Source organism: Equus caballus, chromosome 28 (genome assembly GCF_041296265.1).
Source record: "Equus caballus isolate H_3958 breed thoroughbred chromosome 28, TB-T2T, whole genome shotgun sequence".
NCBI classification, from domain to species: domain Eukaryota; kingdom Metazoa; phylum Chordata; class Mammalia; order Perissodactyla; family Equidae; genus Equus; species Equus caballus.
In genome coordinates this window covers 40,347,977-40,465,752 of record NC_091711.1, presented here as the reverse complement: position 1 = coordinate 40,465,752, position 117,776 = coordinate 40,347,977, and the positions used below count along the sequence as shown (strand labels likewise).

The 117,776-nt window shown below is 57.1% G+C and overlaps 4 protein-coding genes and 3 long non-coding RNA genes across 10 annotated transcripts; 2 read left to right on the top strand and 5 right to left on the bottom strand.

Moving 5' to 3' along the window:
• Window positions 1-25,771: 25,771 nt before the first annotated feature.
• On the bottom strand, window positions 25,772-80,517 carry TRIOBP (TRIO and F-actin binding protein). 4 transcript variants are annotated; one of them, XM_070254443.1, is made up of 23 exons: window positions 80,475-80,517; window positions 78,717-78,877; window positions 74,148-74,287; window positions 72,575-72,767; window positions 71,316-71,484; window positions 62,528-65,750; window positions 58,859-58,973; window positions 57,027-58,148; window positions 54,438-54,515; window positions 52,138-52,275; window positions 43,261-43,317; window positions 40,694-40,762; window positions 40,485-40,574; window positions 39,988-40,097; window positions 38,024-38,552; window positions 37,256-37,366; window positions 32,065-32,212; window positions 30,249-30,351; window positions 29,501-29,660; window positions 29,202-29,315; window positions 28,234-28,320; window positions 27,221-27,384; window positions 25,772-26,428 (listed from the first exon to the last, which is right to left on the bottom strand). In XM_070254443.1, the coding sequence occupies exons 2-22, from the start codon at window positions 78,828-78,830 to the stop codon at window positions 27,223-27,225; spliced, it is 7,032 nt and encodes a 2,343-aa protein (XP_070110544.1). In that variant the 5' UTR covers window positions 78,831-78,877; window positions 80,475-80,517; the 3' UTR covers window positions 25,772-26,428; window positions 27,221-27,222. The 4 variants fall into 4 exon arrangements, with proteins under 4 accessions (XP_070110544.1, XP_070110541.1, XP_070110542.1 ...); XM_070254440.1 differs by lacking the exons at window positions 52,138-52,275; window positions 54,438-54,515; window positions 57,027-58,148; ... (5 more) ...; window positions 78,717-78,877; window positions 80,475-80,517 and adding an exon at window positions 48,099-48,287; XM_070254441.1 differs by lacking the exons at window positions 52,138-52,275; window positions 54,438-54,515; window positions 57,027-58,148; ... (5 more) ...; window positions 78,717-78,877; window positions 80,475-80,517 and adding an exon at window positions 43,916-44,159.
• LOC138921267 (uncharacterized) lies at window positions 53,319-56,802 on the top strand. The gene is made up of 3 exons (XR_011433703.1): window positions 53,319-53,473; window positions 53,989-54,179; window positions 55,567-56,802. It is a non-coding gene; the product is annotated as an uncharacterized lncRNA (long non-coding RNA).
• A 2,512-nt stretch (window positions 80,518-83,029) lies between the features above and the next one.
• LOC138921306 (uncharacterized) lies at window positions 83,030-85,656 on the bottom strand. The gene is made up of 4 exons (XR_011433792.1): window positions 85,357-85,656; window positions 85,010-85,095; window positions 83,961-84,056; window positions 83,030-83,645 (listed from the first exon to the last, which is right to left on the bottom strand). It is a non-coding gene; the product is annotated as an uncharacterized lncRNA (long non-coding RNA).
• A 4,078-nt stretch (window positions 85,657-89,734) lies between these two features.
• NOL12 (nucleolar protein 12) lies at window positions 89,735-95,642 on the bottom strand. Its single transcript, XM_001916810.5, has 6 exons — window positions 95,462-95,642; window positions 94,225-94,330; window positions 93,897-93,945; window positions 93,238-93,380; window positions 90,565-90,662; window positions 89,735-90,135 (listed from the first exon to the last, which is right to left on the bottom strand). Exons 1-6 carry the CDS (start codon window positions 95,545-95,547, stop codon window positions 89,970-89,972), a joined length of 648 nt encoding a protein of 215 aa, XP_001916845.1. The 5' UTR covers window positions 95,548-95,642; the 3' UTR covers window positions 89,735-89,969.
• A 4,581-nt stretch (window positions 95,643-100,223) lies between these two features.
• LGALS1 (galectin 1) lies at window positions 100,224-103,485 on the bottom strand. The gene is made up of 4 exons (XM_001501032.6): window positions 103,351-103,485; window positions 102,034-102,113; window positions 100,760-100,931; window positions 100,224-100,423 (listed from the first exon to the last, which is right to left on the bottom strand). Exons 1-4 carry the CDS (start codon window positions 103,357-103,359, stop codon window positions 100,277-100,279), a joined length of 408 nt encoding a protein of 135 aa, XP_001501082.3. The 5' UTR covers window positions 103,360-103,485; the 3' UTR covers window positions 100,224-100,276.
• Window positions 101,768-106,127, top strand: LOC102148051 (uncharacterized). The gene is made up of 4 exons (XR_011433700.1): window positions 101,768-102,301; window positions 103,299-104,464; window positions 104,917-105,651; window positions 105,751-106,127. It is a non-coding gene; the product is annotated as an uncharacterized lncRNA (long non-coding RNA).
• A 4,983-nt stretch (window positions 106,128-111,110) lies between these two features.
• Window positions 111,111-116,971, bottom strand: PDXP (pyridoxal phosphatase). Its single transcript, XM_003364263.5, has 2 exons — window positions 116,321-116,971; window positions 111,111-112,505 (listed from the first exon to the last, which is right to left on the bottom strand). The coding sequence occupies exons 1-2, from the start codon at window positions 116,892-116,894 to the stop codon at window positions 112,189-112,191; spliced, it is 891 nt and encodes a 296-aa protein (XP_003364311.2). The 5' UTR covers window positions 116,895-116,971; the 3' UTR covers window positions 111,111-112,188.
• Window positions 116,972-117,776: the final 805 nt, after the last annotated feature.

Sequence of the window (117,776 nt, the reverse complement as noted above, 5' to 3'; positions counted from 1 at the left end):
GAGTTCCTGGGACCCCTTGTCTGCCACAGACATCCTACTCACGTGCAGGGTCCCTCTTGGCAGGGGCCCCAGATTCTGGGATGCTGGTTCCCTGGGCCCCCTCCCACAACAAACCTGCTCTGTTCCCTAAGAAAGAGGCTCGTCACTCTTCAATTAAACAATACCCTGGGAGTGGGGCTTTACAGCTGGTCAAAATGATGAACGACATCTCTGGTAGGGTCCGGGAGCTGTTTGCAGACACTGGCTGTTGGGGAGGGGAGGGGGGGAAAGATTGGAGGGTTTAGATGGGGGGACAGGTCGCAGCTCGGGGGTGTCTGGGGGAGGGCTCCTATTGGACTTGGAAGTCTCTGAGGCCAGGGAAATTAATGGGTTTCCCCCCCTACACCAAGGGATGGATTAATCCAAATGATTGGGAGGGGGAAGGGGAGGCCTGAGACTCGGTATCTGCATCGGACGCCTTCTCCCTGGGCTTATCTTGGTGGCACAGGCGGGGAAGAGAAGCAACGAAGGGCTAGGTTAGTTCAAAAGGTCAAGGTTCTTATTTGGATGCTATCAACTACCCTGAAGTTTCCTGATTTGAAAACACAACATTCTGGTGGGCTTGTTTTGGTTATTTGCAAAGCCAATTCTTCTGGTTCCCATTAAGATCTGGATGGGGAAATAGGTGTTATTTGCACACCCCTAGGTCCAAGATATTATTCCACCTCTCCCCCAGACATGTCATCCCCCCAGGTCCGTGCGTGTCTTAGAATAAGGACTGGATGAATCCAATGGCACGATGATGAAATAATTTTATTTACACAGCGCATCACAGTTTACAAAGCGCTCTCCACCCGTTTCTTGATCCTTTGCGCCTCCAGCCTGGGGAGGCAGGTTACGTGATCACATCCCCCATCACCTCATTCGGAAGGATGGATATGGGGGCGCACTGTGAGGTTCAGCTCCCGGCGCCCCCGGGCCTTCACTTAATTTTGTAGCTCTCACATCCCGTAACCGCCCCCCCCCCCCCCCCCCCAATCCTAGCGACCCGTAAATTTTCTCCTGGAACTGAAGCCAGAAATGCAGGGAGGGGTCGCCTCAGGGTCGCGGGGGTTCCCGCCGGCCGACAATCCTGCTCCTGCGGGCGGCGAGCTTCACCGCCCCTCCCCCTGTTGGGGAGAATTGGAGGGGACCGGGAGGGGGTCCCGGGAGTCGGGCGCCCAGGCCGAGGCCGAGGGGGGCACGATGAGGGAGGGCTGCCTCCAGATTGGCTTGGCCTCCCCTCGCCTCGCCGACACTGCAGGGCCTGGGGTCTTCTGGACTCGGGCCGGACGCGCCCGGGCACCCCCGCAGGCAGCTCTCGGGTTCCCCCCCAGCCCGAGCTCAGAGCAGTTTCCCGCCGGCAGACGGCGGAACTCCCCCCGCCCCTTTAACGCGAGCCCTTTAAAGACCCGGGAGCCGCAGGGCTGCGGGCAACTCCTCCTGGGAAATGTAGTCCCCGGCGCCCAGCCCCGCGCTGCGCCCGCCAGGACCCTCGCGAGCCTCGAGCCGCTGGCCGCCCCGGGCGTGGGGAGGGGTCCGACCTCGGCTGTCCAGTCGCGCGAGGAGGCGCCGGGCCTCCCTGCTGTTTTCTCATCTGTCCAAAAGGGGCTCTTCCCACCTTTGGGGTCGCTGTGAGGGCGAAATGAAGTCCTGTATGGAAAAGTGTCAATGGCGTGAGAATACCAGCGCTCGTGTTTTCACGGATGCGCGCGCGTGCGTGTGCCAGCATTTATGAGCGCTTGACACACATCTCCATTTTTCAGACAGGAGCTCTAGAGAGGCTAAGAGCCTTGTCCAAGATGGGTCAACCTGAAGGAGGGTGACAGGCCGACAGACTCCCAAGCCAGTGACTTTCCCACTGCACCTCCTGTGGTCTCCAGAGACCTTGCAAGACACGCACTCATTCTGGACTTCGGAATGCTAAGATGTTCGCTTGATGTGTGTGTTGCACTGAGGTAGGCGCTGGGATCCAGCTGGAGCAAGACACAGGAGATCCCTGCCCTGTGGAGCTGACATTCTAGAGGAGAAGATAGATAAGCAACAGACTAAATAAAGTCAATTATATAGTATGTAGGGAAGCCATAATTGCAAAGACAAAACTGAGCAGGGGGAGGGGGAGGTAATAGGCAGTGCTGAGAGGAGCTGGTTTGCAGTTTTAAGTAGGGTGGTCAGAGAAGGCCTTTAAGAAGCTGACATGTGAGCAAAGATTTGCCATGGAGGCGAGGGAGGGGGCTATTATTCTTGGAGGAAGAATCCCCCAAGCAGCGGGAACAGCCAGTGCAAAGGCCCTGAGGCAGGAGTGTACAGGGCGGCTGAATCAAGGAAGACAGTAGGAGATGAGTTTTTAAAAGGTAAGCAAGGGGAGTAAAGGAGGCACAGGTCATGTAGGGTGTTGCGGGCCCTTTTGCTTTTACTCGGAGTGAGATGGGAGCCACTGGAGAATTTTGAGCAGAAGAGGGATGTGATGGGACCCACAGTCAACAGTTAGCCAGAGTTAACTCTAGCCACGCTGCGGAGAAGAGGTTGCAGAGGGCAAGGACAGAGCAGAGTCAGGAGGCGGTTGTGGTAATCCGGGTGAGAGATAATGGTAGTTTGGCCCAGGTGGCAGCAATGGAGGGGAAGGGGAGTGGTCAGGTCCCAGGAGGACTCCAAGGATTTTTGGCTTGAACAATGGAAGAGGGAGCTGTCATTAACTGAGGCAGGGAAGACGAGGGTGGAGCAGGTTGGAGAGTTCTGGCCCGGTTAGGTTTGAGATGTCTCCCAGATGTGTGAGCGGAGATGCTAAGAAGGCAGGTAAACAGAAGAATCTGAGCCTGCAGTTCAGGGAGAGAGTTTGGGGCCTTAGATGCACCTTTGGGTGCTATCAGCAGAGAGCTGGTATTTGAAGACCTGAACTGGGCGTGATCAGAGGGCGTGAGGGCAGACAAGAAGAGGACAAAGGACTGAGCCTGGGGACACCGACAGGAGAAGGAGGGAGTGAAGAGGAGGCACCAGCAAAGGAGACCAAGAAGCAGCAGCCAGAGAGGCGGGAGGAAAACCCGGGAGGGGGCGTCCGCGAGGCCAGTGAGGAAGGAGGCGCGTCAGGTGGGGAGGGAGAGGCCAGTCCCTCCAGTGCCACTGGCCAGGACAGCGAAGGCCATCGTCTGTCCTTGAGGAAGAGGAAGACATTTGACCAGAGGATCCCCAGAGCCCTTCCAACTCTCTGGGACTCACAAGCAGGGCTCGGGATGGGGCACAGTTTCAGCCCCCAGCTTTTTTTTTTTTTAATTTTTTTTCCTTTTTCTCCTCAAAGCTCCCTGGTACATAGTTGTATATTCTTTGTTGTGGGTCCTTCTGGTTGTGGCATGTGGGACGCTGCCTCAGCGTGGCTTGATGAGCAGTGCCATGTCCGTGCCCAGGATTCGAACCAACGAAACACTGGGCCGCCTGCAGCGGAGCGCGCGAACCCAACCACTTGGCCACAGGGCCAGCCCCAGCCCCTAGCTCTTAAACGTCTTTCCTTTAGGGGCAAGAGGAAGTAAGAAAGTTGGCCAGCGGCCGGGGGCTGAAGGAAGACTTCCCAGAAGAGGAGAGGGGAGTGGGCTTTGAAGGATGGATAGAATTCCCACAGGCAATGGGGTGATGGTGTTCCACTCCGAGGGAACAGCAGGAGTAAAGGCACTGAGGAGGGATGTGGGGGACCTCACAGGCAGAAGGGAGGGACTGCATGGTTTCCGCAGGAGATGTGGTGGGAGAGGGAGCCAGGCCTGCAGCCGGGCAGAGGGGCACGGAAGGTACATGTGCAACGGAAGCAGGGTGTGACACGATCAGATTGGCATTTTAGAAGGACCGCTGGCTGCAGTGTGATGGGTGGACTGGAGAGGACGAGACTGAAATAGGAGAGACCAATGTGGAGGCAGTGAAGCCAGCTGTGGGGATGGCGGGGGCTGGACTGCAGGGTCATCCAAGAGGTCAACTGACAAGCCTTGAAGAGAGGGATGAGGGAGAGAAAGCTGACAGTGTCAACATGGGTGTCAGGATGTAGACTGTGGCAGGTAGGGGAGAGGGTGACTCTGGCCATCTGGGGTTTGCAGAGCCTGGAGGGCTCCAGGTGGAGGTGTCTGGAGGCAGCTGAACAAGGAATCAGGGGCTTAGGGAGGAAGGTCGGGGCCAGAGACGGGGAATTGAAGGGTTTGCAGTGAAGAGTCAGCCGTTCTCCATGAGCTCTCCCAGGGAAGTGTGGAGAGAGACTGGGGGAGGGGCCGTGGACACAGCCCCGGGATCCCAGCGTTTTAGGATCAGATGGAGGAAGAGGAGCCGAAAACCATGGGGAGGTGGGCTCAGGGCCAGGGCCCCGTGAGGACCTCGCTCCTCTGGAAATCCTCCCCAACCTCAAGTCCCAGCCCTTGGCCTGCCTCCTCCAGGAAGCCTGCTGACTTGCCATCTCCCCCGGTTTAGTTCTTTACTGGGAGCTTCCTGCCTTTCAGTGTAGATCAGTGGTTCTCAAATGGAGGTGATTGTGTGCCCCCAAGAACATTTGGCAATGCCTGGAAACATTTTTGATTGCCACAGCTGGGGAGATGGTACCCGCATCTAATGGATAGAGGCCAAGGATGCTGCTTTTTTTTTTTAAACAGCTCTTTTTTTTAATAGTTGGCCCTGAGGTAACATCTGTTGCCAATCTTCTTTTTTTTTCTTCTTCTCCCCAAAGCCCCCCCGTACATAGTTGCACATTCTAGTTGTGAGTGCCTCTGGCTCTGCTATGTGGGAGGCCGCCTCAGCATGGTCTGATGAGTGGTGCTAGGTCCGCACCCAGGATCTGAACCAGCGAGACCCTGGGCCACCGAAGCGGAGGGCGCAAAGTTAACCACTCGGCCACAGGGCCGGCCTAGGGATGCTGTTTTAACATCCTACCACAGCACAGTGCCTCCCCCCAACAAAGAAGTATCTGGCCCCAAATGTCCACAGTGCCAAGGTGGAGAAACTGTGGTGTAAAGAAAATCTGTGAGGTCGGGGTTCCCTGAGGGTGGGGCATCCTGCCTCATTTGTCCCTGTGCCAAGCTCAATTTTCTCGTTAAAGATGCTCAGAGGACGTTACTTGACGCAATGTGAACTTCAATGAATTCTAGTCCCGGGATGGTCAGCACATGTTGGCGTGTGCCAAGCACAGGGCTAGTTCAAGACTCATTAAATCTGCCGAGCCATCCCGGGGGTGGACACTGTTATTATCCCCGATTTACAGATGGGGAAGCTGGGGCAGAGAGGCGAAGTAACCTGCCAAAGTCACACAGCCAGTATGCTTCAGGGGACAGAGGCCCTTTCATATCACCTGTGTGACACCAAAAGCAACAGTAACAAAACCAAAAATAAACAAGTGGGACTACATGAAACTAAAAAGCTTCTGCACAGCAAAGGAAACCATCAGCAAAATGAAAAGGCAACCTACCAAATGGGAGAAAATAATTGCAAATCGTGTATCTGATGAGAACTAACATCCAAAATACATAAAGAACTTGTTCAACTCAACAGCAAAAAAACCCCAAACAAGCTGATTTTAAGAAGGGCAGAAGATCTGAATAGACATTTTTCCAAAGAAGATATACAGATGGCCAACAGGTACGTGAAAAGGTGCTCAACATCACCAATCATCAGGGAAATGCAAATCAAAACTACACTGACGGGCCGGCCCGGTGGCACAGCCGTTAAGTGCGCACATTCTGCTTCGGCGGCCTGGGGTTCGCCAGTTCGGATACCGAGTGTGGAGATGGCACCACTCAGAAGGCCATGCTGTGGTAGGCATCCCACATATAAAGTAGAGGAAGATGGGCACGGATGTTAGCTCAGGGCCAGTCTTCCTCAGCAAAAAGAGGAGGTTTGGCAGCAGATGTTAGCTCAGGGCTAATCTTCCTAAAAAAAAAACAAACAAACCCCACAATGAGCTATCACCTCATACCTGTTAGAATGGCTTTTATCAATAAAACAAGAAATAACAAGTGTTGATGAGGATGTGGAGAGGGAACCCTTGTGCACTGTTGGTGGGAATGTAAACTGGTGCAGCCACTATGGAAAACAGTATGGAGCTTCCTCAAAAAGTTAAGAATAGAAATACCATATGACCCAGCTATTCCTCTGCTGGGTATATATCCAAAGAAAATGAAATATATATACAATGAAATATTATTCAGCCATGAAAAAGAATGAGATCTTGCCATTTGCAACAACATGGATGACCTCAAGGGCATTATACTAAGTGAAATAAGTCAGACAGAGAAAGACAAATACTACCATATGATCTCTCTTATATGTGGAATCTCAAAAAGAAAAAAGAGCAATAAGCTCATAGATACAGAGATTGGTGGTTGCCAGAGGTGAGGGGGTGAAGGGTGGGAGAAATGGGTGAAGGGGGTCAAAAGATAAAAATAAAAAATAAAATAAAATAAATGCCAATCACATAGGTGGTCATATATACACATATGAAAAAAAATCACTTGTGACCATCCTTCCTTGTCTTGGAAATTCATCAAGTAATAGATTATTACCACTGTCCTTAAATAAGGGACCCCTTACTTAGTTTACTGAATAAATGAATGAATTTGTATGTCCCTTCCTGGCAAACAGATTATACATATTACAACAAGGGGAGAAAAAAAAGTCTGCAGATTTTTCTTCCTGGTGAGAGATCCTTGGTCATTTAAGATGATGTTGCTACTTTTGAAGCTTTTGTTTTTACTTTTTTTTTTTTTTTGGTGAGGAAGATTGTCTCTGAGCTAACATCTGTGCCAATCTTCCTCTATTTTGTATGTATGTTTAAAGAAAACAACAGCTCAGTCCTCCTCCCCCAGCCCCAGCACCCACCATCCTACTTTCTGTCTCTGTGACTTTGGCTCCTCTAGGTGCCTCATCTAAGTGGAATGACACGGCATTTATCCTTTTGTGATTGGCTTATTTGACTTAGCATAATGTCCTCAAGGTTCATCCATGTAGTAGCCTGTGTCAGCACTTCCTTCCCTTTTAAGGCTGAGTGATATCCCATCCCACGGACAGACCGCATTGTGTTTATCCCTTCATCCATTGATGGGCGCTTGGGTTGCTTCCACCTTTTGACTCCTGGGAATAGTGCTGCTATGAATATGGGTGTATCCAGCTTCTTTTAGGAGTAGAGAACATTTTGCCCTGCAGGGCCCCAGATGAGGTCAGAGAGTAAAGCCTGCCGTCCTCAGGGCTCTCTCTTCTCCCCTGAGGAGAGGGAGGAAAAGAATAGGTTACCCAGCGTGTCGTCTCCCACTGCTGCTGCACCAATTACCCCAAATGTGGTGGCTTGAAACAACACCTGTTTATTCTCTTGCTGTTCTGGGAGTCAGAAGTCCAAAATGGGTCTCACTGGGCTGAAATCAAGGCGTCGGCCGGTATGCGTTCCTCCTGGAGGCTCTGGGGAGAATCCGTTTTCTTGCCTTTCCGCTTCAGTGGTGGCCTGCATTCCTTGGCTCGTGGGCCCTTTCCATCTTAAGAGGCAGCGCTGGTTGGTCGAGTCTTTTTCATGACGCCGTCTCTGATTCTGACTCTTCTGCCTCCCTCTTCCTTCATTTGAGGACCCTCGTGATTACCCTGGTCCCACCTGGATAATTCAGCATGCTCTCCCATCTCGAGGTCAGTTGAATTCCCCCTTGGCATGTGGCATAGCATCTTCACAGGGATTAGGGCGTGGACATCTTTGGGGAGCCGTTATTCTGCCTCCCCCACACAGCTGACTACGGGCGTAACCGGGCAGGGCCTGGGGGCTGCGAGCGACATCCCTCCGCACCACACAGCACCAGGTGAGGCCCAGCTCCCGTCTAGGCTGTTCCCTTGTTCTGAGAAGTCCCTCCTTGGACAGAGAGCTGGAGGCAGCTTGGCCACCATCCGGTCCCCTCGAAGCAGTGTGGCTGCTGGGAAAGGTGGGGACATTTGTAAAAACCCTTTGGCTGGACTCCGTTAGATTCCTAGGGCTCCTAAACGTCAGTTGCTTTTCAGTTTAAAGAATCTACGCAACATCTAGCCCTGGTGGGGTGATGGGCAGCTCGTATTTCTAGCAAGTCCCCAGACAAAGAGTAACCACAGAACCTGGTGGAGAAGAGGGGACCTAGCCCTCCGGGGTGTAGCAGCCATCCTCCTGAGTGAGGGGACCGTCTGCTGGCCCCTTCTCCGTCCTCCCCACCCTCCATCTCCAGGTCCTGCTCCCTTTCCCTCGGGGCCCCGTTCTCCCTTTTGCCTGGTCTACCTCACAGATTGTGAGCCTTGACTCAAACCGAACAAGCTAAAGCCTCTCAGAAGTCGAGGGCACCCCGGCGGGCTCCAGTTGAGTCTCTTCACTTGCTGGGTGCTGGGGATGAACAGGACAGACTCGGCGCTTGGCCTCATGGGGCCCAGAGTCCAGTGGGGGAGACGGAATTGATATCATTGCAAATTGTGGTGGTATCGAGTGCCGAGGAGGAAAAGAACTAGGGGCCATGACGGGGTGACGGGGGGCTTAGGTAGATCGGGAAGGTTGTGTGGCTAGGATGGGGCCAGCGAGGGGGGGTGTGACGTGAGATACCATCAGAGAGGCGAGCCAGCCAGAGCACGTGGGGCTGGAAGCCACAGCAGGGGATGTCGATTTTGTTCTGAGTGCAGTGAGAAGCCACTGCAGAATTTTAAGCTTAAAATTTCAGGTCTCTTAAAATAATGAAGCCAGATATTTTAAAATAAAAAAATTAAGTTATAGCACACATCATTCATGTGAGAGAGTATGCAACGCATGTACAATCTATAACTAATATGGAAACAAACACCTGTGTTTCCATCGCTCAGGTTAACGTAAGAAATATCACCAGTGCCACGGGAGCCCCCTTTGTGCCCCGATCACATCTCTGTGACCTCTGACCTGAAATTGTAAGCAATTGTCTGGCTTTTCTTTATGGTTTTCCCATATATGTACTTATCCCCATACACCATACAGCTTAGTTTTGCCTATTTTAGGACCATATACAAATGGAATCATACTGTGGGTGTTTTTTTCTGGGACTTGCTTCTTTCACTCCATGTATTTTTGAACGTCATCCACGTTGGTGCAAGTAGCTGTGGCTCATTGCTTTTCACTGCTATCATCAGAGCAAATAGTGCTTTTGGAGGACCTGAAGTTTATACAATTTTTGGAGTCCTTTTTAAAAAAATTACAAAATTAGAATACTAGGGAAGAAGTGATTTATATTTAGAATGAGAAAAGAACTCACAACAAATTATATATATATTTTTAAAGCTTATAAATATCACAAGCATCACAAAATCCAGAAATATAATATTTTTACTAGTTAACTCTTTTACCCACGTTGCTAGGACCCCTCTCAGGGCCTTGCAAGGGACTTGGGCAACGGAGGGGCCCTAAGCCTTCAGCAAGGTCAGCTTCACAGTGACTTGGTCCCAGAATGTGGCACGTTCCATATAGGAAGAGGCCACAGCTCATCTCCATTCTCTTGGCAGCAGCATGGTCCCAAAGACACCCGTGCCCTAATCCCTGGGCCCTGGTATATGTTCTGTTACATGGTAAGAAGGAATTAAGGTTGCAGATGGAATTAAGGGTGTTGATCTTGAGCTGGGGAGACGATCCTGGGTTATCCAGGTGGGCTTGATGTAACCACAAGGGTCCTTAAATGGGAGAAGAGGGAAGCAAGAAGTCAGATCCAGAGAGACGGCATTATGGAAAAGACTCAACTGGCCTATGCTGCCTTTTAAGATGGACAGGGCTCATGAGTCACGGAATGCAGGCTGCCTCTGAAAACTGGAGAAGACAAAAAACACCTTGATTTTAGCCCACTGGGACCCATTTTGGACTTCTGACCTCCAGAACTACAAGAGCATAAACCCGTGTTGTTTTAAGCCACCAAGCTTGGGGTAATTTGTTACAGCAGCCATTGGAAACTCATACACTCCTGTTGATGGGTCTTTGGGTTGTTTCCAGTTTCTTGCTTTCCAGGCAATGTTGCTGTGACTTTTCTACTGCAAGTGCGCTGGCGCAAACAGGAAGGAGTTGCGATATGCACAGCTTCGGCTTTACCAGGTCGTGCCGGCTGCTCTTCACAAGCTGCCGTCTTGGTGATGATTAGGGAAAGGCACAATGAAGGTGGTGAGACCACTGGGGGCCCTCCCCGCTCTGCAGGTACTGAACTAACAGGTGGCAGTGGAGGTGGAAAGAAGGGGCAGATGTGAGAAATATTCTGGAGGACCAGCCCACAGGATTTGCTAAAGGCTTCATTGTGGGGCCTGAGGGAGGAGTCCCTGGTTCCTGGAGCAGAAGCAAGGATGGGGGTGGGTCCAAAGCTGGTGATGGCCCGGTGACACCACGACCCTTCCTCGGTGGGCCTTCCCCTTTTCTGCCCTAACTGGCAGCTCTCCAGGCCCCTCCTCATCCAGCTTCACCCTGTGGAAGCTGACCTCTCACCTGCTTCCCCCAAATTAGGAAAACAATCGCAATCTCACGTGGATCGAGAGTCAAAGGATGGACAGAGAGACAAACTCACACTGCAGGACAGAGGCCTGAGCATGCAGGTGACAGCTTCACAGTTAAACTTTAACTGAGTTCACTGAACTAAGCTTTAGCCAATTTCCCAGGATTTGAAGCAACAGAACACATCACCAAGGCAAAGACCGAGGGTTTTGACCCCACAGAGATAGTCTAACCTCCCGCGTGGACAGCATCTTGGGAAGGCTCCGTGCCGCTCACACGGGAGAGGAGCCACACGTGTAGACAGGGACAATGTCTATGGTACGTTCACTGAGAAAAGCAAGCTAAGAACAATGTGTGTGTGGGACCCTCATTTTAATAGAATAGGGAAATTAGAGGGCTCCGTACAGGTGCGCAATAATAGTTCACGTTTACTGAGCAGTTACTGTAGGCCCGCACTGGGCCAGGTGCTCTCTTGATGGGTACTGACGCCCTGGATCTTTCGCTGTCATTGTCACTTCCTTGGACAGATGGGCAAGGAACTTGCCAAAAGGGATCGGACTGTATCTCTTTTTTTTTTTTTTTTTTTTTAAAGATTTTATTTTTTCCTTTTTCTCCCCAAAGCCCCCCGGTACATAGTTGTGTATTCTTCGTTGTGGGTTCTTCTAGTTGTGGCATGTGGGACGCTGCCTCAGCATGGTCTGATGAGCAGTGCCATGTCCGCGCCCAGGATTCGAACTAACGAAACACTGGGCCGCCTGCAGCGGAGCGCGCGAACTTAACCACTCGGCCACGGGGCCAGCCCCCGGACTGTATCTCTTAACCAGCTCTCAAAGCTGTCCCTCCCATACGCAGGGGACCAGGTGGGTAAATCTGTGGCTGGCCTCAGGAGCCCCAGGAGGAATGAGCTCCGGGCGCCAAGCCCTTCCTCATGCAGGTCAGTGGGATTGGCGGCCACCTGACCCACTGGGGCAGTCCTGACCAAGGTCGGCTGGCAAAGAGGATGCCTGTGCCTCAAAAGAGGGTACTCACTCAATGGAAAAAGGGAAGTGGACAGGTGACCCAAGCTCAGAGCCAGAGGCCAGGCATTGGGATGGGGGCAGACACCACGTGGGGCTTGCTGCTGGGCCCACCCCTCTGGCATCATTTCCGCTTCAGGGAGCAAGGACTGAGCTCGTGGTATGAACGAGAGGGCTATCCCCTCGGGGTCCACGGGCAGGCAGGGCAGGGCCTTGTGGTGGTGAGACTGGCCTCCTTTGGATGGAGTGGATCCCTTAGGACTCTCAGACTATTCTGGAAGACACCTCAAGAGGGAGACGCTGGGCTTCTTACCAATAAATGCGTGAGGGTGCACGAGAGATTGGTGAAAAATCAGCCACATGGCACTGTGACCTGGGTCATTCTCCAGGCTGGGCCAATGGGCCGTGGGTGTGTGCCTGCATGCCTGCCACCTTAGTGGCAACAGTTTTCTCTGAGAAGTGGAATTGGGTCATGGGGCGCTTTTAGTTTTTACTTTATACACATCTATATTGTTTTAGTTTGATAAACAATAAGCAGGTATTACTTTTGTAATAAAGAAAGAACCTTCATAATGTCAAAACCTACATACGATGAAAAGGCAAAAATATATATAGAAAAAACCCTTCAGAGTAAATATGACGAATGCTAAGCATCCTTATGGTGTAGAATAGTGCTACATGTTCTCAAGAGAAAAATGGTAACGCCCCAATGGGACAAAGTACGTGAACAGATCGTTTATAGACGAGTAAATACCAGGAGCTGATTTGATCTCATGAATCAGCAAAACGTGCAGCTTTAAGCAACAGTGATGTCACATTTGTCCCCTTTCACATTAACCAAGATTCTTAGAAATGATAACAGTGCTGGCGAGAGCGGAGGGGGAGGGGCGCTCCCTGACCCGGCTCACCAGGAACGCCGTGCGTTTGATCAGCGTGGTTAGATAACAATTTGCCACTAGGAATCCAGAGCCGTGAATTGTTCAGACTCAACCTGGACCCAGTCGTGAAAAAAGAACTGGACAAACCCACAATGAGGGACGTTCTGCAAGATGACAGGCCTGGGCCCTCCAAAATCGTTGAAGTCACTGAAGACTACGGAAGGCAGGAGACGTTCCAGACTGAAGGAGACGGAAGAGCCCTGTCTGCTAGGTGCGATACCTGCCCCTCGACTGGACCCTGGATTTAAAAAAGATTCTAAAAGACGTTATAGAAACAATTGAGGAAATTTGAATGTGAATTGTATATTACATGATATTGGGCCTGTGTTCCAGTCTTTTTTTTAAAAGATTTTTCTTTTTTTATTTTTCCTTTTCCTCTCCAATCTCCCCAGTACATAGTTGTATATTTTAGTTGTGGGTCCTTCTGATTGTGGCATGTGGGATGCCGCCTCAGTGTGACCTGATGAGCAGTGCCATGTCCACACCCAGGATCCGAACCAGTGAAACCCTGGGCCGCCAAAGCAGAGCTCGCGAACTTAACCACCCGGCCACAGGGTCTGCCCCTGTGTTCCAGCCTTGAATGTGCTCACTGGATTGTGGTTGTGGAGGCTGGGTGTCCTTTTGCTTGAGAGACATGTGCTGAAGGATTGAGAGTGTCGTGATGTCGGCAACTCAGATCAGTCTGCAAAATACATGTGTTTAGACATGATGCAGCTGTATGGATCGACGATCTGTGTATGTGTAGACACAGGTGTCAAGAGAGAGCGCAAGAGAGAAATAAAAAGCGCAAAATGGCAACAATCTTGAACCTGGGCAAGGGATGTATGGGAATTTATTGTACTATTCTTGCAACTCGTCTGTAGGTTTGAAAACCTATAGACTAAGTTGGAGGGAAAGTGTTCGAGGCCAAGCGAGTCCATTCTCAGCCCCGCACCTGTGTGAGAGAGGCTGGCCCTGGCCCTGCTCCCAAACACCACCCAACCTGCTCCTGCTCTCCCCGGTCCTTAGAGCCCCACCCACAGCACCTCAGGGCTGGAGACCCTTTGCAGGCCTATGCGTGGGTTCACAACACACGATACCTACTCCCTTCTGGCCCCACTCTGGATCCCTGAGCCAGTCCCTGCGACTCAACCCCTCATCCCACATGAGGCCCAGGATGAAGTCAAACCCCGACCCTGGTTCCAGAGCTTGGCACTCACACCTGGGCTGTGACGAGCAGAGCGGGTCCCGTCCTGGCTCTGCCCATGACCTTCCTTGCTGGGTCTCTCCCTTGGCCCTGCCCTGGGACGGTTCCCTCACGGGACTTGCCCATCCATCCTCCCCGGAACTCCGGGTTTGGGTGTTTTCCAGCCATGGGCAAGCGTGTGGATGGGCAGCCACAGCCAGGAAGGCCCCAGAGGAGGGGTCTGCCAGGAGAGGCCCCGAGCATGCCACCCCTACTCCGAGGCTGTGCTTCTGCCCCTCCGTGCGGGCCCTGCTGTGGGAGCCCAGGCACGTGGGGCTGTTTGTGTTTCTTATTTTTAAAAAGCTATAACACCCAACGTCAGCGCCAGCTGTTTTCCTAACCTCGGGACACGTGCTCTGCTATCGAAGCGGTCAGCTGAGCTTGACCATAGGGCCCCTCACGTGAGCGAGATCCCGCCTGGAGGAGGAGATAAGGAGGGGTCCCCGGGGGAGGGGGACGACTAGGGCATCCTGGGAGCAACACACAACACAAAATAAAACCAGAAGTTCCAGGAAAAGATGACAAAGCACACAGGTCTTGGCCCCTTCCGTCCCAGGGACCTAAACCAGCTCCCCCCCCCGGTGCTTTGATGTCCTCCAGGCAGCCCCACATCCTCACGGTCCAGAGGAAGGAGCAATGGCTTTCCTCGGCCCCAGCTTTTAATAATGAAGAGCAAAGGTTTCTAGGATCAAAAAATTCAGAAAAATCAAATTATGGAAGCTGAGAATCTTGTACTCACTCATGTTAGAATTCTCACTTATGTTAGGATTCTAAAATATAACATATTAGAAGCACAATCTCTTATAGCTGGAAAGTGGTCAGGCAGATGAGCAAACTGTGCTTTTCTACCCCATGCACCACAGTCTCAAATATTTGAGGGCACCATCAGCGGCCAAAGGGACCTGGAGCCGAGGCTGGATGCCCAGGATGGCGAGGAGGCCCACACACTGGTCCTGGCTGCCGATGGGCAAAGGCCATGCCCACCTGGGGCCCAGATGCAGCTGGCATCACTCCCTGCAGGTGTTCAAAACATTCAGTGCTGGCTGGGGTGGAGAGCAAAGTGCTGCTCCCTGGGATGAGTATCAGTAAACTCTGGGTCACTGTGGCTCCCTCAGAAAGGTTTAGGACCCTTTCCCCATGGGCACTGAAGGTGTTTAAATATACCCTAGGAGGCACACGGGATGGTGGGTAATCTGCTGTGTGACCTGAGGTAGTTGGCTAACCCTCTCTGAGCATATGTACTCTCTCAGGGTTTGGATGGACTTCACTGACCCACTAGAAAGCCCACAAAGTCTAGCATAGTGGTGAGGCCCAAGCACCACAGACCCATATTGTCTGGGTTCAAATCCCAGCCCTGCCACTTATAGGTATGAGGCTCTTGGCAAGACGACCCTCCTGTGCCTCAGTTTCCTCCCCTGCAAACTGGGGATAATAGTGGCACCCACCTGATAGAGTTTTCATGAGGACTAAATGTATATAAATATATATGTGTGTATGTAATGTGTACATAATAAATGATATATATATGTGTCACTTAGAGGAGAGCCTGACACATAGTCATTGCAGTTTAAGTGTTAGCTGTCATCATTGTCGGTATTTCAGACACCTGGAAATGAGGTGTTCACCCACAATGAGGCAGCGGAGACTCACAAACATGTCAAGTGTCTTTACTCTGGGCTAAGATTTATGTCAGTTCAAAGTGGGCACAGTGGGTTTTCTCCTGCTGATCCCAAGCTCTCACTGGCAGTTCTGTAGGGCTTGGCTGTGTCAGAACCTCTTATTTCTGAATGCAGTTCATTTGGGAGACCAAAACTTTTGAAACATGGAAGAGGCCCACTTCTAAGAATCCAGCCTAAGGAAATAACCAGAAACTCCCACAGATATTTGTTTATGAGGATGCACTGCGGCATTATTTTTAACCCTAGAAAAACTGGAGAAGACTTCCGTGTGAAGCAGTCAGGGAGGAGCCAGTGGAATAAATCTCGGTCTCCTGAAGCCGGGGAGAATAGCGATGGAGCGCCCCGATTTGCTGGCCTGGAGAGATGGTGGTACGTCAGGAGGTGAAAAAGCTGTATTTCAACGGGGTAGTTTTTAGCATTTTGAGATTTCCAAGTAGCCTATGTGTAGTGTGATCCCGTGAAAAGCATGTAAATTTTACATTAAAAGAAATATTTAAATATCCAGGGGCCAGCCCCGTGGCCCAGTGGTTAAGTTCGCACGCTCAGGGTTAAGTTTCGGCAGCCCAGGGTTTTGCCAGTTCGAATCCTGGGTGCGGACATGGCACTGCTCACCAGGCCACGCCGAGGCGGCGTCCCACATGCCACAACTAGAAGGACTCACAACTAAAAACACACAATTTTGTACTGGGGCGCTTTGGGAGAAAAAGGAAAAATAAAATCTTTAAATATCCGTAGTTATGTGTACACACAGGGTTACAGAACAGTCTGACAGGATATTCAATAAACTAATCAGATTTAGCTCCAGGTGGTGGGTTTATTGATGATTCTTTTTGCTTTTAGCTACCTGGTTTTTCTCACTTTCAAAAGTTAACATACCTCACTTGTATGGTAAATCATTTTTTAAACTTAGAGGGGATATAAAGAAAGTGACAAAGAAACTGGTTCCTGCTGTACTCAGAGAGCACCAGGGCCCTTGGTGGCCGAGCCCGAGCCCGGTCCCAGTGCCGAGAGACTTATGCCGGGTCCAGTGGCCCCTTCCCTCACCTCTCAGAGGGGGTTTTCTGAGGGCCCCTCTGTGCCTAGCACTGTGCCTAGTGCCTTGGGGTCATGACATCACTGCACCTCCATGACCTTCCTTTGAGGCAAGGATGAGCATTCCGTCATTTGCAGATGAGGAAGTGGAGGCTCAGAGAAGTTAAGGGATGTGCCCAAGGTCACACAGGTGAAAGGTGCTGGAGCTGGAACCAAAACCTGTTGGATTTGGGATGAAGACGATGCCCTAACCAAACAGGAGTCGGGAAGGCCTGTAGGGGGAGCCCTCACGCCCTAGTTCATCTCCAAGCACACCAACCCGGATGCCGGGCGGGCTCCATCCCAACGACGGGAAGTAGAACTCCTCCATGGCTCGAGGAGGACCGCTCCCGGCTCCCAGCAGCCCAGCCGGTGAGGAGCCAGCACCCCTGAACTGTCGCTCTCCCCCTGTGGACTTTCCTCCAGAGCAGCCCCTCCCTTCTTCTCTCAAAAGGCAGCTCCCTTGCCCTGTTTTCTGGATTTGCCTGAGGTTTGCCATAGCATGCCCATCCGAAATTGCAATTCTCTTGGCTGTTCCCTGATAAACTCGCTTTGAGGATAAAATAACAGGCGACTTTGCTATTTAAGCTGACGGACTCCCAAGCGCGTGCCTGTAACCGTTCCGTGGTCCTGTCTGGCTCTTGCTCGGAGCTCTGGCCAGCAGAAGTTATGGCCAGCCCCGCTCTGTATAGGCAGTGGGGGGGGCGGGGGGGGCGGGGGGGACCACGAGAGCCCGTCTTCCCTCCAGTACAGTCTCTGTGTCCCCAGCCTGACAAGGAATTCCTGAGATGCTCTCTGAATCTTAGCTGAGTTAGCACACACTGATAATGGTGGAGCTGACATCCCTGTCCCCCGTGGAGCACAGTGATACAGCCTCTGATGTTTGGCCACCCGAAGTGGAGACTGCCTTTCCCAGCCTCTTTGGCAGCTAGGAGTGGCCAGGTACCAAGTTCCAGCCAAAGGAATGTAAGTGGAGGTGTTGTGCTAGAGCTTCCTTAACAGAAAGCTGGCATGGGCCCTTTGCCCCTTCTTCATTTCACTTCTATCTGCTGGCTGAGATGCAGACGTGTTGACTGGAACTAGAGCAGCCACCTTGGGCCATGAGGTGTATTTGTGAATGGAGACAGTGCATGAAGGAGTCTAGGTCCTAGATAAAAGGATATAAGGAGTCTGGGGCCGGCCCCGTGGCCGAGTGGTTAAGTTCGCGCACTCCGCGACAGGCAAGCCAGTGTTTCGTTGGTTCGAATCCTGGGCGTGGACATGGCACTGCTCATCCAGCCACGCTGAGGCAGCGTCCCACATACCACAACGAGAGGGACCCACAACTAAGAATATACAGCTATGTACCAGGGGGCTTTGGGGAAAAAAAGGAAAAAATAAAATTGAAAAAAAAAAAAAAAGAGGATATAAGGAGTCTGAATCCCAGACACTGTGGCTCAGCCAGGGAGCCCTCCCTTCAGACTTTTCCAGGTAAGGTAAATAAACATCTTCCCTGTTTAAGCTATTGTTATTGCCGCTCACAGCCAAACATATCCTAATTCACTCACTGACGGCCACTCTTGGCCAGAATGTGGGCTGGGTGCTGGGAAGCAAGACGAATCAGACATGAGCCCTATCTTCATGAAATGCAGACCCCAGAGGGGAGATGAAGATGAAACAGACAATCCTGACATGACTCTGTTTTCAATTTCATGCAGTAAGCCGTCATTTGTTCACACAGTCAGTCAACTCTCACCACCAGCTGGGCCTCCTGCTCAACACGAGGCGCTGTGCTGGGTGCAGGGCCTCTGGCCTCTGACCCGGTGGCTCTAGAATGTGGTTCCTGGCCCCCATCAGTCTGCGTCTACTCTTCTCAGCAGGTCCGAGAAGGCCGCCTGGAGCCTGGGGACTGGCCTGGCTCCGGCTCGGGCAGCGTTTTGGACCGCCTGCCTCACTGCACTGCGTGGACATTCAGCTCGGGAGGACAGGGCAGGGCTGGAGTGGGCGTGTAGAGAGGCGCGTGTGTACAGACGTACTTGGCATATGTTTAGGTGTGCACGAGATGTGCGCCTGGGCCCATAGCGGCTTTTGTGTGTATATCTCACACGTACGCACGTGCACACTAGGCATGCACTGAATAAAGCATGAGCTTATACTGTGACATGTGAACACAATGGAGTGACATTAACGTATCATGAGGTACATTATGCTACATGTTAACACGCATGTTGGAAATCATGACCGTGAACATCTGTCGAACAGTGATCTCAGCACCCCACTGGGACTGCCTCGTGTAATCCTCACGTCTCTCAGAGGCCGGCACTGTTATTATCCCCAGGTTAGAGGTGAGGGCACAGAGGCACAGAGGGGTTAAGTGACTTGCCTGGGGTCACACAGGTAGTCAGTGGTCAGTCCCCAGCCCGCACCCCTGACCCCCAACCTGCCCCGCCCTCCATGCTCGGCCTGGCCTTCGAACACCTGGAGCCCGTACAGGCACGTGCCAGTGCTGTACACGTGAGCAGGGGCACATGTGTGGACGGGGCGGCGTGCGCAATGGTGTTCACGATGGCGCGTCTACAGCTCTGTTGTTGGGGTGTGGCCCCGGTGTGTCCAGCCAGCCCCCCAGCCCGGGGCGCCCTTCCTCCCCTTTGTCTCCTGTGCACTTATCTCGGCGCGGGCGCCACCGCGTCTGCAGCCTGCCCTGCTCCTCCGGCCCGTCAGTTGACCGCCTGCCCTCCCTCTGCTGTTGTCCTCGAGCGGGGTGAGGGCGTGTCCCTTCATGTCTGTGTCACCCGGGTGTCTGGAACAGGCCTGACCAGGACTTTAGCAGTAATAACAACAGCTGCCGCTCGGCGGGCATGGCCGCTGTGGCTGGCAGCTGCAGGAGCAGTGACCTTGTGACTTCACTTAATTCTACTTATCACTCCCCTCTCGGGTGAGGAGGAAACGAGGGTCAGAGGGTCACTGACTGGAGCGGGTATGAGGCAGAACCAGAAACTGGCCCCCGAGCTTGGCTCCAGCTCTCTTGTCGCCATACCATGCTCCCTGTGGGGCTATTTCATCCTTTTTAAACGCTTACTTATTTTGGAATAGATAACCCACACACAGGAGACAGTTACGTGGTATGGAAATGTATAATGTTGAAATGTGTCCCTCCACCCCTGTCCCCCAGCCTTCCCGCCTGTCCCTGAGGCAACCGCTGTTCCCGGGTCTCGCATGTGCAGGGCCCCCTGCACACTGAGTTTTCTCACTTGTGTCTGTGTGTGTGTGTGAATCCTTCCAGAGAGGTTTCAAGCATCTATAAGCACATGTGCTGATCTGTACCTGCCATAATTTCCTTCTTTTACGCAAATGGGGCCGCAGCCCACGCCCGGCTCTGCCCCTCGCTTTGTTTACCCCACCGCTCGGCATCTCTCCGCACCGGCAGGTGGAGAGCTTCCTCACTGCTTTGTACGAGTGCTCGGCACATGTGGAGGGGAATTTAGTTAAAGCTTCCTACTCCAACGCTGCGACGAATGTTCTCGTGCAGACACGGACTTTCACTGAACGACTGGGTCGATGGACGAACGAGTGAGGAGGTGAGAGCAGGCGTGAGGCTGGGGCCCGGGTTACGGGGGACCCTAGCTGTGGGGCCAGAGACACCGGCAAACCTGTCTCCCTAAGGACACAGGAGAACGCGAGACTCTGCTGGAAGCCAGAGTCACAGCTGGCCAGGCCCCACCTGGGGCCTCTCGGCAGTGGCCCCTCAGGGCAGCGATGTCACACTGCAGGTGAAGCGTCCACACCAGTCACCTTGCAGACTTGCTTGGCCGGTGCAGCCAGCTGCCCCTCTCCTGAGGCTGGGGCGTCCCTCTGGAGATGCCTCAGCTGAGCTCATAGGGCCAGTGGGTGGCCAGGCCAGGACGTGGGCTCAGGTGACCATCTTTGGGCTGTAGGCTCCTCCCTCCGTTCTGATAGTGGAGACGGAGACGCAGAGATGTTGAGCCATGGCGTTGAGGAGCTGCAAGGGAGCTTGCAGAGGGCGACTGCCTGGGTGTAGGGCGGCCAGAGCTGGGGAGGGTCTGGCCCAGGAGACAAGGCAGTGGGGATGGAGGCCCAGGCAGGACCAGTACTGTGGGGACTTTGGGAAGAAAGTGTGCTTGGCAGCCCCCCATGACGCGTGGGGCGAGTCTGGAGCTGCAGGACGGTGAAGGGGTGAGGGCACCCCTGGGACACCCTCCTGCCCTTTCTAGGGGCCTCCAGCCTTCCTGGCCCCCTTGAGAGGAAGCTCTCACTCTGCTTTACTAGGGAAACTGAGGCAGGAGTGTGGAGGTGCTTCATCCAAGTCAGCCTAATGGAGGTGCACCCAGACCTCTCCCCCTACCTGCACCCAAGTAGGGCCCCAAGACACCTGGTCTCCGGGCAGCCTCCCCTGAGGAGACCTTGGTCGGCTCAGGAGGCCCCCTGCACCGTGAGACCCACAGACCGGGGCTCCAGCTCTGTGACCAGGTGCCTCACTGTGCCGCCCTGAGTCCCGGCCCCTCCCTGGCAGAGCGGGGGTTGCTGTGCCCCTCCCTCACCGGGCCTTTCTGGGGATCAAAGTGCTTGCTGCGGGCATCGCACAGCAGGTGCTCAACCGAAGGCAGAAGGTGCTGCTGTGGGGACGCGGCCTCCGGGAGGAGCCAGACGTGCCGAGATGTGAGCCACTAAATTATCGACCTCGGTGAGTCAGGGCCCCTTTCTGAGCCTCAGTTTCCTCTGTAAAATGGGGCCAGCGATAGGTTCTTCAAAGTGTTGCTGTGAGCATTAACGGGGAGGCTATCTATAAAGTCTGCTCGCGGCAGACGCTCTGACAGAGTCAGCTCCTCCCTCCCTGGGCCTCGGAGCCTGCAGGGCCCTTGTAAAGTCCAGATGGGATGCAGGGTGACAGGGATGACTCACAGTTACGGCCCAGCCCTTTCATGTTCTGGAAACTGCCATTAGCTCCCAGCCCCTCAGGTTGGCTGCTGGGCTTCCCAGGTGGTTTATGGGGAGACCCGGCCCTTTGCCATTTGGCGTGCAGGTGGGGCTGAGGCTGTGGCTAGGCTCTATCTAGAGGGTGCATGGCTGGGTAGTCATTCACTTCTGGTCAGTCAGTCAGTCAGTCAATGGGTCAATCAACAAACACTCATCCTGCTGAGATTCCATGTGCTCCGTCCTGGGCCCTTGGGGAAACATAAGTGAATCAGAACTAGTCCCTGGCCTCAGGGGGCTAAGTCTGGGGGAGCCATGTGGAAAGAACATGTCAAGTGGAGGGACTGTAGAAGCCAGAGCAGTCATTTAGCCCCACCTGGGGGATCTGGGAGGGCTTCCTGGAGGTGGCAGATGATGCCCTATCTGAGTCCCGACTCTACCAGGGGAGGAGCAGGGAGCGGGCAGGTGTGTGTGGAGGAGAGCAGTGAGGACAGACAAGTGCATGGCTGGGCACCCTCTGGAGCTACAGGGGGCTTCATGTGGAAGCTGGAGCCCAGGGAGCTGGAAGGGGCAGGGTGAGGGGTTGGGGCAGGCCGAGGGGCTCATGTGCTGAGACTGGATCCTGAGAGCAGCAGGGGATCAGGGCGGGGCTTCGTGAAGGGAAACTACTGCCAGCTCTGTTTTAGAAAGCCCACACCCGCAGTGCACGGATCGGACGGGAGGAGAAAAACCGGAGGCTAGCGACCAGGGAAGAGGCTGACCCAGGTCACAGGCATGGGGACAGGGAAGAGGCTGAATGAGGCCGTGGTCATGGGGACGAGGCTAAGCATTTTCATCCAGGAGCAGAAAAGGGGTAGTTGGCCAGGGCTTGCAAGGAGGAGCTGGTGGGCAGTACCCAGGGGTCAGGCTGGGCTCCTCCAGACTGCCAGGTGCCCCCATTGCCCTGTGGTGAGATGGCACAAGGGGCGAGATGTTGAGAGCCCCTAATAGGATGCTCCCCGCGAGAGGATTTACTGTGGAGCCACTGAAGGGTCTGGCTTTGTACCTGGTGACACATCCTGCCTCGAGAGAGGACATCTCCGGGAGCGCTGAAAAGTGACAGGTGGGCGCCTGCCAAGACGGAAGGCAGAGGTCTGGGTTCTCAAGGCGTGGAACTGGGGTTTGGACCAAGTGTGACCAGAGCTCCTGGGCATGGTGGAGGATGGGGCATCTGCTGACCTCCGACTGATACTAATAAAATAACGGCTCCTGCTTTGGAAATACTTACTGTACTCCAGGCCCTGTGCCATGCGTTTTACTTCCATCATTTCGTTTAATCCTCATAACCGCCCCATAACAATAATAACCACCACAATAATAATAATAGCTAACACTTGTATTGTACTTACTAGGCCCCAGGGCTTCTTCTCAGCATTTTACATGTATTAGTTCATTTTTAATTTTCACAATTCTGCGAAGTAGACACGACTATCCCCATTTTACAGAGGAGGAAACTGAGGCACAGAAAAGCTATGTAACTTGTCTAAGTTTGCAGAGCTAGGAGCAAGGATGCGGATGGAGGGCCGTCTGACCCCCTACCTGAGCTCTGACTCCTTCCTCATCCTGCCTCTCACAGCGTCTTTGCTTGCTGAAGGCAGGGATGTCCAGGGTCAAAGCACAGGCAGTGGCATAAATGAGGGCAGCTGGAAGAAGAGGGAGGGATGGAGTGGGAGGGAGGGGTCTGCATCATTAGTGCTTTCTGAAGGGGAGCCACTGCGGGTGACATTGTGCCCCCCAGAGGAGCTGCAGTTCCCTGGGGCTCAGAGTGGGTGGGTCCCGGAGCCCCGGGATGGGTGGGGCTGGGGGGACTGAAGATCTAGGCTTTAGAAAAGGGAGGCAGAGTAAAGTGACTCGTTGGTGACACTCGTCACCAACTGACTCGGTGACAAGGAAGTGACAAACTTCTCTGTCCTCCCCCACAGTCCTCGTACCCCATGTGGCTCCGCACCCTTGGTGGCCTGATGAGATTCAGTGGACTCTTTGTGGGCCTCTTCTTCCGGCCCCTGTTGGCCACTCCCTTCTTCTTGCGTTGGCTCACTACAGCTGCTGTTAACCTACCCCTCGATCCCCCGCTCCGCCACCATATACCACCCCCAAAGCCAGCTTGGGGTCCGCGCTAACCCCCTGTGCAGACGACGCCCCCATCTTCATCCAGACCTCCGTCCTGAGCCAGGGCACTGCCCGCCTAAACCTCCCCGACATCTCCCCTGGGTTAAGAACGAGGTTAGAGCGTGGACCCACGACCCCGCCATCCTTGCAGAATTGGACTCCAGCTCTGACCTGCCCTTCTGGCCTTGTTTCGGATCCCTCTATGCGCTCCAAACTCTAGCCAAACCCAGCTGCTCCGTCCCTGCTACTTTCCCATCTCAGTGCCTTTGAACGTGATGTCCACTCAACCTGGGATACTCTCGCCACCCTCCTAGCTAGCCAGTGTCTGCTCACTCCAGCACCCTCTCCTTCAGGAAGCCTCCCCTGACCTCCCAGGCTGGGTGTGCTGCCTCCTCTGTGCTGACTGTAGCTCCTTGTGATTAACTGAAGAGGAGAGGCAGGTGGAGACACAGAGCACAGAGAAGAAAGATGGCTCCCAACGAGCCCTCACCCGGCGCTCCTGCCCCGGCGTTGTCCCCTCCGCTTATCTGGGCCAGCCCTATGATCTGTTCTTGAGGAACGTGATGGAAGTCGTGCCACAGCACTTCCAAGCCAAAGCCACAAGCAGCGTGTAAGAAACAAAGAGAAGTCAAACAACATGGAAGCGGTCAGACTACAGCCTACCCTGAGAGTGCCACGCTGTGGGGGGGGCACGGGCTGGCCACCGGAAGTGGCCACGTGGAGACAGGGAGAGATGTCCAGTGGCCCCCAGCTCTCACAGCCATCCCAGCTGAGGCACCAGATACATGAGGGAAGAAGCCATCTTGGATGCCCAACCCAGCTGAGCCTTCAGACGACTCCAGCCCAGCCACATGTGGCGGCAACTGCACAACAGACACCAAGAGAACTGCCCAGCTGAGCCCAGTCGAGCCACAAGACCACGAGCGGTAACAAAGAGCTGTGTTCTGGGCCATTAAGGCTGTGGCAGTTGGTTAGGCAGCAATAGAGAATTGAAACAGTCGGTAATTTAATGCCTACACAGCCCTCCGTGGGAGACATCATCGTCCCCATTCAACACATGGGGAAAAAAGCCCAGAGAGGGATGTGACCCGAGGAGGTTCACACGGCCAGCCAGAGGCAGCAGCGGGCTCGGAACTCAGGCGGGTCAGCCTGATCCCCCAGCCTCGGCTCTTTCCAGAGCACACGCCTGGCTGCCCGAGGAGACCAGACCTTGCAGCCAAACCACATGATTTTGGCCAAATTCTCTGTTTGAGAGGTTACTGGGGTTTTCCCCAGGTGGCTCACCTGGGCACCTGCTGGAACCCTGGCTCTTTTTTTTTTTTTAACTGAGACATGGTTCACACACAAATGCACAAATCGTTAAGTGCACAGTGTGGTAAATTTTTACATGGTATCCAGCCATGTGACCACCACGCAGATCAAGACATGGAACATTTCTGGCACTCCAGAAAGTTCCCTCGTGCCCACTGCTCGTCAATGTGCCCCGCCCCACCCAGAGCCGAGAGGTACCCACTGTTCTGATGCCTATCGCCACAGGAACAGCTCTGCCTGCTCTTGGACCTCATATAAATGGGATCGTGCAGTGTGTGCTCTTTTGTGGCCGGCTGCTTTGGCTCAACATTATGTCCAGAAGATTCATCACGTCACCCTCTCCGGTCTTCACCATCTTAGCCACAGCCCTGCGCGTCAGACAGCCCCGGCCGGGCCTGCAGCAGCTCAGAAATGGGGCCTGTTCCCAGCCCCACGTGTGGCCAGTATCAGCACAGCCAGCCAGCCGTGATGAGGCCTCCCAGCCCGGTGGGCCTGGAGTGGCCATGTCCACTGCCCCGACCCGACCCCCTGCCCAGGGCTGGACAGGACTTCTGGGTACAGCCTCAATATACGGCTGGGGCTGAAAGATACCCAAATTGACGGAGAAGCAGATTAAGGCTCAGAGAGGGGACGTGGCTTGCCCACGGTCAGCCAGGGGTGAAGTCTCAGCGCTGGTCCTCTTTCTAAGGCCTGGGCCCAGTGCCCGCCCAGGACTTGTCAGACTCTGAGGTGCACGTGGATCGCGGGGGCCGTGTTCAAGCGCAGCAGGCCGGCTGGGGCCCGGACCTGGTATTTCCAACAACTCCCCAGCTCGTGGCTGCCGCTGGTCTGCAAACTCCACATGGAGCTGCAAAGCCGTCGCCTGGCGGAGGAACTAGTCTCAACTCCACCCTCAGAAGCCCACAGGCCACCCCCGAGGAAGGGTGGAGCGCTGGCGGTGTGGCTGATGAAGCCGCTTAAGAAACCCCGACCTCCACGGCCCGCCCTGCCCCGGCCATCTAGGACACCAGAGCTGCCGGAACATTTTATTAAGTTAAGAAGGCTCATGGAGCAGAGGAGAGACACCTTCACGGGGTGGCTCCAGCGCTTCCACGCCCAGCACCTCCAGAGGAGGAGGTACGGCCTGGGGACAGCTGCTGGCTCCCTCTGTCCATCTGTCCCTCCGCCAGAGCCCCAGGGTGTGGGTCCCCCAGGGCAGGAAGTAGTTAGTGGGAGGTAGGGTGGCTGGCCCCCTGCCTCTCCCACAGAGTCCACCCTGCCATGGCCGCTGCTGGGCCCCCACCAGACCCCGGGCAGGGCCACAGGCCCAGAAGCCCAGGCAGGTGGCTGTAGACAGAGCCCAGGCCAGTGTGGAGGCACACGGCCACCAGGTACTGCTTTTTAAAAGGTATAAAGTGTTTTGGGGAAAAAATTCTATATAAAAATCTCTTCACATATAAAATCCTGAAGAAGGTGCAAGATAAGACCCAGTGCGAGGGGCGCGCTCAGATACGCAGAGTGTGTGTGTGTGTGTGCGCCTGTGTGTGTGTGTGTGTGTGTGTGTGTGTGTGTGTACGTGCGGCCCACAGAGGGTGGGGAGAAAGCTTGGCTTCTGACTTCCATCCAGTAGGGAAGGAGGGCGACTGGTCCCCTTGGGCGGGGGGTCTGCAGCGGGGCTGGACCACGAGGACCTGGAAGACAAGAGCAGGGGAGCTGAGGGCTGGGGAAGCCCCAGCCTTGGCCCTGGCCCCTGGCTTGGGCCAGGCAAGGGTGGCCAGTAGGTCCTTCCAATGCCTCTCAGCCCAAAGGCCAGATCTGCTCCTCTGGGCTTCTCCCCAAGCTTGGCCCACAGGGTGGCCTCTCCTACATGCCTTAGGAAGTCCACAAGGACTTGTCACGAAGAGGAAGCTCCAGGCAGATGCGGCGTTAGGGAAAGCACCATAAAAATGTTCCAGACCCTGCTAACTCAAGGGTGACCCTGAGACTAAGGCGGGCAGAGGGCCGGCCTCCATCAGGCTGCGGGGGTGCAGCTGGGCGGAAGGCATTCTGTGAGGATCAGGCACCCGGGTCTGACGGCTGGGGGTGGAGAGGACGCGGGAGCCTGGGCAGATCAGCCAGGGGCGCTGTCAGCCCTGGGCAGGGGCGGGGCCTCATCAGGCTGCGGGGGTGGCGCTGTGTTAAGAGCACCCGCTGTCACAAGGGGAGACACAGCAACAACCAGATCCTGAACCGCACTTCCCACCCATGAAGGAACGTGCTCAAGTTTACAAAATGTACCCTGACTGATCCCCACGACAACCCCATGTTGCTGGTGTCACTGAGCCCATTTCAGAGAAGGAAACAGAGGCCAGGAGAAGGAAGTGTCCTGGCCCGAGTGGCACAGTGAGTCAGGTGAGGATGAGCCTGGAGCTCACACCTCCAGGCCCGGTGCCCCGCCCGGCCTCACCCCTGCCCACCCCTGGTAGCCACCCCGTGGCACCTACCTCTACTCGGCCAGGCTGTTGCGCACAGCCTCCTTTTCCTGCAAGGCAGCCATGGCGAGGCGCAGGTGCTCCTTCAGCTGCTCGATCTCCCGCTCTGACCGTGTCTTGATGTGGTTCAGCTCCACGTACACGTCCTGGTACTTTCCCGAGGTGAAGCGCTTGTCCTGGGGGCCAGGGGGGCTGTGAGGGCAGAAGCCCTCCCTGCCTGGCCCTGTGCCGAGGCTGGACAGCAGCCCTGCCCACCTGGCACAGGCCCACCACGCTCCCTCCCAGCCAGCACAATGCAGCCAGGCCCCTCCACAGCCCCCTGGGCCTTGTCCCTCCAGGTGCCCCCCGGGGCGGCCCCCACCCCGGGCCTCCCCTCCCAGCACCCCCCAGTGACACAGGTGTGGGCATCATTTTCATCCCGCTCGAGATGAGAGCAGAGCCTCAGGGAGGTGACGCTGTTGCCCAAGGCCACACGGCCAGGAGGGGCTGGGATGAGACCCAGCTTAGCCTGGCCCAGGGCCAGGGCCTTTTCCATGAGTCTGGCTCACACGCTCATAGAGCCACCAGCACACAGAGGGTGTCAAAGGCACAGGGACATGGCACCAAGCTGTCACCGACGGGCCACAGACGCACAGAGCTGAGCCTGAAACGCCCGGCCCTCCCAATGGCGGGGCCCGCAGCCCATTCCTCACGGAGCAGACGCTCCGCACAGGCAGGCTGCCTGTCCCGTCCTGGGCTCTCTCCCAGCACCTCGCCCAGTGCCTGACACACAGGAGGCACTCCGGGAATATTTGCTGGTAAACGAAAGCAAGTGCGGCCTCGGGCAAGGCCCCTTCCTTTTCTTAGCCTCAGTTTCTCTGTCTGTAAGTGGGGATAATGACACCTCTGTGGGAGAGGCTGGGCAGAGCCAGATGAGAGGAGGAGGGGGGAGTGGCCAGCACAGAGCAGGTGCTCACAGGACGGGCATTCAGGTAGATCAGAGGTTCCCCCGCCCTGCGGACCCCCGCCCGGCCAGCGGGCCCTACCTTCTGCATCATCTGGAGCTCGTCCCGGAGGCATTGCACCTCCTTCTTCAGGTACTGAAGTTCGTTCTCCTTCACTCGCAGCAGCACCTGGGGTCATGGGTGCCAGGCTGACCAAAGGCCAGAGGCCAAGGCTACCCTGACCCACAGCACCCTGCTGCCTGGCTTCTCCTTGCTTCAGGCCCCAAGAGTGCAGCTCCCAACCTGCACCAAGACCCACTCCACCTCAGGGGCAGACTCCTCCAGGAAGCCCTCTCTGATTTCTCCTCGCTCCCTCATCTCTGTCCACACCATGTGAGTGGGTATCTTATGGTCACCTCAGCTGTGGCCCCAACACAGTACCAGGCCCTCAACTTGAGGGCAAAGAGGACGAAAAGAAGCCACAGTGTGATGCTACTGTGAACCAGAGAGGGCTGGGCCTCCCTGCGGGCCCTCCTTAACCCCTTGCGAAACCCTGAGGGCCAGGTGTTGCTATGCTGACCTGACCAAGGAGGAGACAGGCTCGGCCTGTTAGGAAGATTCAACCAACTAACCGTACACAGGGCTTACAGAACTGCCAGGCACAGAGGAAAGCTGCATATAAACTTTAGTTAAATAAAACAAAGACTCAGGTGATCCTGGGATCACACACACATTTTCTCACTCCAGGTTCTCCAGGTAAGGGAGGTGCTAGCATCATTTTATAGATGAGCTACTGGGGCTCAGAAAGGTGAGGTGACTTGTCATGGTCACACAGCAGGGAGGTGGCAGGACGCAGACGGGAAGGCTGGGCTCTGGCTGCAGGGCTTCCGCCCCACCCAGTAGTGCTGGGCACACACAGGTGTCCTTCCTAACTGCGGGTGCCTTTCCTCACTGGGGCCTAGCCCCTCGGAGCCACAGTGCTCCCGCTGCAGGGCACACCCAGCCTGTCGGGTTGCCAGCCCCAGGCCCCAAGCCGGCCGGGTGGCCTGGCAGGAGGGGCGGGCGCTCACCTCCAGCTCACAGGAGCTCCGCTCGCTGCCGCGCCCACAGCCACTGCCTGTGCCCTGCGAGGCGATGAAGCCGCGCAGCCGGTCGATCTCCTCTGACAGGCGGGTGTGCAGCTCCTGGGAGGGGTGGGGTGGTCAGTGCAGGGAGGCTGGACCGCCCATTCCCCTCCCCACCCCCACCGGGACCGGGATTGCCCATCCCCAACCCCCTACCCCGACTGCCCATGCGCCACCCCCACCAGGGGCCAGGACTGCCCACGCCCCAAGCCCCAACACACCGTCCACCCCCGGAGCGGGCCCACCTGGTTGTGGCGCAGCAGCTCCTGGCCCTCCTGCTGGCAGCGCCGCAGCGTGTGCTCACGCTCCTCCGCCTGCCGCGTCAGGGCCCCGATCTCCAGGCACTTCTGCGAGTACTGCTCCGACAGCACCTGCAGCTCCCGCTTCAGCGCCTCCACGTCTGACCTGCCGGGGCGGAGCAGGGCCAGGATGGCTGGGCTCTCCCGCCCTCCACCAAGCCCGGAGTCGGGTCATGGCAGCCTCTAAACAGCTCAGGACTCCTGGGTTCCCGCCCTCCTTCTGCCTTCAGCCCACTGTGGGGCTGTGAACTGCTGACAGCCTCTCTGGGCTGCACGAGCTCCTCTGTGAGAGGCTGGGTTGGAGGAGCCCATCTCCAAGGCCCCCACAGCCCCACTGTTCCAGATCTGTGCTCGGGGTGGGAAGGGACACCTACTGGCCAAGGGTGATACTGCAGCCCAGCTCTAGGGGACACTAAAGAGGAGAAGAGGAGTGTGGATGCTGAGTCTGGGTAGACAAGAAGGGGCCTAAAGAACTGTCTATGTGGACTGGCCTGGGGGTCTCGCTGAGGCCCTGCTGCTTCTGTACCCTGTGCCACGTGACTGCAGGAGGAGTCTCAGCTGGGGGCAAACTGACGTGTCCTCTGCCAAGAGGTTTCAGCACAGGTCCCGACTTATAACCACCAGGGTGGACAGCTGGGCCCCTGGCTCAGATGGAGGCCCAGCCTACAGACCCCAGGGCCAGGTGCCATCTTACTGGTGCTGCTTCCGGAGGCCGTCCGGGCCCTGCTGGAGACTCCGTGTCTTGCTCAGCTCCCGGCTCAGCTCCTCCTGGTAGGCCTTTTTCATGGCTTCGATGGCTGGAAGCAGGCAGAGAGGTTCAGGGGAGACGGAAGCGGGGTCAGGAGCACCAAGCTCCACCTCCCCTGAGACTCCACATGGACCATGGAGATAGGAGCAGGGAGTGGTATGCAAAGAGCACTGGACCAGGCTGTGTCTTAAACTGAGTGGCTTTGGGTAAGTTGCTTAACCTCTCTGAGCTTGTCTATCAAGGGAGGATAACAAGCCTGGTCTGATGGACCCCACTGGGGAGACACCTCAGTGTCTGACCACTGGTACCTCTTGTTAGTGATTTCTGGGTAAGACCCCACACGGCCCTCCGTGCAGAACCTGGAGGTTCTTTAACAAGGTACATCTGCCTTGCCCAGCCTAGTGACCAAGAGTGCAGACTCTGCAGTTGGTACAAATCTGTGTGACTTTGAACAGGGGGCTTAACCCCTCTGTGCCCCAGGTTCCTTATCTGGAAAACAGGGATAACAGCACCTCTGTCATGGGTTATTGGAAGATGTGTCCAGGGCATTTAGAACAATGCATGGCACAGAGGAAACGCCTGGACGTTAGCTCTCACTGGTTTATTTTTCAGACTGTGAGCTCCCAAGGACCGAGTCTTTTCACGCTCACATGAGGTTGTTGTGAGGATTAAACAATCCTCATCCACAGTCTTATCCATAATTCCCAAATCCAAAAGCTCCAAACACTGAAAGTTTTTCATAAGTCTTTTGGTGGCAATCCCCAACCTGAACGAACACAAAGCTATTTGTGGTCATTATTATCCCACTTAAGTGTGACTTTGAGAAATTTCACTGCAAAAACCTTGGTGCTAGATTTCAGGGTGAAGCCCAGACCCTGCTGGGATGGGGGGATATCTAATAAACGCACTGGGCTATCTTCCTAAAATGCAAAACACACAGGCCCCCAGGGTGCGGGATGAAGGGCCATGGGCTTGAGTGTGTGAAGCCCTTGGCAGGTGGCAAGTTCTAGATCATGTGACCTCTTTCATCATTTCCATTATTCTGCCAACCCCACGGCGCACCCCTAGGATGTGCCAGGCACACACAGCAGTGACAGAGCTTGAGCATTCCTGTTTCTGGCTTGGGAGAGCAGAGGGCAGGCTTCAGAGCATGGTTTTGCAATCGGAGTGCCCTGGGCTCCGACTCCAGCTTCTGCCACCTTCAAGCTATGCCCATGCGGGCATATGGGCATATGGGACAAGTCACGAACCTCTCTGAGCCCCCGTTTCCTCATTTGTGAAATGGGGTCACTCCCTTAGGCACTGCAAGGACTGGGTTATGTCACATGGGTGCTGAGGCTCAGTAAACACCCCCCCCAGCCCCGAGTCCAGCCTGTGTGCCCAGTGAGGCTGTGGCCCTCCTGTGAGGACAGGTCTGTGGCTGAGCAGTCCCTCCCCAGCACACTTATGGGCCTGGGCGTGGAGCTGGAGATGGTGTATGTTGGGGGCTTGAGGTGGACCTCCCAGTGGCCACAGGCCCCTGAGGGTGAGGAGTCACAACCCATTCTGGGAGGGGGGGGTTTTACTGCCTCAGTTTCCCCTTTTCAAGTAGGGTCAGAGGCCGAGTTTTGGGGGCTTCCAACCCCTCCTGACCCTTTAACCCAAGTTTGGCACTGAACCTGCACCTCTTATTTAAAGGCCTCCTGAGTCCAGTTAGGAGAAGCCTCAGCCTGGAGGCTTGTGAGGCCCAGCCCCCCGTGCTGCTCCTGCCTGGGGTCCTCACCTGAGGCTGTGGCTGCCGTCTCCTCGGCCAGGAGCCACTCCTTCTCCTGCTGCAGCCGCTGCAGCTCGCGCTCATGGTGCCGCTGCAGCTCCCCCATCACCTGCTGGTGCGAGGACTCCATCTCGGCCAGGCTGCGCTCACACGCCTCCTGCGGGTTGGAGGCCGGGAGGTCATGGGGCTGCCCTGACTGCCAGGAGAGCGGCTCTCTTCCAGCCTGGGGCAAAAGGCCTCAGGGGAAATCCTGCCCTGGTCCGGGCTTCAGCCCTCTCCCTGGACCCTGGCACCACCAGCCTGCACCTGCCCCCGAGCCGCAAACGTCACCCTGTCACTTACCAGCTTCAGCCCTTCCAAGGCTCCCAATCCTATAGGGTCAAGTCCCTGCTCCTGGGTCTGACCCTTGTGGCCTCATCCCCGGCCCTTCCCCCAAGAAACCCCATCGTTATGAAAACAGTTCATGGCAGGTTCACGCCTCTGAGCCTTAGCTCATGCTATTCCCACTGCTGGGAACATTCTTTGGCAACTTCCTCTTCCCAGGTCGTTCACTCGGCCTGCAGCCCAGCTCAAACGTCCTCCTAGCTCTGTCTCTGGGCAGCCTGTCCCCTGCCTCAAGAGGCTCTGCTTCGGTCAGGATGTAAGTTTCCTGAAGACGGGAAGGTCTGACCTAGCTTGGAGTCAAGCCAGCACCTGACTGTGGCAGGTGCTGAGTGAGTGAGATGACATCACAAAATGGGGCCGTGTTGAAAAGACTGGCAAGTACTTAAAAGACAGATAATACCCACTGCTGGGAGAGTCAACTGTGGCGGGGTGCATGGAGGGCAGTCTGGTGGCATCGTCACAGTTTTAATGACCCCATCCCTTGACCTGACAGGTCCACTCCTAGGAATGACCCCATAGAAAGTCACATGTGTGCAAAGACTCTTGGACAAAGGTATTCCCTATGGCAACATCGGTAACAGATGAAAACTGGAAACAATCTAATGCCTAAGAGGGGAGCCTTTAAATAAATGATGGGATCGCGCCTTACAAAGGACCAGGCAGCTGTTCAAAGACAGAGCCACCCGCGTGGGCGGCTGCGGAAAGCTGTCCCGAAAGTTAGGTGATGAAACCTGGCTTCTGAGAACACGCGCTCACGGAAACGAAGCACGCGGAGCCGTCCAGCCGAGAACATGAACGTGAACGCAGAGGAAGAGGAGGATGCGTGGGAGGAAGAGTAGTGGCCCCCCGAAGATGTCCACGTCCTACTCCCCAGAACCTGCATTACCTCACACGGCAGGGGGATTCGAGGCTGATAATCAGCTGACCTTAAAACAGGGAGACTATCCTGGGTTGTCCACGGGGCCCCATGTCATTGCAGGGTGCTTAGATGTGGAAAAGGAGGCAGGAGAGCAGAGCAAGAGGGAGAAGTGAGCATGGAAGATCAGCGTGACGGGAACAAGGAGGACTTCACTCTCCTTCGCAGGCTTTGAGGACGAAGGAAGGGGCCACGAGCCAGGGAATGCGGGTGGCCACCGGACGCTGGACAAGGCGAGGAGAGGGATCCTACCTAGAAAGGAACCTGCAGGTACCTGGATTTTAGCCCGGCGAGACCCACGTTAGACTGCTTGCGGCTCTACAGACTGTGAGGTGACAGATGTGTATTATTTGTGTTTGTGGTAATCCGTGACAGCAACAGGAAACTATACAAATGGGCTCGAACGGTCACTGAGGTGACCCCTGGGGCAGGAGCAGGCAGGGCAAGGAGAGTTCACATGTTTATTTCCAACCGTTTGATTTGTTAGAATTATTTTTGAAAATGTAAACATATTTCTTATGTAATCTAAGATCATTAAAAAGAGAAAGGGAAGAGTCAGGGAAGAAACTGAGGCACAGAGAGCCAGATAAGAGACTGCATTCTCCCCCATGCCACAGGGCACCTCCTGGCGAGTGCGGACTGGCCTCTACCTCCCGAGCAGCCACCCCAGAAGGGCAAGGGCCTGGCCTCCCGGGTCCAGTGTTATGAGTGGTGGTGAAGTCTATCTGTCCCGCTGGCCTCTGCACCTGTCCTCTGTGTGTCCCCAGTTAGGACAACAGAACCTGGCTTTGGAGCCCCACAGACCAGGTCCTAGTGCTGGCTGTGCCATGCGGTGAACTTGAACAAGCCCTTTCCCCTCTCTGAGCCTGTCTCCTCACCTGTAACACAGGCCCCAGAAAACCAACTCACGAGGGTCCCTAAGGAAAGCCAGCACCCAACTGTGGAGACCACCCACCTGTAGAGACTGGAGCAATACGGGGGGGTGGGGACTGGTGCTCTTAAAGGGCCAGATCAGGCAGGCAGACCCAGCAGCTAATAGGGTGTCTGGAGGCTGATGTCAGGAGGTGGGAACCAGCCCATGAGGAGGGGTCCTAGAAGGCCAGGTGCTTCTCTGACCTACCTTCCTGAGGGCCCAGGGTGTTGGCTGCCACCGCTGACATGCATCAGAGTACAGATCCATGGCCCACGGCCCCCACTGCAATAGGCTGGAAGGCTCCCTTTGCCAGAGGAGGCACTAAAGCCGCAGTGGGTGAAGCCCACACCCTGCAGCTGCTGTCCCGTGGTGGCAAACCCCGCCAGCTGGAGGAGGGGCACCCACTCAGCCTGAGCTCCCAGGCTGGGGAATCCGTCCCCACCTGTCACCTGTCCTGGGCCCACTGAATTGCCTCCAGTGCCCGAGGGGACACAGATGGCTCAGCTCCTCTTCTCTGGGGCCTCCGCACCGGGGCCTCCTCCACCCCCGTCTCAGGCTGTCTCCTCATCATTCCCTTCTCTCCTCCCATCCCCAGATTCCGCCTGCTCCCCCTGCCCATCCCAGCCTAACGATGAAATGCTGATGGCCCTTGGAGTGCCCAGTGGGGCGCCTGGGCCCAGGAAGCCTGGACTGCAGACACAGGCCTGCCTCCAGCTTGAAGAACTCGCCGCATCTCTGGGTCTCAGTTTCCCCAGCTGCGAGCTGAGAGGTCAGAGCAGTGCTTTTCAAGTTTCATTTTAGTGATGGAAACCCTTTTCCAAAGGAAATCTAACGCAGGTGCTAATAGTAAAACGGACAAAGATGGAGATGCTCCAATTGCTGGTGGGAGTGAAGGGATCCATCTAGAAAGGCAGCCCCTGGGGCCTCCACAGAGCATGCTGGAAGCCCTCCGGGTGGGGGTCTCTGAGGTGGTCCCAGATGCCTCAAGCTGTGGTGTTGGGCCCCACCCTTCCTGGAGATGCCCCACCCACCCCTTCCTCTGGCATCAAGGGAGGCTTTGACAATAGCCTCCCTCCCCCCTTCCCCTCCCCATGTCAGGGGACCCCAAGCTCGCCCTCCACATCAGGCCCCATCTTCCCTTGGCCCGGGTCTCCGTTCTGCTGAAGGTCCCATCAACTTCTCAGCCCCAGACAGCCCCCTGGCCACGCACAGCAGCCCAAGCCCCAGGGCGCCCGGGGCTCCCCCTGGCTTCCTCGGGCCCAGTCACCCAGTCCCAAGCTCTCCTCCGTCCATGTACCCTCCTGCATCCCTCTCTCCTTCAGCCATTGTCCTTGCTCCTGACGTGGGCCTTGCCCCCTCCCAATCCCCCCCCACCCAACACCACCTTCCCGAGGTCACTGTCAGACCCAAACCTCCTCAGGTCTGCGGAATGAGACCCCAGCCCCCTGGCTTGGCACTGGAGGTGTCCACCATAGGCACCCATTGGCCTTCCACCTCCTGCCACAGCCCATGCTCCCCGCCCACCAGGGCTCAGCTGCTCAGCGCTCGCCCCCAGGAAGCCTTCCTGAGAGCCCTGCACCGCGACCTCCCTCCTCAGAGCTTCTAGAAGGTCCTCCTAACCAGAGCCTGGGATCCCAGCATTCCTTTCCGCTTCAGGCAATGCTGTGCTGACTGGAGGCAGCTAATTTTCAAATCTTTAGGAATGTTGTGATGCAGTTGCTAAGCACAACCATTATGAAAAATTAAATTATAGAAACTTTAAATTACAATAAAAACAAAGCAATTACTCAAAATTCATCACTTCCTGATTATTTCACTGCATTTTATCATCGTCTGTGCTCTCGAGGTTATTTACGTCTGTGTCTGTAGGGTGGGGATGCTCTATAACAGCGTGCACGTATCTTCCCAACTCCGTGTTCAGGGCCATCTGCCACCGTGGGGCATTTACGCATGGAAGCTGGTAGACATTACAGATCGGGGCTGGGTTTATGGTCTTGTTGATTGCCCAGACTTAAGCGAGTGAGGAGACGATGCTAACAATGCAGATTAAACTAAAAGTGTGCCGTATCTATGACCATCACATTGTCAACGGAACAAGAACCTGACACAATATTGACATTGACCAAGTAAAGCTTTGACATACGTCTTCTCATCTTACTCATTAACATAAACAAAAATGTCAACCAACGTTCACGTTAGAACGACACTCGTTTGTCAGTTAGCTGTGGGTACAAGCACTCGGAACAAACAGTCAAAGTATTCTGAGAAAAATCAGTTTGCTAAATGGAATTCACAATAAAACGTATTATGTATTTTTTATTTGTAAGTTGTGTACTAAACATCCTTTGTAGCAGTAAAATTGATAATGAACATATCTAAGTGTGGATGTATATACACACACGTATTTTTCCGTCACAAGTGTTTCCAGACGTGACCAAACGTCCCCAGGGGAACAGAATGAGCCCTGGCTGAGCGCGGCTGTCCTAGCAGCCTGTGCATCCCCCGAGGGCCGTGGAGACTCCCACGGCCCACAGACCGCCTTGGGCAGGGCCTCGGCCTGGCAGGCACAGGCAGGATTTGCCTATTTAGGCGGCAACCCCCAGGGCCTGCCCCTTGGAGCTCCCCCTCTCCCCTGGCTCCCCACTTCCCCAGGGTGGTGCAGGAGAAGGGGTCCGAGTGCACAGGGTCGCCTGGGGGCTCACACAGGGCTCTCAGTCAGCGGACCCAGGCTCAAATCCCACCTCTGACATCTCCAGGCCGGGAGACCTCGGGCAAGTCACATAACCTCTCACAGCTCAGTGGCCTTGTCTGTAAAATGGCACAGTGATCATGTCCACCCACTGGCGAGATTCAGCGGATGACGCATGTCATAGGCCTCACACGGGTCCAGGTACACAGGAAGGGCTCCCAAAAAGTTAGCTGTTTTCTGGAAACTTAGCAACCAGAAACCTGCCCCCATCCCCCACGAAACAGCTCCCCAGCCTCACCTGTGAGATGTAGCCTGGGGGGACGTGGCCGTCCTCCTGGGATCTGGGTGCACCCTGAGGGGCCTCCCCTTGGAGACGCCACACCTCCAGCTGGGCACGTAGAGACTGGACCTGAGAGGGGAGGAGCTGAGGTCAGTGGGGGCCTGGAAGTGGGGAGCGGGCTGGTGGGAGGCAGTGAGGAGCCGTGGGTCAGAGAAGGGGAAGTGGCCCTGGTCTGGAGATGTGGGCAAAGGGGATGTTCCAGCTGCTTCCTGGATGGCCAGGTCAGTGACCCAGGAGAGCTCTGTCCCAGAGAAGACCAGAGAGGGTTTGGAGACGGACACCGTGGTCACAGATATTTACCACATTATGGAGGTGGCAGGGGAAACGTCTTTGAGCCTCAGTTTCCCATCAGTAAAAGCATGATGAGGTCTACTCTGCGGGGCCACGAGACTGCTGTGAGGATTACATGAGCCAATGTGGGCAAAGCGGGCCTAGGACAAGGCTTGGTATGCAGAAGGGGCTCAATAAATGGTCTCTCCCTTCTCTTCCCGCTTCCTTTCTCTGTGGTTGCTGAGGACAGAACTAAGAAGGAAAACAAAAAACAAAAAAACCCACGGTCCAGGAAGGAAAATTCCAGTTCACAAGGAGTCTGAGGTGCCAGCCAGTGCATCTGGGGTGAGCTCCCCATCACTGTAGGTATGCAAGATAAATGGCACAGTGTGACTGCAGGGACAGGAGGGGTGTTGGTGGGGTGAGGGGCTCCCAGAGGCCAGCCGTGATGCCTACCTCCTTCTCCAGTGCCTCGTGGCTGTCACTCGGGGGCCCCCGGCGCTCCCCACGGCTTTGGTTCAGCAGGGCAGTCAGAGGCACCCGCTTGTTCTCCCGCAGGGGCAGCTTCTCCAGCTCCTGCCACTTCTTCTCGATCTCCTCGCTGAGCCGGCTCTGCTGGTCCTCAGTCAAAGGGGCGCCCAGGCCGCGGCGCGGCGCCTCACCGGCCGGTGTCTCTGTTGCCCTGCTGTCTGTGGCCTCGAACCACTTGCGTCGCTCCTCGGAGCGCTGAGCAAGGTCCCGCTCCAGCTCCTCCTGCTTGGCTGGACGGTCAAGAGTGCGGGCCGGGGTACGGGCCCGCTGCGGGGAGCCCTGCGTCAGCGGGGAGAGCTCCACATAGTCCAGGGATGGCCGCTGCCCATCTGCCTTCCGCAGGCCGCCGCCCCGGCTGATGACCTCGGAGCCCACGCGCGGCTCCCCCGCCTTCAGGGAGCCCTTCTGGGTGCCATGGCCATGCAGCGTGTTCTCCTTATTGCTGTCCGAGAGCCTAGGGCGGCAGCAGAGCCATATCAGGTGGGACCTTCCCCACTCAGGCCCAAACAAGCACTTCTGGAGTACCACCCAAGGGCCACGGCCTGGGGATGGACCCCAGGGGAGGAAGCAGCCCCACCTGGAGGTCAGAACTAGATCTTCATCGTTAACAGCCCCGGGAACCATCCCAGCTCCACCACTTACCAGCAGAGGGGACCAGGCCATCTGGCTTCCCTCTCTGAGCCTCAGTCACCTCATCTGTCATATGGACAGTGCCTCTCACAGGAGGGATGAGGACCGGGGGAGCCAATGCATGCAAAGTAACCAGGAAGCCCTTTGCAAATGGCGACCAAAGCGTTATTACTAGAAGTACACGTGAGGCAGGGTCCTGGGCTCCCAGGGAACAGGGGGGATGCCCGTGGTCACTGCCGAGGCTGAGGTGAACAGTGACCTCTGGGTGCAGAAAGCAGAGATGGTGGAGACTGAATAAGGTGGCAGCTCTCCTCTTCTTCCACAGCAGTAGCTGGGCACATGGTCGCCCAGCCCAAAACTACACTTCCCAGCATCCCCGGCAGCTACATGTGGCCACGTGACCACATTCTGCCCAGTGGGTGTGAGAGGACTGGGCGTGCCCTGGCCTGGCAACCTACAGTCCTCTGGCCCAGGGGCAGAGCTGTGAGCTGAGGGCCGCAGAGCTGTCCAGGCAGGTCTGGACTATCTACCTCTGGACTGTTCTGGAGAGAGAAATAAACTCTCCCTCGTTGAAGCCACTGTGTTTGGCTATAAACTGAATAGTCCAGCTGTACAGTCCTTCAGAGTTGACAAAGGGCCTCCGTGCACGTCCTCACATGACACTCGGCGTGACAGATCCTCAGCATGACAGATGAGGAATCTGAGACTCGACAAGAAAGCGACTGGCCTTGTTGAACAGCCAGGTGTGGCCAGGCGGGGGGACTCGCACTTCCGTTCCTGCTGCCCAAGAGCCACCAATGCAAGCCCCCTGTGGGCGGCCGGGGTTTATACTTTGGGGGCCTCTACCACCAGGTAACTCAGCCCTCCTGCCCCTCTACCCACAGCGACCTCCAGAGGGAGTGAGCTCCCACCAAGACCACCCAGCCATCCCTTCTCCCTACCACAGCCTTAGCCCCCACTGCACAGAGACAGCCACCCACCCAGCAGGGCCCTCTGACTCGCCAGCATCTTCTCCAAAGGGCCGAGGCTCTCCCCACCCTCTGAGGATGCAGGGGATATAAAGCGATGGCAGTCAAACCTCAAATCCTCAATGCGCTTCTAGATGACTCAAGAAGGCTCACTGCCCTCTCCCCAGTTTGTTGACAGAAAAACTGAGGCCCAGAAGGTACAGCCACAGGGCCCTCAGGTGAGTGCCAGAATTCCACTCAGGGATGCAGGGTAAGTGCCTCCCCCAGGCCCCTGTCCAGCCCAGCACGTACTTGGTGACGTCTGGGGCTGAGGTTGGGCGCACGGTCTTCCTCAGAGCTTCGATCCAGTTCCTCCGGATGCCCGAGGTCATGGCCGACAAGGTATAGACAGCATCCTTAGTCTGCAAGTCCACCCCACAGGCAGGTTGCCACCTGGCCAGCCTCATCACTTCGTCCCCACTGTGGACCCCGGGGAGGGGGGCCCTTCCCTCCCAGGAGGGTGTCTAAGGTCTCAAACCTGGAGGCGAGCAGAGGGGCACAACCTCCCTCCTCCAGCCTCAGAGGAGCCCGGCTGCTCCAGTGTCCCCAACATTCAAACCACCCCCGCCAGTGACGCCAGGATCTCCCTGGATGTGCTAAGTGTCGGCAGCAGGGCTGCTGCCTGGCTCTGAGGACGGTCTCTAAATAAATGAGTGACAGGAGCCAGTCTCTGACGGTGAGCCACACTCCACACCAGCCCCTCCTCTGGGGGCCCTCCAGTCGCCCGCCCCCCACCGCAGCAGCCTCACGTGGATCTGGAAGCCGTAGTTTCGCTGCACCGCGAATTCAGTGACATCCGTGCAGGAGCGCAGGTCGATCTCGCCATCCAGCTCGTCCGCCTGCAGCAGGAAGGCCCGCAATGATCCATGCTCTCCGCTGATCCCGCTTGAGCCCCCCAAGCTTCTCCCGGGGGCCCCCCAGCAACTGACGGGGGAGGAGCCCTCTCACTTCGTCTCACCTCCTCGGCCGTGGAGTCCCTGTAGTACTTGAGGCTTGAATCGGTCAACACGAACCAGTGCTTCTTCCACTGGAGAGGAGACGGGGCGGTGAGCGGGGGGTCGTGTGTGGGGAGGGCGAAATGAATGGGTGTCCTGGGCGCTGCCAGGTCAGCCATCCTGCTCACTGTAGGGCCTGGCACCCTCATGGCCCTGCTGAGGGGTGGGGGGCAGACCACAGCACAGAGCCAGAAAATCCACATTGGCAGTCAGCCCCCTATTTCCTCTCTGAGCCTCGGGGGCGGGGTCTGTGAAACGGGTTGGGTCGGTTTCTCCCGGCCCTGCTCTGATTTGGTGACCCTTCCATTCCCCTCCTGATCCTTTCCACCAAGATTGCCAAGGCTCCTACCAGCAGATCCCCCCAGTGCAGACCAGGAAGGGGCTGTGACCTGTGAAAGGTCATTTGCCTAGCAAGTCAGGGACACAAGTCTTTCCATGTGCCCCTCTGGATCGCTTCGGAGGCGAAGGACAAGTCCCCCAGTGAGTAGGATGGAAGGTGGCGTGGGGGAGGAGTCTGAGTGCTGGTCGGATTCTGTTTCTTGATCTGGGTGCTGGTTACGCGCGTGCTCAGCTTGTGAGAATGCGTTACCCATACACGCAGGGTTGGGCACCCTTCTGTGGTCTCTCTCTGCTCCAGCGGGGTGAGGCTGGCAGGACACGCAGGAGAGGGACGGGGGCACCAGAATAGCGTGACATGAAACATGCCAAGCTCATCCCACCTCTGGGCTTCTGGCCATTCACTGGAATGCCAGTCGAGGTCCACCCACTGCCAGGGTCAGGACATGCCACCCAGTCCCCAGCCCTCCTGGGGCTCCCTCACATCACTGAGCCCTATCCACACTGTTTGTTATTTCAAGTACTTAGTTTTCTTTCCTCAAAAAGATGGGAAGTTTTCAAGGAAGGGTCAGGATGACGCTTTCTACTTCCTTCCACACTGCCCCTCCTAAGAAACAGGGTTTTAACATCCAACAGATCTAGGTTACAACTATTGTATCCCTTGCTAGCTGTGTGTCTTTAGTCAAGAGTCTCGACCTCTCTGAGCTTCAGTCTTCTGACTTGTAAAGTTGGGCCAATAAGGAGTCCCTAAGCCTTCTCATGAGGTCAGAAGTTCTGAACCCTCCCTTGTAAGTCTCTCACGGCACCTGGCATGGGCACAGGCACTGGGTTGTTGGGGACTGTTCTTCAAGGCTGGCCCTCTCAGAACCACCCTGCTCTCACTGAGGGGCCCAAGTGGCTTCTCAGGACCTCAACTGTCCCTCTATAAAGTGGGGCAGGGCTTCTATGCCAAATGACTTCTTTGGCCCTTCCAGGCCTAGTCTAGGACTGTCTGAGATGAGAGCTGGACCGAGCCCCGTGGGCATCAGGTGCCCCTAGTTCTGCGCCTGGAAGAGATTGAAGCCCTCATGGGCCTGTCCCCTGTCTGTGCACAGGGGCTGGGCTGGCTGAACTCCCAGAGCCCTTCCAGCTCCGACATTCCAAAACCCTGTAAGAGAATGAGTAACGGCCAGTTCTGGGTGGGGCCCATAATCTCTGCCCTTCGGAGACCCTGCAGGGGAGAGGGGGGTCACTGGCCGGGTGCCAGGCCTTGTGTGAGCCTGGAGCGCAGCCACCAGAGGACAGGCGAGCAGGCTTCGGGATGGAAAGCCGTGGGCTGGAGGGAATAAAGCATGTGGGTAGGAAACACAATGAGATTCCCTTTGGCTCTGAGCCCTCCCCGGCATGTGGCCTGCACGCAGACCAAGCTGCAGGCGCATGCAGGACAGGGGCCGGGAGACGTCCCCTCCCCAGTGGGGTGGGCAGGAAGCCAGCTCCAGCCTGGCAGCTGAAAGGGCAGAGGCAGTGAAAGGCCACCGTCCCTTCTGGTCCTAAGGATGGACACATTAGAGAAAGGGCAGTGTTATTAGCTGAGGCCCTAGCAGGCATGGGGGCTGTGTGGGACCCTTTACGTGCTTGACCTCTGTGACTCTGTTAACCACCCTGAAAACAATTGTCATTCTCCATTATGCCCATTTCACAGATGGGGTCACTGAGGCCAGAGGAAGCCATGACTCAACCAGTGGGGCCCCAGGTTGGTGAGACATCAAGCAATGTGCTTGAAGCCCCACCCCGGGGGCAGGGGGCTGTTGACGGCTGAGTCTTGGGAATTTGTACATGTCTCAGGCGGGATAACCTCTGTGAATCTTTCCACCCAGCCCCTCGGATGCCAGGAGGGCTCCTGGTGAGAGGAGGGCATGGGTGCAGGGCGTCAGTCACCCCGTCCCTGATGACTTTTATACACTGCAGACTACTCTAAGAGGCTGAGAGATGACCAGCAGCCTCTGTGCTCCCATCCCCACAGCCCAAGGCCCTTTTCTGTTGGACAAGAAACACTGTGCCCTTAGGATTCCCACTCTGGCCCCTCCCCTGCACCCCTTCTACCCAGAGGCCAGGGACAGGCCTGGGAAGCAGCTCAGCCTCCTGGGGTGCCCCAGGGACCCTACAGGGCACTGTGGCAGGTCACCCTCCTGCCCTCCCACTTCAGCCCTCCTACCTCTCCTGGCTCGTCCAGGATCGACATCCATCCTTTCTTGAAGTTGAGCAGATCAGGCTGTGGGGAGACAAGGAGGCAGATGAGTCAGCCAGCAGAGAACCAAAGGAAGCTGGGCAGGAGGGGGTGACTGAGTCTTGTAAGACTGAGGTCCTGGGAAGCCAGGAGAGAGGGCTGAGGGCCCACGTAACCCCCAAATCCAGGCTCCCCAGACACTGAGGCAGCCTTGGCCCCTTTCCCTAACATTCGGCAATCTCTGAGGGCCAAGAGCAGGGGGCCGCCGGGTGACCGGTGCACCCACCACAGCTATCTCAGCTCCCCTCCCACTGACCTCCTTCCTGACCCAGGAATAAGAGAGAGGGGGCCAGAGAACTCCACCTGCAAAGAGACCCTTAGAGAGCTCAGAACAGGCCGCACCAGCAGGCTGAGCAAACCATCCAGTTCCTCCCACTGATGAGGCTCACCAGGAAAACGCCTTAATGCTCCTGCCTACCCCCAACCCAGGGACCCTCCTGTGGTCCCACCAGCCCTGCTCTGCCCTCATCTCCTAGAGATCCTGAAAGATGGAGTCAGGCCAAGGCTGGGGTCAGAGATCCTCAGTTCCCCCCCATCTCTGGAAGGGCTGAGGAGACGGCACCTCAGTCCTGGCAAGCCCTACCTCCCGGGTGCTGCCCAGCGGGGCACGGCCCCGGGGTCTGAGGGCTCCCAGCTGCAGCATGTTCCACAGGGGCAGTGAGCTAGGTATGCCCACCTAGGCCTGCATGAAGAAGCTGCTCATCCAGGCATTTTCTCTGGCCTTGCCCATCTGGTGGGCGTCAGTCACCAGACCCCTCCTGCCGGCTGGGGAGACCGCTCTCTAGTCTAAGTTCTGTCCCTCTGCAGAGTCTCAGCTCCTGCCCACTGGCAGGGAGGAGAGCGGGGCAGGCCGGGCTGGCGGACGGGGAGGAGGTGGCCACCTGTTGCCATGGCTCTGAGCCCGCCTATCAGCACCTGCATCGCAGCCTCACCAGGCCAAGGTGTCTGGTTGCGTGGAGGGAGCAGGCAGCATGACTCGGGGCTGAGCAGCGATGATGACATGACGATAGCAGCTGGACACCTGGAATCCAGAGCCACCTGACCTGGCCACCTCCCCTGACCCGCCTTCCTCCCAGGGAGCCCTTCTGCTCTTCTTCAGGGGGAGGAAGTGGCCTGAGAGGGGCTTGGGCCAGCAGCCTGGACAACCAGAGCCATTCATAGCCATGGCCATGGAACCAGGGGCCCTGGATCTCAGCAGGCCAGCAGCCCCACCCCTGCAATGCACCCCCTCCCTGCATACCTGTCTGAGGGAGGGGACTCGGGCTCTGCTCAGAGCTGGGAAGCCCTGGGGCTGTAGGCCCTGTCTCCCTCCCATGGGTGCCCAGGTCATCCCAAGCTATATTGAAAAGTGGTAGCCATGCTCAGGGCCACCAGGTCACCTGGGTTCACCTCATTCAAACTGGGACCTCCCGTGGCCCCGGGCCTGGCGTGCTGTGGCCAGGCCCCAGGGAAAGCCTGATGAGTCACAATGCACCCTCTTCTATCTCCCTGGTCTAAATTCCTGTGCTTTGGGGGCAGTCTCCACCTCTACCCCCTGGCCCTCAGGAGCCAGGCTTTCTGGGGTCACACGTGGAGCTGGCATCGCTGTGCTGACCCAGGGGAAAGCCCCCAGGAAGGACAAGCAGATGACCTAGCCAATCAGACTGCGTCAGGGCTAGATCAGCCAGAGGCTTCCAGAGCAATGACAGGCTGGGACCCCAAGGGCTGCCTGGGAAGGGGGTCACATCCCCTCCCTGAGCCCAGCTGCCTAACGTGGCAAATGATGGAGAGGTTCTGCCCTCCCCCAAGCTTTGCGAGAGGAATGAATGTGCCACATATGGAGAAGTCTGGTGACCCTCTGGAAGCTGGTACAAACACAGGAACGAGATGGCACGGTGACCTTGGGGAGAAGAGGCTGCCAACGTGAGTTTTAAACCTGCTGGCAGGGGAGGTCCTGCAGTCACCTGAGAACCACCCCGGGGTCAAAAGGTCCGATCACCTCAATCTCTCACGCCGCACCCTCGCCCACAGCTCCTCAGGCCGGCCACCCCCTCCACCTGCAGGAACCCACTCTCTCCTTCCCCTCAGGCGGCCCGCCTTCTTCCCTTTGGCCAAGGCCACAGGTCGGCATGGCCTCCTGCCGGCCTGGACCATCCACACGGCCTCCTCTAAGCACACTCTGGCAGGGGGACCCACTCGGAAAAGCCTCGTGTCACAAGTCTGCTTAAAACCCCCAAGACTGGCTTCAAAACAAGGTCCCGCTCCCTTAGGATAGCACAAAAGTGTCAGTCCACCCGTTCAGCCTGGCCTCCCTCCTGCTTAGGGGGCCCCATGGCTATGTCACTACCCATCCTCTCTGATCCCAATACATCAGGACGCCGGGCCCTCCACATACGCCTGTATCCTGCTCCCGCTGACCAGAACCCCTACTCACGCTCAGACCCTGTTGGAGGGTCTTTACTGCCACCTCGGAGGCCCCCTTCCCAGTACACACCATAGGCCGTGCCAGCTGCCCTCCCCCAGCCTCTGTGGCATCCATGACAATCTTGAAGCCACTTACTTATCCCTCACAGGCTACATAGAGGCACTCACAGGCAGGGACATGTGCTGTTCACCCTCCAGGACCCAAGGCACAGAGAACGTTTGTAGAAATTTCTTTCTTTTCCTTTTTTTTTTTAAGCACCAGGCACTGTTCTAGGCCATGAGATCAACTGTGAATGAGAGCTGTGGCCCCTGCCCTGGTGGGACTCAGGAGAGACAGACAATAAGCAAGAAAACAGGTATATAATTTGCGGCCAGGCAGCAGCTGGGGAAGGAGGCTCGGGGGCGGGCTGCGCCAGCCCGGGTCAGAGGGAGGCAGCTCCCGGGGCCTGTGAGCACCGGCCCACTCACAGCACCTCTGCCACTTGCTCCATGCAGATCCCTGAGGGGCCAGGAGAGAGGAAAAGCTGTGTGTGAAGAAGGCAGAGGGACACTAGTCCCGAGCAGGCGCAGGTCTGCAGGCAGTCAGGATGAACCCAGCCTACACTGTCAGTGGTGATCACCAGCCTCTCCTCTGCCCCAAAACCGTTCATGGCTCCCCAGTGCCCCTGACGGAAGCCCGAGCTGCCTTTCCTGGCCTTTGAGGCCTCTTCCCGGCCCCTTGTCTCACCATTCCCCAAACATGACCGCCAGCCTTTGTCCACACTGTTCCCTCCGCCAGTCCATCTCCACCTGACAAAGTCCTGCACTCACAGGAGGCATCTCCCTCGGGAAGCCCCCTCCCACCAGCGGGGCTGTGCTGGCTGTGCTGTTCCTCCCCACGTGCCCCCACAGGCGCGGCCAGCAGCCTTACCCTGCTCAGCATGTGCCTCCCGGGGAGAGGCAACTGTGTACATTGCTTATCTGGCCCCAGAGAGAACTGGGCCAGACCTGGACACAAATTCTGGCTCAGCCGTGTCACCTGGGGCATGTTACTTCACCTCCCTATGCCTCAGGGTCCTCATCTGGCAGATGGGGAGTTACCACCAACCTTAAAGAGGCAGCTCCGGGAATGTGAAAGCACCCAGGCCAGGGCCTGGCAGGCACCCAGGGGGCAACGCCAGCCCCGCCCCCTGGCTTGGGGTGGGGGAGGCAGAACACTGACTCAGCTCCTCCCCCGACATCCCCCTCTGCTCCCCGCCGGGGAAGGGGAGGCTGCTGACGACAGGAAGGGCCCGCAGGGAGGTGGCAGGATGTGAGGAAGTCCAGGCAGAGGCCAGGTCATCACACTCACAGGGGCAGGGGCCATGGTGCCAATCCCCCGGCAGCCCCGCCCACTCCTGGTCAGGGTCTCCACTCACTCAACCTCCCGCAACCCCACCCTCCAGGCTGTCGGAGCCTCCCTAAGCACTAGTCAGAAACCAAAAGCAGCTCTGCCCCTCCCTTCCAGAACCTCACAATCAAGGAGCCAGACTGACCTAGAAAGAGGTTACCCCTTCCCTTACACTCGGGATAACCTCGGACAACTCACCAAGTCCCCTCCTCAAGCCTCAGTTTATCCGACTGTGAAATGGGGATAATGGTGAACACGGCTGTGCGGTGCAATACGATAACTGAGGCGATAACTTGTAGAGCTCGGGGAGGGCTCATCCCCAAGAGAAAGACAAGCCCCTGCCACCGTGTCCTGGACCCCCACTCGCGGGCTTGCCCCACCCAAGGCCCTAGCGCGGCTGCGACGGGGCAAGCCCGGGAGAACACGGTATCCTGCCGCTTGAGAAACCCCAGGATGGGCTCCCAGACAGGGCGGGACGGGGCGGCCCCTTCTCACCCACCCAACCTCCGGCCAGCGCCCACACGGGTGGGCAGCCTTCCCAGGCCGGGGCAGCGCCACCCATCCGAGCCGGGGAGCGCCTCTCTCCAGCCCGAGGCGAGACCCCAGCCCCGGGCCAGGCCCGTCTCCGCCCCTCCCACGGCCCGGAGCCCCGGGAGCCCCCGTGGGTCTGGCGGCTTGGAGGAATCGGATCAGGTCTTCACCAAGGGGGCTGGAGGGGAGGGCCACCCCCAAACCGTTCGTGACTGGTCCCGCAAAAGTGAGGACGGGGTGCCCGGGACGAGGCGTGCCCATCTCCTCGGGGTGACCTGGGCTTCTGGCCGGGGAAGGGGAGGCCGGCCGGCCGGCCCGTGGGCTGGGGCGCCCGTCTTCCGGCCAAGACCTCCTCTCGCCGCCAGGCAGTGAGGAAGGGGCGGCCGGGCTGGGGCTCGGGCTCGGGCTCGGGCCGCCGTTCTCACCCGGCCGGGGGCGCGCGGGGGCGCCCGGGGGCACTCACCGTCATGGCGGCGCCCCGGGGCGGCGGGAGCAGGAGGCAGGAGGGTGGAAGGCGCTCTCGGGCCGGGCTCCGCGGCGCGGGAAGCCCGCCGCCGCCGCCCCTCTCGGCCGCCTGCCGCCGCTGCTCCGGCCCTTCCCTTGCCCGGCGCTGCCCCGGCCCCTTCCATCCGCCCATAAAACTTTTTTTTTTTCAAACTTCCTGGGAGGACCCGGGCGGGCCAATGGGCGGCCGGGAAGCCGGGACAAACAGCGGCGGGGGCTGCGGGCGGGCCAATGGGAGCGCGGGACGGCCCGGGGGCGGGGCCTGCCGCGACGGGACGGGCGCGCGAGGACCGGCGGATGGGGGCGGAGGGAGGCAGGGAGGCGGGCCGGGCTCCGGCCGCGGGCGCGCTGGGAGGAAGGAAGAGCCCGGCGCGCAGGTGACTCGGTCGGGCCACGGCGGCGAGTGCGGGGTGGGGGCAGCCGGGTGTGGCCCTGCGTCGCCCCGGCTCCGGTTCCCCGCCCCAGCCGCGAGCCACCGGACGGAGCGATGGGTCCACTAGGCCTCGGTGCCTCGGTTCGATGGAGACGTGGGCAAAGCACCCAGTACTAACAACCCAGCGGCTCCCACTCCCAGAGCCCCGCTCGTTACCTGTGATCGACTTTCGTCCTCATCAAGACCTGACAGGGAGGTGTCCTGTCCCCTTCTTGCTAATGGGAAAACGGAGGCTCAAAGAGGTGAGCCGACTTGCCCAAGGTCGCACAGTAAGGAGAGACGGGATTCCTAGCACGAAATCTAAGCACAAAGTGAGTTCTGGAATGGTAAGGCCTTCCCCCGATGCCCTCTCCTCACAAGCAGGTCTTTCTCGGCTTAGGAGTCTCATTTTGGGTTCTTGGGTGCGGGCGCACACCCGTTTCTCACGTTCCCAGAGCACTTAGCAGTTTGTGAGAGGCTTTTTGCCTGCAGGAGCTCATCTGAGCCCTGCAGCAGAGGAAAGACCTTGGTGGAATTTCTTGCTAAATGCATGTGGTAGCTTGTGTGGCATTGTGACTCAAACCGTGTGTTAGCTTAAGCAATGTGCTTAACCTCTCTGTGCCTCAACTTCACCCTCTGTAAAATGGGATAATGCTGTTATCTCATGGGGTTGCTATAGGATTATGTGTTAAATTAAGTAAAGCACCTGGAACAAACCCTTTATCCCCAGGTGGCTAGGGGACCTTAGAATAATTGCCATTTCAATTATTCTGCCATCTCAGTTTGGGGTTCAAAAATTATTGCTGTCAAAATTCTAATTACTATCCACATGTCACAGATACAGAAATGGAGGCCCAGGGAGCTGAAGTTCTTTCCCGGCATTTCCCAGTGGGTGTCTCTCCTCCACCCTGAGGAATGAGGCCAAGGGTCAGCCCACCTTCCTCTCGACATGGCCTCTGGCATCCCCATGCTGTTTTCCCACCCCACCCCTGCACCTCACTCAGGCATCGGTCCCTGGGAGAGGGGGTGAACACACAGGAGACCTCACCTACCACCAGTGCCCTGGCCCAGAATCAGCCTCCTTGCTGGTTTGCTGGCCTCTAGGACGACCCTTCTAGTACCCTCAGCCCAGTGGTGAGACCGCGCCCCTACTCAGCGTTCTTCAACGCTTCCCCAGTGCTAATAGATCGGCTCTACGTTCTTGTTCCAGGGAGTCAGCGCCCGGCGTAATCTGGCCCCTGCCTTCTGTCCTCTGTCATTATATACACACATTTTACATGCTAGGGATACAGGGCGCTGGACAACTGGGAATTCCCAGAATAAGCCAGGTCTTTGTCCCTCGGAGGGGACGGCACATGTTGTTCTCTGCCTGTCTGGAACATTTCCCTTCCTGTCCTTCGTGCCCCAGCACATACACACTCTCTCTCCCCCTCACTCTCCCCCTGTCCCTCCCTCCAAATGTTTGCTTGCCTGGAAAATTCCTCCTCACCCTTCAAGTCTCGGTCCAAAGGAAGCCACAGTGCCCCGAGCGCAGACTTAGAATCTCCTTGGCCAGTGTTCCCCACCTCGACTCCCTGCCCAGTGCTCCCCGCGTCTGTGCATTCCCCCACTGAAGTGATGGCCCCGCTGTGTCCTAACCAGTTACATGGCATTGTCCTCACCAAACTGTGAGCTCCTTGTGGGGAGGGACGGGGCGTTCTAGCTCAGAGGCCGGCCCAGGGCCTCAGCCCACAGTAGGTCCTTAGGAACAGGGGTCAAATGAAGAATGAGCAAATGGAGGAATGACTCCCTGACCACAACTTGCCCTGGAAGGACAGGATGGCACAGCCTCACGGAGCCGGGAGTGAGTTATTAACCAGAGCCACCAAATTTGGGGGTTATCCAGTCTCAAACCATCACTCTATTAAGGATAACAGTGGGAGGCTCAGAAAGGGAGAAGTGGTCCAAAGCCACACAAGTGAGGGATGGAGACAACCCAAGCCCAGGCTTCCTGGCTCTTGACTTTGAACTAGCGTGACTGTCCAGCCTGAGAGAGGTTTGAAGCTGCTCTAGGTGACTGTCGGCACGGCTCCACTGGGAGTTCCACCCCTCAGCTCCTGATTTTACTCATCCCCAGATGAGAGCACAGCTGCAAACTCACCGAGCCTCAGTTGCCACATCTGTCTAATGGGAAAATCCGTGGAGACACTCCGGGCTGCAAGGAGGGCCCAGGGAAATCAGGATGCACAGAGGTGGGGGGCTCTGAGGTCAGCCACAGCAGGGTTCAAATCTTACCTCTGCCCCTCGTGTGACCTAGAACAAGTGATTTCTCCTCTCTGAGCTTCCTTTCCACACCTGTAAAATGGCCAGGATGGACCGTACCTGCTATGCCTAGTGGCGAGGGTTAAATGCATTCAGGCATGCCATGCAATGAACACAGAGCTGAGCACACAGTCGGTGCATAATACATGCTGGTGATCATCCCCAACATCATTATCCCAGAGTTCTTGTCCCCATGTCTCTCTTCCTCTCTCCACCAGGGACTCACCTGGCCCCTCCTGCCAGACCTGCTGCGTGTGGGTGACCTTTAATTACTCTGATAAGATAACTCACGCCCACAGCTTGTGGGTACCACCTGGTCACCCTCGAGTCTTAACCCCAGAGGGCAGCAGAGAGGAGATTCTAATGTGGAGGGGAAGGTTAGTTTTCAGAGGCCCCCACCATCATGGCTCTGTGCATCCTGATTTCCTGAGCCCTCCCTGGAGCCCTGAGGGTCTCCATAGATTCTCCCCGCCAGACAGATGTGGCAGCTGGAGCTCAGTGAGTTTGGCGGCCATCGTTCTCTTATGGAGGAATGAGGAAAATCAGCAAGAGGCTGGCTCCTCTAGACCCTGGCACTGCGGCCTCAGGCAAGTCAACTTATCCGAGCCTCAGTGCCTTCATCTGTAAAATGGGTAGACTGTCTCTAACATGGCCAGCCTAGTGCTGACCCAAAGCCAATGAGGGTACAAGAGTCGGCCTGTCACTGAGAGAAGAGACCCCACCAGCGTGTGGCCCCTGAAGATGGCCAGGCCCCTTCCCTCCCCCTGTGTAGGGGGCAGGAGGGAGCAAGTCACAGCTGCCTCCCCTCCCTGCCCTTGAGGAAACCCCGAACCAGAGGCCTGAGTGTTTACAGCCCTCTCTGGGCAGGGGATGCGTTACGTAATGCCAGATGTTTGTGAAACTGGCGCAGGCCCAGGTCTGAGACACACTTTGCAATCCCAGAGCCCCTTGCAGGCCTTCCCTTCCTCTCCTCCTTCCCCCCAACCTGCCTCCCCTCGGCCTAGTTGCTGACTGGGAGCTTTCGCCTGTGTAGATTATTCACTCACCCCTCACCCTGAGAGCTGAAGACAGCCCAACCCTGCCCTGGCGGTGGGAGATGCTGCTCAGAGCAGGGACCACAGGGCGCCTAGGACTCTGCCGCCATCTCTCCTTTCTGTGCATGCGTGCGTGCGTGCGGGGCCCCAAATCCCTCCCTCTCTCCCCCACTCTCTCTTCTTTGACTAACCTCCCCCTCCCCTACCCCCTCCCCTCCATCCCCGCTCCCACCCCACTGGAGCCAGCCTACCCTTTGCCACCTGAGGACCCCCAGAGACAGCAGGAACGGATTGAACAGCGTGGGACGGTCCCCGGGCATCCGCCATGAGGTCACCAGTCGGCCCTTGAGCAGGCTCCCAGGCTTGCCCTCCGCTGGCCTCTTGTCTGCCTGTCAAACAGGGTCCAATGTTGGCCCCCAGGTCCCTTTTGTGGGATGGGGGCATCCCTGACTACAGCCTCCCCTGCCCATTGTGCCATGCCCCCCTCAAAGGCCCAGGGCTCCCATCTTCCTCCTCTCTCCGAGCTGCTGAGAAAAGAGCCTGTTAACTCGTTCACACTCCATGGTGTTTGACAGGATTCCTGCAGCTGCAGCCTCGAGGACATGCGCTTCACCCCTAAAGTCAAACCCCAGGTGGCCAGCGGGAGGGCGGTGCAGGCCACCGATGTGGGCTCAGCCCGCGGATAGTTTTCAGGTTACTTTGCGTTGGGTTCCAGTGTTAAATAATCAGGAGGTTGAACATATACTTACATACTTCTAATTTCTCTCAAAATATCTAAGGATGGGGAGACTCTGGACCCCTCTTCCCCGTGGCGACAACCATCTGAAGCCAAGGGGTCATACGAGGGCCCCCCAATCGCAAGTCCCCCTTCTGCCTACTCTCCTCACCTTTGCGAAAGGAATGAGTCACAGACTTCCACAGCACCCCCAGCACAGCCCCCAAAAGGCACCCCCTTAGGAGTCATCCTTGTTGGGGAAACTGAGGCCCCAACGAAGCAGAGACATTTGCCCCAAGTCACACAGTAGGTCACTGGCAGAGGCGGGACAGAGTCCAGGTGCCCAGCTCTCCAGAATCCAGAGATTCTCTGGAGGCGGGATGTGAGGCATCGAAGCACAGGTCCAGGGGCTTTAGGGGAAGGCCTGTCCCCAACCCTGCCACCACGTCCCCCATCACAGCCCTGACCGCTAGACCGTGAGCTCCATGCTGGCGCCAGAGCTCACTTCTGGCCCCCAGTTAGGCATGCAGAAGGCGGTCACTAAGGCCATGTGAGAGAATGAATGAACGAGGCAGTTATCAACTGTGTCCGGTCCAGGCTGCCTGGGGGTGGATGGAGAGGTTCTCCATTTGTTGGGACAGCCCATTTTGTGGAGACTAGAGGGGGACCCCTGTACTGCTATTTCCTCTTTGTTCACAAAACTCTGGCTCCAGGAAGTGTGAAGAAATAACCCAGAAAGAGGAAGAGCGACGTTGCTGGAGCCGCCATGAGAGCTGGAAGTGCCTTTCGCGATCAGGCTCCTGTTCCCTCCCACTTCCCAGAGGGGAAGACTGGCCCCCCAAGTGCGTGGAACCCAGCTGCAGCTGCTCGAGGTCATGCAGGGAATCAGCCCAGCCAGGGAGCAGTGGGGGCGGGGGAGCAGGGAGAGGGTCCTCGGCCCTGGGTTCTAGTTTGAGGCCAGCCACCGACTGGCTGAGTGACCTGGACGTCTCCCCTGCCCCTTGTTTCCTCATCTGCGCAGGGAGGGGTCGGGCAGAATCCCACCAGCTCTGACTCGCAGCAGGGCCAGACTCGGGGGCTCCAGCTGCCCTTCAGAGGCTCCCCCCACCCAATCACACCTGGCTTCTCAGGGTTAGGTTAGGACAGGGAACAGCAGAACGGCAGGATGAGGAAAACACAGCCCCGACAGCCGGTCTCCTCCTCCCCGCCCCCCGCTACCCCAGGCCCTCAGCTCTGACCTCACCTCTCTGGAGGCTGAGGGTGATGAGAACAGTCTGTTTGGCAGGTCGTGGGGAAGGGAGGGGCAGAGCAGTGCACTCCAGCTGCAGCCAGGCCTCAGAGCAGCCTCAGTGGGCCCCACCCCCTGCATACATCTCTCCCACCCCAGGACCCTGGAGACCCTCCCGGCCCGGCTGACTGCGGCACCTCCTCATCCCTCTTCAACCAGCTCCTGGAAGCCCTACCCTTTCTCCCCGCCTGGCCAGTCCTCCAGAACCAGAAGGACCTTGCTTTCAGAGACCATAGGGGCCAAACCTCCCTTTGCCCAGGGAAGGACGGTGACCTTTTCAGGGCATCCTAGTAAGTTAGAAGCAGAACCCTGGGCTTTGGGCCCCAGAATCGTCCACCCACCCTGGTCCCTGAGCCAGAAGGTGGTTCTGCTGCCCAGCTCCTCCAGAGCCCCTCTTCTCAAGGCCCCACCAGGCACACAGATGACCCCATGGCAGAGCCAACTCTGGTCTGGATGATCCCAGAGCTCATCTGAGGACCTCCGCCTACCTCTAAACTGATTTCCCTCCCCTTCCCCTCCCTACGGCCCCACACCCACAACCCAACTACCGAGTCTGTCTGCTTCTCATCAGTCAGTGAGTCTTGGCCTCTGCTCGGTTCTGACTCTTCAGGCTCCTCTGGTTGGAACTAGAGATGAGAAAGAACACAGCTTAGCGCAGGCTATTGCCCAGGGTTCTTCCACCTATCCACTTTCTTATCCATCCACTCATCATCCATCCATCCAACATCCATCTAGCATCCAACATCAATAGATCCATGTATCCATTCAACCATTCAACATCCTCTTACATTATCTACCCACTCATCTATCCAACATCCGTTATCTCTTTTATATATCCACCCTCTTTTATTCATCATCTATCCATCCATCCTACATCCTATGTACCCTTCCTCAATCCATCCAACATCCTTTCATCCATCATCCATCTATCCATCCTTCCAACATTCATTCACTATCCATCCATATTCCACAACATTTACCCATCCATGTAACATCCATCCATCCATCCATATTCCACCCAACATTCATTCATCCATCCATTCATCATCCCATCCATCATCTAAGCAATATCCATCTATCCAACACCCACCCTCTGTCCATCATCCATTCGTCACCCATCTATCTGTCCATCCACTCATCTGTCATCCATCCAATATCTATCCATTTATCATTTGTCCAGGGTATATCATCTGTCCACCACTCATTCACACATTTGTCATCTGTCATGCATCCATCATCCATTGACCCACCCATCCGCCATCTGTTGCTTGCATGCACTCAAGCATCCATTTATTCAGTGATCAATGAACAGGCATGTGGTGAGTGAAGAGGGAAGGGAAGAGCATCCTAGGCAAGGGGAACAGCATGTGCAAAGGTAGAGAGATATGGTACAGAGCTCTGCAGCCAGCTCAGCATGTCTAGAGGGTAAATCTGGGGTGGAAGGAAGGCCAGGAGGCCTTGAATGCCATGCCAAGGATTTTCATAGAGGGTGAGCAGCTGGAGCCCCAGCAGGAACTAGTGACTGCCTCTATTGTGTCATCTTTGAAATGTCCTTAGCCACCTGATGCCCCAGCCCCACCCAATCACCATCTCCTAACATCCCAGGGACCCCTGAGCCTCACCATGGAGTAACTCTAGCTGAAGATCCCTCTGCCCTCCCCCCTCCCATTTGCCCAGGCCAGCCTGCAGCGCCCCGGCATCCATTGGGACACAGCCTCTGGCCCTCCCTGAGCAGCCTGTGGCCTGCCTGCCTCCCTAACAAGCCTGACAGCAATTTGGGGGCAGGACCAAGCTGGCTCATCACCACATCTCTTGTGTCTGTGCATTGAGCTAATGAGAGGAAATCAGCAAAAGCCACAGGTAACTAAATACGGGGAGGTGGCTCCCCAGTCCCGCCGTGGGCTCAGAGCCTTGACAACTTCGTGGTCAGAAGCTCGGGCTTTGGATCGACTTGGATCTCTTTTCTCATGACTTATGCTTGTGTGACCCATGGGAAATCCCTGACAAGTCTGAGCCTCAGTTTCCTCATCTATAAAAAGGGAACAGTGGCAGCTGCCTCATGTCTAGTGGAGGCATGTATGACAATGCATGTGAGGCACTAAGCCGGGCCCCACACACTGTCAGCCCTCCCCCATCAGCCATGGGGAGGCGGCACACGTGGCGATGAGCAGGGTCTGGAATAATGAGCAAGAGCCTCTGCGTCATCCCATGGGGCCTGTCAGGGAAGTTGGTCCCATCTTACAGGGAAGACCGGGGCTGAGAGAGGCTGGGTGTCTGAACCCATGGGCTGCGTTCCTGGGGAGCTGAGGCCGAGTTGGTAGGGCTCATGGCCTGCAGGACCCTCCCCACCCACTATCTGCAGAGAAAGGCTCAGATCAATGCTCCGGGCAGCCCTAGAGTACCGCTGACTCTGTGACCCTGCCCCCGGGGCCAGAGGCAGGGAAGGGACTGGGCCTGCTCTGCACAGGGGCCCTCGTGTAAGCAGCCCGTCTCGGCAGCCAACAGAACCCAGGGAGCGTTTAGGCCACCTCTTCTCTGTCCTGAGAGGAGCTGTAGGGGCCGGAGACGGGTAAGCGAGCTGCCCTGGACTTCGAGGAACACAGCAGGGGAGGGGACGTGACCACACTGGCTGCAGTCCCAGGCGGGGTCAGGTAGGAGCCACCAGAAGCAACATAAACCAGGCGTCGTGGGGCCGGGGGCAGGGGAGAAGGCCCTGGGCGGAGCGTCTTGCTGGGGGCCTCAGGGTGATCTGCGCTGAGCAGACCGGGGGTCCACCCCTGCCCCAGCCCTCGTTGTGTGATCTTGGGCAAGCGGCTTAACCTCTCTGTGTCTCAGTTTCCTTATGTGTAAAGAAACAGTGCCTTTCTCATCAGGTTGCGTTGCTATGGAGATTAAATGAGAATAGCCACCAAACATTCAGACCAGGGCTTAGCGCATAGTAAACGCTCAAAAAAGTGTTGGTCATTGTCACTGCTGTGCAGTGCGGTGGTTGGGAAAGGTTCGGGTCAGGAGGGAGGGTTGGGCCTGAGCCTTGGGGGTGTGCAGGAGCTGAAGGGCTGACGGGAGAGCTGTCTAAAGACACTGGTCTGGGGAGGGGCTGACTTTCAGGCTGCCCGTAGGAGGTGAAACGGACTTACCTCCCACTGTGTCGAGCTGGGGCCCTCTGCAGGGCTTCTGCTCCCCAGCTGGCCCGTCTCCTCCAGACCAGCCATAGCCAAGGCCTCTGGTCCACTGGTCACTTTGCTCTTTGGCCACTGGGTGGAGATGCAGGCAGGGCTGGGCGGCTGGGCCAAGCTCTGGGGCCACTGCCCAGGGCTGTGTCCATTGACTAGGGTGGCCTCAGCCCAGCCTTCAGGTTGGCCGTGTTGCTCTCGCTCCAGGACGCCCTCTGTGCCTGGGAAACCCACCTCTGACCCCAAAGCTGTGGCCAGGCCACCCCAGTGGCCAGCTGGGTCCTTTCGGGGCAGCTGGGCCTGCAGGAGCTCTAGGAGGCCTTCCCAGTCCAGCCTTGGAAGACGGGAAGTGAGCATCGGCTCCTCCACACGGGCCCAGGCCTCCTCTCTGGGTGCCCCAAGAAGGCCTACCAGGTTCCTCCAGTCCAGCTCAGGTCGCCACTCAGGGCCATGCAGGTGTGGGCATGTTCCCTCAACCCCCCCATCCCTGGCAATAGGCATCTCGGGCTTCCAGGATTTCGAGAACTCTGCTGGGCCTGCCCTGGAGTTCTCTGGGGGGCTCCCAGGCTGGTGGGGACTAGACAGCTCCTGCAGGCTGCCCCAGCCCCTCTGTGCTGGCCTGTCCGGGGGCTCCTCCCAGGCCTCTGATTGCCCCCTGTGGCAGGTGGGGCCACCCAGCTGCCCCCAGCTCTCCTCAGACTCCCTGGGAGGGCCCCTGTGTGTTCCCTCCGGGGCTCTGGCAGCTCCCCAGCTGGGCTCCCCAAGTCCTTGCCAGCCCCCTAGGCCCAGGTCCTCCTCCTGGCTGCTCCAGCCTCTCTCCAGCTGTCTGTGAGGGCCCCGGGATCCTGGCAGCTCCTCCTGACTCCGCCACCCCACCAGAGGCTGCCTTTGGCCCACCCGGCCACTCTCCGGAGGTCTCTCTGTCCGCTGCTGCCTCTCGGGGGTCCTGGCTGATGTCCTCGGGGGCGGCGAGGACCCCTGGAGCCGCCGGTCCCCCTCAGGCCGCCTCTCGGGGCTCCTGGGACGAGGGGGCTCTGCTCGGCTCCGCTGGGCTGGTTCTGCCTGCTTCACAAGGGGCTTGGTTACCTGAGGATGAGGTGAGGGGGTGGGTGAGTCTCCAAGACCCCAACTGGGTGGCCTCTGTCTAGGAGGGTGGGAAACTCGGGACTTAGCCAGGCCCCAGGGGGAGATAAGCTGTGTCCTCCCAGCAGCCTGGACGAAAGCGGGTGGAAAAGTACCCAGGTCTCTGGAGTCCTCCCTGGGAGGGGGTGGGGGGTCAGCTCTTCCCTCTCACCCACTTTCCTCAGTTCCAGAAAGAGATCTGCAAAGAGCTGCTCACTTTCCCCGCTTCCCCTCCCTACAAGATACTGATTCCAACCTGGGCTATCAGGTGCCGGAATTTCCACCACCAATACTCCATTCCACTGGGTCGGGCCTTGCCCTCTAAAACTTTCTTTAAGAAGACAAATCCCCACCCTGGAAGAGATGGCCCTTAGAGCTGGATTGAGCTATCTGAGGCTTTCCCTGAAACCTTCTCAGGATAGCAGGTACCTAATAAAGGAAGGGGACAGCATGGAAGGGCCATCTTCAAAGGACGAATTTGGGGTCCTTCTCAATTTGCCAAGAGCTGCTGGCTGTTTGGAAGAGGGGGGAGCCAGACACCCAGGATTGGGACTCTGACTCCTTCATAAAGGACCTCCCTTCCCAGGACCCCTGCCTGGTACCTGGGGAAGGGGAGACACAGGGGCCCACTCCTTGGGGGCTGCAGGGGCCCGGGGCAGGCTCATGGTGCTCACCTCCCTGCTGAGGGCAGGGCTGGACTGTCTTCGGAGAAGTTGGCTCTGACCTTGGCCGGGCCGCTGTGACCGCCCCTCCTGCCGGGCCTGGAAGGCCCCCGGTGCCTCGGACTTCCTATGAGCAAATGCAGCCGCCCCTCTGAGGGCCCTTGGGGACCGTCCCACGCCTGCCATCCCAGTCCTCTACTCACACCCCCAAAGGGAGGAGATGTGTGAGATCCAGGGACCCACCATAGGCTCATTGAAGAGCCCTAAGTAAGGGATGATCCTCTCAGGGCCTCAGTTTCCCCTTCTGAAAAATGGGGGAAACTGCTCTACCCTTCCTGCCTCATGGGGCTGTTGTGAAGATATGAGAAAGGGGGTGAGCAAGGTGGGGGGCTCTGTCTTGGCTGTGACCGCCTCCTGTCTCACTTGCTACTTCCTATCTCTGACCGCCACCCACTAGCAGCCCATCACTCACCCCCAGACAAAGGTCAGACTGGTCCTTGCGGGAAGTAAGATTTATTGAGCACCTACTGTGTGCCAGGCACTGTGCACACAGGATCATAATGGCAGACGTTCATTGAGCACTTCCTGTGTTCCAGGGGCCAAGCCCGTGACCATCTCATTTCATCTCACACAACCCACGGGGTGGGGATGGGAGATGCAGAAGGCTCCATGCCCCTATGTTCCATTCTTTCTGCCCTCTTCCTGTCCGATTGGTAAGTTTTGGATTTCACAGGCCCACCATTTACCCCTCCATACTGACTAACAGGATTCCAGCATTTAGCCTGAAAACTCTGGGCCATGCTAGCTGTTGGTAAAAGAGCTCTCAGCAAGATCAGAAGGAAGAAACATCCCCGCTTCCCCGACAATTCCAGAAAGGCCATCGTAATCTGTCCATGCAGATGTCATCCTCAGACACCCGGACTTCAGGCGCTGTTGCCACGTGCGCCAAAGATAACCTCTGAGCTGTAAAAAGTCCCTGGTTCCGGGTAGCTGTCTTGCCTAGTAATTGGTTGCCATGGTTATTAATATTCAACATGACATCTCTGTTGAAAGGTAGGCACACCAAACCAAATCTGGGCCCACGTCTCTCCCCTCCTGTGTGTAAGGGGGTCAAGACAAAAGACCTAACCACTCCACTGGAGATCCACGTCAACAGGGTCGGAGCCTGACTTCATCTAAACCGACAAACGGAGATGCGCCTCTCGTGGTTGAACTGAACCAGGAGAAGCCTGAAGAAGACACCTCAGTGCTGAGCCCTGACCGAGCCAGCAAAACGGGAAGAAAGAGGAATCTCTACGCAGGTCTCAGCAATCTGCCTGCAGCTTGGGAAACCCTACGGGCTTTGGAGAGTAGAAAAATTACGGGTTTGGGGTTTGTTGTTGTCGTCTCATGGCTTTTCCAATGTTGTTAGAATCGGATGCGTAAATGAGATCAGTTTTTAGCAGTTCTTAGCAGCTGACTCACGGGGAACCACAGTTGCAGCCGCCTGATCAGGTTCAACTTTTAATCTAATTTGAAGTGAGGGCGGTTCCTCGCTCCGTGAGATCTGAGGCCTTAGAGTGAGTTCTCCCCAGAACAGAGCATAGGAGCCTTTATAAAGCAAAAGCCCCGAATGTGACTGGGGTGGGGGTGGGGGTGTGTGTGTGTGTGTCAGGTAATGGAGGAAATACTCAGTACAGGGCAGCGAGGCAAATGTGTGCTCTCTCCAGGGCAGCGAGGCAAATGTGTGCTTTCTCTCGAGTGGATGCATTTTCCGTAGAAACTCCAGCTGGCTCAGTGATCCTTCTGGGAATTTCCCCCCTCCATGTGGAATTGAGAGAGAAGAGGGAAGGACTCAAGAAGATTCTGAAACTCCTCCAGAGACCCAACCCTTCTGCTGCTGAAGCAACTGTGTCCCCTGGGCCACCTGTCCCTAAAGGTTGGTGTGGCTGCAGCGAGGGTGACAAAGGAAATGCGTTTCCTTTGGAAGCTTGGATGAGCTCTTCCACCTCCAGAGAGTATTAAAGGACAAAAGCTGTCAAATCTAGCAAATTCCATGAAGGCTCTGTTTTGAATTCAAGAGACTACGAAATGCTTATATGACTCTAAGATAAGAGATCCCAAAGGCATCTGGGGGGGGAGGGGGCCAGGGAATGAAGATATTAAGCCAAAATTCCTAATGCTTTAATGTGATTTTTTTGAGAAAAAATTTCCAGGCTCAGTTAGAATGATGCTTGCACAAAGTAGATGCTCAATAAACACGTGTTGAATGAATAAGTGGGAGAAGATCAAAGGCAGCTCTCCAGCCACCCACTCATAAATTTCAGTCTGCCCCTTACAGATACTGAAATAGGTTTTAAAACTTCATCTTCAGAGGACGAATGGTTTTCTACTTGGAAAAAGTGCCAGACAAGAGGAAGAAATTTAATTACTCAGTAGAATTATAAAACCTTGGTTAAAAGGTAAATAATCTACTTCACCAAAATGTATACATTATATGCAATTATTTGTATATCAATTATACCTCAAAAAAAGCTTTAAAAAAGTAATCTAGTTCAAAGAGAGTAAAATAAAATGATTAGAAATAACTGTGTAAAAACAATTAAATGGTTAATGAAAGTATAAACATATTCTGGGCTTGTATTACAAACGCTTTCTCTCTCTAAAAGTTATCCGTGTAAGAAAAAAGAAGAGATAAGGTTTCTCCTGCAGATTCAAATCTAAGAGAAAACGTTGCCTAAGGGACAAGAAAGAGAGGAATTCTAGATGCAAAATATTAGTAAAATTAGGTTGTCGTGATGGTTGTACAACTTGGTCTCGGTAAAGACACTGTAATTCACTGAATTGTGCACTGAAAGCTTTGAGACTTCCACACCTACTTTTCTGCCGTTTTCTTGACTCTAACTAATGGAATTCCAGTCCTGATCCTCGAAAACTCCGAGGCTGGAACTGCTGGAGAAAGAAATCTCAGCCAGATGGGGAGGAAACGCTTCCCCTCCCCACAGCTGTGGAACAGCAGATACTCTGCTGAGTCCTAAACCGCCTTGTCTGAATAGTGCTGCTGACCGACGGACTAGCCAGATACCTGGACTTCGGCATTGTCACCAGGTCCCAGGAAAGTCACATTTCACCTCTAAAAAGTCTATAATTCTGTGAGTTCTCCTGTTTAAAATGTGTGGCTCTGGCCATATGTTTTAAGTTGACATCTCTGTTTCTGAAACGCATGGGCCGTGTGAGTTTTCTTTGTTAAGCCAGAAAAGAATTGTGGGCACTCTCTTCTCGCATCTCACGGGAGGAAGAAAAAACAAAATAAACCTGTGACTCTAGATCAAAGGAAACTAATGTACTAATGCTCTCCCCATTTTACAGATGAGGAAACTGAGGCTCGGGTGGGTTAAGTCACTTTGCCAGGTCGCACAGCTTGGGGAGTGGCTTTGACCCAGGATTTGAACCCAGTCTGCTTGACCCTGGCCTTCGCTACTAACCACCAGGCTATGCACAGCATCACTTAATTGTCAAAAAACCCTCCTAAGATGTGGATACAGAGAGATGAAGTGACTTGCCCAAGGTCACACAGCCAGTTAGTGGCAGGGCGGGCATCTAAATCCTTTCCATAGGGCAACCTAAGCCTGTGAATCATCCACCTGTCCCGGGGCCAAGACTCCTCCCCAACCCACCTGGCTGACCCCGCCCTGGGCTCACCTGCGCTCTTGCCCGAAGAGGCGCTCCACCTCCGCGCGGCCAGGGCTGCGGGTGCGGCCCCCACTGCTGCACTGGGGCCCTGGATCCCTCTGCGCCAGCCTCCTGGGCGGGGGCAGGTCAGCCAGCATGGTGTACTCCTCCCTCTCCAAGTTGTGCCTGGTCTCCCCAGGGGGCATGGAGCTCCGGGAGCCCCCCGAGCTGCCTGGTGGAGGTGAGGGTGCCAGAAGTGCTAGGTCACTGGGTGGGTGGCGAGGTGGGGACGAGGCTCGAGGTGCATCTCGATGCCCAATGCACACTTGTGGGGGCAGCACTGGGGAGCCACGCAGAGAGTCGGTGGAGGGGGCCAGGCTCTCCATACTAGTCCCGGGGGGGTCCTGGAAGAAGAGGGAGGGCTCGGGGGCCTGGCGTGGTGGGGACGAGAAGGAAGGTGCATCCCGGTGCCCAATGCACACAGGGGTGGGGATGTGGGGGGGTTCATGCAGAGAGTCTGTGGAGGGGACAAGGCTCTCGGTGCTAGCCCTGGGGAGATCCTGGAACAAGAGGGAGGGCTCTGGGGCCTGGCGTGGTGGGGAGGAGGCCCGGGGTGCATCGCGGTACCCAATACACACAGGTGGGGGGAACTGAGGAGGGGCATGCTGGGGGGACTGGATCTCAGCATCTGAAGTGTCTGGGAGGAAGGGGAAGGGATCGAACTGGGTGTGGCGGGGGGGTGAGGAAGCCCAGGGGGCGTCCCGGTGTCCAATGCATACGGCTGGGGGTATGTTGGGGGAGTCGTAGTGGGGCGACTCACTCTCAGATGCGTGGGGGTCTGGGAAGAAGGGGAAGGGGTCATGTTGCAAATAGCGAGGAGGTGAAGAGGCTCGAGGGGCATCCCGGTGCCCAATGCACACAGCACATGGAGGCTGGGAGGGCTCAGAAGAGGTCTGGGGTGCCCCATGGGTAGCTGGGTGCAGAAGCGTGGAAGTCCGGGGGGCACTGTGGTGGCCTGGGCCATGGGAGGAAGAAGTGGCCCGAGATGATGAGCTGTGCTGGGTGGGACCAGAGGAAGACTGGAGTGGGTCACGCTGGGCTGGTCTAGCGGGAGATGAGGCCTGAGGCCTGTCACCTTGGGTTGGCCGGAGGGCAATGGATGCCCAGGGAACCTCACTTTGCTTGGAGCGAGATGGGGAAGAGGTTCGGGGGCCATCACTCGGGGTGGGCCGGAGGGGAAAGGAGGCCCAGGGAATGTCTTTGTTAGTGCGATGGGGAGAAGAATTCCTAGGATTGTTCTGTTGAGTGGAACGACGGGGAGATGATGGTCCGGGATTGTCCTGTTGGGTGCAGCACTGAGGGGAGGAAGATCCAGGGTTGCCCTGCCAAAAGGAAAAGGATCGCGGGTTGTCCCGTTGGATAAAAGAGGTTCTGAGGTTATCCCATTGGGTACAAGAGGTTTTAGGGTTAGCCCGTTGGGTAGAAGAGGTTCTAGGGGAGTTCTGTTGAATACAAGAAGTTCTGGGGTTGTCCCGTTGGGTGGCTCGGTTGGGAGAGGAGCCTCTGGGGTTGTCCCGTTGGGCACAGGGTGTTCTGGAGCTTTCTCGTTGGGTGGCTCGGTTGGGAGAGGAGGCTCTTGGGTTGTCCCTTTGGGCACAAGTTATTCTGGAGCTTTCCCACTGAGTGGGTCGGTTGGGAGAGGAGGCTCTTGGGTTGTCCCGTTGGGCACAAGATGTTCTGGAGCTTTCTCGTTGGGTGGATCGGTTGGGAGAGGAGGCTCTTGGGTTGTCCCGTTGGGCACAGGGTGTTCTGGAGCTTTCCCACTGAGTGGGTCGGTTGGGAGAGGAGGCCCTTGGGTTGTCCCGTTGGGCACAGGGTGTTCTGAAGCTTTCCCACTGAGTGGGTCGGTTGGGAGAGGAGGCTCTTGGGTTGTCCCGTTGGGCACAGGGTGTTCTGGAGCTTTCCCTCTGAGTGGGTCGGTTGGGAGAGGAGGCTCTTGGGTTGTCCCGTTGGGCACAAGATGTTCTGGAGCTTTCTCGTTGAGTGGATCGGTTGGGAAAGGAGGCTCTTGGGTTGTCCCGTTGGGCACAAGATGTTCTGGAGCTTTCCCACTGAGTGGGTCGGTTGGGAGAGGAGGCTCTGGGGTTGTCCCGTTGGGCACAGGGTGTTCTGGAGCTTTCCCACTGAGTGGGTCGGTTGGGAGAGGAGGCTCTTGGGTTGTCCCGTTGGGCACAGGATGTTCTGGAGCTTTCTCGTTGGGTGGATCGGTTGGGAGAGGAGGCTCTTGGGTTGTCCCGTTGGGCACAGGGTGTTCTGGAGCTTTCCCTCTGAGTGGGTCGGTTGGGAGAGGAGGCTCTTGGGTTGTCCCGTTGGGCACAGGGTGTTCTGGAGCTTTCCCTCTGAGTGGGTCGGTTGGGAGAGGAGGCTCTTGGGTTGTCCCGTTGGGCACAGGGTGTTCTGGAGCTTTCTCGTTGGGTGGCTCGGTTGGGAGAGGAGGCTCTTGGGTTGTCCCGTTGGGCACAGGGTGTTCTGGAGCTTTCCCACTGAGTGGGTCGGTTGGGAGAGGAGGCTCTTGGGTTGTCCCGTTGGGCACAGGATGTTCTGGAGCTTTCCCTCTGAGTGGGTCGGTTGGGAGAGGAGGCTCTTGGGTTGTCCCGTTGGGCACAGGGTGTTCTGGAGCTTTCCCTCTGAGTGGGTCGGTTGGGAGAGGAGGCTCTGGGGTTGTCTGATTGGGCACAGGATGTTCTGGAGTTTTCTCGTTGGGGAGTACACGTAGGAAAAGAAGTTTGAGGGTTGTCCTGTTGGGTAGAAGAGGTTCTGGAGTTGTCTTCTTGGGTGGCTTTGGTGGGAGAGGAAACTTGAGGATTGTTGAGTTGGGTGGACGAGGTTCTAAGGTTGTCCCGTTGGGTGGTTCTTGAGGGAGAGGATCCTCTGGGGGTGTTCCGCTGTGTGGAAGAGGTCCTGGGGACGTCCTGTTGGGTGGATGAGGTTCTGGGGTTGTCCCGTTGGGTGGTTCTCGCGGGAGAGGAGGCTGGGGGGGTATCGAATTGTGTGGAAGCAGCCTGGGCAACGTCCTTTTGGGCAGAACGATGGAGAGAGGAAGCCTGCGAGGTGGCACTTCGAGGTCCACTCTGCGGTGTTCCAGAGGCAGCCGGGTTTAGCGCTGGCTGATGCCGCTCCACGGAGAAGTACCTGCTTTCTCCCCGGAGCTTCGCCCAGTGCTGCCCAGCGCTTCGGCTCCCACTGCCAGTGTCTGGAAAGGGCAGAGGGAGGTTGAAGGTAAAGGGAGAGGTCCAGGCAGCTCTCACACCCTATCTTTCTTTGTCCCCTGGGACAGAGGACTGGGGCAGACCCTACACCCTCTTCTGAGAGGACTCGCCGTCCATAGCGGGTGACTCCACCCCCTTGACCAAGGCACACTGGAGGATTCAGACGCCTCTCTCAAACTGAGGCTGGGAATTTGAAATTGAAACCCAGGCTGACTCAATCACTGGGAAGTGGACTCCAGAGCTGGAAGGTGACATCGTCTGGGGGTCCATGGACAAGTCAGAGAACTAGCAAGCTCGTAGAGAGCAGTTTTGACAATAGCCCGGGGACGCCAGAGAGGGAGAGGTGGATCTGGAGGCAGCCACCTAACCACTTTCCATTCTCAGTTCTACTTCCTGCAGCTGGATTCCCAGAAATTCTCCCGTCTCTTCTCAGGAGCCTCTTCCATGGGGGATAGCTCTGGAAAGCTCCCGTGCCTCGTACCCAGAGGCCCTGCCCCGGAGGGTGCGCTCAGGGCCGCCACGAGGGGGAGATGGGTGCAGAGATGGCATAGCCTCTGGTGAACGGGCAGCACTGGCCTCACCTGGGAGTTTGCTAGAAATGCAGAATCTCAGGTCCCACCCTGGGCATCACAACCCACATTTTAATAAGATTCCAGGTGATTTGCATGCACATACAGTTTAAGAAGCCCTGGTCTAAGGGATTAAACAGTGACCCCTTCACAACTCCCATCCCCATGAAGGGGCCGCCATGATGGTGGTGTCACCCTCCAACCCCCTCAGTCACTTGGTCACCGAGCATGTGGTGGCTATAAGTTATTTGCATGTCCCTGGGCTGCAGCTTCAGGAGAGAAGTAAAGGGTTTTGTGGCCTCATCTTGAAGGAGCTATGACTGTCTTCATTAAAGGCCATGTTTAAGATTCTCTCTCCTCCCCCTTTGAAACTTCTGCCTCCTCCCACCTTCTGAGCTGGCGTCACTGAAGTCTATATTCCCAGCACCTAGCAAGGAACGGGAACCTATCACGTGGCAGCGCTTAAAATTTGCGTTCTTGTTGCCTGATGGACGATGCCCCACGCGGTCCAAACCTGCCTGCTTCTCTCATCCGCCTCCTTCTCCTTCCCCACCCTCATTTCTCCCCTGGGTCGTTCAATAGCCCCCAACATATGCCCTCTGGGACCGAGGTCATCGTCCCATCCAGGGAGATCCTTTCCAAGACACCCCTAGTTAGATGGCCCGTGCTTACAAGGAGAGACCGAAAAGCGACCACAGATTGGAGGAGACCAAGGAGACACAGTGACAAACGCAACATGCGATCATGGATGGGGCCCTGGACCAGAAAAGGGACATTAGTGGAAAGACTGGGGAATCCCAAAGTCTGGTTTAGTTACTAGCATTGGACTAACGTTCAGGTCTTCATTTTGGTACAGTTATGTAAGACGTTAACGGAGGGGAACACAGGTGAGGGTGGAATGGAAACGCTCTGCACTTTCCTGGCAACTCTTTCAGAAATCAAAAATTATTTCAGAATAAAAGGTTGAAAAAACTTCAGGGGGTCCCGACTTAGAATAAAATCCACTTAGAATAAAATCCAGGGATTTCCCAAGGCTGGCAAGGCTCCCCCCGCCCCCACTGGCCTCCTTGCTCCATGTGGGTAGGGCCTCAGCTTTTTGCTTTCCGTCGTGTCTCCTGGGCTCCGGAACGGGCCTAGCAAACCCTAAGTGCTCAGTAACCCTGTGCTGCTGCCCTCCTGCTCTGAGTCCTGCCTTGTGCTGGAGTCTTCCCCACCCCGTGAGCACGGAGCTGGCTGAGACGGGGCTGCCACCGGTCCCAGGAGCCCGCAGCTGGGTCAGTGCCCCCAGCCCTGGTTTCTTCCCTTCCCACCCATCTCAAGCCTCCCTTTGAGCCTGGCCTACCCAGGGTCCGACTTCACTCCTACAGCCCCCTTAGTGGGGACACTGGGCTGGCTCTACCAATGTCCCAGGGCACTGTGTCCCATCCCTCAGCCAGCCCCGCTCTGCACAGCCTGCCCCATGGAGTGTGCTTGGCACCCCGGAAGGAGCCCCCAGAGCGATGCCAAGGAGTTCCTAGCCTCTTGGAGTTGAGGAATTCTGCCCGGACCCTGGTCCCCTGGCTGCAATTTGGGAACCTGCCATCAGGTGGACAGTGATGACCGCCACTGACTGAGCAGGTCACACAGTGAGGCTCCCCTAGCCCACTGCCCCGTGTTTAAGAGCAAGAAAGCAGGTATTTAGTACAAAATCCCGCCGCCTATCAGGCCATTGGTACCCTGGGGCGGCCCTGTGTTACTACTTCCCACACCCTCTCCCTGGGGCCTGATAGGGCAGGCGGTGGGGGTGGGTGGTGTCAAGATCTGATTAACAGTTTTAAAAGATGGCTCCTGCTGCTGGGGGGTTGGGGGCGACCAAAAGAGACCAGGTCAGAAATGGGAGATATTGAGGGGGTGCCCGCAATATCTCGGAGTAGCGGTACAGGTGGCAAGAAGGGGACAGATTTGGGGTGCGTTTTGGAGGCACCGCTGACCAGAACTGCTGAGGGTTGGATATAAAGGGTGAGGAAAGAGGGGTCACAATAACAGGGGATCTGGGGCCTGAGCTGCCGGACAGATGGTGACACAGAGCAGACTGCAGGAGAAACGGGTCCGGAAGGGGGTCAGGTTACAGGTGGCCCCCCACAACAGCCTCCTCTCCATCCTCTCCCACGCTCCACACACTTCCATCACCCCACTTGCCTTCTGCCCCTTGAACCCGCCACCTCTGTCTCCTTCTTAGGCCCTCTGCAGCGGCTGTTCCTCCTGCTTCTGAACCAGATCTCGGCTGCAATGTCACCTCTCCAGAGAGGCCCTCGCTGTCCACCCGGCCACTCGCCCTCACAGCCTCCTGTCCGGATTCTCCACGTCAGTCACCGCTCTCTGGTCTAGCTTTTCCTCTGTGTCCTGTGTGCCTTCCCTCCCCTGGGCTGCCAGCTCCGTGTCCGTCTTGTTCACTGCAGTTTCTCCAGCACTCGGAGAGCCTGGCACACAGTAGGCGCTCAATAAGCTCTATCAAATGAGTGGAATAGAGTGCTGGGGTGAGTTTAAGGTGCTATCTTACACCCCGGGGACAGGTCCATAGTCCAGAAGAACTAGAGTTCAGGGGAGAAATCAAGACCAGAGGGGTAGACTCAGGAGTCATCGATTTTTCCAGATAGTATTGAAAGTCGAGCAGCTGAGTGTGCAGGCAGAGGACAGAAGGGGGCCCAGGACTGGGCGCTGGGGCATCCGATATTTGAAGGGCGAGCAGAGGAGGAGGCATCAGGAAAGGGGAGCGAGAAGGAGCGGCCGGGGAGAGAGGCCCTGACCCTCGGCCGGGCACTCCCACTCTCTAACGCTCTTGCTCAGAGCTCTCACACCCACAGCCACAGCTGCCCCAACAACTGGATCTTTTCCTCTCCTGAATCCAAACCAGGATCACACACGGCATTTCGCTTCCCTGTCTCTGCAACCTCTTTTATTCGAGAACAATTCCCCAGCTCTTTGCCTTTCATGAAGAGTCCAGTCAGTTATCTTGCAGAATGCCCCTCAATTTGGGTTTGTCTGATGTTTTTTGGAGATTAGACGCAGGTGATGCTTTTTTTTTTTTTTTTTGGTGAGGAAGATTTGCCCCAAGTTAATATCTGTGCCAATCTTCCTCTATTTTGTATGTGGGATGCCTCCACAGCATGGCCAATGAGTGGAGTAGATCTATGCCTGGGATCCAACCCACGAACCCGGGCTGCTGAAGCAGAGCATGCCTAATTTTAACCACTTGGCTACAGGACCAGCCCCAGGTGACGTATTTTGAGCAGGAAGACTCAGAAAGGATACCAGGTCCTCCCCGGTGCATCACATGAGGGCACCTGAGGCCACTTTGCCCCACACTGGGAGGCTGAGCGGCCACTTGGTCAAGGCGGTGTCTGCTGGATCTTCCCATCCTAAGGGTGCCTTTCCCTCTGTAATCCATGTGCAACCTGAGGGCTGATACTTTGAGACCATATCAGTATCCTGTTCCCCAACAACCTTTCACCCAGGACTTTAGCATCAGCCAGTGATTCGAGCCTGAACTTTGATCATGACAGGGGCTGCAACAGTCCTTCTACTGGTTTCTCACCCCTCAGCCTCGCCCGGCTCCAATTCATCCTTCCCACATTTTCCCTGGTGAACTTCCTAAGGCACAGGTCCAATTACATCACTCCCCACCTGAAAAACCTTCCATGGCTCCCTACTACTTAGAGAAGAAAGTCCAAACTCCTTGGCTAGACCGTTGAGGCCCAGCATGGTCTGGCCCAACTGTCCACTCCCATCTATGCTCACACTGTACATGACCAGGACACCCCCTGCTCACACCTCCAAGCCTTTGCCCGGGCTGATTCTTCAGCCAGAGCGCCAGGTCCAGAAGGCAGCCCTCTGTGAGTCCTTCCCCGGCCGGAAGGAGGCTCTTTCTCCTCTGCCCCTGGCCCCACCCAGCCCTTCACTCACAGCACGGCACACTGATCTCTGTCCTGGGCTCTTGCTCCTCACCTCGCATCTGTCTGCTTCACTAGCTGCTGAGCTTTCTGGGCAGGGACCACGTCTCACTCCTCCTGAACCCCCAGGGTGTCTCACACCAGGTCTTACATGCAGTTAATGCTTGCATGTTTGATGACTGAATGCTACAGGAGCCAGGGGAAGCCAGGACTGCCCGTCAGGCTTAGGACATGGATGGCGTGGCCCCACATCTCCAAATCCTGATGATGCTAAAGACACAGACCAGGAGGCAACACAGTGCAGTAGTGAGGGAGGGCCCAAACTCTTGGGCCGAGGACACTGGGCTTGTATATTAGCAAGATGCTGACCAGTGTCATGGGCATCTGTGGGCTTGGACTGACCAGCAGCCTTTTCCTTTGCTGTGGGAACATCACTTTGATTTTCTCTGGGCAATCTGCTCTCCCTTACTCTTAGGCCATGAGGTTTGCACAAGGGGCTGACCCCATTCTTGATCACCAGGTTGGACATATGACCCATGCTGGACCCCAGGGAGAACCCTTCCTGGAACTTTAGCTACATCTCTTGGGAAGATTGTAGCCTCTTTCTTGGGAGTTGATAAGCAGGTGAGATACAGCCTGGCACTGCTGCTGTTCATCATGCCACTGTCGGGGGAGGGTTTGGCTGAGAATGAAGCCAACACAGAAGAAGGCAAAGCAGAGACAAGATCTCTGATGCTGCTTGAACACCTGGATCCAGCCATACCTGAAGTCACATCCCCCTAGACTTTTTACTCAGCCAGTTTCTGTCACTTGCAACCTCAAGATCCTAACCCCCCAATTGCGAGATGATGTATTTAAAGCAGGTTGCATGGCACATCATGGCTGTTCCATAATTCTATGGGAACTGTTACTATTATTAAGACTTGAGCTACCAAAGTAAGACATGCTCAGGGGCCCAGATGGCCAGTGAGATGGCTCTCTGGGCTTCAGGCCCCTCACCATCACCACACTGTGGTCACAGGGACCAACCTGGCCTGGCAGAAGGACTCACCCTCCTTTTTCTGGCCTGCAGTGTCTCCTCCCACAGGAGACCAGTTGAGAACTGATGGAGCCCTTCGGGAGCTGTCAGCTCTGGGCCCCTCCTGCGGCTTCCGCGGGATCATCACGGTGAGCTTGTCCCAGCTGGGGACTGCCTCCCACCTCTCCACGGTGTCCCAGTCCTGCCAGGGAAGGGAAGAGAAAGCGTGTTTGGAGGGTAAAAAGAAAGCCCCAGGCCTGCGCTCCCACCATGGGATGGGTAGAGAAGGGAAAGGAACTGACATTGAAAGAGCACCTGCTGTGCACCCAGCCCTGTGCTGGGCTCTCCGCAGGTGTTAACTCGCTAGTTGTCCACCGACCCTGTGAGGCAGGCGTGTCGGCGGGAGCTGAGAACGCGCCCAAAGTCACACGGCCGGAAAACGGTTTATATGGGAGGGGACCTGAACCCAGGGCAGGCGGACTTCATGTGGTAGGAGGGCCCTGGCATAGCAGCCCCTGCCCCAGAGACACCCCCAGTGTCCAGGAAGTGGGTTCAAACCTCGCCCCACCACTGCCCAGACGTGTGGCCTCAGATAAGTTGCTTCCCTTCTCTGAGCCTCAGTTGTTTTGCTCCAAAACAGAGCCATAAAAGTCTCTACCTCAGACCGGGGTGGGGCGCCTTCCTGAGCTCCTGGCCCCTGGCCCATCATTTCCCGTCACTTCCCCTGGGGGTCACAGGGACAGCCTGCCTCTTCTACCCCATGACAGCCCTTTGAGGACTGAATGCCCCAGGAAGTTCTCCTGAGTGTGTCCTCTTCTCCCGGCTAAATGGCTCCCAGCCCTTGCCAGGCCCCCCAGCCTGCTCGCTTTCCTCTGTCCCTCGGAGATCAGTGCCAGGGCTGGTCACTGGTCATGGGGCTCAGCATTAGGTGACCAGGGCCAGTCCCATTCTTGCTCCGGACACCATGCCCAACATCTGGGCCCTCTGTGACCTGAGAGTTTTGGGCAGCCTGGGCCCATTGGTGATTCACCCGGAGCTCCCTCCCAACTGAAACTCCTTCCTCCATCTTTTCACAGACAGGCCCCCACCGCCCTCCTGGGCTGGCCCTGCAGAGCCCCCTGCCCCTCCCAGGGGGGTGGTCCGGGGGGCCCGAGGTGCTGGCTAAGTCTCTAGCGGACCTGGGCCAGTTCCCTGGCATGAGAGGCTCAGCCTTGTCTGCAGTCTGGGTGGGGCCCCGGGGCTGGCACAGACGGGCAACCCGCTCTTGCCCCGGCCTCCCACGCCCAGCTCACCACGGAGGACACGTCGCTGGTACCATCAGGGGCGTCACGGTCAGGGCCGGAGCCGGTGCGAGAGTCAGGGCCCCTGTCGAAGCCGTGGCACAGGTGGGAGGCGGGGCCCTCCAGATAGGGCACTGCCTCGGCCTCCCGGCTCCCGCTCCTGGGGGCGGCTGTGGGGCCCTCTGTGGGGAGACCTGCAGGGCCCCTGGGAGAGGAGACAGACCCGTGAGTTCCCCAAAATAGTGGGAATTAAGTAACATCCCCACCTCCCCCCGGGCACACACACCTCACACAGGAGCCAGGAACCTGCACGTTGGAGTGACGGTGGAGCCAGCACCAAGGGCTCTCCGTGCCATGCTGGGCCCTTTACCGGGGCTGCCTCGTGTAGCTACAACAGCCTCCCTTTGAAGCGAGTGTAAGATTCCCACTTTACAGATAAACAAACTGAGGCTCAGAGAGGTCAAGAGCCGGACAAGGTTGCAGAGCCAGGAAAGGGCAGAGCTGTGTTGTGAACCAGGGCTGTGGCCCCACCCCCAACCCTTTGTCGCTGGAGCAGGAGTGCAGACTCCAAGTACAGTGCGACTAAGAAGACAGAATTGTGCTGGGCTAGTGGGGGGGGCTTTGAGAGGTAGCCAAACTCCAGGGGCAGTGACAGGGCCACCAGCCCGGATCCCAAGGGAGGGAGCTACAGAGAACCCTGCTTTAGAGAAGCCAGTCAGGGTGGCCACAGACCCAAGTAGGCTTAGAGCTGGCGGTATCCCTAAAGAGTGACCCACAGACTGGACTATAAGACGGAAATGGGTGACGACCCTGAAAAAGAGGTCTGCGGTCAAATAAGTTTGGGACACACTACATACCTCTCCTACCTCCCCCACCCAAGAGCGTAATGCATGGTAGCAACCTCGAGGCTCTGACAAGTCCTGCAAGATACAGTATTTAACTTTGTTTATTCCAGACTTTCTGAAACATATTTGATGGCAGACTGTTGTGTGTTTTTTTTTAATAATGCCTACTTATGTGGAGCACATGTTTCCAAGGCAGTGATGACTTGATTCAATCCCTCTTATTTTTTAAACAGGAGAACTGAGGCACAAAAACAGGGAATATCTCATAGCATCAGGGATGGAGCTGAAGCTGGACCCCAGGTTTCCAGACCCTCAGTCATTCCCTCCCAAGGCACCAGGGCCCCCCAGGGGGCTTCAGTTCAGCTCGGGCCTGGGGGTCGAGGGAATCCCAGAGCCCGGAGCAGTGCACGGTCAGAGGGGTGGGTGATGGCAGGTGCCCCTGGGGCCGAGACTGTTGAATCTTCTCGAGCAGTGCAAAGGGAAGAAGGAAACGTGAGTGGGCTGTGGGCCATGCCCCCTGCAGTGTGGGTGCTCGGCTGCCCCACACCCGGGAGCGAAGCTGAGCGAGGCCCAAGGACCGTGCCCTCCGCCTGCGTGTGCCCAGGTCATGGGGACTGACCATGTGACCCATGACAGCAGCCATCGCAGACAGATGCTGCCATCATGAAGGGGCGTGGGGTGCGGTGGGTGAGGCCATCCTACCCCAGGGAGCCCCTCCCAGGTCCTGGGGTTCTACCTACCTCTCAGGCCCTGGCCCAAGGCCCAGGCCCACCGCAGACTGGCAGCCGGAGGTCGAGGCGCCGAGCAGGTCCTCAGAGGCAGGCGACCGGTGAGGCAGGTCACAGTAGGGCACCTCGGCACTTAGAGGGCTCTGGGGCTCCTGGGACAGAGTTGGAGAGAGGAGGCAGCTCGTGGCCCACGTCGGGGCTGCCCTCCCCCTGCGCAGCCCCTCCCCCACCAGGCCGTGTGTGCCAGTCTCCCGCATCTCCTCCTGGGATCTCCTCCGGGGATCTCATGCGGCTCAAGGAGAGCTGTCCATCAGGCTGGAAGCGCCCCTGGGGCCCCAAGCCGGGCGCTGGCAGAGGTACAGAGTGTGCCTGCACACGTGTGGCCAGGTACGTGTGTGTATAAAGGCCTGTGTGTGTGCGTGGGTGCACACGCATGCACATGTGTGCAAGCTGGGTGGGTGCACTCACACACACGTTCGAGTAAGTCCCTGTCGGTTTATTCATGTGTGTGTCGGTGCATATGTGTGTGTGTGCCTGAGGCTGGGAAGTGCACAAAAGGACCCAGAAAGGTCTTCTGTAGCTAGAAGACCGGGGTGAGGGGGCAGGGAGCAGGGAGGGTAAGCCGGCCTGGAGAGTGAAGGAGGTCTGAGGGAGGAGGAGCAGATGGGAAAATAAGAGCCTGGAGGAAGGGAGAGCCTACTGAAGGGGGGGCCCCAGGGCTGGAGGGTCAGGGCCCCAGGGTGGGGCAGGGACCCTGAGCCGACTATGGCCTCTGTCCCTCCTGCCCTGAGCAAGGCCACACCTGTGAAGGCAGGTGCCTGGTGCCAGGCTCACCCAGGGGGAACAGCTGCTGGCCCCCAGGCAGGCCCCCCACCCCTCCCCGGCTCCCGGGTGGCAGGGCCCTCCCCGGCGGTGGGAGACGGCGGCCACAGCACCCGCACCCCGCCTCCTCTCAGGTTACCTGGGCGGCGGGCTCCAGCGGTGGCGCTGGCGGCTGTCAGCACCCTCGTCCCCGGGGGGCTCGTTCGCCCCCGCACAGCCGCCCTCCCAGGCCCCGACTCCGGGCCGAGGCGGCGGCCGAGGCAGCGGAAACCTTAGAGGGGCCGGCGTGGGAGCAGGGGCCCCTCATTACTGTTTCATGGGCCGGGCCGGCCAAGAACAATACAGGACACCCAGCCTCAGGAACCCGATCCCCAGGCTCACCTGAGAGCCGCCACGGGCGGGGCCTGGGCACGGCTCCCCGGGGACCCTGGAGCCCAGAGCCCAGCGCTGCGGCCACAGCCCCAGTGGGCACAGACCTTCCAGGCTCCAAGCAGGCCGTCGCTGGCAGGACCCGGGCAGAACCAAGGCTTGGGGCCGGGGTGTCTGCAGGGCCATCCAAGCGACAGGAGGCCCGTCTGGGTTCGTTCCGCCCCTGCCCAGGGGCCAGATTCTGATCAGAGTGTGGCAGCGGGAGGTGTCAGATCCACAGCCCGGCCTGGCGCCTCGGCCGCCCTGGGGACCTTGCCACGTGACTGAGGAGGGAGAAGCTCGCTGGGCATCACCAAGGGGTCCCAGCCCAGCTGGGCCCAGCAGGACCCGACCCTGTCACGGCCGCTCCTCCCTGCTCTCACCCCCAGGTCGGTCCCTACCCACCACTGCGTGACCAGGCCCAGGAGCCAGTCCTCAGCTCTGATTTCCTGTCTGGTGGGTCAGCACAGGCTCTGGCCTCAGACAGACATCAGGCCCCATCCTGGCACCTCCACTTCCCAGCTGGGTGACCTCAGCCCCGTGGCTTCCCTCTCTGGGCCTAGTTTTCTCATCTGCAAACTGGGGAGGCCCCACCTCCCAGGAGTGTTATAAGAATTAAATGAGTTAATATTCGTAAAGGGCCTGTTCTGTGCATCTTAAATATAATAATGTAAAAGCATTAAACAGAGTTTTATTAGTGTTAAATCAATAGAATGTTAACTACACTTAAGAATAAATACACTGGAAAGGGATGTGGGTGCCTGGCATACAGCAGGACCCTCCCCCCTGGCTCTCCTCCCTCCTTCTAGAACCTGACCATGACCTGGTCCAGGACCTATGATTTCCAGGGATAACCCCTCCCCCCGCCCCCACCTGTGGGAGTCTCAGCTGAGAGCAGAGCAGAGATGCATCCTGAGCCCAGGATCCCAGGGGAGCTGGAGCCAGCTTCCTGGGAAGGGTTGCCCTGGGACCTGGGGCCACTTCTGCATACTCTAGGGTAGGAGAAAACGTCAGAATGGCTCCAGCCCCAGGAGACACCTTTTTCAGGCCCGCAGGGATGGTTTGTGCCCAGGTGTCATTACGGATCCAGCTGGGAGCTGCACCAGCCATCAAGGCTCAGGAGGTTTTAACACACAGATTTTGTGACTGCACATGTTTGAAATGCTCATCCGTGAGCAAGACTTCGATCCGAGCCAGATCCTCGTGACCGGAGAGCCTCTGTGCCCCTCTGCAGTCACAAAACTGCCCCCATCTCCAGTGTGTCCCTCGGTGCCTGTCACTCACCACCCAAACAGCTCCAAACAGACCCGCCTCCCAAGCAGCCGGCCTCAGATGACTCAGAAGTCAGCCATGTGCCGAGCCTTGCATCTGGTAACTGAGTGGACCAGACCCTTTAAATCCTCCTGGTCAGTCAGTTCTGAAGCATATCCATTTGTCTCCATCGTCTCTGGCCAGAGGAATTGCACCTTTTCCTCACTGGTCTCACTCTCCCTCCCTGTGCTCCACCCTCCGCCCTGCAGTCAGAGTGACTTTGGAAAATGCAGATCTGATCACATCACTCTCCTGTTTAAAATCTGCACTGGCTCCCTGTGCCTCTCAGGAAAAAGTCCAAAGTCCTTAGCATGGCTACAAGGCCCAGCGAGACCCACACCCACACCCACACTATTCTCCATCCCGGTCCCAGAGTTCCTCTGCCCCTCCGTCCCGCTGGCCTCTCTCCATCCTCCAATGTGCCTCTTCCTTTCTGCATCAGGGCCTTTGCACATGCTGTTCTCTTCCTCTCCTCTTCCCCCAACTTCAGTGGTCAATGTCCCCACAGCCTTTACCAAGCAGCTGAAATGTCATTTCCTTGGAGAAACAATCCTGATGCCCTATCAGGTACCCTCATGTCACTTGCTGTTCCATTACAACATGGATCACAAGCATGATTAAACTATTCTTTGCATGATTACTTTCTTAGTCTCCATTTCTCTTGCCAAACTATAAGCCCTGTGAATGAGGGACTGTGTCTGTTTTATTTATCACTATTTCCCCGACATCTAGCATAATGCCTGGCACATTTTAAGCACCTATTCAATATGTATGAACACACGAGCTGGCCCAAGGTCTCAGCTGGGAGGTCGTGGGACCAAGACTGGAACTCAGAGCGTTTGAATCCCAGTTTCTCCTGCTGTTTCATGCTTGCCATCTCCCCCCACTGGGAGGAGGTCACAGCATGGGAGCCAGCCTCTTGGGGCTTTCAGCCAGCTGTTCCCCAAACTTGGGGTGCAGGAAGGGAGCTGTTACTGGAGGCATCAAGACAGGTAGAAAGGCATCACCCAGGTTTACTTTTCTGGTTGGGAAGGAGAGAGAGGAAACTAGCCTGTATTGAATTAGCCACATGTGACTTGGGCTGAGCAGTGCCAGACGCCCTGAGCGAGAAGCCTTGTTGCCCCACTTTACCCATTAGGAGAATGAAGCCAGAGAGGTCAAGTGAACCAAGGTCACACAGCAGGTCAGTACCAAATCTAGGACTGGAACTCCAGCTGGCCTGGCTCCAAAGCTGAACGGCAACTCCCTTACAACGGCCACCTCTTGGAGACTAATGCCCTGTTTGGAGCTGGCTGCCAGGCTCCAGAGGAGCCTCAGGACCCTCTGGGAATGACAGAGCCATAGGAGGCAAGGCTGGAAGGGCCATGGAGATCCCCGGGTCCCGCGCTTCTCACAGCCTGTGTACCAGGCGCTCTGGGTTTATGTGCTGGCGCTTGGCCTAAGACCAGCTCGATCACAAAGTGAAGATCACCTCCCCTCTCACGCCTTCAGTACCTTCAAGGATAAAGTCTCCAGTGGGTGCTGGGGTATCTTTAATGCCTCTCTAGCGCCTGCCAATCTGCCTTTCTAACAAAGAGACAGCCAGACTCAGGCTCAGAGACTTCAGCCGACAACACTCTCAAGTTAGAATTTAATGACATTTCTGGGTTTTTTTCTTTTTCTTTCTTTCTTTTTAACCTTCCATATAAAGGATATGATCCTAGCTTTCCATTTGTGGTGGTCATGCAAAGTTTTGGTTTAGTATAAATGAAAAAAGTGTGTTGCTTTAGAGAACAATAAGGTAGGTAAGAGATTACATGAGGCTATGGCGAGAAAAATCCTAAAAGCAGGAGGAGAATGACTGGTGTTGGGAAACGTTAACATGGTCCCACCAGGTCATTGCACAGATGGGAAAACGGAGGCTCTGCCCAGGGGGAAGCCCAGTGTCTGGGTTCAAGTGCAAGTTAGTGGCCCAGCCAGGCCCCAGCCCATGAAGGACTCCCCATCCCATCAAGGACTCCCCATCCCAAACCACCCGACCACTCAGGAAAGCCGGCCCACCTGGTGCCTTGGGCTGTGGGCCTCCTCAGGGTGGAAGCAGTTTAGACAGCAGCTCTGGGCAAGCGCGTTGGCCTCAAAGTGTTCACGGGGGGCATTCTCAGCCACCTCCTCCATATTGGCTGAGTCAGGCCAGGGCAGCTCCTGCAATCCAGTGATGGGGCCTAGGAAGAATGGGGGGGAGACAAGGAGCAGGTGACTGGCCTGCAGCCCACCTGGACCCCAGCCCCAGCTTGCCCCGGACAGACAAAGGCCAAGGAAATAAGGTTATCCATCCATTCATTCATCTGTTCATTTATTCGCTCAACAAACACTCATTAAGCACCAATAAGCACCAGGCTCTCTGCCAAGCATTTGACATGTGACTTCTAGTCGTCACTGCTGCGTTGCTCAAAGTGTGTTCTGAGGACTCTGATGAGACTCAGCGGCGCTGTTCAGAAAACGCGTATTCCCAGTTCCCTCCCCAGACCCACCCAGGCAGAATCTCTGGAGGGGAGGCCTGGGGGCCTGCATCTGAAACGAGTGCCCTAGGTGATTCTGAGTCCCCTAGGTGATTCCGACGCCCCCCAAAGCTTGAGCGCCCTCGCCTTACAGTTTTCCTGCATTGGAAGCAAAAATAACGCCAATTTCAGATGAGCCAACTGAGGCACACAGAGGTTCCCGAACTTGCTCTAGGTCCCAGTGGCTGAACCGGATTCGCACCCAGATCTGTGTGCCTCCCCGGCCTCTCGGAGGGGGAAGTGAGGGGCGCTGGACCACGCTGCCAACTCACACAGGTCCCGTGGGAAACACTGGGCGTGAAGCAGAAGGCCAGCTAGGTGTTTCAGGAGTTGAGGACAAAGTCATGGAGGAAAGTGAACAACCTAAGGTCACACGGCAAGTGCGTGGCGGACCTGAGCCCAAGAGAAACCCTGGGGTCTGACTTGAGCACAGGGCTCTCCTTTCTGGGCGCCACCCAGGGCTCCGACACTGTGCCCTGCGGAGAAAGTCTGGACAGAGGAGTGACATGAAGATGCCTTCTCGTCCGCGTCCATGCAGAGCCCCGGGAGGGGTGTGGGAGTGGGAAGAACCCATATCCACAAACTCACATTCATCTCCAGGTGCCCCCAGGTCACCTGCACACACTTGTCTTCACCTGGTGAGCTTCCTCCAAAGAGCCCCGGAGGACCAAGGCTTTGTTGCCAATCTAGGGCCAGAGCTGGGGAATCTCACATCCTCCCCTGGGGCAGCCAGGGCAAGGGCTCCTGGCTCCTCCACCCACTATCAGACCTGGGGAGGCGGCAGGGCAAGTGGAGTGTGTGGGAGTGCGCCCACCGGCCCCTCAGCGGCCCCGGGGTCTCCGATCCTCCCTGGGCTGTCATCTCCCCCAGTCGTTGCCTCCTTCTAGTGGAGGGGGCGCGCGTCCGTCCCGCTCAGCCAGGGTGCTTCTTTCCGGGTGCGGCCATATAAAGGAGCAACGCCTCGTACAGAGAATGCCGCTCATTTCCCTGGGGGAAGGTGTAGGGGGCTCTATTCCACGAGCCCCTCACTGCTCCCACTTCCTCCTCCCCACCCCAACCAACGGGCAAATCCTTCTCTAAAATGCACTTTAGGTGTGGCTACAACAATGAAAAACCTTCAGCGGACACGCATGCCCCGCCCGGAGAATGGACCCCTGGACCTCTCTCCTTCCATCCAGTCGGCCAGTCCCTCCTCGCGTCCCTCACCCCTCCACCTTTCCCCCTATCGTGCGCCCCCCCGACTCCGGTACGCAGTACGAACCTCGGCTCGGGTGTCCCCACACAGGCGGTGCTGGGTCGGGGTGCCGGGGTCACGGCCTCGTTATTTTAACAATGAATCAGAACGCTGCCCGGGGGAGGTCGCAGGCCACGCCCCTGCCGCGCTCGCATAGGCTCGCTTCAGGTGCCTCATTTACATGAAGGCTGCGGGATTGGACAGCCCGAGGCCAGGGGGCGGGGCGGAGGCGGGCGGCGCCCGGCGGCCTCTGAGCGCGGGTCCAGCCGCACGTTTAGCCTGAGCAGCCGGGTCAGGGTCCCCGGGGGGCCTGGGTCTGGCTCCTTCTGACATCTTTCCCGTCTGTTCGTTCCCGCCGCAGTCTCCTCAACTGTCTTTAGCCCAGACTCTGTGCCTCAGTTATCTTATCTGTAAAACGGGGAGAGTAATAGTACCTGTGAGGGCGAAATGAAATATCCAGGGGTTTTCAGCCTCCATTCGCACACTCCCACTGATGCGGAGCTCACTCACAAAATGCACAGTTCTCCCCTTTTTTTAATCTGCCCCTTTTTTTTTGACCTAACGTTTACTCTGCACTGTCTATGTGCCAGGTCCTATTCCGGAATCTTTACATTCATAAGGACATAGTAACCTGAAGGATTAAGTACCAAGATCCTCATTTCAGAGCAACTGAGGATCAGAAAAACTAACCAGCTCGCCAGTGTCACACAGCTAGCAAGTGGCAGAGCCAAGACTGAAACGCTGGTGTGTCTGACTCCACCAGCCACTACAGAGCATCTTCATTCACTAATTCACTCACACATTCGTATGTGCCTGGTATATGCCAGGCCTGCCCTGGGCACTGGGAGATGGTAACATGAATAAATGTGGCTCTTTCTGAGATGAGGAGCCCATTGACCAGGGAGAGACAGCCCCTGAACAGATCATTCCAGCCCAAGATGGAACAGGCAAAAACACAGCTTTGTAACAAAGATAATGAGCTTTCTGCTCAGTCCCAATTACTGCAAGCAAAACAGGGAGTAGAGAGTCTCACGTTCAGTATCTGGCTCTAGCACTTTCTGGCTGTGTGATCTTTAGAAAGTTTCTTGACCTCTCTGAGCCTGGGGTTGGGTGGGCACTTGGTTTGAGCTTGAAGCTCAGGGTAGGGCCCCAACCTCTAGCCCCCAGCAATCAGTAAAACCTGAAGCCAACCCAAGGTGGTACACCGGGCAATTGAATTCATTAAACACTTATGGAGCCCCACTTTGTCAGTTGTGTGTGCTGAGGATCCGTGGGTGAAGAAAAGATTGAATCTCCTGCTTTTGTGGCGCCTGCATTCTAGTGGAGACAAACAGACCCCAAGCAAGATAAATAGGCAATATATGGAGTATGTTGGCTGGTGATAGGTGCTAAGCAGAAGAATGAAGCAGGGAAGGGGGCTGGAAGTGGCCAGTGTGGGGAGGGCATTATATGTTAAACAAGGGGCTCAGGGAAGGCCTCGCCGCCGAGACCTGGAGAAGAGGCAGGGAGCCGGCAGGGAGCCAGCAGGCCCTGGGGAAGAGCGTGTCTGGCTGAGGGGACAGGAGCCGCAAGGCTGGAGTGAGAAGAGTGAGGGAGCGAGGGCAGAGTCCAGGGGCCCGATGAGTGGGTCATCCTGAGAGCTCTCCCTGGCTCTGGAGCTGGCTGGCTGGGCCCCTTGAGGGCAGGGGAGGATGGGGGTGAGGGGTGGGCAGCAGCCAGGGTGCTGGAGGAGAGAAGTCTCGAACGAGGCAGGAGGAGGGGGCTGGGGAGCCAAGGATGAGCCGGAAGGAGTGAAGGGGACTGTTGGAGGAAGTCCCCCTCTTGTTGGGGGACAGTGGCTGTGAGGGTGGTTGAGACGCAAAGAGGGGTCCTTAGTAATCTAGGTAACAACCACCCCTCCTTTTCTCTAGAGGGCGATGCTGCCCTCCTCGCACACACGAGTGTGTTTCTCCAACACCGTCCCTGTGCTGGGAGCGGTGGCCGTCATTACCCCCATTTTGTAGAAGTGAAACTCAAGACTCAAGCAAGTTGCCCAAAGCCACTGAGTTACTCGAAGACAGAGTCTGGCCTAAAAATCACCCTCCCAGAGTTCTGCGGATGGCTCAGACGGCTCAGGGCCACAGGCGTAATGGCAGCCAGGGCGGTGTCACCACTGTCATCATTTAGTCTCAGCCTCATGTCCCCCTTTCCACTCCCTGAAGAGTGTTGCGTCTGCTCATGCCGTTCCCTGTGGCTGGGACACCACTCTTCAGGGCTCGGGGAAGCAGAACGATTCCCGACGGTTCCGGTCCCACTCTGCCCGTCTGAGCCTCAGTGTCCTCTGGTCACCTGGGAGTGGTCATCCCGGCCGTCCCTGCCCTCAGGCCTGTGGGAGAATCGTGCACTCTGGGCAGGCAAGGCAGAGACGCAGGGGGCTGCAACCCAGCGAGCAGGGGCAGGAAGGCACAAGCCTCTACAGGGGTCATCGGAGCGGGCTGCAGCCCACGGCCACCCTGTGAAGTGGTGACCCAACATGGCCAGACTTGCTTTTACTGAAGAGGCTGAAAATATGAACTTTTATATGAAATCTCAACATTTTAGAATATGGCTAAGTCAGATTTTTATTTTATTTATTTTTTTATTTTTACTTATTTATTTTTTAAATTAATTTCATATTTAATTGACGAGCAAATGTCACCTGAAATGTTTCTGTTGGTTCCCAGCTTCCAAAGCACAATCCCATATATACTCATTTGCCCTTAACAGCAATGGGTGTATCAGGGAGAAATGCTTTCGTCCACAGTTCACAGGAAATCTGGCTTAAATAGACGGAGGTTGTTTTTCTCATTTAACACGAGGCTGGGAAGTGGTGTTCTGGAACTGGTGTGGTGGCCCAATGGTGTCTTCGAGGATCTAGGCTCCTTCCACCTTCCACTTCACCATTCTAGTAAGAATGTTGGCCTCTTGCCCTCAAGAAAGTCACCTCATGGTTGCAAGACAGCGTTCCAGGCATCTCATCTGTGTTCAAGGCTGGTGGGCTCTGGGGGCATCCTGGTGAGAGGAAGGACCTCTCCGGAGACTGAGACGCTGGTGGGGGCCATTGCTCTGGCCTGGTCCAGGTGTGCTGACACAGACCCCTGTGGGCGCCATTGAGGTCTTTCACGTCAGATTGTTTTTAAACACTGAGGGTCAAACCAGTGTTCACACTAGGCAGTGTCTCTGAAATGGTGAATCACAGATAGATTTTCACTCCCTTAGTGATGACTTAAATGACACCCACTCCAGGAAGCCCCCCCCCCCAACCCCCCAGCCAAGGTTCGTGTTACTCCTGGGTGCCGTTCACATTGCAGAACATGTGACTGCGCCCCCTGGAGGTGAGCTCAGGGATCTCGGCCTCCATTTCTTTGGGTTTGTTAGCCCATGGGGCAGTGTCAACGTATGTATCCAAGGTGTGGCTTGTGTCCCTGGGGAAGGACATCTGCCCTCTGGATCCCTCCCTGGGGATGTGCACGTGCCCAGCCAGAGCCCACTCACGACTTAAGTCCTGGCTTCAACTGCTAGGCAGGGAGTAGGCAGAACTCAGGGAAGACAGCGTCCTGGCCAACGGGGGCCCATCCCAGTGTGCGTCACCTGCAAAATGGGCTTAATGGAATGGCCGACCTTGTGGGGTTACTGTGAGGACTCGGTGAGCTAAACCATGCAACGAGCGGTTGGTATACACTGAGTGCTCAACAGATGTTATGATTATTCTCTCTCCTCCAGTCTTCTCTCTGCCCCCACAGCTACGGCCCATGAAATGAAGTCCCTGAGGGCAGGGACCACCCTGTCGTGCTCACCAATGCATCCCCGGTGCCTGGGGCTTGGCAGGTGCTCAGTCAATGCTTGGTGAGAGAGCGAACGGGTGCCCCCCAAGAGGAGGGTCTCCCCACCTCCCTGCCTCCCCCTGGATGACTGCAGCTGGGCCTTGGAGCCTCCAGCGCCCCCAGTGCACCCTCCACGCTGCCAGCAGGGAGATCTCTCTGGAACAATCGCTGATCCTGACTTTCCCCTGGCGAAACCCCCACCCCAGGGCTCCCCCTGCCCACTGGGCAAGTGTCCAGATCCTTGGCTCAGTGTTTGTGGCCCTTCGGGGTCTGGGCCCTCTGGCCTCTGCAACTTCCTCTTCTCCTCTGACCACTGCCCCCTTTTGCTCACCAAGGGCCCTCCCTCTGCCCGCACTCCCCTCCCTCTCTCCCTGGCCAAGCCTAGTCATCTCTCAAGCTTCGTATCAAGGGTCACCCCCTCTTGGAAGCCTTCTTGAATGCCCTCCTCTCTGCTCTGTGCCCCCTGGGCCTGTACAGAGGTCTGTCCTCTAACACTTGATGGAACCCCTGACCGTCAGGAGCACTTCCATGTGTCTGTCCTTCATGAATGTAACAACCACGTCTCATTAGCCATGACAGAGTAACTTCTGACCTGACTTCACCTCTCTGAGACTCAGTGTTCTCATCTGTCAAATGGAGCTGATACCCACTTCACAGCACTGTTGTGAGTTAACGGTGTAACTGTCTGGCACATCAGAGGTGCTCCATAAATTTGTTTACCATCCTCTTTTGTTATGTGTCAATCACGGTGACCAGCGTGGAAGGGGAGGGCGAAGTTCACTGGACAGGGAAGGTCTCAGCAGGGCCTGGGAGAGACAGATATGGCGATGGGAAGGAGAAAAACGTAAATTCAGAATCTTGCAGACAGGCAAACAAGGCACTAGGGCCAAGAAAATTCTAGAACAGATTGTTTCAAGGGTTATTTGGGAGCACCTTCAGGGGAGAGGTATGGGTCCCATGTAATTCAGCCTGAATTGGCTGAGAACCTCTAGTGAGACAGGTCCTGGGCCAGGAGCAGAAACAGAAAGTACTGGGGGCCAGCCCTGTGGTGTAGTGGTTAAGCTCACCACACTCCTTCGGCAGCCCGGTTTTGCAGGTTCAGATCCTAGGCGTGGACATACACCACTCATCAGCCATGCTGTGGCAGTGACCCACATGTAAAATGGAGGAAGAATGGCACAGATGTTAGATCAGGGCTAATCTTCAACAACAAAAAAAGAAAACAGAAATTACTGGCACACTTCTCACTCAGAAGGCTCAGGGTCTGGTTGGGCGGACAGACATAACCAGGTTACAATGTGTTCAGTGTTTAAAAGAAGCAAAGACACAGTGTCACGGGAGCCCAGATGGAGAAATGATTAAGTCCCAGGGTGGGAAGAGGGGGTCAGGGAAGGCTTCTGGGAGGAGGTGGCTCAAGGATGAGGAGAGTGGGAAAGGCTGCGAGAGCCGTCTGCGAACATCTGCAGGGCGTGTATGGCGTCTGGAGGCAGCAGATGTTACCTCAGAACAAGGAGGACCTTTCTAAGGACTGACTGGCTCACAGCGGCACAGGCGGGGAGCTCTCCAAGCCCCGGATGAATGGGGAGCCCCTCACGAGAGCCACCTGCACAGCCAAAGGGAGGTCAACGGCTCGAACTTGGGGCTTCAAGCCCTCTGAGGTCGAGGGGACCTGGAGAGGATGGAAGCTTCGAATTCCCTGACATCAGAACCCCGCCCCCTGCGGCTCATGACCCGGGCAGGCAGCTCCACCGGGCCTGCTCCCCTCATGGCCCTGGGGAGACCTCAGGCCACCCAAAAACAGATCCTACGGGGAGAGAGTTCTTTCCTCCACTGAGCCGAGGCCTGGCTCCTGGTAACCACGGCCAGCACCCCTTGTTGTACAGGAGCCCCCCCTGACCCACGGCGGGCACCTTCCAAGACCCCCAGTGGACGCCTGAAACCACAGATAGTACTGAACCCTACGGAGACCATGTTTCTTTCTATAGCTACCTACCTTGATAAAGTTTAATTTATAAATTAGGCTCAGTAAGAGATTAACAATAAAACAGAACAATTATAACAAGACGCTGTACTAAGTTATATGCATGTGGTCTCAGAACATCCCTGGGTACTGCCCTCACCCACGTGACGGGAGACGACATGCCTATGTGAGGAGATGACATGGGGTGAGGACGTAGCATTATTTTTGGACCGCACTTGACCTTGGGTAACTGAAACCGCGGAAAGGGGAACCGCGGATAATGGGGGACCACTGCACTAGCACAGGGCCTGACCCCCCGGGGAAGCTCAGCGCGGTAACTGAGGAACAGAGAAGCCCCTGCTGTGGCTTCAGCTCCACCCAGTGGGAACTCATGTGGTTCCTCCGGACAGCTTCACATATTCGGCTTCTGCGGGAGCATCTGTTGCGTGAACCCCAGTATCAATTCTCCCCTTAGTTAGTAGCACAATCCCCAATTCTGATCTGGGCACGTGGTTCTCCAGAACAGGCCACAGCCCCCAGCCTTCCCGGCAGCTGTGAGCTCCCTCTTCCTCCGACCCCGTGCCTCTGCCTTCTGCCCGACCAATGGCACGTGACAAGTGTCAAGTGTTCTTCAAAGGAGAGGCATGTTCTCCACCCCTTCCTCCTTCCCGCTGGCTGAAAGGCAGATATGATGGCTGAAGCTCAAGCAGCCATCTTGGACCATGAGGTAGAAGCCATGTATTGAAAACGGCACACGGCCAAAAGCTAAAAGCCTTCCATCCCAGCCTCCCAAGCCCAGCCTAGTTCTCTCCCATCTTTGTTAACCTGAGAACTCCTCTCTTATATAAGCCAGTTATTTTTAAATTTCGTTTTATACTATATGCAACTAAATCTAATCCTTTTTTTTTTTTTTTGAGGAAGATTAGCCCTGAGCTAACATCTGCTGCCAATCCTCCTCTTTTTGCTGAGGAAGACTGGCCCTGAGCTAACATCCATGCCCATCTTCCTCTACTTTTTATATGTGGGACACCTGCCACAGCATGGCTTGACAAGCGGCGCCATGTCCACACCCAGGATCTGAACCAGTGAACCCTGGGCCGCCAAGGCGAATGTGCACACTTAACTGCTGCGCCACGGGGCCGGCCCCCCCTTTTTTTTTTCAAGATTTTTTTTTTTTTTTTTTTTTTCCTTCTTCTCCCTAAAGCCCCCCAGGACATAGTTGTATTTTCTAGTTGTGGTCCTTCTGGTTGTGCTGTGTGGGACACCGCCCCAGCATGGCTTGACGAGCAGTGCCACGCCCATGCCCAGAATCTGAAGCAGCAAAACCCTGGGCCGCTGAAGCAGAGCGTGAGAACTCAATCACTCGGCCACGGGGCCGGCCCAAACCTAAAATCGTTCTTTTTTTTTTCCTTCTTCTTCACCCCAAAGCCCCCCAGTACACAGTTGTATCTTCTAGTTGTGGTCCTTCTGGTTGTGGCATGTGGGACGCCACCTCAGCATGGCTTGATGAGCAGTGCCACGTCCGTGCCCAGGATCTGAACCAGCAAAACCCTGGGCCGCCGAAGCGGACTGCACGAACTTAACCATTCGGCCACAGGGCCGGCCCCCAAATCCTTCTTGATAAAGCTCCTCAAGGCCCCAACCCTGAGGACCCACAGGATGGGGAGGAGGAGAAAGAAAGGATCCAGGCATGGGGGATGGAGAGAGGGGCTCTGGGGAGAAAAGACAAGTTCTCCAGAAGGTTCTATTCCACCACTCCTGATCCTAGGATTGGCAAAAATCCCTGTGACTCACCTTCCTTGGTCTGATGGAAGAACTGGTGGCACACAGGAGAGAGCAGATGAGAATTTAACACTAGTTATCAGCACAAATGGTAGACGTAAATTGTAAACAACCTCACATCACTGGGGGTGGGAGAAGAGACCCGGGTCAGGCAGACAGACAGCAGTAGCTGCGAAGAAACACAGCAGGTGCGACAGAAGTGGATCGTGCACATGGCCTCATTTCAGCCGCGGGGCAGCCCTAAGAGGTAGTTATCTTGTGTCATCTCACACACAGGGAAACAGACCCAGAGAGGTCAGCCCAGCGAGGAGCTCACGCGGTGGCCGAGTGGCAGAGGCAGCATTCAAACCCAAGCCCTGCTGTGCGCGCTCCCCCTGGGCCCAGCTGTTCCGCTCACAGGGCCCTGAAGTCAGGGCGAGGCTCCCACTGCTGCCCTGGGCTGAGAAGCAGAACCACCTGGAGAGCGCGCTAACAGGTCCCACCTTCTGTCCAGGACGGAGGCGGCCCAGTCGAGCGAGGCACCCAACCCCAAGCACAGGGGAGAACAGGAAGGCAGCAGGAAGAGCAAGTGGAAGGAGCTGATAAGCCAGGTCACAGGGCCTCCCAGTCACAGGCCCTGAGCTTCGAGTTCCCAGGCCCAGGCGTGGCCTTCAGACCTGCACCAGCCATCGGCAGCCATCGGCAGCCATCAGCAGCCATCAGCAGCTGGCCGGTTCTAACGGTGGCATGGGAGAGCGCCTGTCCAACGGGCTGCTCCTGGCAGGCCCACAGGCCGCAGCTCCCCGCTCCCTCTCCTCAGGAGCCTCCCGCACGCACGCAGGGCTGGGCAGCACCTGCAGCTGTGCTCCGGTCAGCCTGACCCTCTTCCGCACTAGTCCGCGAGCTTCCCCGGGGCTGAGGGCACGTCGCTCCCCTTTGCAGTCCTGGTGTTAGGGCCCAACGTGGTTCCCCTAACCAGGGCACAACCCGAAACTGCTGTGCTCCAGCCCCAGAATCAGAGGGACCTTAAGTGGCAAAAGGGGTCTGATGATGCTCCAGAACAAGTGCTCTGGTTGTCGTCACTGGCGCCTCATCTTCCTGCCGCAGGGGGCCTGGATTCTGCCGACAGCCCTGCCGGGTCAGGGCAGCAGGGGATGTGAAAGTGAGCTTCACCCAAAGATCCTTCTGGAAGGAGCATGAACAAATGGCAGCCCTTAGCCCAGCTGGCCCCCTGAGGGCTCTGCTCTGAAAGGGCCACACCTGCAGGCGAGTGAGAGGCATCTTCTCTAGAAAGGACTACTCACGCACTCCCTCCTTGGTTACTCTGGCAGGGAGCTGACGGAAGCGGAGGAAGCTGCCCGAGTTTGGGGCTGGGGAATGTGCCAGGACTCATGTCCTCCCACCACTTCAATTTCAGCCAGGAGAGAGGGGCCAAGGAGGAGGACAGGCCCCGGGTCTCAGCCAGGACAGGGCAGAGCAGACCCTGCTCGCCCACCCGCCCCGCCGTGCACCGTTCAGAGCAGCAGGTGGACTCTGGACTCGACCAGCAGCTACGCTGGCCTTCATCCCTGTTTAGGGGCCTGGACCTACCACCACCTTTTCACACCCCGGGGGAGATCTACTGAGAATGAGGATGGACCCACTCCCCAACTGTCTCCATCACCCCAGGGGCCTGCCCTTGGCACGGGGCATCAGGGCTGGGGACAAACACAAAACAAGTGCACTTAGTTTCACAAATCTGATGCAGGCCCCAGGGGTAGGCATTTGGGAAGATGCCCAAACTTAGTCCCAAAGGCTCCTGGGGGAAGCCGGCTCTCAGCTGCCTGCTCCTTCAGGCTCCAAGTCCCAGGCTGCAGCTGTGGCGTCACTGGCTCGGTGCAGGCTGGGTTGCGGGGACAGCCAAGCTGAGACAGGACAGGTCCCCGCAGCCCCAGCTGGAGCCCAGCCTGGCTCTCGGGCTCACTCCCCGCCGTGCCGGGCTTTGCCAGTCAGCCGGCGGCGCTGGCTCTTGCTGGTACGAGTGGCACTCGGGGGCTTCTTGGTGGAGTCCTGGGCCCGTCGGGGGTGTTTCCTCTTGACCTTTTTTCGACTGTGTGCGTGCAGTGATGCCGTGAGAGAGGAGATCCTGTGGGAGGGTGGGAGGCTGGTGAGGCTGGGGCCTGTTTACCCTGGGGAACAGGGCAGGGGTGGAAGGTTGTGCAGTGGGGTGACCGATGGCCCGGCTCACGGAGGGGAAGTCAGGACATGCCCCGAATGCTGGGAGTACCAAATCCATCCCAGAGGCCACCTGCTCGGACCCAGAGGGCCACCAGTGACTCAGCTTGTAGAGAAAGGCCCCCAGCCTAGCACTAAGGGCACCAGGGCCAAACTTCTCAGGGGGTGGAGGTAGAAGACAGTGAAGAGGGACCAAGGACCAGTTGACAACAGAGCAGAGGGCTGTTCCGGGCCCCACCTGTCCCACACCACCCAGCACTGGCCAGCGAGAGGTGACTCTGCAGGACCGGTCACCAATGACAGCCATGAGGGGCAGGCTCAGAGGGGAGGACAGGCTCACCGCTGGGAGAGCAGGGGGTCCCTGGACTTCCTGGGTAAGGCTCTGGTCGGCTTCTCCACGGACGCTGCCTCCTCCTCAGACCCGTGCCCAGCCCCTTGCTGAAAAAGCACAGGATAAGACTGTCACAGAGAGCGGTGGATCGAGAGGGCTGGGCTGGGCAATCACGCCTCCGTCAAGTCGGGGCACAACCTGCCACCTCCCCGGCCTGGGTCGGGGCTTCCAGAAGGCCGTGGGCAGAAAAGCCATGGATGCGCAGAGGTGGGGATGGCCCAGGGCACAGCTGTGTTTCAAAGTCCTCCTCGGCCTCAGCTCAGAGCAGACTCCCCGGCACTCACACAGAGAGCGCTCTGACACAGGGACACGGAGAGAGCTCTGACACGGGGACAAGAAGGAGAAAGCTCCAACACGGGGACATGGAGAGAGCTCTGACACGGGGACAAGGAGAGAGCTCTGACACGGGGACAGGACTTGCCTCTGCATCGGACCTTACTGAAGAACCAGCACGAAACAGAAGGAGAGGGTGAAATCAGTAAGGATGCGACACAGCAGTGCCTCTGGGGCTTAAGGACACTGTGACCCAGGACAGGAAATGTGGCTTGCCTTGTACCGTACATGTACATGTGTGTAAATTCCTACACAACCAGATGCAACTTTAACTGAAACAAGCGTTTCAGGAGACAACACTTTCTGTGATGCTTTTTGAGGTCTTCATGATATTGCTCTTTTTTGTTTGTTTGTGTAAAGTTGGCACCTGAGCTAACAACTGTTGCCAATCTTTTTTTTTTTCCTGCTTCTTCTCCCCAAATCCCCCTAGTACATAGTTGTGTGTTTTTTTTTTTTTTGAGGAAGATTAGCCCTGAGCTAACATCTGCTGCCAATCCTCCTCTTTTTGCTGAGGAAGACTGGCCCTGAGCTAACATCCATGCCCATCTTCCTCTACTTTATATGTGGGTTGCCTGCCACAGCATGGCTTGCCAAACGGTGCCATGTCCGCACCTGGGATCCGAACTGATGAACTCGAGGCCGCTGAAGCGGAATGTGCCCATTTAACTGCTGCGCCACCAGGCCGGCCCCAATATAGTTGTGTATTTTTAGTTGTGGGTCCTTCTAGTTCTGGCATGTGGGACGCCGCCTCAGCATGGCCTGATGAGCAGTGCCACGTCCGCGCCCAGGATCCAAACTGGCGAAACCCTGGGCCGCCGAAGCGGAGTGCGCGAACTTAACCACTCGGCCACCGGGCCGGCCCCTGTTCTTCTTTTTTTTAATGCTGGCCAAATGCTAATGACTCACAACCCATAGGTTGAAAACTCACTGTCAGTGCACACAGACGTGCCATGTTATTGCTGTGTATCACGCAATGGGAGTGACCACAGTAAACAGCTCTCGTAAGGGTTTCTCATGGATTAACCACTTTTATCCTCACAGCAACCCCACAAGGCAGCTGCCATCATGAGCAACCCCAATTTACTGATGCAGGGAAGCAGGTGCAGCAAAGACATCTGCCCGAAAATGCAAATGAAACCACAGGGAGACATCACCTCACGGCCATCAGAGTGGCTGTTACCAACAAGACAGGAAAGAACACGTGCTGGCGAGGGTGTGCAGAAAGGGAACCCTCGTCCACCGCTGGTGGGAGTGCAAACCGGTACGGCCACTGTGGAAAACTGTAGGGAGGTTCCTCAAAAAATCAAAAATAGAAACACCATATGATCCAGCTATCCCACTACTGGGAATTTATCCAAAGAAAATGAAACACTAACTTGAAAGGACATATACACCTCCATGTTCACTGCGGCATTATTCACAACAGCCAACATGGAGATAACCTAAGGTCCACCAACAGATGAGTGGATAAAGAACACATGGTATATACACCCAATGGAATACTACGCAGCCATAAAAAGGATGAAGTCTTGCCATTTGCAAGAATACGGAAGGAACTTGAGGTCATTAGGCTAAGAGAAATAAGCCAAATGTAGAAAGCCAAATACCATACAACTTCACTCATAAGTAGAAGATAAAACAACGAATGAATGAACACATAGACAGAGAACAGATCGGCTACCAGAGGGGAAGGACGGGGGGACGGCGAAAGGGGTAAAGCTGCACGTGTGTGCGGTGATGGGTGGCAACTAGACTCTTGGTGACGAATACGATACAGTCTATACAAAAGCTGAAATATAATGATGTGCACCTGAAATTTACATAATGTTATAAACCAAAGTGACCTCAACAAAAAAATACATTAAAAAAAACAGAGAGCCAGCCCTGACAGCCTAGTGGTTGAAGTCTGGCGCTCACCGCTTTGGCCGCCTGGGTTCATTTCCTGGTCTCGGAACCACACCCCCTGTCTGTCAGCTGCCGTGCCGTGGCGGCGGCTCACAGAGAGAACTAGAACAACTTACAACCAGGATATACAACCACATACTGGAGCTTCGGGGAGGAAGGAAAAAAAAGAGAACAGATGTTAGCTCACGGTGAAATCTTCCCCTGAAAAAAAAAAAGAAAAGAAACCTGCCCAAGCTCCCAGGGCCACTCAGCGGTGGAGCTGGCCTCTGAAGGGAAAGGGCCCCTTGCACTGGAATCCCCATGACATGGACCAGTCCACAGCAACCCCCTGGCAGCCCAGTCTGCCCCTGTCCCTTCTTCCCCAGGGCTGGGCATGAGACCCACCTCAGCTGAGGGCAGCCCGAGGAGCCGGGCCCCCGAGAGGTCAAGGTCGCTGATGGTGGTCACGGTGACAGTGTGGTTGGGGTGGTCGTACTGCACCGACTCTGTCTTTGCCGTCACCAGCCGGTCCAGTTCGTCCGCCTCCTCTGTGCGGGGTGGGCACAGAACCAGGCGTCAGCCCCAGGGCACGAGCGAGCAGGCTCCAGCCGCCTCCCAGGTCTGGAGGGCAATGGCCCCGCTGCTCTATGGGAGAGGACCCAGGAAGTCACGGGCTCCGGAGCCTGGCCTGCAGACAAATGGTCTGAGTGATCCAATTCCTCCTCTCAGTCTCTAGGGGACCTCAGACCCGGTTCCCACCTAGGACAAACCCGGCATGACACCAGGAGCTGCTGCCGCCCGTTCCCCTCTATGCCCAGTCCCTCCAGGCCTCAGAAACCGGGCTTTCTGCTCAGGATCCATTTACCAAGAGGTTTGCGTCTCCTTCTCCTGGTCTCTGATCCATTCATGCTTAGAGGACCACCCTGCCCCCAGGTCACCACCAAGTCCCCCAGAACTAGGGAAGTCAGCTTCTGTGCTGTCCCCATACCCCTCCCACTTACCAAGGAATTAGTAAACCCAGGCCCGCTGGCTATTCTCCAGATGGGGCCAAGGACAGGACTTACCCAGCGCCTCCTCTCTCTCTGCCAGCATCTTCAAGTATTCCTGGTGGCGCTGAAACCAAAGGGAAGGGACACAGCGAGTGTGGCCTCAGCCCAGCCCCAGGCAGGGGCACTGCTCGCCTCCAGGGTGAGACCACAGCTAGGAGTGAAAGACCAGGAGGTTTCACCCTAACCCTTCCCAGGCCCGGGCCCACAGTGTCTCTACTGGGACACACTGCTCCCCAGGCCTGCCCACACCTCCCCACATCCCTGCAGATGCCCCAATTCGGGCCATCGGAGGCTGCCAGTCCCCTGGGAGTCAGAGACTCTCTCCCGCCCTCCCCCTCCGCACCTCCTCCCGGAGCTTCTTCTGCTCCTCCCTGAGCCGCTGCTTGATCTCCTCAATGGCTGCCTTCTTCCGCTCCACCTTCCGCTTGTGGAAGCCTGTTAGGTACTCCCTACAGGGAAGAGGCAAGGAAGAGTCAGGAGAGGGTCAGGAGGAGACACAAGGAAAGGGCTCGCTCCAGGAAGAGAAACACAGCTACCACTGCTCCATGTGCAGACACCACGCCAAACACGTACACGTGTTAACTCACGTGATCCTCACAACCTCTGTAGTAGGTGCCAATCCCCATTTTACGGAATGGGAGACTGAGGCACAGAGAGGCAAGGTTACCTGCCCAAGGTCACAGAGAGTGTAAGGTTGGGGAAAAGAGGGAGCGGCTGCCTCCCTTCACTAACTGCCCTCCAGGGTTTGCAGCTTCAAGCAACGGGGCCAGGTGGTGGGCATGGGTTGTGGGCTAGGGGCCCCTTCTAAATTGGCAAACTCCAATACCCAGTGAATTAAGCCACTTTTAGCGCGACTTTCAAGGCCACCCTCATTCAGACTTCCACAAACCCTCCACTGGGCCAACACCCCATTTCCCCAGGACCCTGCCCCTGGGACCACCTGTAGTGCCCGCTGACGCCGCCCTGGGTTCCTGATGATGCCCCAGCATTTCCCTCCCTCCCCCTACCTGATCCCAGCCCCTTCTCATCTCTAGTGTTGGCTGAACCGTTCCCGTCTGTTCCAGGGCCCAACACTAGGCTTTTCGTTGACCCACAACCATATGCCAAGGTGGCACTCTGGGGACATTTGATGGACCGGACGCTGAGGCTCAGGGTCCCGCTCAGGGGTCTCAAAGTTTGGCACACACACCGAAGGAGCTTAGTAAACGTCTGGAGAGTGAACAAACGAACTGAAGCCACTCATTTCATTCATTCATCATCCAGCAACAACAGCTGGGAGTCCGCCGCGTGCGGGGCGCCGGGCGGAGCTGGGCGGGGCTGGGGAGGTAGAAGCCACCTGCGCCCACCGAGCCCCGGCTCTCGGGCCACAACCCCTGCGAGTGTCTGGCAAGCCGGGGAGTCGGGACGCGAACAGCTGAACGAGTCCATGCCACGGGGCGGGGCGGGGCGGGGCGGGGGGGGGGGGGGCCGCGGCCGAGGGGCGGGGCCGGAAGGGCCGTCCACGTGAGCGCGCGCCGCCGCACCTGGCCTTGGCCATGCCCCGCGGCCCGAAAGGGATCCAGCCCAGCCCTGGCACTCACCGCCGCTTCTCCTCGTCGAAGCTGAGAACGAGCCGCGGACGCCGGTCGTCACCATCTCGCTGCTTCTTCTTCTTGCTGCGGCCCATGGCGGAGAGGCCCGGGCGGCGCGACGCCCACCCGCCCGAGACACTTCCGGGTGCGGCGTTTTCACCCTTCCGGGGGCGCCTCGCCTCCGCGGTGCTCCGCAGTTCCGCTCGCCAGGCCCCGCCTTTTAAAGGGGCCTCCCCGCCCCCCCCTCCTGCAATAACATGCGGATCCCTGCCCTCCCGGCGACTCGAAGCGGTACTCCCTCTCCTAGACTAGCACCGGTGAGAGCGAGGCCCCGAGGTCCCAGGGTACCTAGCACACGTAGGCGCTCAATGCAGAATTATTAGTGAATGGCCAAAGATGGCTGATCCTACTTTTGATTCTGATGTCAACTCGGTGGTGGTCTCCGAGAGCACGTTTCAGGAGCCAAACTAGCTGAATTAGAATCCTGGTACCCCAATTACAGCTGCATGGTCCTGGACCAGTTGCCTTCTCTGTTCCTCAATTACCCTATTTGTAAAATGGGGATAATTATAGTGACTTTGTAGGGTTATTGTAGAGCGGTGGTGTTCAAAGTTTGGCATGCATCAGAATCCCTTGGGGGGCTTGCTGAAACCCGGGTCATGTGGCCCCACCCCAGAGGTTCTGATTCAGCTGGTCTGGACTGAGCCCCGTAATCTGCATTTCTAACAAGTTTTCAGGTGATGCTAATGTTGCTGGTCCACGGACCAAACTTTGAGAACTATGACTGTGAGGGGTAAATGAATTATGTAACGTGTACATAACATAATACGTGCCACACGTCTTGCTACACAAGCCATCTTCCTTCCCTGTGCCTCAGTTTCCCCAAGTATGGAATGAGGGTGTCATAACACCTCCTCTACTGAAAATGAGGGCGCGCATGTGAAGGTATTCAGCAAAACAACACCCGAGGGGGAATCTTAGTGACTGGGATTGTATGCCTGAGTCCCCCATCCTCAACGCATCTGTGCCGGGTGCTGCAGACAAGCTGCTGCCCTTGCCTTCAAGGACTGGCGGTCCCGCAGGGCCGATGATCATCAGTCCAGGGGAGGAAAGCTGCACAGCGAGAAGCACAGGAGGCTGCAGGAGCTCAGGGTAGGCTCCCCCAGTGTGGAGGGCTTCCCAGAGGAGGTGACCCCAGAACTGGCTGAGAGTGGAGATAGCAGAGGAATAAGAGACTCTTAGGAGCCAACCCTCTCCTTTGATAAGTGACTGGAGCCCAGAGAGCAAGTTAGCACAGGTGTATTGAGTGCCTACTGTGTGCCAGGCACACAGAGAAGGGAACTGTTACCTCAGAGAGGGGAAGCCACTTGTCCAGGGTTACACTGCTGCTCTGTGGCAAAGCTGGGACATGAACCTGGGTCACTGGCCCCATGGCCCAGCATCCTGGGCCGCTGGCCTGAGGGATCACTCCCCCAGGAGCTAGCATGCCCCCTCTGGAGGGCAAGATGCGGGCTCTGACATGAATCTGGGAAGGAGCCAAGCACACAGTGGGTGCATCTCTCCTTGGATGTTGAACCCATTCTGCGAGGGACCTCTGCCTGGGGGACTCCGTGTTGGGGCTGAGAGGAAGTTATCCTTCCAACCCTGAATGGTGGGGCCTCAGGGTGATGAACAACTGCCCCCCTTCCCCTCGCCCCTAATGGCTGTGCCCTAGCACACCATGCCACCTTGGCACCCTCTCTCTGGGTACAAGCATTGCCCAGCGAGCAGCCCTCTGCAGCTGGGCTGCCTCCTCTGAGCTCCAGGCACTGAGTCTCTGGCTGCTGTTTACAGGCTCCGCGCCTCGCCCAGACTGGCTGTGGAGGAAGAGAGGGAAGCGGCTGCCTCCGGACTCCATAAGTCACCAACCTCCCTGGGCCCCTTCCCTCCCCACGGTTCCTTCGTTCCATCTCCCGCTGTCCTCAGAATGTTCTCAGGCCCCACAGCCTCCCTGTGAGGTCGGCACTGCTTTAATCTGTCGTACAGGTGAGGAAACGGAGGCTCAGAGAGGGCAGGGACTGGACCAAAGTCACTCAGTGTCTAAGTGGGGCACAGTGCCACTCCCCGCTGCTGCCTTCTAGGTGGCATGGCTCTGCCCTCCCAGAGCTTCCAGTTTGTCGCAGAGACAGAGATGGAGTGAGGGGACAGCTGCTCCTGCGGGACCTCGTATGGGTCCCCGCAGCCCACCCAGCCCAAGCTGCTGGCTACGTGGGGCTCAGGGAGGCCTCCTGGTGCAGAGTGAAGTCCGCCACCTCCAGCAGGCGCCATTGCTCCAAACTCTCCCCGGGGAGTTTCAGGTCCCCTCACCCCAGGAAAGGAGACGAGGGTCTGCCCACCCCACCCAGGTTCCAGAAGCTCGAGAGCCCTTTACAGCAGCTCACGGTCTAAAGCACCCACCACCCTTTTGGGGTTGTTCCCTCCATGAAATTATTTTTATGTTTATTGAGCACCTACTATGTGCCAGGCACGGCAGGAGATGGCACGTTCTCTTAGTAAAAATGATGAAGAGGATGAGCCAAAAGAATACTAGCAGCTGCCATTTACTTAGCTCTGTACCCGATTATCTCTTTTGAGGTATGAGCCCCATTTTACTGAGGCTCAGAGAGGTGCAGTCACTTGCCCGAGGTCACACAGGCAAGAAGAGCAAGTGCTGAGGGTGGAGCCCAGATGGTCTAAGGGCTGGACTTACTTAATTCTCTGATCCCAGTTTCAGAGGCTCCTGGGATATGCCGAGTCTTAAAGGAGGTGAAGGAAACCAGCATTTGCAGAGCCCCAACTCTGTGCAGGCACCATGCGTTTCTCTACATTGTCTCACCTAATCCTTGCAGCATCCCCACAGGGTAGATGCTGGCATTAATGCAATTTGATAGACGAGGAAACTGACGTTCAGAGAGGTTGAGTAACTGGTCCTAGGAGCTGGGGTTTGAACTCAGGTCTGTCTGACTCCGAGCCCAGTTTCCTCTGCCCTGCTGTAGTCCCAGTCCAGTACGGTGGGTGTTCAGCCAGCGTAGGGAGAATCAGTGCGGGTCAGCTGTGAGGACCAGAGAACAGCAGCCGAAGGGACACCTCCTGCAATGTCCAGCAGAGGGCGGCTCTCCTCAGCCAGCCTTCCAGAGCTGTTTCTCTCTGGGTGGCCACGTGGGTGCCCCAGGAGAGCCTGGAGATTGGGCGCGGCTCAGGGCAGCCCCCAGCATGTGCCTTCCATCCTCCTTGGCCTCCTTGTAGAGATGTGTCCCCCAGGGACCCGCTGAGATGGGAATCATCCACCCCAAAGGGCCCAGGTGCAAATAACGACCCCTAGTTTATAGATGAGGAAACTGAGGCTGGGGGTGAAGGAGGCCTCCCCAGGGTCCCACAGCGGGTGCCGGCTGTCCTGGAGAGTGAGAGTCCCCAAGCCTCACCCCACACACACCTCAGGAGGCAGTGCCCTGGGGTCGTGGGGGAGCCCACTGAGGTTCCGATTCTGAGCTGTCTGGAATATTGGCCCGGGTCCCGGGGGCTGTTCCCCCGGGAGGCGGGGGCCCAGCAGCAGGCAGCGGGAAGGAAAAGGTGCAGAGAAGCGGTCAGTCTGCAGGTGGCCCAGGTGTCAGCTCAGGCCCCATCCCTTGTGCTGAGTGAGTGTGACAGGCTGGGTCAAGCATTGCCCTCCAGGGGGCCAGAGCCTGGCTGGTCCTGGAAGACACGCCCTCTTTGGAACCCAGGAGAGGAGAGGCCAGCCCAGCGAGGAGTGAGTCTCCCACGCTTCCCTGCTCTCAGGGAAGAGGCTGTGGGCAGCAGGAGGCCTCTGGGAGCCTGGAGGCTGGGCGGCCCGCCTGCCTCTGCTTCTTGGTTCCCTGCAGGGGCTGGCATATCTGTCCCCACACCCCCACACCCCATTTTCTCCTGTACAGAAACGGGCCAGCAATTGGTGCCAGGGCCGGCGTCCAATCTGTCTTCCCTGTGTTGGGTTGCGGGTCCTGCCCAGGGCCAGAGCCAGCGGTTTCCAGACCAGCATCCTGGCTGCCCTCACATGCCAGCATTGGGGTGTGCAGCCTGGGGAGCCCCACCGGGCTCAGCTGCGCCCGGCACAGACCAGGGAGTCGTTCACGTCATCACTCAGAGCCTGTTTCCTCCCCTTCAAATTGGGATAAGAGTGTCTCAAGAGGTGGTTCAGCAAGAACAGGAAACCACCACCCGCTGAGCATTTACCAGCCACCAAACCTGTCATCCTTCGCAGGGCTCATTGAGTCCTCACAACAACCCTACGATAGGCTGCTAGGCTGCGTGCTGTTAGGCTCAGAGGTCAGTACACGCGCCCAAGGCCACAGAGCTGAGAGCGCCGCACTGTCTGAACCGGCTCTTTCTAGCTCGTGAAGACAGATGAGAGGGGCCCCAGGGCCTCTCCCCCACCTCCCTCTGTGCCACACCGGCCGCCAGGGCATGAGTCCTTGTGTCCTTGCGTCTTGCCCCCTGGTTTCATTTATTTGACAGTTTGACATCTTTTGAGCACCTACTGTGTGCTGGGGCCCACTGGGTTGGGAGCCGTTGGAGGGCAGTGACCGGGTCTTATTTGGTAGTTACCGAGCCTCCTACCGTGTCCTGAGCTCTCTGCTTGGTCCAGGGGACCCTGGGGAGGAAGACGTCACTAGCACTTAGGAGGTGTGCATTGAGGAAGTGAACGGAAGCGCAGGAAGGGGCAGGGCCTGGGGAGTTGGGGGCCCCCCCCTTCCACCCCCCACACACAGGAGGCTGGTCCAGGGAGAGCAGAGGCAGCTGCCTTTATTGGGGGCCATGGGCTGGCTGGCTTCACTCAAAGGCCACACACTTGATCTTGAAGTCGCCGTTGGCCGACAGGTAGTTGACGGCCTCCAGGTTGAGGCGGTTGGGGAACTTGAACGAGTAGCCATCCGGCAGCGTGATGGTCAGGTCTGCCTTGTCGAAGGAGATGCACACCTGGCAGGGGAGGGGCAGTGAGAGCCTGGACCCCGCAGCAGGAACCTCAGCCCCGCAGCCACGGCCACAGCTGCAGGTCCCAGGTCCTCCGAGCCCTGTCCTCACGCAGCCTTGACCACAGCCCCGCTTCGTGGGTGAGGCTGCTGAGATTGGGAGAGGGGACAACGCTCACCGGCGCTCACACAGCAGGTGACGGGAGAGACCGGAGGGGAGATGGGGGGAGGAAGAACAGGCTGGGGAGGGAGGGCAGGCTGGGACATAGGTCTCCAGCCACCAAACCCAGCTCCACCCCAGCCCACCCAGCACCCTGCCCCTGGCCCCCAGTCCCCAGCCCACCTCCATGACACTTCCAGGCTGGAAGGGGAAGGCCGACTCCCGTTGCTCGGTCCCCCAGGCCCCACCATCCTTGCTGTTGCACACAATGGTGTTGGCGTCCCCGTGCATGTTGAAGCGAGGGTTGAAGTGCAGGCACAGGTTGTCGCTGTCTTTGCCCAGGTTCAGCACAAAGCTGGGGGCAACAGGTGGGAGTGAGGCCTCCTCCACCAGCTGCAGCCCCTCCGTCTGCGCCGCTCAGTACCCCACTAAGGCATCTAGCTGGGAGAACTCAATGAGGGGGAGGCAGGAACCTGGATTCCAGTTCTGGCTCTGCCGCCTCCTTGCTGTGTGACCTTAAGCAAGTCCCTGTCCCTCTCTGGGTCTCACTTTCCTCATGTGCACAATGGGGGCTGCACAGCTGCCTGCTGGGCTGATAGCCAAGACTCTCATGAACATTAGTTTGTGTCCCAGCCTCTTCGGTCAAGGTCGGAGACACCCTCCACATGGTGCCCTCTGGGAGGGCAAGTGTCCTGTCTGTCCTGTATATCTCTCTACCCCTGGTGCCTAGCATGATGCACGACACACAGTAGGTGCTCAATAACTGTGAGGCAGCGGATGAACAAATAATAATCACAACAATACACTTGCCAAGTGTAGATAATGGCAACACCTACCTCTGAGGGCTTCGTAAGAGTCATATGAACAGTGCACACGATGTGTGCAGCTCTTTATCACGTCAGCTGGTCATCAGCACTGTCATTGAGAGATCCAGCATCTCACTTCCTCCACACAACCACCTCCCCCCTCCATTAACTGATTAACAAACTGACGCTCAGGGCGGTAGGTTGACTGGTCCAAGGTCACATGGATGCTGGCTGAATGAATGATGGGCGAAGGAAGGACGAAGGAATGAAAGGGTGAGTGAGTGAGGAACTCGGGAAAGAGGAACCTGAGAGGAGAGCAGTGGGGATGACACCCTCCCATCCCCTCTCCCCGCCCCCCTGTAGCCTCAGGTCCCGCCCAGAGCGGGGGGCGGGGGAGGGCGAGCCAAGGTGGATGAGGCCGCAGCTGGTTTGGTTTAAGAGGCTCCAGCAGGGAGGGAAAGGGGTAAGAATGGTGGGGGCTTCCAGACCTCGCGGAGGAAGTGACTCATCCAGACAACGCAGCCTCAGCGGCCGCCGGCCTTAACCCCTTCCGAGCCCTGGGATGGAGCGGGCCTGGCCGGCCACGCCCATACCAGACGCCGGGCTGGACCCTCGGCTCCGAGCCCTCGCCGCCCGCCTTCGCCCCCTCACCTCTTGGCGTCGGGGGCCACTTCGCCCCGCACTCGGAGGCACTCCCCGGGTTTGAGATTCAGGTTGCTGGCGACCAGACCCTGCGCAGACAAGACGCCGCCCAGCCGGGTTGGAGGACGCAGTGTCCGGGGTGGGGTGGGGTCGTCCCCACCCTGGACCCTCCCACCAGGCCAACGGGCAGCCTGGGGAACCGGCTGCGAGTTCTAGCCTCTCTTTCTTTGTGTGGCCCTGGGCAAGTCCCTACTCCCAACCCGTCAGTTTCCTGTCGGTAAGACAACTGAGGTTCTAGAAGCCAAGATCTAGAAGTTTCTGCGGTTCAGCTTGGGGATTTTGGATTCAGAGTGGCCTGGAAGGTGGGGTGCTATATACCCCACGGCCTCATTTGATAGATGGAGAGAACCACATTCTGGGTGGGTCACACTGCGAGTTGGTGGCAAAGGGAGGTGAACAGAGGAGTCTGCCTGGCTGCTGGGGAGGAAGCGGCCTGGGGCTGGGAGATCCCCCACCAGCCCCTTCCAGGCCCCCTGTACAGAGAGGCGCAGGGGCTGGAGAGGAGGCCCCTAAGGAGCTCCGCCAGGCCCCTCTGCAGAAGGGAGAGCAGCCAAGGGCAGGAGTCTGCAGCCTGGTTGGCTCCGGGTTAACAAGATGGAGCGCAGAGCTTAACCGGTGTGAGGGGTTCCTTCTGCCAGAAATTTGAACCCTTCCCCTCAGGGCCTGGAAGATTCTTGCCTCCTTCTCTCTCCCTTTGCACCTCGCCTCCAGCCTGGGAGTGGGTGGTGGGGAATTCCCCCAGCCCCGCCTGACCAGCCTTGGCAGAACCACCCTGCAGCCACTAACCCAGGCAGGCGCTGTCCCAGATCTTGGCGACTTTTCAGAGCTCTCTAGAGCAGAGGGTGACTCTGCCCTGGCCCAGTGACTGGGGACAGCTGCAGGGGGGAGGGGACAGGAGGCTCTTTGGGGTAGAGAAGGAGGGGGAAGGGACAGTGGTCTGGGAGTCATCAAAGCGCCCCCCCCCCCTTGGCCACACCCTTCCCACTCCCATTTCTCAGCTGCAGAATGTCAGACCTGGGCAGGAAAAAACTGTGCTGCTGTCTGACCTAGAGCAATCCAGAAAACTGTTAAGCCACAGAAGGCCTTGGGGGACCATGGCGCCCACCCCCATTTTACAGACGGGGCCACTGGGCCCAAAAGAGAGAAGGTACTTGCTCAGGGCCACACTGTAGGGACTAGAACCCAGATCCTGATCTGCCCCCACTCTCCCCTAGCTGTCTGTCGCCACGCCACCCCTGGGCCTTGGGGCGGGGTCCCCACACTCACACAAGCCATGACTGAGGCACAGGAGGATGTTCCTGAGGACCGCGGCACCAGCTGTCGGAAGACTCCACCCGAGAGATGGGTCCTGGGCGGCTCCCACCCTTTTAACTGGCCCAGACCCCAGTGGGTCCCGCCCCCTGGAAGCTCGGCCAATTGTAAGTCAGGACAGGGATGGAGGCCACTGGAGGCGGAGACAATGGACTTTTGAAGCAAGTTCTGGAGCAGAGGTGACCAATCAAAGTGGAGACCCCCCTCCCCCATTCCTTCTAGCCACTCCCCCAGGGTCCAGGCTCCACCTCCCATTCTCCTTCATCCCTCCCTACCCCCCCCAAAAATTGCACTGTGGTGGGGACTCGGGGAAGCCAATGGAAAATAGTTTGAGGATGAGCTAGGCCCAGAAGTTGGCGGGAAAGGGGCCTAGGGCCAGCAGGCTGAGCCCAGGGGGCACTCAGAGAAGATCGCTAAGGGGGTGCAGGGTGCATCAGGGAATTCGAGCTGGGCATCCTGAACCTGCCCCTGGCTGGGGACCAGGGCGTGGCCTGCTCCAGGGACCTCTGCAGAGGCCCAGGACCCATTGACCATAAGGCCCTGGCCCCACCCGGGCCTCTCCTGGAAGCAGGGATTGTGGCTGTCGCAGTGCTCCTCACAGAGCTACAGAAAGGCTGGGCCAGTGCCAGGCCTGAGGCGGCGGCGGGCTCAAGGCTGAGGCCTCAGCCCTCCTGAGAGGTCTTCTGGGGATTCAGCCCCTGCCTGACAGCCGCTGGCCTGTCTGAGAGGGTCTGGCTGGGAGGGGGCCCAGGGTGGGCCAGGCCAGGAGGGGTTGGGGGTCCTGCTCTGTGCAGCCCCGCCCACTCTCCTCACAGCTCTCTCTCCCAGGCCAGGCCTTTCCTTTCCCTCTCCAGTTAGCAGATATTTTACTGAGCACCTACCATGTGTCCTGGCCCTGAGCTGGCCTCACAGGATTCCAGGATGAACTCCTCCCAGTCCCTGCTCAGGCAGCCCACTGCTGGGGGCAGAATCTGGCCATGAACACAATCAAGACCTAGCGTGATGTGGGCTCTAAGGGACGTCATGAGCAAGCGCCATGGTGGGATGAGACTGTCCAGAACGCAAGAAGGTGGGTCTTGAAGGATGGGCAAAGAAGGAGGGACTGGCATTCCAGCACAGGCAAATGCTCAGAAATAAGAAAGCACAGGTCTGGGGACTGTGAACCTCTGGGCGTGGCTGGAGTTCAGGGTGTGCTGGGGACAGATGGGACATGAGGCTGGGAGGCCAACAGTACCTGGATCATGAAGGGCCTCACTGAGGGGCTTGGACATTGTTTTATCTGAGGGTGCTGGGGAGCCACAGAAGGTTATAGGGAGAGTGAGTATCAAGGCCAGATTTGGGCTGCAGGGAAGATAAATGTAGCAACAGAGTTGAGAGTGGGTCGGAGGGCTGCTCCCCTCACACCTAGGAATCAGGTAGAGAGAGGGGTGTGGGGAGCACTGGGCGAGGTGAGGGCCTTGCTAGGGGAGTTGTCAATGGGACCTCCTTCTCCAATCACCGGCCCCCTTCTGAAATTGCCAGCATGGAAGGGGGAGGAAGGTGCGGACCAGGAGTGACTCACATCTGGAGGCCAGGCCAGCAAACCCACCCTGCCCTACGCTGCCCCCGAGCCCACCTTCCTCCAGATGGCTGAAGCCCACCCTGGCAGAGGAAGCGTGACGGTGCATGGGGCTGTGGGAAGACCCAGAGAGGAGGCCGGGCTGCACCCCACAAGCCCCTCACCCCTCCTCCCAGCCCAGGCGGCCGCCTCAGAAACCAAGCACAGCAGCTTCACTTTTTCCCCCAGGGCCTCGCCGAAACCTCAGCCTGGGGAGGGGTGGGCGGGGCCAGCTCCACCACCTTTCCTCTGCTTCCCTCCCGGGCCCAGACACCCCTCGCCAGATGGAGGAGCCCTGCCCGGGGGCCAGAGCTGCTTCAGGCACAGTCCTCGCCCGCCTGCCATCAGGAGGCCTGGCTGGCTGGGCTCTCAGGGCCCCAAGAGCAGCTTCTCCTGACCTGGAAGATGGCCCAGCACCAGGAAGTGTGTGCTGTTGGACGAGGGGCTGCTTTCTTCTCCTCCAGGGTCAGGCCAGCCGAGGGCTGGTAGAGAGGCAGCGTGGCATTGTGAACAGGCCCCTAGGGGAGTCTGGGGACTTGGATTCTGGTCTGAGCCCTGCTGCACTCTCCCCAGGGCATCCTGGCAAGTTGCTTCTCCAGGCTTGCCTCAGTCTCCCCATCTGTAAATGCAGGAGGTGAGACCCTGCTCTCCCACACAAGGTTAGTAGAGGATGGCACTCAGGTCTGTGATACTAAGCACATGATTGGTTTTTTTCATGGTCTCAGAAGGTTTTAGCCTCCTCTTGTCTGTTTTCCCAGGCCGAGTTTACCTTCCTGGGGTCAACACTGCTGGGAGGTCTCCCCCCAGCCCCTCTCCTCCCCAACAGCCCCCTCCTGCCTGGGCTGCGGTGGGGAGTCTCTCCGGATTCCAGTGTCCCCTGTAACAAGGCCTGTGGTTTTCCGGGGGGAGGCAGGGACAAGGTGTCCTGCATGCCCACCCCCGCCCCATCCTCAGGGCCTCCACGGGTGGCGCCCTCTTATCTGCCAGGCCTGTGCCCGGCGCCTTGCTTTCATGCGCTATCTCCTTTCTTCTTCACCTCCCTGCTGCTTCGTGTCTGCCAGCTGGGTTGAACTCTGTGCAGGGAAGCTGCTCTGGGCCGTGAAACGAAGCCGCTGTCAGAATCGGGAGAAGAGAGGCAAGTCCTGATTTGGGGGCTGCCTGGCTGTGGCTGTGGCCAAGCTCCTTGACCTCTCTGAACCGTTCCCAGGCCTGGCGAGTGGGAGTGTTACCCATTCGCCGGCTGACGAGAGGATTCCAGGGGTGGCATGTGAGGGACTCAACTTTAGTGCTCTCTCCTGCAGCCCCCACCCGGGGCCGAGGCCCCCACCCTGGAGACTCTCCTCCCCCTCTCTGCCTGCAGCAGAGGCAGCCAGCTCTCTGGAATTCCTCCATCCTGCAGGCTGGACCTTGGCTGCTGCCGTGAGAAATGAGCTCAGCAACTTTGGACGGGGATCCAGGCCCGTGCAGCCCTTCTCCGCCTGCCTCCTCCCCCCCTGCCCGCTCTGGCCCTTTCTCTGTGAAGGCTGCGCCTCCTCCAGCTGGAAGCGGTGGGGAGGGCTGCCAGGCCCACGCCGATACCGTCCACAGCCCCCGGCCCCCAGCCAACCTGGCTGGCCCGGCCTGGGCAGGTGGGGGTGATCAGCGCCAGCTCCAGAGTCCCAGAAATCGGAGCAGGGAGGGACCCTCGGCATACCACGCCTGACCTCCTCCTCGGATGATGCGAAAACCACCAGCAAGAGTGGCTACTTGACCAAGGCCACACAGGGAGCTGGGGCTGAAGTCCTTTCACCTGCTAAGCCAAAGAGAGAACACTGTGGCCCTGGGGTACCGGGACCTCAGAAATGATCTCTTTGGGATCTTGCTCCATGAAGGGTAGGAAGGACTAGCGGGGAGGTGCCCCCAGCTTCAGGCACTTTTCCAGCTGGTTTGTGCGGGAGACGACCCTCACTTACCTGCTTGTTCATTTTCACCTCTCTGCCTCCTTCTCACACACAGTGGACCTCTGTCACTCTCGCCCCCCCCCCCCCGGTCTCTGCCCCCTGCCTGTGGGGATCTGCTCCTCCTCGCACGTGAGGTCTGGGTGGTCCAGCCCGTCTCAGTCATGAGCCCTCCAGGGCTCGGGCAGGAGCGCTTTCTGCTTTTTTTTTTTTTTTAATGTCTTCTTTTAAAATAATTATAGACTCACAGGAATATAAGAGCTTTTCAAGAGCTTAGAAAATATTTGAGACCTGGAGAAACAATGTATTGGATCCAAAATACTAAAACAGCAGAGCTGAAATTAATCAGTGTTTACTGCGCTCAAATGAAAACTCACTGGTCATAAACACTGTGTTACATTTGGAAACAATTTGGTAGGTTGAATTTTCTTACTTCAAAGATGTGCCCAAGTATTCCTAGAGGCTGGTCACCCCTCAGTGAGATCCCCACAGCTAAATAATGTCTACTTTGAAAAATGTGGAGCAAAAAAACCCACCCCTATGTATATATATTGAAGGTGGGCTTTGGGTGCATTTTAGTGTTTTCTATCCTGGGTCTGGGGTCTGTGTATCAGCAGAGTTTTTGGCTACAAGGAATAGAAAAATCAACAGAAATTGCTTTAAAATTAAGGAAAATTATCATATAACAAGAAGTCTGGAGCTAAGAGTTTCTGTGGCAGGTTAGCTCAGTGGCTGGGTGAAATCATCGAAGGGCCGGGTCTGTCTGATCGTGGGTGGTGGCGCGGAGGCGGTCCTTGCTCTTCTGCACGGCCACATCCACGATTAGCCCTTGCTCTTAGGCAGACGAGCTAGAGGATTTGGGCTGAACTGTCTTTACATCTGCACTGTACTCTCGTGTGGATCAGTTTAAACACGTAGGGGCTGGCCTGGGGGCATAGTGGATAAGTTTGTGCGTTCTGCTTTCGCAGCCTGGGGTTCACAGGTTCAGATCCTGGGCACGGACCTACACACTGCTCATCAAGCCATCCTGTCATGGTGTCCCATATATAAAATAAGGGAAGATTGGCATGGATGTTAGCTCAGGGACAATCTTCCTCACCCAAAAAAAAAAAAAAAAGTTAAAATATATAAAGGGCAATTAAGCAGACTGGCAAATATTAACAACTGGGACTCCAGATGAGGGGCATATGGGTGTTCATTGTGCCATTCTTGCACCTTTTCTGTTGGTTTGGAATGTTTATAAATTAAAAGTTTAAAAGGGGAGTGTGACATAATAAGAAATGTATATTTGGTTTCTGACCCCAGTTCCTGACCCAGAACTCCTAAAACGCTTGTAATTTCCTGAGTTACAGGGGTGCTAGGAGCATCTTTTGTTCTAATATTTGGCCTCTGACCCCAGTTCCTGACCCCGGGCTCCCGATCCCCTGTAACTTCCTGGGCGATGGGAGGGTCTTTTGTTCTAATGAGGTAGCTCTTGGTGGGCTCCTGGACGGTTTCATGACGTGGGCTGGTCACCAGAGACCGAGGCACGACTGGAAGGTTAGAACTTTCGGCCCCGCACCCCATCCCCCGGGGAGGGACGAGGGGCTGGAGATGGAGTTCCTGATCGCTCGTGCCCCGACCCTGAAGCTTCCACAAAAGCCCCTGGACCACAGGTTTGGGGAGGCCTCTGGGCTGCGAACACATCTGCCTGCAGGGAGGGTGACGCACCCAACGCCATGGGGACAGAAGCTCCTGCCCTGGGGACCCTTCTGGACCTCACCCTCTGCATCTCTTCACCTGGCTGCTCATCTGTATCCTTCATCACATCCTTTATAATAAATTGGTAAACCTAAGTGTTTCCCTGAGTTTTTTGAGCCCTTATAGCAAATTATCGAAACTGAGAAGGGGGTTGTGGGAACCCCTGATTTATGGCCAGTTGGTCAGAAGTGCAGGTGACAACCTGGGACTTGTGACTGGCATCTGAAGTGGGGAGCAGTCTTGTGGGCCTGAGCCTCTCACCTGTGGGGTCTGTGCTGACCCCGGGGAGTGTCAGAATTGAATTAAGCTGTAGGACACCCAGTTGGTGTCTGTAGAAAACTGGAGAATTGTTGGTGTAGAAAACCCACGGAGCTGGTGTCAGTATCCTGTGGTTAGAGGACAGCTTTCCCTTTTAGTTGGTGTCAGAGAAGTGGGATTTGCTAGAATGGCCCTGGCTCATGGAAACGTGGTTTGGGAAGAGAAAGGGTGAAAGGGCTGGGGGTGAGGAAACTTTGACTCCTGGGCGGCCACGTGGTCACCCATGGTCCAGAGCAGAAGCTGTGTCACTCAGTTTCTGAAGGCTGCAGTCCCCCGGAGCTGGCTTACTGGATGCATAAGGAAATGTAAAAAAAGCAAAATATATGGTCCCTTGGTCGTGGTTATTTGTAATAGCTACGATGAAATCAAGAGCGCCGGGTAGGCCCTTGATGCTGGACCAAACTCAAGACGTCAGTGAGTCTGAGCTTCAGCCACTTGCCTCAAAGCCACCCCAAAGGGCAAATGCAGGGACAACAGAAAGTACCTCTCAGGCCTGTGGTCACCAAGAGTCGTCAACACTGGGGCAAGGCAGAGCCAGGAAACTGCTGGAACCGGGGGGGTTTAGTGTGAAGGAGCTGTTTCATTTTGTGGATCGGTGCCATCAGCTTCCTGACATCTTAACAACTGAATCCAGGCGAAGGGCATGTGGGTGCTCATTGTCCATTCTTGCATTTTTTTTTCTGTCGGGTTGAAACTCTTTTAAATTGAAAGTTGGGGGGAATAATGCCAACAAGTGCTTCCCGTCTTTCTGCTCTGCCACCTGAAGCAGAGTCACGAAGCAGAGAAATATGCTGGGTCATGCCTCATGATCACAGAATGGCTGCAACAGCTTCCACACTCAAAGCCCAGAAGAGTGAGTCCCTCGTCCACGTCCTTCTTTAAAAGTGAGGCAAACATTCCCAGAATCTCTTAGATCTCCCCCAGAAGTATGTCACAAGTCCATGGCTAAACTAATCACCGGCCAGAGGGACTCAAATAACCATTATTGGTTTAGATTCAAGCTTTAAACTACTCAAGATTCACTACCTGGGACTGGGTACCCCCCACCGTGTGCTCCCCTGAAGGAAATCCCAATTCCATCAGCGAGGAAGAAGGTGGGCAGTGGCTGCTAGGTCCAGAGTAGGGCCAGGGAGGCATCACTCCCTTCCTCTTGGGGGCACATGACCCAGGCTGGGCTTTATGCCTGGGCACAGGTTCTGGCCAGCGAGTCTGCCTTCGGATGCTGGTCCAGTGAGAGGCACCCACTGTCTGGAAGGCGTCACAGCTGAGGGACCCCTGCAGGGGCTGGACACGTCGGAGGGCAGCCGGTCAACTCCCCTGTGCCTCAGCCAGGTCGAGCTGAGTTCCTGTAGCTGCCACCAGTCTTGGCGAGTGCACATTCGCTCTGACCTCACGACGCAGCCAAGAAAATCCCACTGGGGAGGATTTCCCAGACCTCGAAGTGCTCCCCCCCGACCTTGCAAATAAGGAAACAGGCTGAGCAGGAAGGGGCTCATGAAAGCTCAAGGGACAAGTGACAGTAGCCTGGAACAGCCAAGGTGTCTCCCCACTCAGCATCTGTGGGCCTTTCCGGGCTGACGGTGTAACACCTGCTCCGCAGGAGGCACTGGGGATGGAGCCACGAGCGGCCCCCACCCGGAGGAGCTGGGGGTCAGCAGGGCGGACATCCACAGCAGCATCCCACGTGAGAAGGATGCCTGAAGGGGGGCACCCACAGCACCTCACCTGAGTGCCCGGACAGCGAGGACCTGTCTCCCTGAGTCTCTACAGAGGGGGCTGCCGCTGCCTGGTCAGCCAGACAAGCCCAAACACTGCCCCAGGTGACCACGCTTTCCAGACGCACGCCCTGGTGTAAGCTAGCAGTGCGTTTCCGGTCCTCCATCCCCCAAGGAGTAAAACAGGACGAGAAATACAAGCTTGCCGGGTTTCCGAAGGACTGAAACAAATAGGTATGTAAAGACTCAGCGAGGCCTAAAGCGCTACCGAGTCACGGTGTACCGCACACAGAGGACACTCTGCAACTGGGGTGCAGCATTTCACGCAGGGGAAGGCCTATTCCGGGGACCAGGCTCCGGCAGGGGCTCCTCCTCCCACCCCGCTCCGCCCCCAGACGTGAACCCGCACACATTCCCACTCGCACTTTATTAAGTACGGGAGGACTGGTTACACAGGGGTGGAGGTGGCTGGGAAGGCCCAGCCCCCACCCCCACCATCACTGGCACACGATAATAAATAAATAAATAGCTGGGGGTAGGCACGGGGGACACGTGGCACAGCAAACTGACAGCACTGGGAGGGCCACAAAAGCCCCCCTCCTGAGCCGTGGCCACCATCAACACTGGACTGGTACTGTGATCAGGGAAGGGCGGGGCTCTCGGCTACAGAAGCCCCCAGAGTCACTGAGGGGCCCCCTGGATGGCAATCTGTGGAGGAGGGGTGTCTTCAGCACTTGGACCCTTATTTATTGACAGAATTGGACCCCTGGCTGGTCCAGTCAGACCCGGATTGTCAAGAAGCCACGGGCTCTCAGACTTCTGGATTGTTCTATTCAGGATCTAAGAGACCAATGGGTCATTATTACCTGGTGTCCTGATTGGTCTGCCCAGGATCTAGGACATGAAAGCATTATCGTCACTTCGCCTTCGGATTGGCCCGCTCGGGCTCCAGGACATCAGAGGATCATTATTACTCAGGCTCCCAGTTGGTCCACTCAAGACCCGTCAGCGCGTCTATCACTTGGCCTTCTGATTGGTCCGTTCCGGGCTCAAGACAATAAAGGCTCATGGGAACACAGACCTCTGATGAGTCAATGGGAACCCAAGGCCAGGACCCAGGGCAGGTGGGGCTCTGCAGCCCCCAGGGAGGCGGTGGGGATTCAGCGCTCAGGGTTGGGGGAAATCTTCAGCAGGCACCAGGGCCCAGATTTCAAGGAGGGGAGGTCACAGGGCAGGAGTTAAGGCCCCCTGGCTGGGTCAGGCCAGGGCGAACCGGTATGGGGAGGGGGCGCAGCTGCTGGGACAGCAAAGAGCGCCCAGCCACCACTGGGAGGGGGTGTAAAACCTTCCCGGGTCCCAGCCCCACCAGGGGGCAGAAACTGGGGCCAGGGAGCGGGTGATGCTTAACGCCGCCCGAGGCCCATGGCCTCCATCTATGGGACCAGAGTGGGGTACTGGTGGGGCTGAGGCTGCAGGTCGGGTGCGCTCAGTCCTCCAACCCCTCCATCAAGTCCGCAATGCTCTCCACATAGTAGTGTGGCACGAGGTCGTGCTGGCCGGCCGCCAGGTAGGCCTCAGCCTCCTCCAGGCGGGAGACGCCGGTGAGCGTGAGCACGGTGGTCATGCCGCAGCGGTGGCCGAAGAGGATGTCTGTCTCCAGGCGGTCGCCCACCATGAGCGTGCGGGCGGGGTCCACGCTGAAGTGCTCTGTGATGCACTCGAACATGTAGGGGCTGGGCTTGCCCACCACCAGGGCCTGGCGGCCCGAGGCTGTCTCCACCGCCGCAGTCAGGCTCCCAGTGCCTGCAGGGAGACGGAGAGCCGGTCAGTGCGGGGCGGCTGGGCAGGCTTCCAGGCCCTGGAACGGGAATTCTCAGGGAGGCAGCTTGGCACGGGGTCAGATCCGATGCTGAAATGAGCCAAAAGGCCTGCTCCCCAGTCTTGGCGTGGCGGTTAAGCACAGACTCTGCACGCAGCCGCCTGCATTCAGACTCCATCTCCACCAGTCCTGGGCGGGCGACTGGACCTCTCTGGGCCTCAGTTTTCCCATCTCTAATAGGGCACTTATCTCACAGGGGTCTTGTAAGGACTGAATGAGCCACTGCATGTAACTGGGCCTAGCTCAGTCCTGCCTGAGGTACACAATTTTACCCTGGCAGCTGTGTGTCTTCGGGCAAGCCGCTCAACCTCTCTGAGTTTCCTTGGACTCGCTGGAAAAGGGAGATCCAAGTAATACCTACCTTCAAAGAGGTGCAATGAGCATCGGAGGGGCCAGTGCTTTGGAAATGGAAAGGCACTTAACAAACAGCACTTGTGGTTATGCCACAAGAATGTGCGCTCCTGGCAGTGGAAACGGGCACCGCCCAGTGGGAACACAGCAGGCCACAGAAACGTTCGCACCTCTGACCCAGCCTGCCTCCGCTGGGAAGGTGATCACAAGAAGAGAATTCAAGCTGGAGACAGAAAGCTACGTGCTCGAAGATGTCTGTGGCCGCAGTAACTATAATCAGCAATCAGGGGAAGGCGCCCAGGGGTTTAACAACAGGAGGGCTGTGCAGAGAAGGGTTTGCCACTCTCAGCCCAGTACCACCCCGGCCCAGACAATGAGTCCACTGTGCCCGGTCCACAGGCACATCTTTGTGCCAGAATGTTCTGCCTTCACACTAATGTCCCTGAACAAAGGATGATGATAATAACCACAATTTACTAAGCATGTTCTAAAGGGCCAGGGCCGTGCTGGGTCTCACGGAAGCCCATTTTACAGATGAGAAAGCTGATGCTCAGTGACATGAAGTAACTTGTCCGGGGTTGCACAGCTTAATAGGTGACAGGTGAAAGAGCTGCATCCAGGTGGGTCTAACCCAGTCGTGTGCCGAGCCAGCTGGTACTGGCTTGGGAGTGCAGACATTTTCAGGAATTTTGTGAACTGACGGTTAAGGTCACTATTAAAAGTCAACTCATATGAACTCAGAATCACATAAACTATGTGATTTATTACAAAGGTAATAAATTCTCAAAACTCATCACTTCCTAATTGTCTTATCATCATCTATGCTCTTGAGGTTATTGACACCTGCCAAGATGGAAATACTACACAATGGTTCAGTGACTAAACAGCGGGAGCCCGAGATGGGCCATGGCGAGGGTGTTGACACCACAGAAGCTGGCGAATGGCATAAAGCAAGGCTGCCCCACTGATCAAACATTGATCAGTACATGACTGGGCTGACCCCAGACGCTCTGGGCCTCCTGTCTCCCTTCTCACAGCGATGACCAAGGGCACAGAAGGTTAAAGCGGGTACGAACAGCAAGAATCCTCATCACCACGGCCCCCAGAGGAGAAGGAACTTCCCCAGTGTCACAAGGTCTGGGCAGGGCTGGCCGGGAGCAACAGCGCTGGGAGGTTCCCCCTGATGTCTGACTTAGAGCTTGCCTGCTTTTTTCTTGAGAACTGGGTAGAGAAGAAAACCCAGCAGCCCGTAGGTCAGAAATTCCTTGCAGGATGGGAAGGGCTCAACTGAGTCACCCCAAGGTGTCTTTCTCAGCTCAAGAACAGTCTCAGCTCTGTCAGCAGCTTCCTTTCCCACCAGGACAGAGCGGATCACTCTTGGCCCCCATGTCCCACTTCATCTGCTCAAGACATACTGAGACCCAGGCACTAGCCGGGCGCTGCGGATGGAGCCGTGCACGCGACAAAGACCCCTGCCCCGGGGCCGCGAGCATCCTCGCAGGGGAGTCTATGAACGTGACTATCCTCAGACCACTGTTATCCACTTTTCTCAACATCCTGTCATCCAGGCGGTCACGTGTTCCGCTGGTGACGCATTCCCAAGACAGCAGGCATCTCTATCTGCCAGCTCAAGTGGCTGCCATGTGGTCTAACAAGACCACACACAATTTAGGAGACCCCTGGGGCAGGGAGGGGAACTGGTGAGAGATCTGCATGATTTCAGATTTTATGCCTAACGAGGACCGTTATTAATCTCTGGCTATCACCTTCGAAGCCGCACCATTCAGTTGGGCACAAACAGGACAGCAGCGCTGTGTTTCTAAGCCTCTGCCTCCCCCTCTCGGCTGCGGGAACGACCAGCAGAGCAGGTGCAGGTGGGCACAGCCAGGCGGGCGCTGGAGACCACAGGGGCATGCATGGGGCGGGGCCTGGGCTCCTCCGCTCCTCCACATCACCCTTCCTGGGCCCTGGGGGGCCTCTTAACCCACAGCCTCGCCCTGAGCTTTGAGGCCTCCAGGGAGAAACTCACTTTTCATAGCGTGGCCCAGGGCAGGCAGGAGCCCTCACCTTGGATTTATGGGGAAACTGAGACTGAGGCGGTCACACAGCAAGCAGGTCTGCAGCCAAGCTAGGATAGGCCTAGAACTACAGATTCCCAGCCCGAAACCTGCTCCATGTTTCACGCCCTAATGCCCTGTCCTGCAAGATGCCTCCTCCAGGAAGCCTGCCCAGATCTCCTTAGCCCTAGGCCCTCCTTGCCACCCCCTCATAATACTGTGTCTACTCTTTGCTGAGTACCACCCTGCTCCCCCCAGATTTGGTATCAGTGACAGAGAGGGAGTGATGGAGATTTGTCCCTGCCCTCAGCCTACTGGCTGCAGTACTGACCTGTCCACGCATACCCACTACTGTCAGTTAGCCTCTGCTGACATCTGTTCTTGTCTAACTTGAACCCTCCAAGATGTAGGCGCCTCCCCTTGCTTCTGTCTCCTCTACAGGTCTGAACACCCAAGATAACACCAGTGAAGAGCTCTCCGCGGAGGGCGGGGAGGCGGAAGGTGAGCCCAAGAGCCCCCATTCAGGTCCCTGTGCTCTTGAGCAGCTCATGTCCTCTCTCTCAGCCTCTGTTTCTTTAACTGAGAAATGGGACCATAACTCCCATTTCCAGAGTAATGTGGACACTAACTGAGAACAAATACAAGATGCCTCATAAAGCTCTGTAACGTGAGGGGGCTCCAGATACAACTCCATCATCTGAGCACCTACTATGTGCCCAGCACTCACCCTGATCACTCTCCCCCTGTGGCCTGTTAGCCTGTGGCCTGGCTAACATTCCCATTTTACCCCGGGGTCGGAGATGCTCGGAGCTTATGTAACAGCAAGATAACAGCGCGTGGCGCTGGAACCCGAACTCAGGTCAAACTCCATCGCTTCCTGTGCTCCCACACACCTGGCTCCCACCTGCCCCTGGGAACGGTGTTCCAACACTCCCACAGGAGAACCACCCTGGCAGACTTTGTCCCCAACTCTGCGACCTCACCCTGACGGTGGGTGGGACAAAATGACAGGAATCCTTGAGGCTGGTTCAGGAAGGCCTAGGCTGGGAGTCAGGGACCTGCAACCCCCTGAGCCACAATAGGCCTCTGTGTCCCCATCTGTCAAACGGAGGACTCCACTGCTGCCCCTCCCAGGGTGGCAGCTGGAAGAATTACCAGACGTGGACACGAAAGCACTCGGGGTTCTTGCTGGCTGGGGGCCGCCCGCGCATCCCTCCTGTTCCCCACCTGTCACCTGGAGACGCCCCTTCCACGCCCCTCACCCGCAAGCGCGGAGGTGAAAGCGCAGGTCGCTCTCCCACCTCAGTTTCCCCGCCAGCCCCCGCGCTCACCGGGGGTCCGGCTGCCGTCGCTGAGCGGGTGCCACGGGTCGCGGTCGGTGGCCACCAGCAGGCAGTCAGGGTCGCGCAGGTGCGCGCACGCCTCGCTCAGCTTGGCGAAGGAGAAGTGCTCGTCGTAGCCCACGAGCACGGCGCGCACGCGCGGGGCCGCGCCCGGGTCCTCGCCGGGGTCCCCAGCCAGGCGCAGCCCGGCGGCGCGCAGCTCGGCGCGGAGCCCCTCGCCGCCCAGCACGAACACGGCGCCCGGCGCGCCCGGCGGCCCGAGCAGGCGCTGGCGCAGCAGGCGCGCGGCGCACAGCGCGGAGCTGAAGAGCTGCTCGGCGCGCAGCCCCCCGAAGCCGAGGCGCGCGAAGCGGAGGGCGAGCTCGGGCCGTGCGCGCCGGCTGTTGTTGCTCACGAACAGGGCCGCCTTGCCGGCCCGCGCCAGCCGCTGCAGCAGCTCCGGGGCGCCCGGCACGGCGCGCTCGCCGTTCCACAGCACCCCGTCGCAGTCGAACAGGACGCCCTGCGCCCGGCCCAGCACGTCGCGCACGGCCGCGCCGCGCAGCCGCTCGCAGCGCGCCATGCAGCCGGCTGGCCGCCCGCACGCCCCGCCGCGCCGCTCTCCCTCCGCGGGCACCGCGCGCCCACCACGCCGCCGGCGCGTCCCCGCACCTGCCAATCGGCGCGCCGCAGGGGCCGGGGGGCGGGGCCACGGCCCGGCCTGCGGCCAATGGGGACTAGCGTCTCGGAGAGGAGCGAGGCCGCGAGCTCACGGAGCTGGGAGAAAGGGGCGGATCGCTGCCGACGCCGAGGGACGCGGGCCAATGAAGACGCAGTCTGGCCCTTCGCCCCGCCCCCTTGCCCTGCTGAGCCAGTCGCCGCCGAGTTTCAACCGCGAGACTGACGCTCCTTTTGACCAATAACGAGTTACGAATAGAAAATATGGAGCAAATAGCCACCCCGCGCTCCCCAGCCAATCAGAAGCTTAGGAGAGCTGGTTGCTAGGAGGAAAACAGATGCTAAATGAGAGGTCGTCTTTGGGTCAAATCTCACTGCCCTCTGAACCGTGGACGCTCACAGCTGTGTGAGCGAAGTCCTGAGAAGCGTGTGGGTGTGATGGGGGGAGGTGCGTGGGGTCTTGGACGCTGGAGCCCTTGGCCCAGAGCAGTGGTTCTCCACGCCGGCTGTGCAGCGGGGTCCCCTGGGGAACTGATTTTTTGAGCTGTAATTTACATACAGTAAGATGCATAGATCTTAAATGTACAGTTCGATGACTTTTGACAAGTGCTTTTTAAAAATACTAATGCGTGGCAGGCCCTCAGAGATTCTGATTTAATTTTGGGGTGGGGCCTGGCAGTTTTTAGTTTCTTCGTTTTTTGATTACCCGGGGATTCTACCGTGAGGCCAGGATAGAGAGGCCCTGGGCTAAAGGCAGCCTGTCACCAAGTGCCCCGGGGAGGGGAGG

Bases quoted from the DNA above. Each gene is read 5' to 3' on its own strand.
- TRIOBP (XM_070254443.1), bottom strand. From the start codon at position 78,830: ATGGAGGAGGTGGCTGAGAATGCCCCCCGTGAACACTTTGAGGCCAAC. The intron at 40,575-40,693 runs GTGAGACGAAGT...TTCCTGCTGCAG, and splicing joins GGGACTCCACGGCCGAGGAG to GCGGACGAGCTGGATGGCGA. The intron at 30,352-32,064 runs GTGAGGACCCCA...GCCTGCTTCCAG, and splicing joins GACGGCAGCCACAGCCTCAG to CCATCGAAGCCATGAAAAAG.
- NOL12 (XM_001916810.5), bottom strand. From the start codon at position 95,547: ATGGGCCGCAGCAAGAAGAAGAAGCAGCGAGATGGTGACGACCGGCGT. The intron at 93,946-94,224 runs GTGCGGAGGGGG...CTTTGGTTTCAG, and splicing joins AGAAGAAGCTCCGGGAGGAG to CGCCACCAGGAATACTTGAA. The intron at 93,381-93,896 runs GTAAGTCCTGTC...CACCCCGCACAG, and splicing joins AGAGAGAGAGGAGGCGCTGG to AGGAGGCGGACGAACTGGAC.
- LGALS1 (XM_001501032.6), bottom strand. The intron at 100,932-102,033 runs GTGAGGGGGCGA...TGTTGCCCCCAG, and splicing joins GTGGCCCCCGACGCCAAGAG to CTTTGTGCTGAACCTGGGCA. The intron at 100,424-100,759 runs GTGGGCTGGGGA...CTCCCCTGCCAG, and splicing joins AGCCTGGAAGTGTCATGGAG to GTGTGCATCTCCTTCGACAA.
- PDXP (XM_003364263.5), bottom strand. From the start codon at position 116,894: ATGGCGCGCTGCGAGCGGCTGCGCGGCGCGGCCGTGCGCGACGTGCTG. The intron at 112,506-116,320 runs GTGAGCGCGGGG...GTCTCCCTGCAG, and splicing joins CGACGGCAGCCGGACCCCCG to GCACTGGGAGCCTGACTGCG.